This window comes from Triturus cristatus, chromosome 6 (genome assembly GCF_964204655.1).
Source record: "Triturus cristatus chromosome 6, aTriCri1.1, whole genome shotgun sequence".
Taxonomy (NCBI): Eukaryota; Metazoa; Chordata; class Amphibia; order Caudata; family Salamandridae; genus Triturus; species Triturus cristatus.
In genome coordinates, this window is record NC_140589.1 from 1,924,260,118 (window position 1) to 1,924,398,338 (window position 138,221).

The 138,221-nt window shown below is 46.6% G+C and overlaps 1 protein-coding gene across 2 annotated transcripts; it reads left to right on the top strand.

Moving 5' to 3' along the window:
- The first annotated feature begins 55,094 nt into the window (after nucleotides 1–55,094).
- LOC146822492 (uncharacterized) lies at nucleotides 55,095–120,203 on the top strand. 2 transcript variants are annotated; one of them, XM_085613603.1, is made up of 3 exons: nucleotides 55,095–55,174; nucleotides 88,862–90,941; nucleotides 119,982–120,203. In XM_085613603.1, the coding sequence occupies exon 2, from the start codon at nucleotides 89,295–89,297 to the stop codon at nucleotides 90,921–90,923; it is 1,629 nt and encodes a 542-aa protein (XP_085469729.1). In that variant the 5' UTR covers nucleotides 55,095–55,174; nucleotides 88,862–89,294; the 3' UTR covers nucleotides 90,924–90,941; nucleotides 119,982–120,203. The 2 variants fall into 2 exon arrangements, with proteins under 2 accessions (XP_085469729.1, XP_085469728.1); XM_085613602.1 differs by lacking the exon at nucleotides 119,982–120,203 and having other exon boundaries at nucleotides 88,862–97,239.
- The last annotated feature ends 18,018 nt before the right edge of the window (nucleotides 120,204–138,221 follow it).

A 138,221-nucleotide genomic window follows, 5' to 3' on the forward strand; every position in this document is an offset into this window, starting at 1 on the left:
CTTGTAAATTCTGCCCGTGCCTGGTGGCACATTGTAGAGTGTGTGTTTTTATCTAATGTGTTGTGTATAATACAAAGGCTATTTTTATAGAATACCTTGTGTGGAGTTTCCTTTGTGGTGGGCCTTGGGTGTTGTTGCTGGGTGCGCGCGCAAACGCTTTACACATCGCCTCAGGGATAAGCCTGACTGCTCGTGCCAAGCTACCAAGGGGGTGAGCAGGGGTTATCTTTGGCGTGTAACTTCCTTGCCCTGACTAGAGTGGTGGTTTCTGCCTGACTTTGGCGCAAGCCTTAGCCAACCAGAAATCCCATTTCTAACAGCATCTGTCAAAGATGTTTGATTTGTCAGCAATTCAATACTGGAAAGAAAACAGTAGTGAGCCTAGGAACAATAGGCAGAGAAGGAGGTCCATTTACCAGAATGCAGATAGATTTCATTGAAATGCCCCAAGTCAATAGATTGAGGTATGTTCTAGTGGTAGTCTGTTTGTTCTCAAGGTGGGTGGAAGCCTATCCGACTAGGAGAAATGATGAAATAACAGTGGCCAAGTTACTGTTAAGAGAGTTGATTCCTAGGTACAGGTTCCCAGTGACAATTGAGTCAGACAGAGGTGGACACTTCTACAATGAGCTCATGGGTTTAATTTGTGAAGCATTGGGCATACAGCAGAAGCTACATTGTGCTTACAGACCAGAGGCTTCTGGAGTTGTTGAACAGATAAATGGCCCAATCAAGAACAGGATTGGTAAGATGTGTTTAGCCACTGGAATGAAATGGCCTGATGTCTTGCCTCTAGTGCTGATGACTATTAGATCTACTCCAGATAGAACTACTGGTTTGAGTCCACATGAAATATTGATGGGACGAGCAATGAGACATGCATTCGTGCCTGTCAATAAGCTGATGACTATAACTGATGACATGATTTTGGATTACTGTAAAGGCCTGGCTGACGCAGTTCATTCTGTGTTTCACCAGGTTGGAGGAGACGCCACCACACTTGAAAAGTAGCAAGCCCATGATCTGAGTCCAGGGGACTGGGTGAGAATAAAAGTGCACAGAAGAAGAAATTGCTTGGTTCCAAGGTGGGGAAGGCCAAGACAAGTCATTCTGACTACAACGACTGCTGTGAAGTGTGCTGGAGTAAAGAACTGGGTTCATGCAAGTCATACTCTGAGAGTTCCAAATCCAAAGGATGGGACTGGTAAGGAGTACTTTGAAGAGTCTGATTCCAGTGATGATGCAGACACTGAGACAGTGAGAAGAAAAAAGAATCCTGAAAGGGGGGAAGGAGTGTCAGAAAGAGAGTCAGGTGATTCTTTTTTCTTACCAAGAGAGGCTTCAAGAGGAACATTGAGAGCCTCAGAGGAGAGTTCAGATTCTGGGAAGGTGCCTGAAGTTTCAACGAGCAGTGGAAAAGGAAAAGAGATAGAAAGAAGAGAAAAGAGCAATTCCGCAGAAACTACACCTGAGTCAGAAGAAGAGATTGAAAATCCACTTGAGATTACTTCTGAAGAAGTAGGGTCAGAAGAAGATAGAGAGGGACAGATTGCGGAAGACCCCCAAGGAGGTGTAGGGAATATTCCTGATAAGCTAGGTGAAGGGACAAGTAGACAGCAAGAAGATTGCGTGTCGGAGACCCGAGGAGGGACAGTAGTAGGGAAATCTCAATCGGTGGGGAAGAAGACTGTGGAAAAAGAGAAAATCGTTGATGAACCAGAGGCAAATGAGACAGAATCGGATGAGAGTGAGAATGAGAAACCAGAGGGTCGAGTTCTGAGAAAGAGAGCTTGGATTGGAGAAAGAAACAATAGAGAAGTGAAACAGAAAAGGAGTGTAAAGGGAGATCTTTGGCCTAACAAGATAAAGAGGCTGAGGTATCGACTGACACAAGGGAATTCATCGAAAGCTGAACAGGTGAACGAGGTATCAAGTCAAAATCAAGCAAGAGAGGAAGAACAAAAGAAATCAAAAGAACCAGAGGAGATCAAGAGAATCAGAAAGCCCAACCAGAAGTATAGGTCACCGGAATGGACGTATGTGGCACTGTCTGAAGGAGAAGAAGAGGCAGAAAGTCAAGGAAATCCAGAGGGGACCTTACGGAAAGTGGTTGAAGAGGAGAAAACTGTTGGAATCCTGAAAGTTATCTTGACTGACATTGGAGAAGAGTCAGATGCTCAGGATATTGAAGATCTGATACAATTTGATGTTGCTGAAGAAGAAGTGAAAAGTGATGAAAATCCAAATTGAGTGAACTGAAGGAGTCACTTGGAGAAAAGTAAAGAAGAAGAAATCTAAAAATTAGCAGATAGAAATAATCTAGTGTTCTAGAGATCCAGTAGTGGAGTAGTAGAGGCTAAGTCAAAAGACACAGCCAAAGTAGTAAAATGGCTAACACAGAAAATAATCAAAATAGATGTATTTTCCTGAAAAGATGGTGTAGAATGTGCTGCTGCTGTACAGGATTATTAATGCTACTATGGAGTGTACTTGCTTTATTAGTTACTTTTAGAGTTACAATAGACACTTTTGGAATACATACTGAGAATATGACTAACATAGAGAAGAGTTCACAGAAAGTAGTGCCAACTAGAATTAGTAACATATACATACATAAGGATAGGTCAATTAATGATTTTTCTGGCAATGTTTTTTCAAAGTTGTTGTATGAATACGTAAAGACAATGGAAGTAAGGGATTGCTACATCTGTATGCAATTGCCTGCATCCGTTTCAGAGGGAGTTACTTATCATCATCTTCCGGCTACGTATGGAATTTCATGTAGTGTGTTAAGTAGTATTTTTTATTTGTTAGGGAAAATAGATTATGAGATGTCTAATAAGGATAACATTTTTGGGCAATTGCCTATGAATAAAAAACTGAATCCTGCTAAAGAAGCTAACATTTTTGGTGAGATTTTTATTGAAACAGAAGAATTAACATTAGATTACATTTTTAGAAACAATTTAACTTGCAGTTTGAAAGAAGAAGAAAAAGCTTTCCTAGACATGGTAGAGAAAAGGAGAGTGAGCATGCATGAAAAGGCAGGAGGATATAAAATGAGTGAGACAGTGTGGGACATTGAGATGGGAAAAGAGTTGAAGAATGGGGCCAGTCCAACTTTGGCTTTAGATGCATCACAGAAGGGTAAACTATGCATTACCAGAAGGAAATCCCAATATGATAATCATTTTGTTGGGATTAGTGAGTGTCATGATACATACTTTATTGCAACGGGATGGGGATTCAAAGGAGGAGAAGATCCAGTTTTCCAGGGAGTGTATTATATTTGTGGGAATAAGGCTTATTACAGGTTGCCTGACCATTGGTATGGCACATGTTATGTTGGCCTGGTCTTTCCAAAGATTTTTCATATGGATAGAATAGAAGATGCAGAACAAATTAATCTACTAACGCTCTTTAAGAGAGAAACTTGGTCAGAAATTGTAGGAGATATTTTTGGAGCTTTAATTCCAGCAGTGGGAATTTCATTAAATGCATATGGAATTCGGAAGCTGTCAACAGTGGTAGATCGCTTATCGACAAGCACCGCTGGAGGGTTTCTATTGGTGAATACAGAGATGGTTGCCTTACGCGCCATGTCTATGCAAAATCGACTTGCCCTTGATATTCTATTGGCTAAAGAGGGTGGAGTCTGTGGAATGCTGAAGGTTCAACATTGTTGTACTTACATTCCTGACGAAAGCAAAGATCTGAAGGTCTATATCAAAAATATTACTGATTTGCATGAAGAATTAGTACCACTGGAAGCTGAAAGTATCTGGACTAAAATGGCTAATAAGATGATTGCTGTTAAGAATTTTATTGCTTAGATAGGTAGTACCATTTTTGGTAAAATATTTTTTCCATTGACATGTGTGATTGTTGCTTTATTGATTCTTAGATTAGGGTGTTTATGTTGTAGATACAGGAGGAATAAAAAGAAAATAATGAGAGAAAATACTGAAAAGAGACAAAAGAGGTCAAAAAGAGACCCACAAGAAATAGAATTAGAAGAATTTAGAGAGAGCATGTACTTAGAAACTAGAAGAGATGATGAAAGAGAAACTGGTGTGTAGCATGAATGCAAAAATACATTTGAATTTCTCCTAAAGAAAGGAGACTAAATTTTTGGGTTGGATTTTTGTGGTGATAATATATCACCAAAGGGGGGATTGCTGGAGCAGGGTTTTCTATTTAAACTCAAACTTCAGTTTATATTTCTATATGTCATAATTAAAAATTACTAATGAGTAATTATTGAATATTAATTTTGTCGGGTGTTCTGACTAATCAACCTTACTAATGAAGAAATTACACGTGGGAATGCATTTGTGTGGCTTTATTAATACGTGAACTAAGTTGGTGAGCAGATTAATTAAATACGTGTGGCTAAAGTGCTATTTGTTATGTGTTTGCGCTTTAAAATAATATGCTTTAATGCTTCTTTATGTCGCAAATGGCTAGATAATTACATACACATAAGGGTATTAGTGGGAATTAACACTGTATAATCGTTACGATGTAGTAATGTTGTTTGTGTTTCTTTTAATTAAGATTGTCCATTTTGGCCTATTGGAAAATGGCCGACATTTACAGCCTGCATTTGAGTAGGTGGAATACGAAGAGAGGCCTCGCTGAATATGGTTGAAAACCTGACCTCGGCCTCTATCTGAGCTAAACGTTTCCGAAAGGACAGCAGCTCTGGGCTCATCGCCAGATATCCTTGGAAGAGAACAATTGCCACAATGAACATTTTGATAAACTTGCGGTGGCTTCACTATAATTCCGGAAAAGAGCATCCATGAATGTTGCAGATTTAGTTTGTGCTTCCTTCTTCCGTGTTTTTATTTTTGTGATATTCGAGAGCGGAGGTTTTTTCTAAATGTTGCGAGCCAACATCCTTTCCTGCTTGCTCTGCTCAACGGACGTTTAGAGCTTGTTTGTAACTTTTAATGTGTAAGTTTTAGTATAAATATTGTTAGACTAGAGAGGGTCTAAGGCCACTTCTTCCCGAACTTATGCTCGAGAGGATCGATGCTGATTGAGAGGACGGCGACTCGGGAGACTCTACTGAGAGACCTGTCCTGACCTTAATGCGACATTTAGCTAGAATAGGTAACTATGAGAATAATGATTTTGCTATTGAATGACTTTTCATTTGAACTAATTTAGATAAAGTAAATTCTTGTTTGAATTTCAGTGTCGGGTGGTTATTTGACAATTTATTGAGATCTCAAATGTGTTCTTATTGTTTAAATCATGACTCGAGACAAATCAATTAGGTTGCATTGACCTCAGATTAGATGCAGATTGATTTAGGAGTTCTCTCGTATATTCAGTGTGGATAGAGTAATAGAATGAATGTTGGTGTGATGGGCCCTAGCGTATGGTGAGTGTATGTGTGTATGACTGTGGAATTACTCTGTCCGTGGAGGTAGGGAGAATTTATATGCTCTGATCTGCAGCACTGTTTATCAAATTTTGAGATAAGCAAACAGTGTTTAATAGTTGAATATATATTAAAAATGGGTAATGTCTGCCACTAGTGTCATTCCTATACCTTTGGGTGGCCCGGGGTAGTCAGAATTGTCACGCTTGTAGAGGTGAGAGGGTTATTAGTTGGGTTGGTACTGTCACTGGCAGCGCTGGTGGGGTACTCATAGTGCTGGAGGTGCTCAAAGTGAAATGTCCTCAGCCCGCACTGAGATCGAGTTGCAAAGCTGCTCAGGTAGCAGTTCACTATTGCTGTGATTGTCGCACTGCTCATGGTGAATTTCACTCGCTCTATTGCCGCTTGTCTCCTTAGAATTTTGTTGACTTGGAACACGTGCGCGTGTGAAATGAAAATGACTAATATTTTCTGTGCATGGTTGGACCTCTGTTGAAGGGGGTGGTGGGTTTTTGACCAGGCTCGCTCACTTCTGGGGGATATATGTGCAGATGCAGACATATAATAGATTGGAGTGCAGGAAATTTGCGGAACTTGCTTTTGAGGCACGAGGATGCATTTTGTGGGAAACAAAATTTCTAAAAAACACAAGTAACATACCGTCTACTTCTTGAGCGGGTGGGCGTCGGGGCCGCTACAAAGCAATCTTCAACTCAGGCCTCGGAAGAGACGTGTAATTTACGGCCCCGTCTGTAGTTTTCAATAAAGGGGTCTTGCAGATATGAAGGTGCTTTCACTCAACAGCATACGTGCCTCTTTAGCCCCTCTTCCGAAACAGCTGCTGCTGCTGGCTCATAAACAGACCTCAGCCTGGCGCGATGAGGGTGCGTTACTGCTCAGGAGGGGTCGAGGGACGCGGGACAGCGGTCAGTGTGAGCCTCAGACCTCAATACCGCAGGAGGCCAGTGAGGGCACTCAGGCTGGGAGGGAGAGCTTGAAAGCCACAGACTGCAAACCCAATCGTGTGTGTGTGTGTGTGTGTGTACGTAATCACCTGTGTCACTGTGTATGTGTTTGAATGTGTCTCCGTGTATCATATGTATGTGTGTGTATAAAAGAATCACGTGTGTATGTAAAACAGTCACAGGTGTGTGTGTGTGATCTCATTTTCTGTAACATCACTCAGTGTGAGCCTCAGACCTTAATCCCACAGAAGGTCAATGAGGACAAAGGCTGGGGTGGGGGGGGCTTGTAAGGCACAGGCTCGAAACTGAGTCATCTCTCTGTGTGTGTATGTGTGTGTCTGTGTGTATGTATGTGTATGTACAAAAGAATCACAAATATGTGTGTAAAAGAATCACACCTGTGTCTGTGTGTGTGCGTGTGTATGTATGGCCTCGTCTTCTATTTCTGACATCACTCGGTGTTTGCCTCAGACCTACGGTGACGCAGCTTCCTGGATTTGGCAGGACAGCCCTGTAAAGCACTTCAACACCTGTTCAAGGGTAGTAAGCGCTATATAAATGCAATTACAAATTTATGAGTCTGAACTCAACTTACAGTGCCTGCAAATGTGTCTCAATGGACTATGGTGGGAAAGAAGGGCAAAGGAAAGAAAAAGGTAAAGAGAAATAGATGGAGGAAGGGGGTGTAAATGAGAAAGTTGTGAAAGAAAAGGAACAGAAAGAGAAGGGAAGAGGGAAACAAAGACAAAGAAGGGGAAATCGAAGTAAGGGAAAGAGAGGATAGTAAAGATGGGATGAAGAAAGGGAAGTGAAAGGGTAATGAGAAAGAGATGGGACAGGTGTGATGGCAAGAAAGGAGGGAAGAAAGAAAAAGAGCAAGAAAGAACGCAAGACAGAAAAAGAAATAATCTGAATGAGAGCAACAGAGAAAGTAAACGAAGCACATATGTAAATAAAGAGAAAGTCGGAAACAAATAAAGAAAAGTAGCATAGAAAGAGGATGCCAGGAGAGAAAAAGTAAAGGAACTGAGCTCTAGGTGATGAAATAGACAAATGGAAGTGAGGGAAAAAGCACAGATAGAGACAGTATAGAGGACAAAGGGAGAGGGGAAGAAAGAGTCAACAATAGGCTTAGGAAAAACCAACCATTCTGAGAGCACCTACAGTCAAGATCCTTCACCTTGTATATCAGTTAGAAGGCCTTAAGTCTAGCTACAACTGTTGACATATCACTACATCTTTGGGAACACATAGTCTCAGGTGAAGGATCTTGACTGGAGGTGCTCTCAGAATGGTTGGTTTTTCCTAAGCCTATTGTTGACTGGACATTACGTGCTCTTGGCCATAGTACTTAGTGTGTACATCTTATCTTAAGCAACATTTCAGCACTCCTTGTTTTGGAATACCTTCTACTCTATTTAAAGGTATTTTCTGGATTCCTGGTATGAATGGCTCCAAACTAAATGGCCAAGAATGAGTTCTGGTGTGGGAATGTGCAGAAGGGTTCAGGTTTGTGCAGTAGACTGTGATGAGTTTTCAACTTCCAGAGAAAATATAGAGAGAACATGAGATGAGAGAACTCTCTTAAAGGCAGACTTTTTGAGGAGGCCCTCTGCTTCTGATTGCAGTGGCTCAGTTTATTTGGTGATTCATAATTCCAATCATGGGTAAAACATGGCTTGTTGAACATAGATGAGATGTACTTGCAAATTGTTGGACTGCGTATTGCATTTCAGGATTTCAATTTGACCAATCTTTTTACTTCTTACCACCAAAATATGAGTGTCTTCCTGGTCGAGGACCACACTGCTTTTTCTCTTATCTGTCTTGTATCAAGACCCTGCTGGACTATGGGGTGAAAGAAAGCTTGAATAAGCAGCTACCTATGTTATATGACATCTCATTATTAATGTAATAACTGCACTTTCACAATTGCTTTATTAACCTTCCTCCTTCCTCAAATTTGCTCGACAATGCACCATTTGTCCACTCTTTTTTCAAAATTTTCTTGGGGGGACAACCCCCCCCCCCAAGCCCCCGTTAGGTTGTTCAGGCTTAGCTGGCTACGCTCGCTCATTGCGGTGCAGTATGCCAATCATTTTACGCCCCACCTCTTTCAAATGTCACCAACTGACCCTGTTATGCACTATGCATCATTTCAATCAACAGTTGCAAGTGACTGGCTAAGAATCTTCGTAAGATCTTTGGGGTGTTGAATTTACTTATGAGAATTGACTTCTGGGTATTTTCTTAATGAAATGATAAGGTTCTGCTCATTTTATGTAAAATTGATGTGCTCAGTGTTATTCTGAGCAACATAAAAATATTAAAAAGGTGCGGTATTAGTATGTGCCAAAAGTTTTTAAAAGCTCCTGCCCATGCTTTCCTTCAATTTCATGAATCTGGTGCATGCGTTGTTTGTAAGGGGGAAGCTGGCACGGAGTAGGGTGTGTGTGTAATGCATCAGTGAGTGACTGTGAGTATGAAGCGTCCTGTTGCATGGAGGAGAATGTAAAAAATGACACAGATGCTAGAAGGTGCATATTCTCGTCCCTTTCTCACCCAGTCAAACCACCTGGCGTACCCATGAAGTGGACACAGGTGAGAGTCTACATGTCAAAAATAAAATCTACAGGCAGCCTGACCATATCAGAGATTGCATCAGGACAGAGGGCCAAAGGTTGCTGGAGTTGGGAGTGATTGAGCCCTCAGATAGCTTATGGGCTAGCCCAGTAGTCCTAGTACCCCAAAGCTCACACCAAGGGTGGAAAAAGAGAGATGAGGTTTTGTGTAGACTACATGGGACTCAACGCAGTCACTAGGACTGATGCTCACCCAAATCCTAGGGCAGATGAGCTTATTGACACTTTGGCCTCAGCCAAGTTCTTAAGTACATTTGACCTTACTGCTCTCTATTGGCAAGTCAGATTAGCTGAGGATGCCAAACCAACAACAGCATTTTCAACCCTTATTGGGCATTATCAATTTATTGTAATGCCCTTTGGTTTGAAGAATGCACCTGCCACATTCCAAAGGCTGGTGAATAAAGTTCTCACAGGTCTGGAAGCCTATAGTGCAGCATATTTAGATGATATAGCTGTCTTTAGCTCCACCTTGGAGGATCACCTGGTCCACCTGAAGAAAGTTTTGAAGGCTGTGCAGAAAGCATGTCTCACTATCAAGGCCACCAAGTGCCAGATAGGGTAGAATAAGATAGCGTACCTGGGCCACCTTCTAGGTGGAGGCCAGGTTCAACCATTGCAGAGCAAAATCCAGACCATCATGGACTGGGTTGCTCCCACTACCCAGACTAAGGTCAGAGCTTTCTTGGGCCTGACTGGGTATTACAGGAGATTTGTAAAATGATATGGGTCCATAGTGATTCCCTTGAATGATATTACATCAAAGAAAATGGCCAAGAAAGTTCAATGGACAGCTAGTGGTCAGAAGGCATTTGATGATCCCAAGCAGGCCATGTGCACTGCTCCCATTCTGAAGAGTCCTGACTACTCCAAACAATTTATTGTCCAAACAGATGCATCTGAATTGAGGGTAGGGGCTGTGTTGTTGCAACATAATGCAGAGGGCCAGGATTAGCAAGTAGCTTTTATCAGCAGAAGGTTGACCTCCAGATAGAAACGTTGGTCAGCTATAGAGAGGGAAGTCTTTGCTGTGGTCTGGGCCCTGAAGAAGTTGAGGCCATACTTGTTTGGCACTCACTTCATTGTTCAGACAGACCATAAGCCCCTCTTGTGGCTAAAACAGATGAAGGGTGAAAACCCTAAACTTTTGAGGAGGTCCATTTCCCTACAGGGGGTGGACTATACAGTGGAACATAGACCTGGGAGTAACCATGCCAATGCAGATGGACTCTCCAGATATTAGAAAATGAAGACTCAACTGGGCACCTTTAGTCTCATCTCCTTATGTTGGGGGTGGGGGTTTGTATGAAAGTAGGATCTGCTTCTATGGTTACCCCCACGTTTTGCCTGGGGCTAAGCGGTTATTGGCTAGACTGACTGGATCCTGCTAATCAGGACCCCAGTCTATCTGCATTCTCACTAAATTGTTATGTTTAGTACTTAGGTACATCCTAGATTGGATACTGGGTTACCCTTATAAGACCCTCGCATATGGTACTAAGGTCCCAGGGCATAGGTACCCCAGAGGTCACCCATGGGCTAAAGCATGCATTATGTCACCCATGGGAGACTATTCAAAATGGCACTACAGGCCTACCATTGCAGCCTGTGCAAGCTGGTGCTAGCACCACTTACAAAAGATAGTTTCCTATATCTAGGGTCACTGCACTTAAAACTTATAAGTCACCCCTATAGCAGGCCTTTGCAATCCTGAGGGCAGGGTGCTTGGTTCTAAGTGAGATGGTGCCCCTACATGAGCAGGACTCCCCTACAGCCTACGGAGTCCATTGTCCCGGGTTGTCAGTGAAGCACCCATATACTAGAGGGGCACCGCGTAATTAGGCAATGACCATCTCAAAAACAGCTGCAACGAATCCTATCATGTTTGCATCAAACATGTTGGAATCATAGCCCACACCATAGAGTTAAACTCTCAGTGTTCTAGTCTTCTTGACCAGGACAGCACAAAACGGTTGCTGCTGACCAGAGTCACAATTCTGCCCTCCTGCTGCTGAGCCAAGCTCAAGCAGGAGAAGGCAGAAAAATAGGCATCCGGTCACAGGGAGGTGTGACCACCTCCCAGACAGGTTTTAGTGTATTGGGGTAGGGTGAGTGCGCTTGCCAGCACCACTCAGTCTGCATGAGGGACACATTTGGTGTCCCCATGCATATTCCAGTTCAAACCAGCCCTGGGAGCTATGGCTACCGCTCTGGCACAAAACTGGACATAGGACATGGAAGTAACCTCCCCAAAGTCCAGACCCTCTCCTGGGAGGGTCACCTGAATCGTCCTAAACATTTCCCTAGGGTACTTAAGGGCTTGCCTGGGTGTAAGTCCCCAGATTCGTCGTGGGATAAGATTCAGATCAGTCACCACTTCTTCTTCTACTGTCTGGGCACTCTGGACTTCGCTGGACTATGTTTGGGCTCGACTTCGTCCCCCTTCCAGTCTACTGCATTGTCTGTGCCTGTGCTCCATACAGGAACCTTCCAAGGCCTGTGGGCATCAAAGACACCTGAAGGAATCTCCCTTGAAGTGAAGTAGTCACTTCCCTGCATCCGCAGGCACTGCAAATTAGTTGACCAGTCTGCTGATCCTGAACTCCTCCGGACTTCAAAGGGTCTGCAACACAGGTGGTGGTTTTCCACAGCTCCTGAGGCCTGCCCTCTCACCAAGTTTGAGGCCAGTATCCCTCGTGGGGGTTGCAATAACCGAACCCCTGTGCACTGTTGTTGGACTTGGCCCTTCTGGCAGGTTCACCCCTGAACTTTTTTGCTTTTTACTGGTGACTTGGTGTGGTGATTTTTTGGTTTCTACGCACTTTCCCTGTGTCCCAGGGTAAAGTGTGTGCGCGCTCTGAGTGCATGTGGTGAGATAGGCCTGCCCTCCCATAGGAATGCATGGGGAATGTATGTATCCCTAGTAGTTCCTGATGCGTGGGGTGTGCAGGCCCGAGTTTGGTATGTGCGGACTCGTGTGATTGAATGCTGCGCGGTGATGTGTGCGGCGTGCATGTACCTAGTGTGGAAGTGCCACTTCTAGAAGTGGGCACTTCGGTGTGCAGTGTAAAATGTGTGCCTTGTCGCGTGATTGGCTGGTTGAGGTCATGTGACGGGCTAGGGATTCCCCAGAATCAGGATGAGTCACCCAGTGGTGAATGGGGAGATCAGCAGCTAGATGGGTGGGAGGAGTACACCTGGGTCCTGAATAGGGCAGGGTTTTTCCCACACAATGCTGGCTCCGCCCCCTGTGGTGCGACTGACGACCCTAGCCCTGCCAGTGAATAGAGTGAGGGGCTGAGCACATCAAGGGTGCTCCCCAACCAGCTGCGACTGGTTTTACCCCTCACCCTGAACCCAGAACAAAGGGTTTTACTGTATAAAAATGGGGCTGTGTCCCCACAGAAACTGTTCTCTGCCAGGATCTTACCTGAGGGGGGCTGCTGCTGCTGCCGCTGGACCAGAGGACCGCCACTTGGACTACCTCCCTGCCTGGAGGCCCAGTGAGCTGGCTCTGGGTCCAGCCTTGCCCCCGACCCCTGCCCTGCTGCATGCAGGGAAGAACTTTGCTGGACTTAGGTGTTGACTGGCACCCCTAAGCGCCTGGAAGCGCTTTTCTTTCCCCCAAAGCGCTTGGATTTGCCTGTAGCGCTCAGGAGCACTTTATTTTTGGAAGCCGGTGCCCACCCGGCATTTGCCCCGTCTTCGCCGAGTCTGAAGTCCCCTGGCAGGTGCCCACACTGCCAGGGACATTGCTGCCCCTATCGAGTGCCCACCTCGATTTATTGCCTTTTAAAAAGAGCGCCGGTGCCCACCCAGGCCGAACCGCCCCTCCGGCACCCGACCAGGAAGTCAGGCGGGCCGGGGGCGGGCCTCCGGGACATCCAGGAACAGGAAATAGGAAGGCGGGAGCCTACCCCGCGCTTCCCTGAAGGGAGAGCATTGAAAACCCGGGCGGGAGCCTACCCCACGCCGGGACGTACAGAGGAGGACGGGAGCCTACCCCGCCTCCCCGCGCTCCAGGGAGAAGGTCTCGGGTCCCAGGAGGGGGCCCGGGTGAGGAGCACGTCTGCTCTGCAAAAGACGACCGGGAGAGTGAGGACGGCGGCTCCCTGCGCAGGGCCCCCGTGTGTGGAGGGAGCCCTGCAGGTCTTCAAGGAGAGAGAAGACCCAACCGGAGGAGCCGCGCGCCAGTCCGGTAAGTGGGGGGTGTCCCCGCCGGTTTCTCCTCCGTGCTGTGCTGGGATTTGGAGCCCCGAGAGGCTCCTCCTGCTGGGGGTTATTTCTGTTGTGCCACGAGGCACCCGGGCATCTCAGGATCAGGCGGCCCCGGAAGGCAGCGGGCCGCCCCAACGTGTTCTCGAGCCCACGAGGCTCCAACGAGGCCCACATTGTTTTGGAAGAGCCCAGGGAGGCTCTAAACCTACCGGGGGCATTTCTTTGGTGCGTGGAGCCCCCGAGGCTCCCACGCGCCGCAGTGGTGAGGTGAGTTCCCGAGCAGGACTCCCTCGGTAACGGGGGCATTTTGTTCATCATCAGAGCGGCCCCGGAAGGCAGCGGGCCGCTCCAACGTTACTTGGGGCCAGATTCATGATTCAGAGCCCCGACAGGCTCCAACGACGGGGAAGATATTTGCGTAGAGCCACGAAGGCTCTAGGGGGCATTTTGTGTGGGTAGAGCCCAGAGAGGCCCCACGTGACTACGATACTGGTGTTCAAGGCCCAGTGGTGCCCCAGTTCAGTTCCACAGCTGCCCAGCACTTAGTGGGCAGCTGCAACGTTTAGGTTGGGGGGCCCGTGGCGCTTTGCCCTGACTGCGTGCGCAGTCTTGCCCTGACTCTGCGTTTTGGACTGCGCCTCCTGCACAGTCTTCCCCTGACTTTGCTGGGACACAGGGCGTCCTAGCCCCGACAAGGCCAGTTGGCCCAGAGACTGCCACAGGTGGTGGCTTATGTGAGTTCTTGCGCAATTGTTTCCTTCCTTACACCTCTGAATGTTTTTATGCATCATGTGTTTTCCTTCCCTACACCTCTGAATGTGATGCATCATGTGTAACATTCTATTCCCCCTACAGGTATTGTGATACTTAGGTGGTTGTTTTTTCCCTAGTACAGGTGGTGCTAGTGAGGTCCTGATTCCCTGCGCAATATTGTCCTAAGGTGGTTAGGGTTGCGTAGGTGGTGCTTACCTGACACCAGTAGTTACTGGTTGTGTGCTACATTTGCTATTTTGTACTACAGTATTTTATATCCTATGTGCTAATTTCTACAAAGTGCTAATTCCTGACAGTGGTCCATGTGGCCCTGTCTCCTGTACATATAATCCCTTGTAAATTCTGCCCATGCCTGTTGGCACATTGTAAAGTGTGTGTTTTTATCTAATGTGTTTTGGTAATACAAAGGCTATTTTTATAGAATACCTTGTGTGGAGTTTCCTTTGCGGTGGGCCTTGGGTGTTGTTGCTGGGTGCGCGCGCAAACGCTTTACACATCGCCTCAGAGATAAGCCTGACTGCTCGTACCAAGCTACCAAGGGGATGAGCAGGGGTTATCTTTGGCGTGTAACTCCCCAGCCCTGACTAGAGTGGTGGTTTCTGTCTGGCTTTGGCGTAAGCCTTAGCCAACCAGAAATCGCCATTTCTAACAACTGTATTACCTTACCGTTTCAAAGGCTTGATGACTTCCTTCCAAGAAGATCTTCAGGCTCCACGTAGCCCTTACCTCAAGCACCCCTAGAGACCAGAATCTTCAGCCACATCGCATCGTGTGCTCCACAGCTTTCATCTTTTGGTGAGCTACTCAAGGTCCTCTCGCGACTCCAGTGCCTCCGGCCTGTGGGTCCATCTGAGGGTCACACTTGTTTCTTTTGGGCTTCCCTGATTGTTCGGGCCTGCCCTGACTCCCCTGCTTGTGGTGAGTCTCCTGGACCCTGGTGGTCCCAACGCTGCTCTTTCTTCAATTCCTGCATTCTGTGCATTTGTCAACGCTTGTTGGTGCTTCTGCCAGACACCAACCCCTCAGCACTTGACATCCTTCGTAGGACAGCTCGTGAATGGCTCCAGGTCTTCCTCAGCATCGCCTGGTCCTCACAGCTGCAGAGTCAAGTTCCTTGTCACCTATCCTGCAACACCCGACATCGGAAGGCATTCGTCTTCCAAGTCACCCCTGAGTGACATAGACTCTGTCCCCTCTCCTTGTTGGTACCTCTCATCTAGAATCCACCTTCGTATTCCACCGGACACTTTTTCCTTCTTCATCAGCAGCACTTTCCTGAAGTCCTCCATGGGTTTGCAGCGGTTTTCGACACCACTTCACACATATGCACCCGGCTTCCCTGGTGTAGGTAACGTGGGTACTAGGGTATCCCAGGGTGGGGTGGCTCTCAAACCTTCTGTCTTCATTGGGGTTTCTTCAGGGTCCACTGGGAAGGGTCCTTAATCTTTAAAAATCCAACCGCAACATACACGTGGAGTTGTACGGAGCATGCAGTCGTGTTCCCACACTGCAAACGCTCTCCGTGGGGTCCATGTCTACTCACCTTGGGTGGTTCCTTGGGTCCCCAGCACTTCTACATCCTCTCAACCTCCTCTTGACCCAAGTCGTGGTTCTTATACCACTTTTAGTATATGGTTTGGTCCCCCTATGGGTTCCACTGTGTATTCTGTGGTATTTACTGCATTTCTTCGCAAAGTATTGTATGCATTGTGCATATCTCCAGATAGATGTTTGTATGTGTTAGAGAGTACATATAAAATACATATTTTTATAAATACCTTGTGTGGTTCTTTTTCACTTAATCTATACTATCAGATTGCATTCTGGTAAAACAAGCTGCTTTGCACTCCTTCTGGTCTAAGCCTGTAGGCTGCTCTCCACAGCTACCACTTAGAGAGCTTTCTAAGGTTGTCTAAGACCTCTTAATTCACCATAATGGTTATCTGGACTGGTGCAAGGTGTCGACTTACATAAGTGTTCATCATATACCAGGCCAGCTTCTCACAGTGATTGACTGAGGAAATGAAGCGTCCTGTTGCATGGAGGAGAATGTAAAAAATGACGGATGCTAGAAGGTGCATGTCCTCGTCCCTTTCTTCACTTCAGGGGGTACAGACTTTGGGGCAGATTTATGTTAGACTTGCGCCACCGTTGCGTCACTTTTGTGACGCAGCGGCGGCGTAAACCATGCGCCATGTTGTGCCTTATTTACAACGTGACGCATCTAGGGAGATGCGTCACGTTGTAAAGCCCTGCGCTACATTAAACCTGCGTCAGGTTTAATGTATGCAGGGTGGGCGTTCCATCGGAAGAAGCCTCGGAAAAGTGACGCAGTGAAATCTATAAGATTTCACTCAGTCACTTTTCCGACGCTGCTGCGTCAAAACCTTGCGCCTGTTTGAAGCAGGCGTAAGGCATGACGCAGCATGTTAGGTATGGGCAGCCCCTAAACATTGCTGGAGTTGCGTCGTGCTTGCGACACGACTCCAGCAATGCGCCGCCCTTACGCCATCAGATGCGTCACGCATCTGTTTAACCTTGCGCCACGATGCGCTGCATTGTAAATGCGGCGCTTCTGTGGTGGCGCAAGGGTAAACTTGCGTGACGCATCTTTCCTGGCGCATCCCTGCTGATTTGCAGGGATGCGCCAGGAAACATAAATCTGCTCCTTTATGTCCCTCCCTGGTCTGTGTTGTACTGTAGTTGTATTGTTAGTGCTTTCTGTAACCCTTGCAAGGCCTACAGAGTTTTCTCCATTGATAAGAAGCTACTCCCTTTGCATAACTTTAAGAGGGCAAAGTACACATCAGCCCTCTTATCCATAGGTCATGGACAGGGAAACAATAGGTTAATGCCATCTGAAGCACAGAATACGACAGGGCATGCCCTTGCTAACAAAATAACAGAGGGAGACGCCTCCTTGGCATCTCTGTTAGAATGTAGTTTTTTCAGGTATAGAGATACCATAAATGGATAGTTGGACAGAACATATTTTTACACTTCTGGCAGCCTTTGAAGCCTTGGGTTTCGCATTCGCCCGGATCACAGAAACCAAGCTTGTCCCGGAAGAGCCAATTGGCTTGTTTCAGTTTCACTACTTCAGCGCTCGTGGGGCCCTCCCCCCCGAATCTTGCCTTTACAATGGTACCCTTCCCTAGTAGATCCCTCCTTGGGGATCACCGCAAGAGGGTGATTCCCAAGAAGGGATCCACCACTACACATCAGGGAGGCGGAGGGGCCCCTTGGGCAAGGCCCTTTGCTCCCCTCATATCAATTTGGGCATTTTCAGTCTTTCTGCCCCCCCCCCACCCCGGAGGACCAAAACGCACACTTGACACCAGGGATTTTTTTTAGTATTTACGGTTGTGGGCTGCACTAAATGGGCACTATAATGCCCCACCCCTCCCAATATTTGTCAGTCTTTCTGCCCCCCCTGGAATGCAGATGGGGGCAATTGCCCCTGATCTGCCCCTCCAGGGGGGGCAGAAAGCCCACTATCCACCAGGGATATATATATATTGTTTTATTTAAAAAGGGGTGGGGGCTTCCCACAATGGGCATGTCAATGCCCCCATCCCCAAAACAAGAGGGACATTCTTTTTGCCGCCCCTGGAAGGCAGGTGGGGGTTATAACCCCCGATCTGTCCACCGGGGGGGGGGGGGCAGAAAGCCCAGTAGACACCAGAGATTATTTTTTTATTGCTTGTGGGTGGGGGCTGCCCTAAATGGGCACTATAATGCCCCCACTCCTCCAAAAAATTGCCACAGTCTTTCTGTCTCTCCGGGGTGCAGATGGAGGCAATAGCCCCCGATCTGCCCCCCCCCCCCCGGGCCAGAGCAGAAAGCCCACTAGGGACCAGGGATGATTGGGTTTTTTTTTATAAAAGAGTGTTGGGGGCTGCCCAAAATGGGCTTGCCAATGCCTCCTTCTCCAACAACAAATAGCCACAGTCTTTCTTCCCCCATGGGGCAGGGGGCAGAAAGGGGACAATATCCCCAAACTGGCCCACGCGGGGGAAATATTACCACTAGGCACTAGAGATATGTTTAGGGGCTTGTCAGGGAGTGACCCCTTAGGCAACTGTTGCTCCCCTTTTTTTGTGAACATATTTTGACTGCTTCAGGTCCCATTGGGGGTAGATCAGCGATATTTTTAGTCACATCTGCTCCCAAGGGGGCAGAAAACCACTAGACACTAGTGTGTGTGTGTGTGTGTGTGCGTGCGTGTGTGTGCGTGTGTGTGTGTGTGTGAACTGTAGTTCAGATGATGGTCTATGTTTACTGCCAATAGGCTGGCTGTGTGTGAACCTGCATTTTGTTGGCAGTGTGAGTGGACTTGTACATAGCTAGCAGTGTGTATGGACTAGTGCTTGGCTGGCAGTAAGCACAGACTGTCACTTGGCTAGCAGTTTGCATGGATGGCACATGTCTGGCAGTGTGTGTAGACTATTAGTTGGCTGGCGATGTGTGTGGATTGTGGCTTGGCTGGCAAGGTGCTTGGATTGTGGCTTGGCTGGCGATGGTGCTTGGCTGGCGGTGTGCATGGATGGCACTTGGTTGGTGGTGTGTGTGGATGGTGCTTGGCTGCAGTGTGGCTTGCATGGATCCCCCAGAATCCCCTGCCACTTTTTGACACTTTATACTCATGTCCAATCTCATTTATTTTTAAAACCTATAAACAGTGAACAAATTAATCAGACTGCACGTTATCCATAACACAATCTGAGATACTGCACCAGATTTGCTAGAAGTAATCATTCGTCATCTGACAAATTGAGCACACTTAAAAATAAGGCAGTTCTGTGTTTAGAGTATCACCTGTAGATTACATGCCAGTGAAAAGTAAATGACCATTCATTGTGGGCAGAGAGAAATGTATGTGTCGATAGAGGAGATGGTCCTTGAACTGGATCGTGCCTGATGCCTCTTTGTTTCTTCTTTGATGTCTTCACAGCAGCCATCCCACGCGGACGCACTGGAAATTAGACTGATTCAGGTCTAGTACCTTATATTTGTGGAAGTCAAACGGTAAGAAAGTAGACACGGGTTAAAATAGGTCTCTGTTGTGGGTGGATTTGGGTTTGTGGAGGTGGGTAGGAGCTTTCACTATTTTTCTTTGGTATCTAGTCAACTAATGTTTGGTTTGATTTTGAGCAGCCTATTACAACACCCTAATGTACATACAGAAGAGATTTGAGCAATTCATATGTTTACATTCCTTTGACAGGCGTTTTGGTCCCAATATATGTGTATGTCGATATTCCGATACAATAATGTGACAACATGGGAACTACAGGCTGATGGACATAGAGGATTCTGCTCTGAGTGTGGTCTTGTGTTCTTGTCTGATACTTTTTATTCAAATCTTTACATTTGCCAGGCTTGCATACCTCAGGTGGCACACAAAAGAGAAGCATCGCATCGGTGGTGCAACTCACAGCAAAGAGTAAGTGACAGGGTGTCAGTGGGCATACCCATGTGCCTGTTTGTTTTGTTCCCACTGTGTGCTTGGTTATAATGTTCTATCAAAGGAATCCTCTTCAAATCGACTGTATCTTTTATACCCTCCTTCCCCTAAATGATCTACCATATCATTAAAGTAATTTTCCAATGCACCACTGAAGACACCATTTAGTTTTAAGGGGCAAACTTACTATTCACGGAGTGCAGTGCAGTGCAGCAAGCATGGTTGCTGTGCTGCGTTGTGTGAAAGGAAGAGTGTGGACAGTACCATATCTATAAAGATTCGGCACTGCTGCTCTCTACCCAAGCGCTGGTTCTTAAGTATGTCTAGCTCTAAGCACAGACCTGTGCACCATAGTGTGAAGATGTTGTGTAACTCTAGAATATGTTTTGCACTAGAAAGAAACCCTTTCAGTTAAAGTGCTTTGCTGAGACATGTTTTTAAACTTTCCACCTTTCTATGTCTTCTGTACGCACTAGCAAAGTCTGAAAATGTTGTACCCAAAAACTTATTTTCACCAACGTTGCCTCCAGAGGGAGGCTATCATTTTTTGGTGCATCGGCCTGTGTACCCTTTATAGTATATTGGACTTTGTCTCAAACTCCATTTGTGGTTTCATAGGAATGCGCATGTGTCATCCTTGGAATGTCCCTTTGCACAAATAAAGCTACTCTGCTTTACGTTTATTCAACTTTACAGCAGAAATAAATCTTTGCGCTCAAAAGTACCTTATCAGGAGTATTTCTTTTTGTGACTTGCACTGGTGCAAAGGCTTGATACATCTGCCTCTACATTCTTATTTCATTTAACATACACTGATGTCACTTCCATCCACCTTGCTTTATGTAACTACTTCACGCGTACACCAGGCTTATTGACAAACATTAATGTTTATTTGTTTAGTCAAGCTCTCGACATGATGGATTCATACAGAATGAGAGTTACTGCATGACTTTCACATTGTTTTTAATTGTATTGGTAAGTGACTGTACAAGTGTGGAGGGAGGATATTGCAAAGCGAGGGTCTTCACCTCAGTTTCTACCGTTGGCTCCCGCTGTTTAGGCAAGAGTACTAAACATGAAGAAGGCACGCGCTGCACAGAGCCATATTCAGAAACGGTATCCCACTTCTGTTGATCTGGCACAGTTTGTGCACTCTGTACTGTCCTAGCTGGGACTGGGAACTATGCCCAGCCATTTGTCCCTCATCCCACTGCTAGAAGGTTGACTGCTTTGAATCCTAGATGGCAATCTGGTGGAGCTTAAATTTGTACTGTAGGTATCAGAGTGCTGAACATTCAGGGCAGTTTGAAGCTTAGGAAAAGTGTGACTTTTTGTTGAGGCGTGATTGGTCGAGGCTTTTGCATGAAGAAAAGCAAGGTGAATGGATGTGTTTGAGGTTTTCATAGTCTTTTAGTCTGATGGGAGGAGATTTGAGTGATATACAGGGCATTGCTGTAGTCACATTTGCTAGTGTCCCTACCACCGGGGAGAGGGGATTTGTTGTGGTATGGGACAGAAATTTTTAGGAACTTTTTTTGGGAGAAGGTGGTATTGACCATTGCTTCTGTCAGTTAAGAGGGTCTGTGACTAAATAATGAAAAGGTTCCTGCCTTTGGTTGTGATGGAACAGTGTCACCAAGATGTGGCAGTGACATTATTTTTTAAGGGATGTGTGGTGCCGCAGCACCAGGATTTCTGTTGTTAATCCAGTGAGCTTCAGGCTGCTCTGACTCATCCACATCTCTGTTGCTTTGGGGTCTTCGGTCACATTGGTGGATCGTTTTCTGTGACCCACAGGTAAATCTACCTGCTATCATCTTTGGAGTGGGAAGGAAGGTTGTGGTTTATTAGGAGGCCCATGTGGGGCTTCAGGTAATTATTAAAGTGATGTATAGGAGAGATGCTCTGGTACTCCTCATGTGACCTCTCAGTGTAGAAAAATTCAGACCATTGCACTGGAGAGGTCACTGAAGTGTGAAACAGACTGAAGTCAGAATCGGAAGATGAGAGGGGCGTGGCCAAGCCGCGAGCTATGATGGCCGCGCGGTGTTGAAGCTCCGCCGGCAGCCCAGCATACACAACGATGTCCCCTACCTCCTGAAGCAAGGAACAGACGGCGAGAGATGCTGCTCCGTCCCTGGATCCCGGTAGCCTGATTTCGGGGCTCTGTACCTGCGGAGGCGTCCGTTTGCAGCCCCGATACGGCGCTCCCAGCGACATGGGGAATCACAAGATGGCGGCCTGAGTGGACGAGGCGAAGCAGACGTGGTGGCGGCGGCTGCCGGTTCGGACGGAGGATTCCTGCGGGGGCCGCTGGGGTGGTGAGTACCTGGGCGCGGGTTTTGGCGGGCTCCGCTTCACCCCCGCGCCTATGCATGAGCGGCACCGGCCGTGTTGCTGGACGGGATCGGTCCGGCGCTGCTGAGCTGTCCCACCCGCGCCACTCCCCGTTCTCTCCCGGTGTCTAATTGCAGCGGGTTGGACGCGGTGGAGCGGGCGGCGGCTTGGCCACTAGGGTGGGGGGTGATAGTGTGGGCCTGCCGGTTGCCCCCTGCGCCTGGGTTGTTCCTGCCCCCTGCATTGCCCCCCTCAGCAGTTGCACGTGCGCTGGCCGGATGTGACTGGTTGACCTGCCGGCTTTGCCTTGCCCTCGAGACCCACCACATAGGGAGCAGTTCCTAAGAGGAGTGATTTTTCCACGCGGTGCATGCTCCTGCCAGTGCTGGCCATCTGTTCTCCTGCTACCCCAACCAGGGGTGTTGGCTTCGCAGTGCCTGGGGGCTGTGCGGGTTCTGATCGGTCCTGGTCCCGGTGCGGGGCTGCGGAGTTAACCTGCCTCTACATCGCTGGAGCATGGGGCTGTGGCTCGGAGATATGGTCGTTGTGAATGACACTGCGTGATATGTGGAGGCGTTTTCGAGAACCACGCGTTGTTTTGGGCCGGGAGTACCTCACAGCTCCTACTCTATTCCTGTCTGTCGACACCCTAGAGGAACCCCAGTGGGCTGGACGGACTCCGGTCGCTTTGCGGAGGCATGGGTCGCAGGGACCCGAAACAAAGAACACTTCCCTTTGAGAAGCTTGCGGATCAACCATCAGAGGTTGCCCCTGCCATGGCGGAACGTGCTGAAAGCCCGGCTGGTGGTGCGACGGCCCCGGCCCCGCCCGTGGACTGGCTGCAGGAGATGAGGGCTGGATTCAGATCCATAGATAGTCGCTTTGACTCCCTGGACAAGACGCTGGAATCAATGGGCGCCAAGATACAAGCGCATGATCGACGTCTGGATGTGGCAGAGACCAGGATCTCCGACATTGAGGATGGTGCTGCGCAGGCAACCAAGCGACTCGACAGAATGGAGGGCATACTAATGGATGTGGCCATTAAAAACGAGGACCTTGAAGCGTGCAGTCGACGCAATAACGTGCGTATTCTTGGGGTTCCGGAATCCACAGCAACGGGTCGTCTGGATGTATTTGTGGAAAATTTGCTTGCGGACATATTTGGTAGAGACACTTTCACGCCAGGCTTTGTGGTGGAGAGGGCGCACCACTCCCTTGGGCCGCGACCTAATCTGGGACTCCCTCCTCGCCCTCTGATAGCCCGCATCATGAACTTTCGAGACCGAGACACTGCCTTACGTCTGGCCAGAGAGCGGGTGGACGTAACCTGGCAAGGCTCAAAAATTGCACTTTACCCTGACTTCACAGTGATGGTACAGGAAGCCCGGCGTAAATTCATAGGGGTAAAGGCTGCGCTCCGCAATCTCGGCCTCAAGTACGGCATGCTATACCCCACACGGCTGCGAGTGGAGATTGAGGGCCGGGTACGGTTCTTTGACAATCCTACAGATGTTCTGGACTTTTGTCGTACATACAAACCTAATAAGAGTCCACCGCGAGGTGGGAGGGGGTGGACCATCTCCTCCGCACAGTGGCTCTGTGGCTAGCTTGGACCTGTTTTCTGGCTCCGGGGTGGGATGAAGTTGTGCACTGTTTGATCCTTCTTTCTGCATTGTCTATATGTTGGGGACACATGACACCTTTGTTGAGTAAGCTATGCAATGCTGGGTTGCTGTCGTGACGTTGCCACCCTCTATGGTGGAAACCTCGGGGATCTTATGCTGGTTCTAATGTTCTTACTGTTAATTGCGTTTGCCTATGGCACAAAATGTATGGCGCGCTTTTTTTTGTTCACAGGTTGGGATTGGCCTCACGCTTTTTGTAGTAAGGCTGGGTGGGGGGAGGGGGGATGAGGAAGGTTGTTTTGATCTCAGTAGCATCTATTTGGTGTGTTGTATTTGGTGGTATATGGGTGATATGATGACATCTGTTCTCGTCTGTTTCTTCACGCTCCTGGATGGCTCGGATAGGCTTAAATGAATGCACCTCGGACTTGTCACTGATGTCTTGGAATGTCAGGGGTCTTAATAATCAGCGTAAATGCAGGCAAGTGGTGCACTACTTGAATAGGCATAATGTGGACGTCGCCTTCATCCAAGAGACACTACAGATGCAGCACGTTTTGCGGCGAGCTGGGGTGCGCACAGGTACTTCGCCAATTTTAGCAATTATGCTAGAGGCACAGCAGTATTAATTCATAAAAGGGTCCCGTTTCATTGCCAACAGGTCATCGGAGATAGAGAGGGGCGCTATATCATCGTAAGGGGGGTGGTGATGGGACACGGGGTCAATTTGGTCTGCGTCTATGCCCCCAACAATGACTCCCCGGAGTATTTCCATGAGCTACACGCTCAACTTTCTAAACTTGAACCTGCTTTGCTTTTGATCGGCGGAGATTTTAATCTTTTGCTGGATGCAAGCCTGGATAGTACCTCGGGTGCGGCTGACACTAAGCCCAGAGCACGGCGCGCAGTCCGTGAACTCTGTGACCAATTCTCCCTTATTGACATTTGGCGCAGGCGTAACCCTTCCACCACTAACTACACACACTTTTCTGGCCAACACAATACTTGGACTAGGATTGATTTCTGTCTGCTTTCCCCTGGTGTGTCCCCCTGGTACCGGACATTGAAGACCCTCCCTAGGTCGTACTCTGACCACTCTCCTGTGCTGCTTTGCCTTCACGTACCGCACCCCGAGGGGTTTGAGAAACAATGGCGCTTCCCTGGCCACGCGCTGTTAGACGACCTTTTCCGTCATGAGGTCAATGAGGCGATTGAGGAATATTTTGCAATTAACACTGGCTCTGTGGATTCCTGGGCCATGCTGTGGGAGGGGCTTAAGGCCTATATTCGGGGTGTTTGTATATCCAAACATGCAGGGGTCCTTAAAGCGTTGCGTACATCACTTACACAGTTGGAGGCAAAACTAGAGTCACTGGATGCAGATGCGCTTCGCGCTCCTCCAGGCTCTGTACTGGCCAGGCGGCTGAGCCTCCTATTCGATTACAGGGAGACTGCGGATAAGGAGATCCTTTATCTGGGTAAATATCAAACTGCCCGTAGATATGGGGAGGGCGACCGTCCGGGCCGTACCTTGGCTCGGGTTCTGAGACCACCGTACAGCAATGCGTTCGTCACCGAAATCCGTGGCCAGGACGGGTCGCTACGCACGACACCCGCGGAGATCAGGGACGAATTTGTTGCATACTACTCCGCATTATACACGACTAGACACAGCAGTGACACTGATGCGCGAGAGGACTACTTATCTGAAATTGCACTAGTGTTATTAGAGAAAGGCATGCAGGAATTCATGGTGGAGCCCATAACGGTGACCGAGGTACGAAGGGCGATTAAAGTGCTTAGGGGCTCCTCTGCTCCGGGCCTTGGTGGCCTGACTGGCGAGTTCTACAAGGCCTTTTCGGAACTGTTAGCACCGAAACTCATTGAGGTGTATGCTGAGGCCTTGGAGCGGGAAACCCTGCCTCCCACCTTGTGCGAAGCGGTCATTATTTTACTTCCAAAGCCTAATATGGACCCAACACTTTGCGGGTCATACACGCCCCTATCGCTATTGAACATCGACTATAAGATCCTCGCCAAAATTGTAGCTAACAGACTCTCACAATTGATGGAGTTTATTATTTCGCCGGCTCTATCGGGCTTTGTTCCCCACCGCTCAACCTCATTGAACTTGAAGACTTTGTTCTCAGTACTGCATAGAATAAACCCCGCTACTCCAGCGGCTGCCATACTGCTTGACACAGAAAAAGAATTCGATACTCTTGAATGGCCCTTCTTCCTATCCATAATGCGGTGGATGGGCATGCCGGCTGGTTTCATTGCCACCACGAGACTCTTGTACAGTCGGCCCACAGCAAGACTCCGCATTAATGGCACGTTGTCACGCCCGTTTGCTCTTACCAGTGGCACCCGCCAGGGTTGTCCGCTGTCCCCTCTTTTGTTCATTCTAGCTATGGACCCTTTAATTCGACATTTTCAAGAGCGTCATCTTCATAGAGGGCTGCAATTCAGGACAGGCCCCCTATTGGTTTCATTATATGCCGATGACACTATCCTTTATGTTAGAGAGCCACATCTGAACCTAGCACCGCTTATACGGGAAATACTTCGCTTTGGTCGGCACTCTGGGCTGGGTATCAATTGGCATAAGTCCATAATTTTTCCGTTGACCAGCAGCACCTCCCCTTGGCAATGCGAGTTTCCGCTGGAATGGTGCGCGGACACGGTAAAGTATTTGGGTATCCACATAAACCTGAATCAAGATCAGATTCTATGACTTAATTATGGCTGCGCGATTACGAGACTCGAGTCGCAGGTTGACAAATGGCTACGGCTTTGTTTATCTATGGCAGGTAGAATCGCTATCATAAAGATGATAGTGCTGCCCAAATTTCTATACTTTTTAAATATTATCCCCATGCCCCTCACTCAGAGTTTTTTTGCCACATTGCGATCCCACCTGGTAAGATTGGTCTGGGGCGGTAAACAGCCCCGGGTCCGGTGGAAGATACTCACTCTCCCGTATGATAGAGGCGGATTAGGAGTACCTGATTTTTATCTATGTTACCTGATCGCACAATGCGCCCATGCCTACGCCTGGTACCACCCTAATGCGCGGATTCCATTTCTGCTCCCGGAAGCTGACTTTGTTCTTCCTGACCGCTTGGCAGCGGTACTGCCTAGAGACGAACCCAGGAGTCCGGTCGACATACAAACGGTTTCGACCACTAGCTGGGCATGGAACTGGCTCCTGCGCTACACAGGCCAGTCCATTTTATATTTCTCGTCTCTTCCGTTGCCAAATGCCCTTTGGCAGCCCATAACTGGCGAGATACTCGTACAACGCACATTGACTTAAGTTTGCAATCACCAAGATGGGTGATTTGTACCCGGGCGGTCAAATATCCTCGGTCTCAGAAGATGCACGCTTCAGGGACGCCACATTCATGGACAAATTTGTTCTCAATCGTCTTTATTTAACAGCAAGTTCTGAGATAAGGGGATTCCCATTGGAGCCTGCCTCTTTCGAGCCATTGACTCTCCTCATTGAGAAGGAAACAGGGGCGCATATAATTTCCAAACTGTACAAACTGTGTATAGCACAGGTTCCCTGCATAGACGATAAGCTGCGTTTGGAGTGGGAGTCCGACCTGGGACGTCGGATTTTGCATGATCAATGGTCCGCCTGCTGCAAGGTCACCAAAAAAAGTATCATTAAATAGTCGCCATAAGCTTTTACATTATAAGTTTCTTCGTAGAAGCTACATGACACCTGCAAAACTACATAAAATTGACCCGGAGAGGCCACATATGTGCTGGAAATGCGGCGCCCCACACGCTGATTTTGCCCATATGACTTGGATCTGTCCACGTATACAATCGTACTGGGCACAGATACACGAAATACTGGGGGAGATGCTTGGGCTTACTTTTGTTCCTACCCTGGAGGTTGCATTGTTGGGGTATACGGTCAATTTTCCCAAGACAGTCCGGAGGTTGGCATCCCTGAGTTTTCTGCTGGCAAAACGAGAGATTGTACTGCGCTGGGGGGGGGCGGTTCCCACGACACAGAACTGGCTTACTGGGTTGGCCTTTTGCAGCACAAACAGCGAGATTTATTCTTGTCTACTTCCCAGCATAGCGCGCCCTAAGGATTATTGGGGTCCCTACAGAGCATATATCGCGACACTATCCACTGCCTCTTCATCCCACTCTAGCTCAGGGATTGTGCCCACGGGGGTTGGTTAGCTCATGAGGTCGGAACACTGTCACGTCGACCGGGGCATTGTGGTCATGGAGGCGTCATCCCGTTCCCCCCTCCGGACAGGCTCAGAATCGGAAGATGAGACAAAGTGGTTGAGAAGGATCAACATGCTTAGGGAGCCTTGGTTAGCTGAACCACACAAGACGGTCCCGATATTCACTTGTGTGACTTCTGTTCCACAGAAATGATAACATTTAGATTTGTTCTCATAAGAAAATACATTATTAGTTTTAAGTCTTTGGAGAGGTTGTTGGCTTTTGCTGTTAGATTTTGTGTAAGTGTGTGGCGCATTAATGGGTGCCGTAACACTGAGTTAATTTTCCTTGTTTGGGTAATTGCGTGTGAATTTTGAACAAAATAATGCAGATGCACCAGAATGATCATTTCTGAAGGTTAAAAATAAGATAGAGGTTTAAATATCCTGTGCAGCTGCCTCCGAGTGATGCTTTCTTTACCCTCAAGGATGAATCCCATTCTACGATTCATAAGTGCGCAAACTTCTGAGCTTGTACATGGGTGGTGAAGCTTGTCCAGAAATGGGACTTTTAGTCACTTTAATTTTCATCTGCTGACCTCCCCAGTGAGGCATTCATAGAAATGCTTATGTTGTACAAACTCTGCTTGCGTTGTGAAAGTTTATCTCAAGCCTCACAATCTAATGTGGATTCTGGAATGTACCGTACTTCATGCAGTGTAGAGTGGACACTGGAAGCAGCATGACAATGGGGTCTATAATGCTTCTACCGTTTATGCAGAGCAAGGTAGGGGGTCTGCGGAGTGATGAACAGAGATGGATATTTTGTGGTGTGCAGAGAGGAAATATTTGTGTGGAGAGTGACACAATACTTTGAGTCTTTAAGTAATGCTATTTCTTGTGTCTTTGCAGCACTCACTGTGGCATAGAACATCTGGAATATTTTAGAAGTGCAGCCCTACAATTATCAACCACATCTATCATCGTTCTGGGAGAGAAAGGGTAAGTGACAGAGAACATCAGTGGATAGATGTGAACCGTATGGTTCAGTATTTCTTTGGCTCCACCTGCATACTCTGTTGTTGTCTTTCAGGAATTGGTGTCTAAGATCCAACCTAATTTCCCACCACCAGCTGCTCCTCATCTGTAACTGTGATGTCCAATCTGTAAATTACAGCGACTCCATGACTATCGCGAAATTCACCTGCTCTCACCACACTGACATCTCGTCGATCTTTCCTGGCCCTGACTGGCTGGCTTTTCTTTACACCACGGTTCTTACCTGCCAGAACCTGTTGCTCCTGTTCTTTACCCATCTTAACACTTTATATCCAGACTTATTGGTTTGCCAGTGAGTGTTGATGCAGTATCCATATTACAGATGCATTGTGGAACCTTATTTAATATATGTATTGTTATACATCATTTTAAAGTGTAATAGAAAGCTTAGCTGATCGTAATCCATAAATGGCCTTTTTTGAAAAAAAAACTATTCCTGCACCTTTTTTGATAATCTTGCAATAAATTCCAGAAGAAAATAACACTCCCATAATTTACATTTAAAAATTTGTCAGAATGTATGCAATCATTTATGCAAACATAAAAATGGTGTGGATCAGTGCCACTGGATTCAAGCAAGCCTGGCTGAAGACGGCTGAAATGCCAGAAACCGGTCCTAGGAAGCTTGTTTCCGGTCCAGGGAAGACATGGCTTGGCAGTTCGGGCTGGACTGTTCCCATGAGGCACAGGGTCAGACTGATTTGCATATGGCCATGTCTGAACTGGGGTGGCAGAGTGGGCTAAAGAACAGTGATGGATTAAACCCAGATCAGTTGACTGGGGGTGAGTGTTTGCAATGTTCAACACTCCGTCCATCATTTCCTTTGGTTTTTGCTTTGTTCGCCATAAGTTGGCAGGGTATGCTCAGACGTGAGTCCCTTGCTCACTTTGACACTGGATTCAAGCAAGCCTGGCTGAAGACGGCTGAAGTGCCAGAAACCGGTCCTAGGAAGCTTGTTTCCGGTCCAGGGAAGACATGGCTTGGCAGTTCGGGCTGGACTGTTCCCATGAGGCACAGGGTCAGACTGATTTGCATATGGCCATGTCTGAACTGGGGTGGCAGAGTGGGCTAAAGAACGGTGATGGATTAAACCCAGATCAGTTGACTGGGGGTGAGTGTTTGCAATGTTCAACACTCCGTCCATCATTTCCTTTGGTTTTTGCGTGGATCAGTTTGCCCCATGTATGCAGAAAAGAAGCACAAATTTGCCCTGTATTGCTTTATTTGCATCAGTGCAAGCGTCCATGGTTTTATTTGCTTCAGTGCAGACCTCTGTCGTCTTTAGAACTTTTTGTAATTAGAAAGACAAGCTGAAATCTGTTATATCTTCGCCCCCTCCAAAACTTCTCAGGCCCTTCTCACTCTGCCATAGCTGCTCATAGCTACGAAGATTCCCCTGGTTCAGAATTGAGCAGCTAATCTAGTCCATGCTCTTTGTTTCTTTAGATTCTAGGACTTATTTTCCTGATTTTATACAGCTAAACAAGGACTACGAGTCCTGGAATGAAAAGTAAAAATCCGGACTAAAGCAGATAGTCAGGCCTGGACCTGGTGAACTTGTAAGGCAGGGAAGTTCCTGCCAGCTCTGTTTTGCCGTGTCTACACTCCAGTAATATAAAGCTTGGTCCTAACGTGATCATTGTGTGACTGAGCACTCCATAGTGATAATAATAATACAGGAAAGATCTTAACACTTATTCTGTTTCTTATTGTGAAAAAGGTGCAGGAGGTGCACCAAAAGCCAAATTAGTCACTATGTATTGAAATACAAGTAATGTAATTGTTCAGTGCACCATTGCTGTTTGGAGCATGATTAGCTAATATTTTTGTTCAAGTTATCTAAAAATGTAAAACAGTTTTTTCTGTTTCATTAGCCCTAACTGAAATGTATATTTATATATTTTTCTTTTCTAGGTGACAGAGCTTTTCTTTGACAATGTCTGCTTCCAGCGCAAGCACGCAGCACAAATAAATAACGTTGCTATATTGATGCAAATTGGAGAATAAAATAAATGTTGTCAAGAAAAAATGCTGCTGTCTAGATGTTGCATCACTTTATTCTGTTTCATGCTGCCCAATCTATCTGTATACTGTTCATACTCTTACTGACAGTTTGAATAAAAGTGAAAGCTGTAGAAATTGAGGTTGAGATTTTGAGGAACATTTATGATTAAAAAAAGTGTTGTGCTTCCATTGTGCCTGATCTTAGATTGGAATAAGGTCCAAATGGCCGGGCATAGGTCCCCGTCCCAACTAAGATGGTGTACATAGTGCACAAACTGTGCTTTCATACTAGAAGTGGGCTACTGTTTCTGTGCATGGCTATGTGCAGTGAGCGGCTGCCATGAGCAACTTCTTCATGTGTAGTACTCTTGCCTAAACACTGCTAACATGCATCTGCACCAGATGATTTATTGATCCCAGACATGTCAGAGGTTTTTGTGATGGCCGGATAAGCAACATGAAGAGAAGCCCTAAGGACGGACACAGGGCCTGTTTTAGAGTTTGGTGCATTGGGGTTACTCCATGCCGGACGTGGTGGATATCCCATCCGCATATTACAATATCATTATATCCAGCTGAACTTATAATACGGCGGACGGGATATCCCTCATGTTTGTGACATACTGACCTGTCCGCCAAGCTCTAAATCTACCCTTTAGTTTCACTTCTTTAAAATATGTGCTTCGAAGAATAAGCAAACTCGGCACACCCAGCAGGCGCTGAGCTAGTGGTATTAGCCGGGTTTGCTGCCTCATTATTAGTAAGAATTGGCAAAGCTAATAGGCTTCACCTTTATAAAGTGAGTACTGAGCGACTGGCTTTGTGAAAGCGTAGTTAGAAAAGTTAAAGAGATAAATTGATATATTGAAGGAAAAGCAAATTATTTTCTTAAAATATCTCGAAATTGAACATTGAGTTCAATATTCTCAATCATCAATAGCATCTCAGATCTCATCATTTGTGAGAACACGCATGGTAGAGTGCCGAGTTGAAGCTAATATAGTGTGGCTACCAAGTAGTGTAGAATAGCAATGAGTGTCGTTAAATGATATTTTTACGCAGCATATAGCCATAAAAAGAAAGATATCACACTGCAGCAAACAGTTAAAATACGAATTGTACAAACAATGCTCCAGTAGAAGCTTATAAAACGCATCAAAATCCTGATAAAATATGCAAAGGAAGCCATGTCACTCTATAAAACTCTTAATTAATTGCCGTATGGCGAAAAGGGTCACCTGAACGTTAAATATACATTCCTACACACATACGGGCTCCCAATGATCAGAAACTTTCCCAGGTCATCGGTAAAATCATATTACTACCCGAGTCCAATTACCAATTCATTCAGCGATATCTGTATTGCAATTAAAAATCTTCCCATTGCACATGTCACATTTAAAAATCTCATTTGTCAATAAGCTGAGTGCTTGATCCCTACTATCAGATTTATAGGCAATAAAAAGAGGTTTTAAAAGTTCTTTCAGGAACCACAGACAATCCAGCAAAATATGTGGCCACTCCATTTTACTTGTAATCCACATGTGCACAGACCCTGGCCATTTGTCATTGCCGATTTTATCTTCCAATCAGCATTACAAGGATTCAGGCCAGCTCTAAACTTCAATACTGCATTTCTAAGGTTCGGGTTTGGCATGGCCTTGATATAGGGGAACATCTGATCGTTAGTATAACCGTTTACAAAGAATTGGGTGGACGATTTGCTCCCTAAGTAACGTACATCTTTTTCACAGGCCTTAATGTTGATGATATCACGTTGTTCCTGCTTAGGGGTCTGCCGCCCTGCTTCCCATTGATCTGGTTCTAAGGAAAGTTTAACGCATAGCTTATCTAACTTATGTCTCACTTGGGACGCCCAGTTAAGTTCACTTTCCTCTATTTCCTTTTTACAAAGATTTGATACTTTGGGGAGCCTTCTCTATTCAATCACTGCCATAAATTCAATGATGCTTGCATTCCCCAAAAGTTCCAGGCTGTGAGATGACATTCCACTCTCACAGCCTGTATCATGGTTGATGGAGGAAGAGCAAGGAGCTGATTCACGCATTTACCCTCCTCTAAATTCCAATCCAATTTGCCTCCTAAGGATAGAACCTCTCCACCACATTGGAATTGTGGGTGAACAATTGCATTCAAAGCTGATAAAATTGGCCGCAGGGAGGGGCCACCATACTTCTGCTTGAAGTGTTTGAGGCCCCATACTGAAGAGAGAGTCTTTGATTTTAATGACTGTATGTGGTCCTTCCAATTTAACTTGCTATTGAACCACATACCCAAATATTTATATTTGTCCTCTTCTTCGACTTTAACCTCACCCAGCATACTGTAAAATGAGCTCTTACTTTTACCCAGCACCATTTTTTTAGTCTTTTCTAAATTAATCAGGAGGCGTTTTTTTAAACAATAATTTTTAAAAATTTCAATTTCTTTTTTAAACCCTGCTGTGTCATGTCCGTTATCACCAGATCGTCAGCGTATAGCAGAGATGATACATGGGTCCCCCCCATTTTAGAGCTTAACTTACCAGCCTTACTCAGTATTTTTGGTAAATCAGAAAGGAGCAAAGAAAATAACTGGAGCCAAAACGCAGCCCTGATGCAATCCATTCTTTATCTGAATTTTCTTTGATAATGTTCCAAGGCTATCCAAGATTACTCTGGCCCAGTTCAGAGAATGCATTTCCTGAATTAATGAAAGTACTGTCTTGTTGATTCTGAGGTTTGCCAGCATAATCCACAGTAGACTATGGTCTACCTAGTCGAAGGCGGCTCCCAAATCAACAAAACAGCAGAACAGATTTCCTCGCACTTTCATTGCCTTTTTTTGCCATTGCCCATAAATAAGGCAATGGTCTATAGTTGAGTGGCCGTCTTTGAACCCAGCCTGCTCTATTGGTATCAGATTGTGCTGTTCGGCCCCGGTGTTCAATACGCCTAACAATATCTTAGAGAATACTTTCTCCCCTCTGTTAGACCTGGCACCTTGGCGTGAGTCTCCCTTCCACTTTTTTGTCGCTGTGCCTCATGTGTTTTGATGGTGTTGGCCGCTCAGCGCACTGTGCCACTGCCAACCAGTGCCACAGTGCAAGTGCTCCCTATGTAAAATGTAAATGTTGGTTGGATTCCATGATTGGCTTATTTGGTTTACTATCAGCTCCTAGTAAAGTGCACCAGAAGTGCCAGGGCTTGTAAATACAAATGCCGCTGGTGGGCTTGCAGCACTGGTTGTGCCACCCACAGAAGCGGCCTGGTAAAATATGTCTAAGGTCTGCCATTGCAGAACCTGCGTGCAGTCTGGTACTGACATGCTGACTGGGCATGTGCACAAATTGCTGAAGCAGAGTTTTCTGTTGAAAATCTATTGGGTTTTTTAAGCTCTGGTTTGTCTATTTGTCAAAAATAAAAATATTAATTCATAATTATTAATTATTTGTTTTGTGTAAATGTTCTGATTAACCAATACGAATTAACAAGAGAAAACTATACGTGGGGATGCGTTTGTGTTGCTTACTAATAATGTGCATGCTTTATTAATAAATGTTGCTGAGTGCTGTTTGTTTTAAAGCACAAAAACGCTTTTGAAATGTCGTGTACTAATGCTTAAATGTGTCGCAAAGGCTTGATAATTACATACACATAAGGGTATTAGTGGGGTTAACACTGTTTAATCACTATGCTGTGGTAACGTTGTTTTTGTCTCTTTTAATTAAGATGGTACGTTTTGGCCTATTGAAAAATGGTTACCGTTTAAAGCCTACATTCGAGTGCTGAGATTTGTGATGAGAAGGCCTTGCTGAACATGGTCGAGAGTCATCTGACCACAGTCTTCGCCTGGTTAAAAGTTTTCCGTGAGGACAGCAGCTTTGGGCGGACATCCAAGTGTCCTTGGAAGACAAAGGAGCCACAATGAACATTGTGATCACCATGCTGGTTCCGAGGAAATATGAACATGAAAAAGAAACATTTTCAAGTTTTAGTTCCGTCTTCCGTCTTTTTATTTTTGTGGTTTTTTCTGAGCGGAGATTTTTCCAAATGTAGCGATGCTACATCCTTTCCTGCTCACTCTGCTCAGCGGTTCAGCGGATATCTAAAACATTTTATGTTGCCTTCTTTTGTTAAATTTATTATAAATATACTAGACTAGAGAGGGTCGGTGGTCATTGCATTTTGGATTTTGAGGCCACTTCTTTCCGAACTTGCGTTGGTGAGGATCGATGCTGTGAGGACGGCGACTTGAGAGACTTTTATCGAGAGACCTGTCCTGACTCGTTTATGACATTTAGCTAGAATAGGTAATTATGAGAATAATGATTTTGCTTTTGAATTAATTTTCTTTGAACTAATTTTAGATAAATTACCATTATTTGAAATACTGTGTTGGTGGTTATTTCTTGTCAATTATTGAGTACTCTATTTTGATTATTGTTGATTATTATTGGTTAAATCATGACTCAAGACAGTGTCAATTAGGTCTTATCGACCGTAGTGTAGATGCAGGGTGTTTAAAAGGTTTTCTTTCCACAGGTTCAGTGCTGATAGAGTAATCTGAGTGTATGTTAGTGAAATGCGCCCAAGCGTATGATGAGTGTATGTGCGTGTATCTATGAATTTACTCTATCCGTGGAAGTAGGGAGAATTTTTTACACCCCAATCTGCACCAATTTCCTGGTAGCAGAATTTCATGGTTTTGATGATTGTCTTGATCTGATTAGATTGCTTGTACATTGGTTTTTGATTTATTGATTATTGATTGATGTTGGTATATGTACTAATACTATATGTTGGAGTCGTCATGTTGAGTTTTATGTAGTGCTTCTGGAATTTGGGAGCTGGTAGCAGTTCCGTAGTAGGGCAGAGGGAAGTATATGCTGCTCTCGGGAAAGACGGGATTGTTGGTCCTGTACGTATGCAGGAAAAACGTGTGACAATTGAAGTTGCGCGTCACATTGTCTGTGTTCGGAATTAGTGACATCATTGTGTGTTACTATTAGAAATATTTCTGGTATAAAAAGGAGTGTGTATGGTAGCGAAGGTTATCTGTGAAACTCTGGTCTTAAGTCCCAGGGATCCGTAAGGTTCACCGTTAAAGCTTATCGCGGGAGGAGTAATAGGTATTCTCTGAGCTTGTTTGAAGGACTGGGCAGAGGTAAACACTGCTTGGTTAACGTATGTTATAATTCTGTAGTGGGACAGATTGTTCGCTGTTCTCGGGAAAAGCAGGATTCTGTGTGCATGTACTACATTTTCTTGTATGAATGTGCGTGAATGTACGAGCATTTAGTTGATTGTAAGACTCTTTGGAGCAGTCCTAGAGGAAACAGTTAATGAATGCATGTTAGAAGGGCAGAGTAGAGGGATGTGCTACTGTGTCAACGGGATTCTTGTGAAATAGATTTTCTTTACTATTCTTTGGTTAGCGAAGCAGACAATGGAGATGTTTATATGTTGTAACTAATAGATTTTGTAGAATCTGACACAAAGTCTACTGAGAAGTTTTGTAAAGGAGGGGTAGACGACTGACAGGAGACAGGAGCAGGAGAGACTGCAGCTACTGCTGACGTCAAACAGACCGCGCTCTGATTGGATATTAGATCAGAACAGTGCTCGCGCTGAGATTGGTGCGTTGGTGTGAGCCGCGCAAGGATTGGAAAGAGTCACCTTATACTCTTGTGACGTAGACGCTCCAGGATTGGTGCGTTAGTGTGAGTCGCGCTGTTATTGGATAAAACATCGTACTATTCAGTTGTATTACGGAAGGGATTAGAAAGTTTGGTAAAAGCTAAAATGTATTACCAAGAAGAGAAAAAGAAAAAATCTTTGTTCAGAAAGATTAAAAATTGGTTCGACAAGGATAAAGATGTTAAAACGAGAAAAGGTGAATTGTTACCTCCATCGAAAACGCCTGCATCCTTTATGGCTGCGAGATATGGGTATCATACCTGCATATGGTTGGAGAATTGGGTTAGGTATACCAAAGAAGATGGTGTCCTAGCATTTCCAGAACATGGTTCATTTAATCTGGCCGTGTTGAAAAATTTATGGGAAAAGATGTTGTGTCTTGACCCAAGACCAATTCCGACACAGTTTGAGGCTTTAGTGGAATGGGAAGAGGAAGTACATGAGCGAGAAAAACAGAGGTCTGGAGGAAATTACAGATACATGTTTGGGAGGAGACATGATCGTGAAACTCATCATGATCGAATGAAGAGATGGCGAGATGCTAGTATGACAGAGGGATTATACCCTATGAGAACAGTTGAAGAGAAGGGTACAGAAAGGGTTCCTGAGGCAGAAGTGAGAAGATATGGAGTTAATGAGTATGAGGATGAAGTCTTGAATGACATGATTTACAAAAGACCACCTCCATATAGACCAGAACCAGAAGAGAGCACACCAGTTGTTTCTCCGATAAGAGATACATTGCGCATTATTGAAACAGAAAATGTGACACCTGAGTTAAGAAGTGGTAATCCTTTCAGGGAGAGAGAGAATCGATGTGGTGACGAGAATACGAGAGAATTAGCCAGAACTACATCAGAGCTGACTGAAAAGATTAGAGAGTTGACAAAGAATCTAGAAGCTGTTACGGTGCCTGTAACCCTAGGTCCGGTTATGCCTGTTTTTGATAAGCAGAGGACAGGTGAGAATGGTTTGGTGATTCCATATGTTGGGAATAGATTGACAAGTTTGGCTGGTCCCTCAGGAGATTCGGGAAAAAGGACAGAAAATGATGATTTGAGACAATCCAGACATGAGACATGTAGTGAAGGATTAGAGACACAGTCTAATTCGAGATTGGATGCTAGTGAAGCTAGTTGTTCAGGGATGCCGATTTTAGAACCGCAGAAAAAAGTGGTTCCAATGAGAAAATCTACTGAAATAACAGCTGAAGATTTGAATGAATGGATGAAAGTTCTTCAAAAGAGGGATAAAGATTCACAGGCAATTGATGTGGCTAGGTTACGTGTAGAATTAGAAGAGCTTGTTGCAGGGACAGTTCCTACGGAAATTCTGAAAAATCATCATGATGGTGAACTGTTATTTATGTGTAAAAATATCACCTGGAGAGCTAAAAATACACATGACAGGTTAAGAGTAGTAGCGAATGAGCAGGGAGTTGACATGGATAAAGTGAAGGCTTTGCAGAAGTCTTACAGGATGGATTTCACGGACAAAGATATTGAAAATCTGAATGGTGCTGGTAGAACAGGACAGATTAAAGAGATGATCGCTTTATTGCGAAAATGGGGTGATGTTGAGAAGTGGAAGGATAGGTGGTACAAGAAAAGAGATGAATCAGGGGATAGGACTTATTCAGCATTTCCTGTGAGAGAAAAAGAGAAAACAGTGGATGCTTATCCTATGAGAGAAATACCTGGAGGAGGATATGTACATGTTCCATGGACCAGACAGGATATTTTATCATTTACGAATGATTTCCCTCGACTGAGAGAAAAGCCCGTCGAGTGGTATAGGCAGGTAGATAGGTTTGTGAAATTGTCAAAAGTGCTGTGGATTGACCTGAATAGTCTGTTTGATATAATTGTTCCAGCAGACTTGTGGGCTGGGTGTAAAATAGTTGTAAGTTGGCCTACTGAGGAATATCCAAGAGATCAGAGAACAGGAGCACCAGATCCAGAGGTAATGAGAAAGTATGAGCAGGTGATCGTATACCTGAAAAATAAAGTACCTCCAAAAGAGACAGACTGGGTTAAAATAGATCGAACACACCAGGAAGCAAAAGAATCGGTTCATGCTTTTTATGAGAGGCTGATACTGGCTTTTAAACAATTCAGTGGGGATGAACACCTGGGTGACAAGGATTTGAGTCATTTTGTATACAGATTTGTATATGGCCTGAGACCTGAGATTAGTGAGAGAATTCGTGAGCATACAGTGGATTGGCAGAGTAAGAAAATAGATGAGATTTTGAGACATGCAAAATACTTCAGTGATGAAATTGAAGCAAAACAGAGAAAGCTGAAAGAAAAAGCAATGTGGGCACAAGTGAAAGTTGCGGAAAGACAGGAAGCACAGTTGGTGGAACAGGCGAATAATGCAGGAAATAATCCAGGGAATAGGCCCAGATATGCAGGGAAAGGAAAGGGGAATCTTGAGGAAGCCAAAAAGAAGTTCCCGTGTCACAACTGTGGCCAACTGGGACATTGGAGATCTGAATGTACCAATCCACCATTAGCGAATAATGAGAATAAAACCTTAAATCAACAGGTGCAGAACGAAGGGATTAATCGACAGCAGCAACAACCTTCTGTTGTGAAACAGCAGAGTCAAGAGCCAAAACAGCCCTTGCCGCAGAATAGAGGATCACAAAAGTACAATCAGGATTCGGGATTCTACAATGAGGAGCAGGTAAACAAACCAAGGCGTTCTAACCAGGTACAGCAGTACTTGTTAAAGAATGAAGGGAGTGAGTCTGAAGGTGATTATTGACGGTGCCGAAGAGAGGAGGAAGAGTGCATACTTGGTGCAACTCTAGAAATAGACCAGGCAGGACCATTTGTGGATGGGAAAATAAATGAAGAAGGTGTTACTTTTTTAGTAGACACAGGTGCAACAAGATCAACTGTCAGGTCAACAGATATTAGAAATCTTCCTCTCTCGGATGAAGCAATCCAAGTAGTTGGTGTAGCCAATACACAAATCAAGACACGTCTTACTGAACCAGTAAGAGTACAAATAGGGAAATTTTCAGACATGCACAGATTTATTGTCTGTGACACTAGTCCAGTGAACTTGTTAGGCAGGGATCTGCTTTGTAAGATGAACTGTACAATTTTTTGTACACCGGATGGAATAGCTTTTGAAACACCAGATGAGGATGTTTTGTACCGAATGACTCTAGAAAATAGAGAGAGTGAGTTGATTGGTGCATATGCTGTGTTTGATCCGGAGGATTTGCCTCGAGAGCTGAGAGACACAGTGAAAAGGACAGTTTGGGATTTTACTGGAGAGGATGTGGGATTGATGAATAATGTAGATCCTGTGAAAATTGCAGTGAAAGAAGGAATTACTTATCCTAACATTCCTCAGTACAAAATGACACCAGAAATAATTGAGGGAATAACTCCTATAATTGAGAAAATGATTCAGCAAGGAGTTTTGAGAGAACTGTTGAGTAGTCCGTGTAATTCACCGATAATGGGGCTAAAGAAACCTAATGGGAAGTTCAGGATTGTACAGGATTTGAGAAAAGTTAATCAAATTGTGGTGGCATGTTGTCCCATTGTGCCAAATCCGTCAGTGATTTTGTATCAGATTCCACATGATGCTGAGTGGTACACAGTGATTGATTTGTGTCATGCTTTCTTTTCAATTCCATTGCATCATGACAGCCAACCGATTTTTGCATTTAGGTTTGGCCAGCGTATTTTAGCATGGTGTCGTATCCCACAGGGGTATACGGAAAGTCCTTCGATATTCAATCAGTTATTGAAAAAATCATTGGAGAGCTTGATTATGCCTGAAAATTCAGTACTAGTGCAGTATATTGATGACTTGCTTGTGGCATCAAAGACACGTGAAGCTTGTGAAGTAGATACCATAGCTTTACTGAATCATCTGGCAGATGGAGGGTTAAAGGTATCTCCAGCCAAATTGCAATTTTGCAAGAAAGAGGTGCATTATCTTGGACACAATATTGAAAAAGGTCTAAGAAAAGTGACTGATGACAGGATCAGAATTATCAGAGAAATGAAAGCCCCAAAGACCCAGAGAGAAGTGAGGATGTTTCTGGGAATGGTGGGTTATTGTCGTCAGTGGATAATTAATTTCTCCCTAATAGCAAAGCCACTAATTAAGCTGACAAAAAGTGAGATGACAGATCCATTGGAACTAGATGGAGAACAAATGGCAGCATTTGAGGAGCTGAAGAGCAGAATGTGTGAAGCCCCTGCTTTGGGTATGCCAGACTATGAGAAAGAGTTTGAATTGTACTGTAGTGAGAGAAATGGATGTGCACTTTCAGTGTTAATCCAGAAGCATGGATTACTGAGAAGGCCTATTGCGTACTTCTCATCGACACTTGACCCTGTAGCTGTGGGTTTACCAGGTTGTCTGAAATCTGTGGCTGCAACATGCAGAAGTCTGGAACAGAGTGAGGGAATTATAATGGGATATCCTGTAAGGGTATTTGTACCTCATAATGTGGCAATTCTTTTGACAAGAAGCAGAACTCAGTACATGTCACATAGTCGGCTGACTAAATATGAGAAAGTCATTCTGGGAGCATCAAATGTGACTCTGGAGAGATGTGTGAATGTGAATCCAGCGACATTATTGCCGGATATTGAAAATGTGGGTGTGAAGACAGAAGATGATCACAATTGTTTGGATGTGCTGGATTACTGTACAAAACCGAGACCAGACATAAGGGATCTTCCCTTGCCTGAGAGTGATCATGTGTTGTTTGTAGATGGATCATGTCTGAGGAATGATGAGGGTGTGCTGAGTGCAGCATATGCAGTGTGCAAGGTTTCAGAAGTGATGGAAGCATCACCATTGAAAGGAGTGAAATCTGCACAAGTTGCAGAATTGGTGGCATTGACGAAAGCTTGTGAGATTGGGAAGAATCTGAGAGTGACTGTGATGACTGATAGTCAGTATGGATTTGGAGTTGTGCATGATTTTGGCCAACTTTGGCTACAGAGAGGTTTCTTGACGTCGAGTGGGACTCCAATAAAGAATGCTGAAGTGATTGGAAAATTGCTTGAGGCGATACAGCTGCCTAAAGAATTAGCAATTGTGAAATGTGCTGCTCATGGACAAGGAGATGATTTTGTGACAGTTGGAAACAGATTTGCCAACGACATTGCACAGTATTGTGCTAAGAACAATCACTCAATTAATAGGGAACGAGAAGGAGAAATGTCTTTTTGTTCTGTGATGTTTACTAATGTCCTAGAAACGTGGGATGAAGTGAAACAGTTGCAGGATGAGGCAGGAAAGGAAGAAAAGAAAGACTGGATCAAGGCAGGTTGTGCCCCAAGAGAAACAGACCATGTTTGGGTCTATAGAGATGGCAGACCAGTCATGCCTAATTCTATGCTGTCGACAATGGCAAGGATGTATCATGGCCAGGGACATTTGGGAAGGGATGCGATGATCAGGTCTTTTAAACAGACTTGGTACAATGCAAAATTCAGGACAATTGCAGAGAGCATCTGTCAAAGATGTTTGATTTGCCAGCAATTTAACACTGGGAAAAAGACAGTGGTGAGTCTGGGAACGATAGGCAGAGAAGGTGGTCCTTTCACGAGAATGCAGGTAGATTTCATTGAAATGCCACAAGTGAACAGACTGAGGTATGTTCTAGTGGTAGTCTGTTTGTTCTCAAGATGGGTGGAGGCCTATCCGACTAGGAGAAATGATGGAATAACAGTGGCAAAGTTACTGTTAAGAGAGTTGATTCCTAGGTACGGGTTTACAGTAACGATTGAGTCTGATAGAGGTGGACACTTCTATAATGAGCTCATGAGTTTGATTTGTGAAGCATTGGGCATACAGCAGAAGCTACATTGTGCATACAGGCCAGAGGCTTCTGGTGTGGTTGAACAGATAAATGGCACAATCAAGAGCAGGATTGGTAAGATGTGTTTAGCCACTGGAATGAAATGGCCTGATGTCTTGCCTCTAGTGCTAATGACTATTAGATCTACTCCAGATAGAACTACTGGGTTGAGTCCGCACGAGATTTTGATGGGACGTGCAATGCGTCATGCATTTGTACCTGTCAATAAGTTGATGACAATAACTGATGACATGATTTTGGATTACTGTAAAGGCCTGGCTGACGCAGTTCATTCTGTGTTTCACCAGGTTGGAGAAGAAGCTACCACACTTGAGAAGAAGCAAGCTCATGATCTGAGTCCAGGGGACTGGGTGAGGATTAAAGTACACAGAAGAAGAAATTGCTTGGTTCCAAGGTGGGGAAGGCCAAGACAAGTTATTTTGACTACGACAACTGCAGTGAAGTGTGCTGGTGTGAAAAACTGGGTACATGCGAGTCATACTCTGAGAGTTCCAAACCCAAAGGATGGGACTGGTAAGGAGTATTTTGAAGAGTCAGATTCCAGTGATGATGAAGACCCAGAACCAGTGAGAAAAAATCAAAGTTCAGAAAAAGAAGCAGAAAAGACTTCAAGAGAACCATTGAGAGTCTCAGAAAGGAGATCAGATTCTGTAAGAGAGCCTGAAGTTCCAAAAAGCAGTGGAGGAAAAAGAAGAGAAAATAGTAATTCCACAGAGACTACTCCTGAATCAGATGAGGAGGTTGAAGAACCACTTGAGATTATACCTGAAGAAGTAGGGTCAGAAGAAGATAGAGAGGGACAGATTGCGGAAGACCCCCGAGGAGGTGTAGGGAACATTCCTGATAAGCTAGGTGAAGGGACAAGTAGACAGCAAGAGATTGCGTGTCGGAGACTCGAGGAGGGAAAGAAGCAGGGAAGTCTCAAACAGTGGTGAAAAAGACTGTGGAGCGAAAGAAAACTGCTGAAGAACAAGAGGCATTTGAGACAGAATCGGATGAAAGTGAGAATGAAAAATCAGAAGGTCGAGTTCTGAGAAAGAGAACTTGGATTGGAGAAAGAAATAATACAGAAACAAGACCGAAAAAGGTTGTAAGAGGAGATTTTTGGCCTAACAACAGAGTAAGGAGGCTGAGATACAGACTGATAAGAGCAAATACATCGAAAGCTGAACAAGTGAATGAGGTGTCGAGTCAAAATGAAATAAAAAGAAAGGAGCAAAAGGAGTCAAGAGAACCTGAGGAGATAAAGAGAATTAGAAGACCCAACCAAAAGTACAGATCACCGGAATGGTCTTATGTGGCACTGTCTGAAGGAGGAGAAGAAGAAGAAACAGTGAATCGAGACAATCCGGAGGGGATCTTGAGAAAAGTGGTTGAGGAAAAGGAAAAATCTGTTGGAATCTTAAAAGTTATCCTGACTGACATTGGAGAAGAGTCGGATGCACAGGATGTTGTTGATGATCTGATACAATTTGATGTTGCTGAAGAAGAAAAAGTGAAAAGTGATGAATATCCAAATTGAGTGTACTGAAGAAATCATTTGGAGAAAAGTGAAAAGGAGAAAGTCTGAAATTCAGTTGTCTGAAGTGATAAAAAATAAAGAATTGCAGTAGTGGAGTAGTAGAGGCTAAGTCAAAAGACACGGTCAAAGTAGTAAAATGGCTAACATAGAGAATAATCAAAGTAGATGTGCCTTTTTGAAAAGATGGTGTAGAATGTGCTGTTGCTGTACTGCATTATTAATGCTACTATGGGGTGTTTTAGCTTTATTAGTTACATTTAGAGTTACAATAGGTACATTTGAAATACATACTGAGAATGAGACTAATGTAGAGAAAAGTTCACAAAAAGTAGTTCCAACTAGAATTAGTAATATTTACATGCATAAAGATAGGTCAATTAATGATTTTTCTAGCAATGTTTTTTCGAAATTGTTGTATGAATATGTGAAGACAATGGAAGTGAGGGATTGCTACGTTTGTATGCAATTACCTGCATCCGTTTCAGAGGGTGTTACTTATCACCATTTACCAGCTACGTATGGAATTTCTTGTAGTGTGTTAAGTAGTGTTTTTTATTTGCTAGGGAAAATAGATTTTGAGATGTCTAACAAAGATAGTATTTTTGGGCAATTGCCTATGAATAAAAAGCTGAATCCAGCTAAAGAAGCTAACATTTTTGGTGAGATTTTCATTGAAAAAGAAGAATTAACATTAGATTACATTTTTAAGAATAATTTAACTTGCAGTTTGAAAGAAGAGGAGAAAGCTTTCCTAAACATGGTGGAGGAAAGGAGAATGAGCATGCATGAAAAGGTAGGGAAATACAAAGTGAGTGAGACAATTTGGGACATTGAGATGGGAAAAGAATTGAGAAATGGAGCTAGTCCAACTTTAGCTTTAGATGCACCACAGAAGGGTAAACTGTGCATTACAAGAAGGAAATCCCAATATGATACATACTTTGTTGGGACTAGTGAGTGTCATGATACATACTTCATTGCAACAGGATGGGGTTTTAGAGGAGGAGAGGATCCAGTTTTCCCAGGAGTGTATTATGTTTGTGGGAACAAGGCTTATTACAAGTTGCCTGACCATTGGTATGGCACGTGTTATGTGGGCCTGGTCTTTCCAAAGATCTTTCATATAGATATAATAGAAGATGTAGAACATATTAATTTATTAACACGTTTTAAGAGAGAAACTTGGTCAGAAATAGTGGGTGACATTTTTGGAGCTTTAATTCCAGCAGTGGGAATTTCTTTGAATGCATATGGAATTCGGAAACTGTCAACAGTGGTGGATCGCTTATCGACAAATACCGCTGGAGGGTTTGTTTTGGTGAATACGGAATTGATTGCCGTATGTGCCATGTCTATGCAAAATCGACTTGCCCTTGATATTCTATTAGCCAAGGAGGGTGGGGTCTGTGGAATACTGAAAGTTCAACATTGTTGCACTTACATTCCAGACGAAAGCAAAGACTTGAAGGTCTATATCAAAAATATTACTGATTTGCATGAAGAATTAGTACCACTGGAAGCTGAGAGTATTTGGACTAAAATAGCTAATAAAATAGTTGCTGTTAAGAGTTTTATTGCAAAAATAGGTAGTACTATTATAGGTAAGATATTGTTTCCTTTGACTTGTATAATTGTTGCTTTATTGATACTAAGATTGGTGTGTTTGTGTTGTAAAAACAGGGGAGGGAAAAAGAAATTAATCAAAAGAAATATTGAAAAGAGAAATAAAAGGTTGAAAAGAGATCCACAAGAAATAGAATTAGAAGAATTGAGGGAGAGTGTTTATTTGGAAACAAAGAGGGATGATGAAAGGGAGTCTGGTGTCTAGTGTTGTGAAGAAGAAAAAGACATTTCCAGTTTCTCCTAAAATTGGGATTAAAATTTTACTAATTTTTTTTTTTGGGTTGTTTATTTGGTGATAATATCACCAAAGGGGGGATTGCTGGAGCAGAGTTTTCTGTTGAAAATCTATTGGGTTTTTTAAGCTCTGGTTTGTCTATTTGTCCAAAATAAAAATATTAATTCATAATTATTAATTATTTGTTTTGTGTAAATGTTCTGATTAACCAATACGAATTAACAAGAGAAAACTATACGTGGGGATGCGTTTGTGTTGCTTACTAATAATGTGCATGTTTTATTAATAAATATTGCTGAGTGCTGTTTGTTTTAAAGCACAAAAACGCTTTTGAAATGTCGTGTACTAATGCTTAAATGTGTTGCAAAGGCTAGATAATTACATACACATAAGGGTATTAGTGGGGTTAACACTGTTTAATCACTATGCTGTGGTAACGTTGTTTTTGTCTCTTTTAATTAAGATGGTACGTTTTGGCCTATTGAAAAATGGTTACCGTTTAAAGCCTACATTCGAGTGCTGAGATTTGTGATGAGAAGGCCTTGCTGAACATGGTCGAGAGTCATCTGACCACAGTCTTCGCCTGGTTAAAAGTTTTCCGTGAGGACAGCAGCTTTGGGCGGACATCCAAGTGTCCTTGGAAGACAAAGGAGCCACAATGAACATTGTGATCACCATGCTGGTTCCGAGGAAATATGAACATGAAAAAGAAACATTTTCAAGTTTTAGTTCCGTCTTCCGTCTTTTTATTTTTGTGGTTTTTTCGGAGCGGAGATTTTTCCAAATGTAGCGATGCTACATCCTTTCCTGCTCGCTCTGCTCAGCGGTTCAGCGGATATCTAAAACATTTTATGTTGCCTTCTTTTGTTAAATTTATTATAAATATACTAGACTAGAGAGGGTCGGTGGTCATTGCATTTTGGATTTTGAGGCCACTTCTTTCCGAATTTGCGTTGGTGAGGATCGATGCTGTGAGGACGGCGACTTGAGAGACTTTCATCGAGAGACCTGTCCTGACTCGTTTATGACATTTAGCTAGAATAGGTAATTATGAAAATAATGATTTTGCTTTTGAATTAATTTTCTTTGAACTAATTTTAGATAAATTACCATTATTTGAAATACTGTGTTGGTGGTTATTTCTTGTCAATTATTGAGTACTCTATTTTGATTATTGTTGATTATTATTGGTTAAATCATGACTCAAGACAGTGTCAATTAGGTCTTATTGACCGTAGTGTAGATGCAGGGTGTTTAAAAGGTTTTCTTTCCACAGGTTCAGTGCTGATAGAGTAATCTGAGTGTATGTTAGTGAAATGGGCCCAAGCGTATGATGAGTGTATGTGCGTGTATCTATGAATTTACTCTATCCGTGGAAGTAGGGAGAATTTGTACACCCCAATCTGTACCATGTGCACACACTTGCCAGTCCCTAAACCTTCCCTTAACTTCCTGTTAGTCACCCCATGGTAGGCCCAAGGGCAGGGTGCATTGTAGCATAAGGTAGGACAAGCCCTGCTGTGTGTGGCATGTCCTAATAGTGAATTACACCCATTTTCGTTTTTCACTATTGTAAGGCTACCCTGTTCTCATAGGCCAGACTGGGCTGTTAAGATTGTTACATCCTATGATCCTAACATGCCCAGGGAACATGGTAGAAACTCGAGTTTAGTATGCCTGAACTCAGAATAATAAGGTACACCTTTTAGTAAGGGTTATTTTAATATTCTGCGTTTGCAAATGCCACTTTTAGAAAGTTGGCATTTGCTTGCCTAACCATTTCAGCCCGCCTCTGCGTGATGTGTATCTGCTGTCTGGCTTGTGTGAGTGACAGGGCTGGGGAAACCCAGATGGGCAGGGCTAGGTAGCCTGGTGGTGAATAGAAAGATTGACATATAGATGGGTGGGAGGAGTACACCTGGACTCTGAATAGGGCTGTGCTCTGCCACCACAATGCTGGCTCCGCCCCCTGTGGAGCGTCTGATGGCTCTGCCCTGCAACCTGAAAGAAGAAGCCTGCATCGCATCAACAAAGTGCTCCAGAACTGGACTGAACTAGGAAAGGGCCCCCCTGGCCTGGGAGAACAAAGGATTTGTGGTATAAATGTAGGAGCCCTGCTCCTAATAAACTAGATCCTGTCCTGCCAAGAAGAAACCTCTGTCCGACGAGGAGGAACCGGGAAAGCTGCATGGAGGAGTACTGTCCCTGACCTGGGGGATTGGCCTGCAGTGGTTGCCTTGCTGCTGAAGAAAAGGAAGAAAAGACTAAAGGAACTTTTATTTAACTTGTGCTGAAGATCTCCAAGGGCTTGTGAGTGAGCTTGCCCCCTGAACGAAGTCCAAGGACCAATGGACTTCACCGCCGTGAAGAGAACACCGGAGAACTGCCGTTTTCCCCGTAACGAAGAAACGAACTGCCGGATACGTCTCCACGATCGAAGCGTACCATCGGAAGCCTAGACCCTGCTGTCCGACCCGAGCAACGTGCCTAGAAGCCCCCAACGAGCCGTAGCTCGCAACGCAAAGGAAGGACCTGTCCGGCCCAAGCAACGCGACTGAAAGGCTCCTGCGAGCCATAGCGTACAACGTAAAGGACGGACTGTGCATCGTTTTTGCTTATAGTTCCTACGGACCGTACTACTCAGCGTACGCTCCTTTCCCCTGCTCGGAAAGGCTGCGGTGCGTAGAGTAGCTGTGTACGTCTCCCCTGAGCGGAGCGTACTGTTCGCTTCCACATTGCGCTTCCAAGAAGGGTGCCGATCCCAAGTTATGGCGCGTACGCCGCCACAGAACTCATGCGCACCGGTCCTCCGCACCGTCCCCTCAAGCAGCCGTGACCCAAGGCCCAACGTGCCGTAGTACGCCCCCGCTACAGGAGGACACCGCGATGGACCCCGCGCTGATTTTCAAGGCAGCATCCGTGGCGACCTCATCCAAGATAAAGGTACTGTGTGTGAGACCCGGTCTCAAGCATTGTTTTCACCGCGTACGAAGCGTACGAAGAGGCCCAACGCGCACAGAACCTGAACATACGCTAAACCTCAAGAATTCTTTCGTTTCCTTGTGCAAAGTATTGTGGGCCCGTCTAAAACGTTATTGGGTCTTGTGATAAGTCTGATTTTATAAAAACGTATATTTTTGATAAACCCAGGGTGGAATCCATTTGTGGGGGTGTCATTAAGTTATTGTATGTGGTCACCAATGCTTAACCATTACGCCTAAGATAACGCCTTGTCTGCTCGCGCCAAGCTACCTAGAAGGTGAGCAGGGGTTATTGTTAGAGTGTAACCCCTTACCCTGACTAGAGGAAAGGTTCCCTGCCTGACACAAGTGTCTTCCTGTGTCAACCAGAGAACCCAGATTCTAACACTCTCACATCCAGCAGGCTTATAAGGCGATAGTTCTGGGGCAATGTGGCGTCCTCCTTTTTATATATTGGTCAATGGCCCCCTTCCAACTTTCTGGGAAAATCCCAGAGGTTAAAATATTTTGGAAGGTCACATTTAGAAAGCTTGCCCACCAGTCAGTATTATTTTTTAATATAATTTCTGGTAGGTTATCTGGCACTGCGGCTTTAGTTCATTTTTTTTTTAAACATACTTTATTTGTCAAGTTGCACCTGTATTGCAGAGCTCTGCATCCCAGAGACATCTGCCCAATCAACCCATATAGATATGATGACTTTGACTTTTTCCAATGTTGTCCGAACATATATATGCAACAAATAAATTGAAAACCTCAATTCCCCCCACCCCCCACCCTTCCCCCCGATTGCAAAAGGGCTGCTCAGTCCTGCCCCCCATACATGCATATTTTTAAGTTCTGAGTATTTACTCCTCTTTACGTATTTGCCAATATTTCTTTAATTCAATATTTCCTGAGGAAGACAATTGTCCAATATTGATTTTGAACAAAGTCTTTATTAATGTAATAAAATATGGTTCTTATGATGATACAGTAACCAAACAGCCGACACGTGTTTCGCCCCCTGGTCAGTACGACCTGGGCTTTCTCAAGGCTTTTTTAGTCTCAATTGAAAATCTTGTGCATTACATCATAGAGTTCTTCAAGGCATTTAAAAGCAAGTATATGTCATTTTCTGTCAAAAGTTTAGGTCAGCTCGAGTGCGGGAAGCAAAGTCCACCTCTGTCCTTGTTATCCTTACCGGCATTCAAGCGCCATTGCTCGTGTAAAGGGAGCACTTCTTACAAGTGGAACGGCAGACAGCCCAACCTGTGCCGTCTTGCATGCAAAGCCTGGCGAATGGATCTCCCTGAGCCCCCCCACCATTGCACCCCCACCTCCCATAGCGTATCTATGACCTATCACAGGAAACGAGTCTCCTTCGCCGGTGGCGATTCCGGCTTTAGTTAGTTTTAAAGATCGGATGGTTTCTTTTATATTTTGAAAAGAGAAGTACGGCAATAAATAATTGTTCTAACTCCTTAGATCTTATCACCGGGGTCTTTTTCATCCTTTTCCCACTATATAAGTTATTCAGGTGATTAACCCAATCGTCTTCTCCCACTAAGCATCGCATTTCCCCTTGTACATTTCCCTCTTTTATAATTCACCAGAATAATCTCATATTTGTGTGTATCACTTCTAACATTGTTTGCCAATTTTTGGACATATATTCTATTTTCCTTTCTCTCAGCTTATTTTTATACACAAGTTTTGTCACTCGAAGGCTCTCCATTGTAACCTTATCCTGCACAGTGTGCAAGACAGCGTTCCTCAAAGAAAGCAACCGCCAGTAGGTTATATACATATATACATGCTTACATGTATATATTCAGTGAAAAAACAAAGGTTACATCCTTTGTTATATTTATTTATTCCTTCTATACAAACCAAATTTAAACTACATATACATTACTAAGTTAAATTACTATAACATTATTTTTTAGATACAAAACAAACTTAAACTACTCTAATATAACGTATACCATATAAATGAATAGTTTTTACAATAACCCTTATTGCATCTCAGATCACATTTGTGAGAACACACTGCATGGTAGAGTGCTGAGTTGTAGTTAATATAGTGTGGCTACCAAGTAGCATAGAACAGCATTGAGTGGAGTGGCGTAGAGTGGAGCTGCATACATTTTAGTGACATACAGCGGAGTGATCCTCTTGTGTGCTTATCATAAAATGCATGAAAAATGTGTTCAGCTGCAGCACGAACATGAAAAAATGGAAAAACAGTTTGTTGAAGCCAAAAATACCTTTACGATGTTAACTTGTCAGAATAAGTTATTACAAGATAAGTTGGAAACTTACCAGATTGTGGCAGAAAAGGCTGCAGTTTGTATCGCGCAATACAAGTACAAGAAAAGGAGCGGAAGGGTTAACCAGAGAAAAGTTTGCTTAGCTATTGCAATGGTAGGAATTGACTGGGACCCTGAAACGTGGGCTGGGAATATTTGGGATTCTTCTTGGCAGTGGTATTGGTATTAGGGGTGGTGCTATTGGATTGGTGGTGGTGGTATTGGTAGTATCAGTGGTTGTGGTGTTGGTGGCATTGGTGGTATTGATGGTGGTTGTGGTACTGGTAGTGCTGGTATTGGTGATGGTGGTAGTTGTATTGGTGGTGGTGGTATTGGTGGTTTTGATGGTGGTTGTTGTAGTAATGGTAGTGGTATTAGTGGTGGTGGTGGTACTGGTGGTGGTATTGGTGGTAGTGGAATTGGTGGTATTGGCATTAGCAGTGGTATTGATGGTGGTGGTGGTATTGGTGGAGGTGGTATTGGTGGTGGTGTTATTGGTATTTTGTGGTGGTGGTATTGGTGGTGGTGGTATTGGTGATGGTTTGGGTGGTGGTGTTGGTGGTATTGGTAGTGGTGGAGGTTGTGGTGTGTGTGGTGTTAGTGGTAGTGGTGGTACTGGTGGTATTGGTGATGGTATTGGTGGTGGTGGTATTAGTGGTGGTTGTGCTATTGATGGTGGTATTGGCATTGGCACTGGTATTGGTGATGGTGGTGGTATTGGTGGTGGTGGTATTGGTGGTATTGGTGGTGGAGGTGGTATTGGTATTGGGGTGGTGGTATTGGTGGTGAACGTGGTGATATTGATGGTGGTGTTGGTGATATTGGTGGTGGTATTGGTGGTGGTGGTGGTGGCAGTATTGGTGGTGGCGGTCTTGGTGGTGGTAGTAGTTGTATTGGTGGTATTGGTAGTGGTGGTATTGGTGGTAGGATTGGTGGTGGTGTGGGTGGTGGTATTTGTGCTGGTGGTATTGGTTGTATTGGCAGTGGTGGTAGTATTTTTGGTGGTAGTATTGGTGGAGGTGGTGGTATTGGTGGTGGTATTGGTGGTGGTGGTATTGGTGGTGGTGGTATTAGTGGTGGTGGTATTGGTGGAGGTGGTATTAGTGGTGGCATTGATGGTGGTATTGGCATTAGCAGTGGTATTGGTGGTGGTGGTATTGGTGGTGTTGGTATTGGGGGCATTCGTGGTGGTATTGGTGGTGGTTTTGGTGATATTGGTGGTGGTATTGATGGTGGTGGCATTGGTGGTGGTGGTGGTATTGGTGGTGGTGGAGGTAGTGGCATTGGTGGTATTGGTGGTGATATTGGTGGTGGTGGTGGTGGTATTGGTTGTGGTGGTATTGGTGGCATTGGTGGTGGTGGCAGTATTTGTGGTGGTGGTGTTGTTGGTGGTATTGTCGGTGGTGGTGTTGTTAATAAAAATGTTTTTTGAAAACAACCAGTCAGGTGGCTTTAGTACAGATGACATGTAACACAGATGTACTGTTGTCAGCTCAGCCCATTGGCACCGGATTATGTGCTACCTGGAATTCACATGACTTAATTTGCTCATCATTTCTAAATCCATTTTACTTGGGGGGAGGGGGGTGGGGTTGAAACAGACACAAGATATTGCCTGGTTACAGTGATTAAAAGCAGGCACCTGTGTTACGGGGGCGGCCGTGCTGCTTAAAAGAACACAAGAGGTTTCAGCTGAAGCAGCGCATGTCCGCCCTGCAATAAGAGAATCTCAATAAAGAAAATAGTGCTTACAGACCAAATAACAAGTCCTGTGTAACAACCGAAGTAAACGGGCCAGTAGCCATTTTAGGTTACAAATGAAGAGAAGGCCGTACTAAGGAGGGACTAACAAGCCTATCGACGAATCCCGAAGGCAGCATTTACGAAAGACAATGACACAAGCCAATGAAAAATATGGGAGGTGAGTAAAAAAAAATTCTTGCTATCGCATGAAGAATTTTCAATTCTATTAAGGACAAGGAGGCGAGGATTATGCTTCTCTTTCCTTTACTGCTCAAAACACAGCAGTCAATCACATTACAGTATAACAAAAAACTACACTTCCCATAACCCCAGTAGTCCTGTAACCACCAATCACAGGGGCACAATACATATAAAACTCCATGTAACGATCTCACTTCCTCTTTCTTTGCAGACGCAGTGGCCGCAATTAAGTCATTTTGCTTATTGGTTTATTCATGTTTGTATGTGAGTGAGAAAGCGAGCGCTAACGCTGCCAATTGAGCGCGATACACGGGACCTCTGTTGCCTGTAAAATTGTTGCCGTGGAGTGGGAGAGGTTCGCTCTGTATACGCACTACCCGGTCCGTGTCGTCTTGTTGCCGGGCACTAACGCATGCGCAGTGAGGCTGAAATCAGGTTTTTTTCCCATCAGCTCACTGCGCGCCAACCTCGAGAGCTGCACACACCGCTTCTAGTCCCAGAGAATGCCAGACAGTGCGAACTTACGTTGATAAGGGCCACGCCCTAGGAAAGCAGCTGCCTCCCTCCACACTCAATACAGGCAACCACTTTGGGGACTGTTTGACCCCGTTTGTGCTACCAATACTAGCTTGCACCTGACTGCGACTTTTCTCTCCCCCCCTGGAACCTCCTCTGAGCCTGTTTTCAACAGGGAATTAACTAAAAGGAAAAGAGTTAAAGTAACAATCATGGCTTACCAATACGACGTGGGTGAGGACTATCTAGAATATTCAGAAGTCCCATTTGAGCCAGACATGGAGGAGCGTCTTGTGGAGGCACTTGATTCCCAAGTACAATGCTCGGTGAACCGGGCGTTAATTAAAGCCCTACACCCGTTTACCCAACCACTGTAAAGGTATGGCTGGCGAGAATTACTGGGCGCAGTAAGGGGCACGTCTAGGGGTGATATGGCCTGGCAGGATGCAGGTTTTGCCCGCAGAACTTCTAAAGGGTCGTCGGCTGAGGTCCTCTCCCAGCTAGCGCTATCGGTTCTGCTGCATCACGAATACGGAAGTGCAGAGGATTGGGGATTCTTTGGTTACTCTAGAAGTTCCACCGCCACGGCGGACCCACCCACCTCCTATTGTGATTGGCTGCTGTGTTTTGAGCAGTAAAGGAAAGAGAAGCATAATCCGAAGCCTCAATCTCCTGCCATAGAATGGGCGCCGCTTCTCTCCCATACTCTACTACAGCAGTTTCGCAGAACGAGCAATGTACGCGCGCTGCCGCTAGGCTCAACCTAAAAAAGTCACGCTGGGAGCCCTAATAAAGGACCCATTGACACCAATAAATAACTGATCGGGCAGCAGTGACAACCCAGCGTTTATTATAAAGACACTGCATCACCCCTTAACTGCAGGGCCTTGTCACTCAATACACAGGGGGCTAGTGTGCTTGAGATACATTTCAATGCGTGAGATACATTTCAATGCGTTATGCTAACTCGTGATGCGCGGCACTCAGCCGGACTCGGTTGCAATGCAAACGTGAGCTGCCATGAGACTGAGCTTCAGATGCAAACTGAGCCTTTTCATGAACTACACTCACTCACTACAAACTACGCATCCCCATATGATACGAGACGCCTGTGAACTGCGCATGCTCAAATACAAAAATATTTAACAAAAAGACAACAGTGGCAAACTACGCATGCTCAAATACAAAAAAGACAACTGTGGCAAACTGCGCATGCCCAAACACAAAGACACAGGTTGAAACTGCGCACGCTTGGCTACGAGGCTCGTGTTGCAAACTACGCATGCTCAGTTACCAAAGACACTGGTTGCAAACTGCGCAGGCTTGGATACGAGGCCCGTAGTGCAAACTGCGCACGCTCAGTTATAAAGGAAGCAGGAGTTTGCGAACAGCGCACGCTCAAAACCAAAAAAGTTTTGCGGAGAGACATCGGTTGCAAACAGCGCATACTCACATTCCAGCCAAAGATGTTAGACTGCGCACGTTCAGTTACAAAGATACCTTTAAACTGCGCATGCTCAGAAATAAAGGTTCTAGCCGAGCCGCGCTTGCTCAGTAAGTGAGTGACCACCACATCCGCGCATGTACAGAGGCAAGTGAAGGCCTACAGAGTCCGCGGCAGTGAGTGGCGCATGCGCAGATTTACCATCAGGACCTCCGATGGTGACGTCCTCTGAGTCCGCGCCCAGTCCTTTCGCAAATTAGTATCCCGAGCTCCACGCATGCGCAGATTTCCACTCCGTAAATGACGTCCTCCGTGGCTGATGTCCCAGGGGCGCTCCGAAGTAGAGGCTTTATCTCCAAGCGCTGTGAGTCTGTCAGCATATTACAGGACTGTATTTTATTAGGATAGCTCAGTGGGTTAATGCGCCTCCTGCAGAGAGTCTGCCAGCATATTACAGGACTGTATTTTATATGGATAGCTCGGTGGGTTAATGCGCCTCCTGCAGAGAGTCTGCCAGCATATTACAGGACTGTATTTTATATGGATAGCTCAGTGGGTTAATGCGCCTCCTGCAGAGAGTGTGTCGGCTTATTACAGGACTGTATTTTATATGGATAGCTTGTGGGTTAATGCGCCTCCTGCAGAGAGTCTGTCACCATATTACAGGACTGTATTTTATATGGATAGCTCAGTAGGTTAATGCGCCTCCTGCAGAGAGTCTGCTGCATATCACAGGACTGTATTTTAAATGGATAGCTCGGTGGGTTAATGCACCTTCTGCAGAGAGTCTTCCAGCATATTACAGGACTGTATTTTATACGGATAGCTCAGTGGGTTAATGTGCCTCCTGCAGAGAGTCTGTCACCATATTACAGGACTGTATTTTATATGGATAGCTCGGTGGGTCAATGCGCCTCCTGCAGAGAGTCTGGCAGCATATCACAGGACTGTATCTTATATGCATGGCTTGGGTCAATGCGCCTCCTGCAGAGAGTCTGCCAGCATATTACAGGACTGTATTTTATACAGAGAGCTCAGTGGGTTAATGCGCCTCCCGCAGAGAGTCTGCCAGCATATTACAGGACTGTATTTTATATGGAAAGCTCGGTGGGTTAATGCATCTCAACCTCGCTCCCCTCACCTCGCTCCTATCTCGCCAGATCATGTCACATGATCCCTGGCTCTACTCTGTCTTTGATCCTTTCGTCCCCCTGTTCTTACATCACCATCCCTAAACACGGCCAACTCTTCTTCACCTTCGTTTTTATTAATACCGCACATCACGGCTGGCATCTCATTCGAGATAACCTCATGAGCACGTGTGTATGGACTATCAGTTGCCCTTTTTAATTTTTTTACTTCTTGTTTTTCCTGCTTCCTCCCTATTTTTCCATGGTTTATGCAATTACAGTCTATTGCATACAGGCATGTCACTCTAATGTCCTGAAGATGATCCCACTATTTATTTATGGGATCGAAACGCCGTCGACAAAATGTACACCATATACATTCACTAAACTGCTATGTTTGAATATGTAATGGTGTCTCTACAATATTCTGTCTATTTCATTTGTATCACGTTTGTATACAGACACGCTTTCTTTGCCTGAACCCTTTACTTAATGGTGTTTGTCTATTCATGTTAGTAGGACAAAGGCTGTGTCCCACTTGGATTGTTTCCCATTCTTTATGTTATACTTTTATTGCATATTAAATACCTGTCTGGCTGGACAGAAATATAGTACTGATCAGGTCTGTATTAATTTGTATTGGACTAGAATACTGTCCTGCAAAGAGTATGTCAGTGTATTACGGAATCATATTTTTTCTCGATAGCTCAGTGGGTTGCTGCTTTTGTCACAGAGATCCCTTTGTTACTCGTGGTTCAGCCGCACCTGGCGCTGAGGTCGGGGTGGAGGGTGCTGATCATTTATTAATAATAGGTATAAAAGCTCCTGCTGAAGTGTTTACGTTTCTCGTTGCTCAAATGGCTGCCATTTCTGATATTTGTCTGTTTCCGTGGACGTTTTGCATGATTTTGGTCTTGAGAAAATGTCACTCCTATAAGTGCCTCGCGTTTAGTCGTTGAATGTCACTCCTGGCAACAGCGGTCGCACCCTGGGAGCGGAAGAGCACCCCCAACCCCCCTCCCCATTGCGCAGAAAGCTGTAAAAATAAAATGGTAATAAAAGGAACTTATTACCATTTTTCTATTCTGACCAAACAGAGAGGGTAGGGCCAATGCGTCATTGCTGATGAGTGGCCCCTTCAGTATGAAGTGCGCATGTCGGTTAGGCCAACGCATGTCAGAATAGAACATTTTCCAGCATTTGCAACAGTAATGTTAGATTCTATTAAGGATACAGAGACAAGGATTATGCTTCTCAATCTTTACTCCTCATTAACAAAGTAGCCAATCAAAAAACAGTAAAACATTTCCATACAAGTCCCATGAGGCTTTGAACCACGCCTCCATCAAACACCAATCGGAACAGTCCAATGTCTACAAAATAGCGAGGCACCATCTTACTGCCTCTTTCTTTGCAACAAGCGGTCTCTTTGTGGTGCAGTCCAAGAGAGGATACAGTCCCAGCTCTCGATGGAGAGAAAACTCCTTGTAACAGGGTCTCGGCAGAGACAACTTTTACATAATGAGACAGCGATCGCCAAACAGCTAGGAATCTCCAGAATTCAGTTTTGTTTTGAATCTGCACCAGAAATCAGAAGCAAGTTTGAATACTATGGAATGTATGAACCTAAACATATCAAGCAAGGGAGAGAACAATCATGTCATATTCAATCATATAACATCATGACAGTTGAAATACAACTCTTACCTGTCCCAACGGGTGGGATAATCCTCGCCTCTGTGTCCTTAATAGAATCTAACATTTTTGTCACATATGCTGGAAAATGTTCTGTTCTGTGTCAGGACCGGAGGCTCAGATTATGCTGGTTCAAAGCTCACCAACAACACGCGATGAAGCATGTACAATAGCTTTGTAATAGAACATTTTAAGCATGAAGTTATATGACCAATCATCCGCTTTAAGGAAATCCTCTAACCGGGATCCCATAACAAAGGCTTTAGATGCCATCGCACCTCCAGTGAAACGAGCACCATACACAGATATGTCTACACCAGCTTCAGACATGACCCAATGAACCCAGAAAGCTTATATAGCTGCCGATACAGGTCTGAAAGGCTTCTGAATTGACAGAAGTAACAGACCCTAGGGTTCGGTTCTGTGAGACAAGGTACGTTCTTCATAAATCTTCAGACATTTAACCACACACAGTTTATCATTGTGAGGAAATGCAGGGTAATCAATGGAGCAGGACATAGTCTTAGTTCTCCTGGATAAAATAAAGGATACACCACGTGGAGAAAATAACCTAACTGCTAGGTCCAATGCGCGCACATCTGATACTCGTCGGCAGGAAATAAGACACAAAAGCATGGTAAGCTTAGCTGAAAGTTGTTTGAACGATAGATCTTTATTCCCTGGCCATGACTCCAACAATGATAATACATTGGTAACATCCCATAAGGTATTCTATCTGGGTCTCGGAGGTCGAGCTACTCTTATTCCTTTTAGAAGTTTGCATACCACCGGATAAACACCAATAGGTTTCCCATCTATATGATTATGTCTGGCTGATAGTGCAGATCTAAAGTTGTTCACTGATCTGTAACATTATCCATATTCTGCACATTCTGATAGAGAATTCAGGACATCTTTCAAATCGGATCTCACGGGATCCACATCCCATTGAAGGCACCAAACCACCCAACTTTTCCATGCAGCAGAATATCGTTTACAGGTGGAAGGAGGCCAAACCTGTTGTATAAACTCGGCAGCCGCCGATGAAAGTCCTTCAATTTGTTTGTGTTTCCTGAAATTTTCCAAACCATGAATTGTTAGTTGACCTTGCAGAAGCAACGGATGAGGAGACTTGACTGGGTCCAGAAGCATTTGAGGAAAAATCAGGCGATGAAAAGGCAGGTCTATCGACGATTCCAAGAGAGTGGGGAACCACGATTGTGTCTTCCATAGTGGTGTGACTAACTCAAGTGATGCTGACTGTCGGCGGCCGTGTGCCGCTACTCTCGGGATCATTGCAAACAGGGGAAAGGCGTAATTTGTCAGTGATCCCCAAGGGTGAAGGAATGCCTCCGTCTCCAACTCTGTCCGATCCAGTCTCCAGCTGTAGAACCGGGGAAGTTGGGCATTCATTCGAGAGGCAAACAGGTCCACCTGGCATGGGCCTTGAACAGTCATCTCTTGAAATAGAGAAGGATGGAGTTTCCAGTCGCTGCAGTCTTTCAGGAATTTGGAATTCCAGTCTGCCACTAAGTTGTCTTTGCCGGGGACATACTCTGCCAGAACCATAATCTTCCGCGAGAGGCAGAAGTGACAAAACTCTCGAGCTATGTTGGCTAAAAGACGTGATCTGGTAACTCCTAGACGATACATATATCTAACCTCTGACACATTTTCCTTCCGAAGCAGGATGTAACAATTGCTCTTTATTGGAGATATCAACTTGATGGCAAACGACCCTGCCATTAGTTCCAGGCAGTTGATGTGTAGCTTTAAGTCTTCTGCTGCCCAACTACAGCCGGTAGCAAAATCTCCGTATCTGGCTTGCCAGCCCCATCGGCTGGCATCGGGTTCGATGACTACATCTGGAGACACACCGAAAATGGCCTTGCCATTGCATGCGTCCATGTGTGTCAGCCACCACTGAAGCTCCTCTTGTGCTTCAGTTGTCAACGGAATCGTGTGATCGTAGCTGAAACCCTGTTGAAGGTAATGAATCTTTAGGCATTGTATCACTCTGTAATGGAGCGGTCCAGGGAAAATCGCCTGGATTGAGGACGCTGGCAGGCCAACAATCCTTGCTAGGGACCTCAAAGAAATCATCTGTTTCAACAACGTCGATCAGAGTTCTCTCTTGATGGATTTTATTTTGGCTGGAGGGAAGAGTAATTTAGTCCATTCTGGATTTGATCAGAAATCCCAAGAAGTCCACCTGTTGCGAAGGGGTCGTCATGGACTTCTTGAGATTTATGACAAAACCCAGGCCCTGGAGGAGAGACCCTGTCCACTGCAGATGTAGTATCAGCAAAGCACGGTCCTGGGCTAGAAGAAGCATGTCGTCTAGGTAGACAATCATGCGAACTCCCATTTCTCTTAGGCGACATGCCACAGGTTTCAATAGTTTGGTGAATACCCAGGGAGCTGACGAAAGGCCGAATGGCAGGGATTGATACCAAAACCATTGATCCTTCCCAAGAAATTGGAGGTAACGTTGATGAGGAGGATAGATTGGGACTGTCGGATATGCATCTTTTCAATATAGCCAGACCATCCTGTCCTTTTCTAACAGAAGGTCTCTCAAAAGATGGATCCCTTCATCTTGAAATGGCGATACGTCCCAAAGGGATTGAAAGATCTGAGGTTTAGTACTAATCTATGACCACCTCCTTTCTTTTGAACCAAGAAGATGTTGCTGCAAAAACCCTCAGGCATAAGAATTCCAGTAGCAATGGCCTGCATTGCCAAAAGATCTAGCAGCCCGAAGTCTATAAAAGACTCTTCTTGTTGGGGAAAAATGGAGCTGGGTAGGAAGAGAGTCTTGGGTCGGAGGTAATGACAGCTCTATCTGATACCCCTGAACGGTGTTCAACACCCACTTGTGTGAAGTAATTTTTGCCCAATTGTTTACAAAATACATCAGCCTGTCCCCCAAGGGGATAGAAGGAAGAAGCAGTTGAATCATTACCTGAAGACTGGGTGTCATTGTTTCGAAAGCCTCTATTGACACCTCTGTTGAAGTGGCCTCTGAAGCCCCCTGACCTAGTGGGGTAGAAGCCAGCTAGGGCTGGGTCTTGGGCGTATCCTCTGTGTCTTGGATTGTACCCACGGTGAGGACCTTGTTGGCTGAAGCAATGTCCTTGACAAAGCGGTCTCCAAATAGTTGCCCCTCCGCTAAGAGGCCAAGTTCTGCTGAAGCTAATTCAGCCAGTTGTGGATCAATCCTCAAAAGAGCAGACTTGCGTCTCTCGGAGGAGAGCACGCAGTTTGCTTTGCCAAGAGGACAAATCGCTCTTTGAGTCCAACCAGCAAGGACTTCACCCGTTTCTTGAGCCTGAAGGGCCAGTTCCAGGATTTTTGCCAACAGGCCGGAAACATCTAGGAGCTTGTCCCGGCATGCTCTCAGAGCTCTATCGATGCCTTTCTTGGGGTCTTTACTGTATTTCTTTAGAAAGGTTGTATTGAAGTATCTATGTCGGGAGTGAGGGCAGTTTTGTTAGGAAGGTCTGGCTGATGACACTCTGACCTGATGTGGGACCTGACCTCTCTGTCAAAGCATTTACGCAGGTTAAGCTGCATATATTCCGCCAACTCCGGGCCGGGGTACAATCAGAGGATCTGGGGTGAACTTTGGAAGAAGGATCAAAAGTGAACGGGGATGGGGTCATAGGAGAGGAGGTGCATTTGCAGTTCTTGGAACGCTTGCGAGGATGGGACTCTTGTGAGGATGAAGTGTCCATGTCAGTGTGGGGGGGGTTAGACTTGGGAGGCGGTGGCGAAGGGGCCATTGGGTCGGCACTGTAGTCCTAATCCTTGCCCTTCTGGGTAACTTTGGTTTAAATCTTTTCATGAGGCCACAAAAGGACGGAGGGCTCTGAGGGAGGTGGGTATTGGATGGAGGTTCAGAAAAAGGGATAGACGGGCCGCTACCTAACAGCTGGTCAAGGCGTATGTAGGAGGGCTGACGACAAAGCTTTATCTAATTTCTTATCTAAGGTTTTATCTCTGATGGTTTCCATATTCTCGTCATATCAGTAATCTTCACCTTCTGCTGGGTCATATGCGGAGAAGTCCTGTTCATAGACTTCATAGTCAGACATCTTATGGGATATAGTATCTGTAGGAAAAACAAGGAAAGAGCAAGGGATAGAACAGGGGATACGTCCTGGTCCCCTGGAAGGCAAGCTTAGACTTAAACAATATGGACGAACCCACTAAGTGTATGTATTGTAATCACTATAACAAGTGTAATCAATATGTAGGAAGCCCAATTGAGATCGCAAATGCTGAAATTCGCCGAATTTCGGCGTTTGCGATCGCAATTTGGGCAGTGTGCTATGTAGCACACAAAAACCCACACGCAAAATAAGGAATCGCAAAATTTGCGATTCCTTATTTTGCTAATGCATTTAAGGAATCCCAAATTGCGATTCCTTAAATGCAATGTAGGAAGCACCCAAGTTGTGCAATTTTGGCTTAAGGAATCGCATATTACCACCAACCTCAGGTTGGTGGTAATTTGCGATTTCCTTGAAAAATGCACTTTTTTGCATTTTTCAAAGTGCCATGTGGCGCACATACATGCCCTTAGCGCATGTATGTGCGCCACATGTGCACACATGTTTATTTCAGGGGTGCAAAAGGGTGTCCTATTGACACCCTTGCAACCTTGAAATTGCATTCTCAATTTGCGATTCTCTAATTGAGAATCGCAAATTGAGAATGTCTTCCTATTCATTCCTATGGGCCTTCTAGCACATAGGAATGAATGGCGAGGTATTCCTTATTTGCGATTCTCAATTTGGGATTCGCAAATAAGGAATAGGTGGGAATCGCAAAATATTTTGCTAATCCTACCTACATTCCGTTTTGCAATTCTCTAATTGCGATTCCCTAAAAATTGCAATTACAGAATCGCAAAACACGTTTTACCTACATATGGCCCAATGTGTGGTAGGAACATGGACCCATTAGGTGTTCTTAAAAGATACCTCACACACCAACCTAGTTGGTGTCATGCTTCATCATTGGGATCCCAACCGGGCGGCCGAGTGCCCCCCGGTTGTGCTACGACGCCTGACTACAGCGGAGCGGGTGTTGTGCAGATGTGTGATGTGAATTATAAATACCTCTGAGAATCCTTGCCTTTAGACTTTAATATTGGCGGCTCAGGATATGATTGAAAAGAAAACTATGTGGTGCAACTATCAGGAGATTATGTCCGGTTAGTTGACTATGTGTCGCAGTCTACATGTTTCACCCCGTTAAAAAGTGAGAGGGCTTTCTTCAGGACCAAGTGAGTGAAAAAGGTGGAGGTGAAGAACCAGAACCTTTTGGGCCTGGCGGCGCAGGGTATGCCCAATGTCTCCGGAGTTCACCTGCTTCGCTACACAGAGACACGGGACACTCTGTCGGCGTTAGAAGATCAGATTTATTTAGCTGCAGCTAATACAGTTACCCTAGAAGTACACAAAGTAGGTTCTCAGGAGACTGCCACTTCACTCTGTGGCACATCAGGTTAAATACTATACAATGATACAATTATTGACGAAATACACTCCCAAAGCATACAAGAAAGAGCCAATAAGGAAAGTTGGAAAACAAGGCGGAACCAATAGGAAAGGTTTGAAAACAGAAATATCAGATGACTCGAAGAGACCTCTCCTCCAACTGTGTTTGTCACCCCACCCTCAAACTAATTTATTAACGGATTCATAACTAACTTGCAGGTGGCGAGATACGTTTGTGTGTGTTTGGAGGACAGTCGTGACACGAGAGAATGCTAGCAGGAGACAGTGAAGGCCAGTCAATAAGATAAGGTCAGGAAAGAATAGTGTGAGCCAACAGATAGTTGAGACGAGGATTAGAAAAGCCAGACAGGGATTAGTGTACTCGGCTAGTTCTAACACCAGCTTTGCAAATAGAGGCCGAGGGCGTATTTCGACACCAGGCTACAGAAAAAGCAGAATAGACTTTGTTCACCGTGCTGCCTGAGTGATGGCAACACAAAATGGCGGCGGGCCACAAAAAGGCGGGTCGATTCGATCGTGATCGAAAATCGAAGTTCCTCAGACCCTCCTTTTGCCAGAACTCAGACAAGATTGACTAATGTTAATCTGAGTCCACGTCAATTGCCATGAGGTCATCAAGCTGTTGCTGTAACATCATTCTTATGTTTTCTGTTACTTGTGGCTTGGGTTTTGGGATGCACATAGTAGCACAAAGATCACAGATAGCGGGACCACAGTGCATACAAAGGCAACAGGAAAATATAATGGTCAAAATTATACCAAGAAACGTCAATGCTTTCCAACCTCATTTGGACAGTCGTCCCCAAAACCATTCCGTTAAAGAGCAATCTCCTTCGTCCTGATGAATAGACTCGGAGATTATGTGCAACTTGGAGATAGCTTGGTATACTGTCGGAGCGTCATTAGGAATGAAAATACAGCAACTTGACCCGATCAATTTACACACTCCACCACGATCGGCAAGAACAAAGTCTAAGGCAACTCGATTTTGTATTGTCATAAGACGATCCGCCTGTAGTTCTGCCGTGATGTTACTTAAGGCTCCTACAGTGATGTCTATTGTAGTCTCTACGACACGGACCAATTGCCTTATATTTCGGCTGTTAGCCATTGGACCACAGAAGGGAAGAAAACCTTTAAGGAAATCTCCTCCTTCTTGTCCTGCTGTGTCCTTTAAATCAATAATCCCTCTGCCGTATCGGGTTTGGTGATGATTTGCGGAAGCAGTGTAAGTAGGGGGAAGAAGAAAGGCTATATAACAAGTACCAGAGAAACCCGTTGGTAACCAAGTATAGGCTCTATCATAGCAGATGAAATAGGTGCCTTGAGACGGCATTAGAGGAGGCGAGTTTTGAGAGGAATAAACGTACGTGTAGGAGCAGTTATTCCTTTGTGTAGTGTCAGAAGAGCAATCATTTATCTGTAAGCAGAAGTTACCCTGATGTGGTATAGTCCAAATTGGCGAGGACTTTCCTTTTCCCACCTTACTATTAAGACTAGACATGTATTGGGTGACGTTCCAATTAGTGTATGCTTTTATTTCGTCAACGGAGATTTTGCTGTTTTCCATGATTTTAGCCATAACTACCATACCCTTAATCAAAGAACTATGACTAAAATCCGGATAATTAATATGTGAACTAACAGATCGTCTGAACTTACTTTGATAAGCATTGGAGAAGATGACGAAGTAAGCCCAAGCAGAACCTTCATAAGAAAAAGGAAGAACTAGATATGGCATTCCTTTCTCTGTGGTATGTGGCATAACACCACACACCCAACAATCCGTTGTATTAATCACTAATTGGTGCTGATGTAATAGCTGGATAAAGGTATTGTTATAATACTCGGTTCTTCTGACAAGTTCATGTGAAGGAAGAGTATAAAAGAGGTGTGGAGAGACAGTAGATGTCAGGTTCTTCGTTCCGATGTCCCCGGGGCTGTGTTGATGCTCTATGGGGGCCCACCTCTGGATGACCCCAAGTCCGGCTATTGAAACCGCGGACTTTTGGGGTGATCGAGCGGGGGAAGGAAAGGGTGGGGACTGCAGGGAGGGAGATCTGTGAAGGCAAAAGAGACAACAGAACACAGCATAAGACGTTTTGTTTCCAGTTTCTCTCAATGGAAAACACCCGCGTTATTTTAGCACGAGGGTAAACGCGAGCTTGCCCTCACCTGAAAAGGAAAATAAGGTATTGCCGGACATATGGGGGAGAGCTACAGGTCGTGGTCTTTTCGTTTGCAGGCACTAATATAAACGACAAGGAAAGGCACACGTGGGGAGAATGACAAGGATCAACATACAGACACAAACACCATATATAACTTTGTGGAGTAATACCCACTTGTGACTGCCCAGCTCACTCCTTGCCTTCGGCTTTGTAACCACCCCTCTCTCCTGTCTCGCACATATGTCTATAATATAAGCAGAAGAAATCAAAAGTGTAAACCAGGCCACCGCGGGGTGCGAACGCTCACTGCTAGTGTCTGCCTGGGAACTGAGGTCTGTGAGGCTGGCGTACGATACGCCTATGCTTCCTATGCCTCCGATTTGTCGGACGATTGCACTAGGTCTCTTTGTCTCAGAGTAATGTTCGGGCTCGCTCTCTGCCTGTCTTGAACAGCGAGGCTTGCCCCCTTAAGTCTATTCACTCTCTTTATACTTGGTCGCTCCCCTGCATGAGACCAGCCGGTCTCGCCAACAGAGGGGCGGGTCTGTGATTTCTCTATGACTCGGAGAGCTTGTCTCCGACTAGGATGGGTCGAGCCCCGATGGAAATACTGCCACAGTACTCCTACCTCGGTCACGACGAACCTCCGGGTTTCACGGGCCGCTACCTGGGTGATGAGCTCGTCCGAACCTTCGTCTCGCGGCGTCTCCTCGTCTCGTCTCCCTGGTCGAAGAATTATCGGCTCCGTGTGCAATGACCTTTCGCCTTTTGACGTCTTGTGGTGGGGCGTGGTGCGCATTACGCATCGCACCTCCCGCGCTGCCCATCGGGAAGTGTAGTTCTTCGCGCAGTCCTAGTGTGTCGCTAGTATCGGCCGGCGTGCGCTGATAAGTCTGACAGCACATCCCTCTTCCGAGGATCACCGCCGGCCGCTAGGCTTGTCTGGGTGCATCCTATGGAACCGAGCTACCAGTCTGGGTGCATGGACCGCCGTGGCTGGTTCCCATGAGTCATCTTCTGGACCGTACCCTTTCCAAGCGATCAAGTACCACAACCTGCCTCGCACTGTCTTTGCGTCCCGGATGGCCCTGACTTCGTACTCCTGTTCCTGCATTACCTGAATCGAGGATGGACGGCTAGACGGGGGTTGTGGAGCGCGTTTCAGAAGGGAAACATGGAACACGGGGTGTATCCGAAAGTGCGATGGTAAGCGAACCTTCACAGCCACCGGGTTTACGTGTCCCAGCACTCTATACGGGCCTATGTATTTGGGGTTGAACACGCTATACCGTTTAAAACGGATGTTACGTGTTGAAACCCACACCCAATCTCCCCGACTATACACTGGCCCTGGTCTCCGACGTTTATCCGCCTGTTTTTTGTACTGTTCCTTTGCCTTCAACAGATTTCCTCTGGCTACCGCAAGCACCCTACGCATAAGCTTCAGCCTGTTGTGCAGTTCAGGGCGTCGAGTGTCAGTGTTGGGCAGAAGTAGGGGAGTAAACCTGGGATGGAACCCATAAGTGCTAAAGAACGGAGTGAACTTCGTGGATGCATGCATGGTACTATTATACGCTACCTCCGCTGCCCATAACCATTCCACCCATTCCTCTGTAGCTGAGCTCACATAACAACGGAGGTATTGCTTGAGTGTCTGATTGAGTCTCTCAGTTTGGCCGTCTGTCTGGGGGTGGAAGCTTGTTGACAAGGAAGAGGTGACCTGGAGTTTGGAACACCACGTTTTCCAAAATCCTGAGGTGAATTGGGCCCCTCTGTCCGATACTATGACCTGTGGAAGTCCATGAAGCCTAACGATGTGCGTTAGCAGGAGTATGGCCGTTTGCCCCGCTGTGGGAGCCTGTTTGCAGGCAACAAAGTGCCCCATCTTGGTGAAGTAGTCGACCACCACCATGATGGCGGTCATTCCATGATCGTTAGGAAGTCCCACTATGAAATCAACTGAAATTCGTTCCCACGGTCGTTCTGGTGTGGGCAGAGGATGTAACAAACCCTGTACGGGTTGGCGGTCTGCTTTCATTTGGGCGCAGATGGAACAGTTTTGCACCCATTGCTGAAGGTCGGGACGAACCGAAGGCCACCAGAACTGTCGAAGCACCTTTTCTAGGGTCTTGGTGCGCCCGGTATGTCCGGCACAGGGGGAGTTGTGACACCATTCGAAGACCATCCTCCTCAATGCTCCTGTGGGCATAAGCAGCTGCTTCCCTTTTACTGGGAGGCCTTGATGGAGTCTCCATTCAGGGTGGAACCTTAACCAGGTTCTCCAAGTGGTGTGGCGGATTCCTCTCCGCACGCTGTTCAGGAAGTCGTCTGTGGCCACGAGACCTACCACTCGACTAGGTTCTATGATCGATGCCTCCTTCACGGGTTCTTTCTGTGAAGTGTTTTCCTGTCGTGTGAGGGCGTCGGCCTTCCGATTGTTGACTCCCGGGCGGAATGTGACGATGAAGTTATACTCCGCGAAAAACAGCGTCCAGCGTAACTGACGCGGTGTAAGGTGTCGAGCCGCTCGCAAAAACTGCAGATTGCGGTGGTCGGTATACACGGTAATCTGATGTACTGCCCCCATCAGCCAATGCCTCCATTCCTGGAAGGCATCCTTGATTGCTAGGAGCTCTTTTTCTGCTATCGTGTAATTCAGCTCTGCGGGGTTTAGTTTTCTGGACATAAAGGCGATAGGATGTAGATATCCGGTGTACTCCTGTCTCTGTGACAAGACCGCTCCTACCGCGATGTCCGAAGAGTCTGCTTCAACAAAAAATGGCAACTCCGGTTTAGCATGTACTAGAATAGGAGCGGAACTAAATGCATGTTTCAGACGATCGAAGGCCCATTGGGTTTCCGTCGTCCAAACAAAGGGAACCTTCACTCGGGTCAATTTGGTCAGAGGGGCGACCGTGTTGGAGAAATGTTGTATAAATCGCCGGTAGAAGTTTGCGAACCCGAGTAGGCTTTGGATATCTTTCACGTTCTGGGGACGGGGCCAGTCCGTCACTGCCTTCACTTTCCTCTCGGCCATCACTTGTCCTGAAGGGGTCAGCATCACCCCGAGGAATTCCACGGTGGTCACATGAAACTCACACTTTGTGAGTTTGCAGTATAGGTGGTTTGTGAACAAGGCGTGTAGCACTTTTTGCACGTGTGTTATGTGTTCGTCTTCTGTGAGGGAATACACGAGGATGTCGTCAATGTATACGACCACGAAGATGTCCAGAAAATCACGCAACACCTCGTTGAGAAAGAATTGAAAGGCGGCCGGGGCGTTACAGAGCCCAAAGGGCATTACGAGGTACTCAAACAGCCCATACCGCGTTTTGAATGCCGTCTTCCATTCATCCCCGTCGCGCATACGCACGAGGTGATAAGCTCCTTTCAGGTCCAATTTGGTGTATATCGTTGCAGCTCTCACCTGCTCCAAAAGAACCGGAATCAACGGGAGGGGGTATCGGTTCTTCACCGTGATAGCGTTGATCGCTCGGAAGTCGATACAACATCTCAACTCCCCATTGGCCTTTGGTATAAAAAAGAGTGGTGATGCCGCAGGTGATCTGGACGGACGAATAAAGCCGAGTTCCAGATACTTATCCAGGTATGCTCGTAGGTGCAGGTTTTCTGGGATGGTTAGAGCATATATTCGCCCACAGGGTATCACCGCCCCGGGTACCAGATCTATCCGACAGTCAAATTCCCTATGTGGAGGGAGTTCTTCTGCCTTACTGTCGCTGAAGACTTCTTGGAAGGCAAGGTAGCAGTCTGGTAACTTGGTCTCCTTTTCTGCCGCCGTGGCTATCCCATGGACAACGGCGAGCACCGCCGCCGGCTGCACTGGTTCGCGATTACAATGGGCTTGACAAAATGCCGACCTCAGCTGGAGGGTCTTCGAGGCCCAGTGAATCCTGGGTTCATGTTGCTGTAGCCACGGGAGTCCGAGGATGATCCCGTACTGCGGGGCGTGGATGACGTTGAACGAAATCCATTCGCGATGCTCCCCCTCATACCATAGTTCGTACTCCGCTGTGTGATGTCGTATGGGTCCGGAATCCAGCTCTTTTCCGTCCACAGCATAGACCAGTTCAGGGGAGGCTTTTAGGCAGAGCTGTACGCCTAGTCGTTTGGCCTCCTGCACATCCATAAAACAGCCTGTGGCTCCGGAATCAACCATGGCTCGGACCGGGAGGAGCACGTTATTGATGTCCATCTGCATGTTTATAAAGAAGTGTTCTTTTTCCCGAAAGGAAAAAAAATCCACTGAAGGGATGGTATGTTTCCCTGAAACCTTCCCTCCTTCCGATTTCAGGTACGACAGTTTTCCTCCCCTTTTTCCGTGGTTGCGACTGCCGCCTGGCCCATTCGTGGCCGTCCAAATGCCGGTTTCACGGGGCATTCTCTGATGAAGTGGCCTTTCTTGCCACAATAGAGGCACAATCCCTGTTTGCGCCTATGATCTCTTTCGCTCACGGTTAATGAGGCCCTCACTGCTCCGATCTCCATAGGTTCGGGTTTAGAAGGAGGTTTCTCCGGTGGTCCGGTCCGATCACTCCATGGGGTACCCCTGTCTTTGCGGGTATGCGCGCCTTTCCGCTCTCTCAAGCGGTGGTCCAACCGCAGCGTCAACTCGATAAGGGCCGCACAAGTACTAGGTTGTGGCTCGATTTGGGCCAGGACGTCCTTCAACTCATCTGTGAGGCCATGGTAAAAGACGACCAACTGTTTGGCTTCCGGCCAATCGGTCTCGGCCACCAGTCTTCGAAAGTTGTTCAGGTAGCTCACCAAATCAAGAGAGCCTTGCTTCAGCTCCATTATATCCTTATCCGCCGAGAACGTCTCGGCTCGTCGATCAAATGTTTTCTCGAAGGCCATGCGAAAGGCGTCCCAATCGTACAGCAGATGGTCGTCGTTCCTTACTATAGGGACCGCCCATTGGGCAGCTTCGCCCCCCAAATACGATATGAGAAACGCGACCCTGGCTTGATTGGTGACAAACACCTTCGGTTTGCAAGTGAAGTGGAGCAATATCTGTGTTATAAACACCTGAACCTTTTTCTGGTCACCATGGAACCTCTCTGGGGGGGCCAGGGGAATAGCCGCCGGCACTTCTACCACTAAGGACGTAGGGGAAGACGGGCTACCCATGCTAAACGGGTTCCTTTGCATGTAATCAACACGTGAGTGCAATGACGCATTTTCCTGTCGTGAGGCGGCTAAGTCCACCTGCATCGACGCTGTTTCCTGGCGTGAGGCGGCTAAGTCTACCTGCATCTGTGCTAACGTGGCCATCACGTCCTCTAAAGTAGTCATGACCAGCTTTCAACACAACCAGGGGGATAAGAGAATTCTTGGGCCGATAATTCTGTCAGGTTCTTCGTTCCGATGTCCCCGGGGCTGTGTTGATGCTCTATGGGGGCCCACCTCTGGATGACCCCAAGTCCGGCTATTGAAACCGCGGACTTTTGGGGTGATCGAGCGGGGGAAGGAAAGGGTGGGGACTGCAGGGAGGGAGATCTGTGAAGGCAAAAGAGACAACAGAACACAGCATAAGACGTTTTGTTTCCAGTTTCTCTCAATGGAAAACACCCGCGTTATTTTAGCACGAGGGTAAACGCGAGCTTGCCCTCACCTGAAAAGGAAAATAAGGTATTGCCGGACATATGGGGGAGAGCTACAGGTCGTGGTCTTTTCGTTTGCAGGCACTAATATAAACGACAAGGAAAGGCACACGTGGGGAGAATGACAAGGATCAACATACAGACACAAACACCATATATAACTTTGTGGAGTAATACCCACTTGTGACTGCCCAGCTCACTCCTTGCCTTCGGCTTTGTAACCACCCCTCTCTCCTGTCTCGCACATATGTCTATAATATAAGCAGAAGAAATCAAAAGTGTAAACCAGGCCACCGCGGGGTGCGAACGCTCACTGCTAGTGTCTGCCTGGGAACTGAGGTCTGTGAGGCTGGCGTACGATACGCCTATGCTTCCTATGCCTCCGATTTGTCGGACGATTGCACTAGGTCTCTTTGTCTCAGAGTAATGTTCGGGCTCGCTCTCTGCCTGTCTTGAACAGCGAGGCTTGCCCCCTTAAGTCTATTCACTCTCTTTATACTTGGTCGCTCCCCTGCATGAGACCAGCCGGTCTCGCCAACAGAGGGGCGGGTCTGTGATTTCTCTATGACTCGGAGAGCTTGTCTCCGACTAGGATGGGTCGAGCCCCGATGGAAATACTGCCACAGTACTCCTACCTCGGTCACGACGAACCTCCGGGTTTCACGGGCCGCTACCTGGGTGATGAGCTCGTCCGAACCTTCGTCTCGCGGCGTCTCCTCGTCTCGTCTCCCTGGTCGAAGAATTATCGGCTCCGTGTGCAATGACCTTTCGCCTTTTGACGTCTTGTGGTGGGGCGTGGTGCGCATTACGCATCGCACCTCCCGCGCTGCCCATCGGGAAGTGTAGTTCTTCGCGCAGTCCTAGTGTGTCGCTAGTATCGGCCGGCGTGCGCTGATAAGTCTGACAGTAGAAGAAGGCAAAGAGGAAGAAGGGGAGGCATTTCTTGGCTGCAAAGCATAAATTATCCAACTAATAATCGCCAAAACAATACATAATGATATAAAAACACATAAAGTTATACTAAAACGATTGTACATTATTTTACAGGATTTTTTCTTCATTTCATCTCTTCTTTCTTTATTACTTAGTGTAGTTTCCATCTTACTAATGGATGCTCACGGCAATCTTCTTCAATCACTGAAGTCACGATGCTCTACCGTCCTATGACACTGAAGTTCCTGCAGACCTATTGCCACTACTCAGGTCGTGACCTAGACTCCTACTGTGACCCTGCAACCGGGACAGAATTCTACACAAGGGAGAAGAGAGTCTTAAATGTTCTTTGGCCTGGGTCTCAAATTGTAGTGTTCCTTCCCCGGAACATTCTGATTTTGGAACAATGTTCGTGGTTAAGTCGTATCCAAGCGACGATGCGATGGAATTGCTTCCTGTATAATGTTGTCGTCCTCTTTCTCAGACAGTGTCCCATTCAGGTGTGCATCACTGAAGGGTACGAATCGTGGAGTCTTTTCACTTTCACAGTCACCAACACCTCTACGAACCCACTGATCAAAAGGCAAAGGCAAAGGCACTTTCTTGCAATGCACACCGTGAATCAAATTTTTCTTTCCTTCCACTTTAACTGCTGTCCTTGTAGTCAACAAGACCATTCGCGGCTCCCGCCATCTGGGTTGCAGATTGCTGGACCTCTGAAAATTCTTCACACATACCCAGTCACCTGGTCGGATGGAGTGACCTGGGTCTGTGGAAGCCTCCGGCAGAGCACTCTGAACCTGTTGATGAAGAACACGCAATATAGTCGTAAGGTCATGCAGATAATCAATCAACATTGGATATGGCAAGTCTGAGAATTTCTTAGGGCGAGGTATTCCCCCATACGTTGGCCGGACGGCCAAATACCACTTCGTAAGGGCTAAGTCCCAAACGAGAGTGTACGGCAGTTCTGGTGGATAGCAGAGCTAACGGCAAAGCATCAGGCCAATTGAGTCCTGTACTTGCTTGAACCTTTGCTAACTTCAACTTCAAGGTTCCGTTGTAACATTCTACTAAACCCACTGAGTGTGGATGATTTGCCGCGTGGAACTTTTGCTTGATACCAAGACCTGCACAAACTTTCTGCATGACTTGGCCAACAAATTCGCTCCCATTGTCGCTCCAGACAATCCGCGGAAAACCAAACCTAGGGAAGAATTCTTTCAGAAGGATTTTAGCTGTGGATAGGGCTGTGTTATCCTTTAGAGGGTATGCTTCTATCCACCTCGAAAAGGCGCATACTACCACCAGAACATATTTGAGGTTGTTGCATCGCTCCATGTGAATGGAGTCCTGTACTTGCTTGAACCTTTGCTAACTTCAACTTCAAGGTTCCGTTGTAACATTCTACTAAACCCACTGACTGTGGATGATTTGCCACGTGGAACTTTTGCTTGATACCAAGACCTGCACAAACTTTCTGCATGACTTGGCCAACAAATTTGCTCCCATTGTCGCTCCAGACAATGCGCGGCAAACCAAACCTAGGGAAGAATTCTTTCAGAAGGATTTTAGCTGTGGATAGGGCTGTGTTATCCTTTAGAGGGTATGCTTCTATCCACCTCGAAAAGGCGCATACTACCACCAGAACATATTTGAGGTTGTTGCATCGCTCCATGTGAATGTAATCGATTTGCAACACCTCAAATGGATATGTCGGAGGAGCAAAGTGACCTGCTGGAGTTGGCGTTCCCTTTCCCGGGTTGTACATTAAAAAAACAATACAGTGCTTCACTACATTGTCTGCACATTTCGGGATATTCTCATTTTGCCAGACTGGAGCCAGAAGTTTACAAATGCCTTTTGCACTTAAGTGGGCTGGACCATGTGCCACAGTAACCACTGGGAGAACATAGGCATCTGGTAACAGCCAATTCCACCCAACAACCCATTTCATCTAACATTCCCGTACTTTCATTCCACTTGCTCATCTCTCTTTCTGAAGCCTCTTTCTGAATCGCTTTTACACTTTCCACTGTATTCTCATACATTCCTCTCTCTCTGACCCAATTCGCAGGACCTGCCACATACATTCGTCTTTTTGAATCTCTTGCTGTCTTCTTCGCTATTTCATCTGCATATGCATTTCCTCGACCAACATCATCCGTAATCTTTTTGTGTGCACTACACTTCACTATCGCTATTTGGATGGGTAAGGCAAGTGACTCAAGGAGATCAGTCACTAACTGACCATGTTGTATTTTGGTGCCATGTGAAGTAAGGAAACCCCTCTCTTTCCAGAGACGCCCAAAATTGAACGCTACACCAAAAGCGTATTGGCTGTCAGTGTATACATTCACTCTTTTCCCTTTCGATAATACACAAGCTCTCGTTAGTGCTATCAATTCTGCTGCTTGCGCTGAATTGTGTCTAATACGTGCAGTTTTCACAACCGTATGTAAGGTAGTTACAGCATAGGCTGAAACCGTATCTCCATTGGGCATCTTAAAACAAGAACCATCTACCCATAGAGTTCCATCCGGATTCTCTAGCGGTGTGTCTCTCAGGTCAATTCTTCCTTTTGTTTCTTCCTCAGTACGGAAGAAACAATCATGCTGATCCTCAACATTTTCCTCATTTGGAAAGGGCAACAGAGTAGCTGGATTTAGGGTATTACATCGCTTAATGTGTATGTGACTAGCCAAAAGCGTCAGCTCGTAACCAGTTAGACGTGCACTCGTAAGATGCTGTGTTTTTGTTCTGTTTAGCAAGGTATCCACTGCATGTGGCACCATGACAATGAGAGTGTTATCCAACACCATTCCAGCAGACTGTCGGATAGAAATTGCTGCTGCTGCTGTCGCTTTGAGACAACTGGGCAATGCTTTAGCTACAGGAATCTAACGTAGCCGAAAAATAGGCACATGGCCGCTGTTTGTCTCCAAACTGCTGCACTAAAACTGACAATGCACAGCCTTCTCTCTCATGCACATAGAGCGTAACAGGCTTAGTGTAATCTGGAGTGCCTAGTACAGGAGCAGAACACAGAGCAATACGTAAGTCAGTGAAACTCTTTTGGCACTCATCAGACCATGGAAGGGGCTGAGGTGTATCTTTTAAAGTGAGTGCCAACAAAGGTTTGGCAGTTAGAGAAAAGTTAGGGATCCACTGCCTACAATAAGAAGTGATACCCAGAAAGGCACGTACTTCCCTTTGTGTGGATGGTACAGACAATCGTGCAATCGCCTGAATTCGTTCTGGTGTCAATCGTCGCCCCTCCTTTGAGAGGAGATGACCCAAATAGGTAACCTCTCGACAAACATATTGTAGTTTGGAAGGAGAAACCTTATGATTCAGTTTAAACAAGTGGTAACAAAGCAACAGTGACATCTTTGCAGATATCTTCTGAATCAGCGGCGACTAATAAGTCATCCATATATTGAATAAGAGCAGCACCAGATGGCAAATGAAAAGTGTCGAGATGATATTTTAAAGCTTGACTGTAAATGGAGGGACTTTCACAATAGCCTTGGGGTGCACGGTTAAACCGGAAGCTTCGGCCTCCAAGAGAGAAACCAAAAATGTCCCTACTCTCTAATGCAATGGGAATACTAAAGAAGGCATTCTTTAGATCGATAACCGAAAACCAAGTCGCTGTGGAAGGTATCATTGTCAACAAAGCAGTGATATCTGGAACACAAGAAAATTGTGGAATCACAATTTTGTTTACTTCTCGCAGATCAATAACAAAACGGTACACAGGAGGCTGAGAAGGATCAGTGCGTTTAAGAACAGGAAGAATAGGACTATTGCATGTGTTACCTCTTGTTTCTTCAACCACACCCTTCCAAATCAAGTCATGGGTGATTTCCAAAAGCGCTTTCTCACCTTCAGCAGAAATTCTATATTGTGGGATGCGTGGTAATTCAACATTGCGCTTGAGAGTGACAACATAAGGCGGAATCTCAAGACAACCCACATCGTTCGGACCCGTGGCCCAAAGTGCTGTTGGAAGAGAAAGCAATTCAGGAGGAAACTGATCTTTGGACAAATACATTGGGGAGACCAAATTTCTGACCTAGAGTAAGATGTACGCCTGAAGGAGAACAATATATTGTAGCATGCATTCTTTTCAATAGGTCTAGACCCAACAGATTCTCACCGCAACCATTCGTCAACAGAAGTGGAGCTTCCAAATCATAAGGACCAACTGAAATAGGCAAAGGGCAAGAAACTGGATTGCGAACAGGGGCGCCAGAAAATCCTACGGAGTCATTCGTTAAGCCAGACAAAGGTGCCCCAGGGAGTTTAGAATGAATGATAGAACTTCTCATTGCTCCAGTATCTAGAAGAAATGGCTCTGAAACACCCATTGTAGTGACGTTAACATAAGGTCCATTCTGATCTACTGGGATTGGCACAACTCCCTTACTTTGTCCATGGCTGCCCTAGTTAGCATGAAGACTCTCATTCTTGCTGCAAGAGAACCTTCGTCTTTAAATCTTTTGCCTTTTTCTCTTGCTTTTCTCTTTCTTCTTTGTCCCTATTCTCATAATATTGCGCAGTAGCCAATATCTGAGCAGAAGAAACAGCCCATGAACTTTCTGAATCTTTTAATTTGTGTGACAGCTCGGGAAGCAAATTAAATACAAATTTGTCCACGAATAATCGCTGTCCACCCTCTGTAGCCATGTCTTGACCACTGTGGTCGATAAATGTCTCCTCGAAACGAGTAAAGAAGTCAGAGACACTTTCATCTTTCTTTTGTTTGCATGCTGCTAGTTTATCCCAATTAACTCTCAGTGCAGGCATCATAGTTTTCATTAACGTAATGATTCTACCAGGAAGTTCCGAGATCAGAGCGTCAGGCTTTGCGCCACCCACTTGGTCTCTATCTGTATTAGTTATGACATCCCAAGTAGCACCTAGTTCCTGTGCGTGATCCTCTCTACGAATCTTAGCCCATATTGTCTGTGGGACTACATTACCCATTAGCATGTCAATATCTGCTAGATTCATAATACAAGCATCAATTGTCTGCGATAATTCTTTGTAATAACCTGCAGGGTTCTTACGAGGATCTGGTAGAGTCTGCTTGAGGGCCAAAACTTCAGATCTCTTCCAAGGGACATGTACCCATATACGTTGGAAATGAGCAGGAATAGGTGCATTAGCACCTACAGCCGCAACTGCCTCCTTCCATACTGGAGGAACCTCTCTCATAGGGTAATTTTTCGACGTCAGTCTAACCGACGGATCGGAATCAAGAAAAATCTGAGAAAATAATAAGGATCTATAAGAGATAAGCGTCCTTACAGCTTCCTCAACTTTAGAACCTACAATAAGTCCTTTTTCAAAATCAGCCTGAATATTTAACAGATCTTGTGAGATCGGACTTGAACTCACATCTTCCCATTCTTTAATGAGAGTGTCACACATTACATTGAAAACGTATCTTTGCGTAGGCGCATTCCATTGCAAAAAGGTAGGCATAATATCAAGCACACTGTATTGTGGACCCTTCTTGATCCATCCTCGTGCAAGAGAGTCCAACCTCTCTCATTCCTCAAAATCTTGTAACTGACTACGAGATTGTCTTCGAGCAAAAGCCGGAGACACATTTAAAGCTCCAAAGAAAGGAGATAGAATACTGGTGACAGAGTCTGTGAGACGCTTACGCACAGACGGTGAACTAGACAGAAGAATTGGAGACAGAGTATTAGGGGAACCAACAGGAGAAGAACTGGTAATTGCAGGAGGAGCAGAAGGCAAAGGAGAGCTAAGATCAGGGGATGAGGGCAAAGAAGTTGAGACTAACGGTAAAACCGGCAAGGGCGGTAATACTGGAGGAGGCAAATGCTGAAGAGCCGGAACCGGCGGAGGTACCACTGGCAGCTGGCAGCTGGACAGGCTGTAACAGCTGAGGTACATTGGCATTTTGCACATAGGGCGGAGGCAACCTTAATAAATGGGACATTAGGGGATCTTCTTCTATATCTTTCTTATTATCAGAAGGAGAAACAGGCAACACTGGATAGCATTTATCTATCGCCATACGATGTTGTCTTTCTGAAATTTCAGTCGCATTATCAATTTCATCATTTTTGAACTGTTGGGCAGCCTGTATAATTGTCACACCCTGTGCTTTCCTATCTCGTTTTGCTTGTTTAATTTCTTTCTGTTTGGCTTCCTTACGCCAAAGGCGGAAAGAGTCAAACATTGCCGGCCGGGCTTTTCTTTTGAACAAAACTGCTTCCAAATTATCTAGCACATCAGGATCAAAGCTACCGTTTTCTGGCCATTTGAGAACACCATCTTTCTTCGTGTATCGAGTCCATGTCTCATTAAAGGCAATGGGGCCGATACCATGTTTTGAATAGAGCTCATATGTGGGAGTTCCAACCGAAGGAATCGGACAAGAGTCCTCAAGTCGGGAGTCCCTATTACAACCAAGACAACAAATTCTTTCAAACTTAGTCAGACCAGGCATCTCGAGATGTCTCCGGACTGTTCACAAACTTCAAGAGAGTAAAACTCAGTTTACGCAGCACAAATGCACTTACCCTCGGCTTTATCTTTTGCAAAAGTTAAATCTAAGAAACCTAAGGAAATCAAACAAAGAACAAAATTGTGGGCGCGACCCACGAAAATACTTAACTAAGAACGTCTTCTTCCACCAACAGAGGCCCGTCTATCGTCTCGCCTTACCATACATCATCAAAGGAAGGGCCAAAGCAGGGCGGCAGTCAGGGCAGCGGTCGTCAGTAGCCGTCAGGAAGGAGTAACCGCGCTGCAAAAGACCTTCGGACTACTTTCGACATACAGGGGTCGCTTAGTGTGACTCGCGAACCCTCTGGAATTTTCTTGCGGGGTCCTCATGACCTTCGAGCAGAACCAGTACCACTGAAGCCGCCCGACGTTGGGCGCCAGTTGAAGAACCAGAACCTTTTGGGCCTGGCGGCGCAGGGTACGCCCAATGTCTCCGGTGTTCACCTGTTTCGCTACACAGAGACGCGGGACACTCTGTCGGCGTTAGAAGATCAGATTTATTTAGCTGCAGCTAGTACAGTTATCCTAGAAGTACACAAAGTAGGTTCTCAGGAGACTGCCACTTCACTCTGTGGCGCATCAGGTTAAATACTATACAATGATACAATTATTGACGAAATACACTCCCAAAGCATACAAGAAAGAGCCAATAAGGAAAGTTGGAAAACAAGGCGGAACCAATAGGAAAGGTTTGAAAACAGAAATATCAGATGACTCGAAGAGACCTCTCCTCCAACTGTGTTTGTCACCCCACCCTCAAACTAATTTATTAACGGATTCATAACTAACTTGCAGGTGGCGAGATACGTTTGTGTGTGTTTGGAGGACAGTCGTGACACGAGAGAATGCTAGCAGGAGACAGTGAAGGCCAGTCAATAAGAGAAGGTCAGGAAAGAATAGTGTGAGCCAACAGATAGTTGAGATGAGGATTAGAAAAGCCAGACAGGGATTAGTGTACTCGGCTAGTTCTAACACCAGCTTTGCAAATAGAGGCCGAGGGCGTATTTCGACACCAGGCTACAGAAAAAGCAGAATAGACTTTGCTCACCGTGCTGCCTGAGTGATGGCAACACAAAATGGCGGCGGGCCACTAAATGGCGGGTCGATTCGATCGTGAACGAAAATCGAAGTTCCTCAGAGGTAGCCACGTGAAACCTGTGAAAGTACCTACACATGCACTAAGGTGTGTGGTAAAGGAGTCAGCATACTCACTGACACCTGCGAAATAACCTGTAATGGGAGAAAAAGGACAAGACAAGACATATAGTGGCAGCAACATAAAATGTAATCTTTTAGGAAGGCAATATTAGGAGATGGTGTAGTCATTGTCTCTGTGACTACCATAGTGATTGTCGCGTTGAAGTGTGGCTCATGCTGGATTTGACATGCCCTAAAACGATAATCAGTTTACTTAAAGTAGGTGAATGTGAAATCAGGCGTCTCGACCAGCAATTGTAGCTTAATTACGATCAGGCGGTTACAAATCAATAGTTGCCTAGGCCTGGTGGCCTATTGACGGTAAAGGTAGTGCCCTTTGAAGCCCGTAGGCTATGAATAATGTGGCACCGTGCTGTTAGTGAGGGCCACTAAGGAAATGTGCTTAGTGGTCTGCGGCGCACTATGCTTGCATGTACTAGCAATAGCATGCAGTATAGTGCACTAATAAAATAATTACAAAAATTAAAAAGGTAGATAGAAACATGCATGGTGTTAAGCAGTCATAGTTACACTATTATGAGATATTATGCAGAATATTGAGGCTCGGGGGGAGGTCTCTTCCAATGTCCCAAACTAAAAGTTGAGAAAAAAGAGCTAGAGCATCCGTGTGGGCTCGAGCGGCTCAAAACCCAAATGGTACACACACCCACAAGCTGGAGCGCGCACTGTCCTACCTGGTCTCGTGTGAGTGCCCCGTATCAAACCTAGAGAGGTCCCCCGGCGTCCCGTCTTGTAACGCACATTGTGCAGGACTGGGCTTAAGTAGCTATGTTGTAATGACAGGTACGTGCCGGGCAGCATGATTTCCTAACCATGATTCAGCTGTAATCCTGCGCGCATGCGCACGCATGAGCCGAAGGTGGCTGTCCCGAGGTTCTGTGACTGTCAGAACGCGGCGGACATCTTGGGACAGGGTAAATGTTATTGATCACCAAGTCTGTGCAGGAGTGAGTCCAGCGTTCGGCTGCGCTTAGTGAAGAGGGGGTCCCCAATACTACTAGGAACCAAGGACACTAATGTTTATAAAACCGGCAGGCATACATGGGGCAAAAGTGCGAATGTGATAGTCCTATTCAGGAATTATGAGGCAAGCACAGGCCACAGTGGGTGAGAGTGTAATGGAATCTAACGCAGTTAGGATGTCAAAGCAATGGCCCTGGTAGGCTGCTGAGCCCATGTGTTTTTATTATATAGGACCATCCAAGAGATACAGCGATGGCGAAGTAATGTGAACATCACATATTCAAGTCCTGAGATGTGATCGACAAGCCAATGGCCTTCTAGCTGGACGTTCTGGTGTAGATCTTGGCCTGTTGAGGCTGTACCAAGGGATGTTATCGTTTAGGCCTGTCTTGTGGCTAGATACGCGGTAGATCTTTGTTCCTTCTCCACTGGTTGATGTTGTATGTTGGGTAAGCTTGGGTCAAGTGCCTCAATAACGCATGTCATTTGTAGTGTGGCCGGCTTCAATGAAGTGGTTGGTAAGTTTGGTAGTGTTCTTTTTGCACCTTATTGTACTGCGGTGTTCGCAGATTGTGGTCTTCACTTTTCTGTTTGTCATCCCAATGTAGGTGAGATTGCAGGGGCACTTGATGCGATATATTACATGTGCAGTGTTGCAGTTAGTATGTTGTCGTAGTTGCCAGGTCTTGCCTGGTTTTAGATTGAGATGTTTAGTTGTTTCAGACACGTGGCACACACTGCAATTGCCACACGAGAAGTGGCCAATGACTTTCGAGAGTCCCCATGCATTGAGAATTGTGTTTCCAGGTTTTTGCTGTATTACTGGTCGTGTCGATTCCAGGGCGTCTTTTATGGATTTGGCTTTTTTGTGGAATAGTAGAGGAGGGTCCCAATTTAGGTTCCCTGTTTGCGGGATACGCCAATGCTTCTTTAAGATCTGAGAGACTTTGTTGGAAACAGTGTTGAAAGTCGTGACACATGTCAGTGGGGTTGGAGTAGCTTCACGTGGCTGTGTTTTGAGGAGCCCTTCACGGTTTTGATTTCCAGCTCTTTTCTTGGCTTTTTCTGTAATGTGCTTTGGGTACCCACGCCTCAGTAGTTTTTCGCTCAAGTCCTTGGCTTGGTCTTTAAAATCTGATATGTTACTGCAATTTCTCCCTAGCCGGAGGTACTGGCCATACGGGAGATTTTCTCGCAGAGGCCTGGGGTGGAAACTGGAGTAGTGTAGAAGTGAGTTGCGAGCCGTTGGTTTGAAGTGTGTTTTGCTCTTCAGGTAACCATCGTTGGCTTCGATGTCCAGATCTAGAAAAGTCGTCTTGAGGTGATCGAAGCTGTGAGTAAATTTGAGATGTGGGTCGCATGTATTTAGCTATTGGCAGAATGTTGTCAGTGACTCTGCATTGCCTTCCCATATGAGCAGAATGTCATCTATGTATCGCTTATAGAATTTTATTTCAGGGATCCATGACACATTGTTGTTGGAAATGTACTTGGTCTCAAAATTGTGTACGTAGAGGCCAGCCACGCTGGGAGCGAAAACGCTCCCCATCGAAGTGCCATACTTCTGAAGATAAAGCTGGCCCTCAAATTCAAAGAAATTTTATTTTAATGCCAACCTGGCACACTCCATGATGAATGATTTAGAAGTCTGGTATTGCCAGTCGCTGATTTTCAGGGCCAATGTCAATACTGTTAGGGTGTCGTCTTGTGGGAGACTCGTGTAGACGCTCTCTACGTCAAGACTCAACAAAAAAGAAGTTTCTGGATTATAGGTCAGATTGTTGAGTAGTCTTAGCAGGTCCTTGGTATCTTGTAGATAGGTGTTGGTGGACTTCACCATGGGTTGGAGGAAGAAATCACAGTACCAGGAAAGAGGTTCCAGCAAGGACCCTATCCCTGATGCAATCGGGCGCCCCGGAGGGGGTGACTTACTTTTTTGTACTTTGGGCAGTATGTAGAAGTATTGTATCTTTCCAAGGGTTGTCATTAGGAATTTGGCTTCACTAGGCGTAATTTGTCCAGTGGCCTCTGCTTCTTCCACTAGCGTGTCAATACGTGATCTCAAAGTTTCACTTGGATCTTGAGTACGTTTTTGATAGTTTTTGGTGTCGTTGAGTAGTCTCATGCATCTCAGTTGGTAGTCCTCTTTGTTTAAGATAACTGTGCCTCCGCCCTTGTCAGCAGGCTTTATGACAAGTGAGTGGTTTGATCTCAGCGATTGTGTGGCTTGACGCTCAATGTTGCTAGTGTTCTGAAAGGTGTGACCCTCGTTTAGTGCTTCAATTTCCTTGAAGACTGCTTGCCCATAAACAGCCACTTCCGGAGGGATGGCGCTCGGTGTTGGCATGAAGGTAGATTTGACTCTGAGGTGTGTGTCTCCCTGTTGTTCGGGGGCTGGTTGGTAGGGCGAATGTTCAATAAAAGCCTTCAATCTGAGTTTTCGGAAGAACTCTGCTAGCTCACAATGTAGCTGGAATTTGTCAAGTCTCGCCGTTGGTACAAACCTGAGTCCTTTTTCAAGGACTGCTAGTTCTGTGGGTGTCAAGGTGTAGGACGAGAGGTTAACAAACAATAAAGACCTTCGTGGATATGCTATAGTGATCTGCACCTCATTAGATGTACATAGAATGTATTGTCAAACAGTAGAAGATCAAACAGTATTCTTTGGTTGTTGGAAGGGGCGATCTCAGGGGGGTTACGGAACACGTTCCTGACCACCCCGTGACCCACCTCTCCCAGAATCAGGGCGAGCACCGGCGGGGAGGCTCTTCCAGGAAAGGGACTCGTACTTTAGGATCGCACTCGCTGAGCTGGCACTACTTGACAAATGGACACCACACAGTAGGGTCCAGTAAACGGAGATCTTTATCTAAGATTCTTTGGATCTTTAGGATCCGCAAGGTAGTCTTTGGTCAATACAACAAGCTTGGTAAGTCATTGACAAAGGGGATTGGGGTAGCGGGACAGTTCTAGGTTCAGAGTCAATGCCGAGTATCCTTCGCACAGCTCTCAATCCTCGAGCCGGGGGACACGGTACAGGCTTGGGTCCAGCCGGACCAGGGTATTCTCGAGCCGCGACCACGTCCGCAGGGCTCCGGTAGGAAGGAACTGTCAATCGGGAGATCTTCGGGGAGCCGCGACTCACTCGGCAGGCCCAGCTGGTCTTAGAGTTGGGGGGAGCCGCGAGTCTCTTAGCGGGCTCCGATGGTCTTAGAGTCAGGAGGAGCCGCGAGTCTCTCAGCAGGCCCCGATGGTCTTAGGGTCAGGGGGAGCCGCGAATCTCTCAGCAGGCTCCGATGGAGGAGCCGCGAGTCTCTCAGCAGGCCCCGATGGTCTTAGGGTCAGGGGGAGCCGCGAATCTCTCAGCAGGCTCCGATGGTCTTAGAGTCAGGAGGAGCCGCGAGTCTCTCAGCAGGCCCCGGGGCTCGTAGTGTTCTCGGGAGCCGCGACGACGTCAGCAGGGCTCAGATGGTTTCCAAGGATCAGGTAGTGTCCTTCTTTGCAGGTTCGTCGAGCCGCGACCAGGTCCGCAGGGCTCTCTTAGTTCCAGGTCTTCTCTACCCCCGTCCCCTCAGCACCCCCTGTTATACGCCTTATTCTCTTTGAAGTCCGGCGTCCACACAGAGAGGTGTCTTTGCTTCCGGGGGCGGTGTTGGGATTTCCTGCCGCTCGGCTCTTTGATCCTTTCAGGTTGGCCTGGGAGGGACTCCAGACACCCAGCACGCGGGGAGCCAGCTCCCTGGGGGTCCGGAGGGCGATCGAAACCCTCTGTTGAGAGGAGGCCAGAGGTGTGACAGAGACTACTCCTCCCTGTCTTGCTTCGCGGGGGTTCCCTCTCCCTTGGCCGGTCATGGCGCGTTCAGGGTCTAGGTTTCGCTGGGGCCCGGGCCGGCCATCGGGACATCGGGACATGGTGGCCAGGGGTCTTCGGTCGGGCGACTATAACCCGGGACCAGGGGTGGTGTATGGGTTGGGGCTGGGTGCTAGTGGTCAAGGAGGCCCACGCAGGAGGCCGGGCCCCACATGGGTTCTAACATGAAGCCAAATACTCATCCACTAAGAGTATTAAATAATCTTTGCGACTATAGAAATCCAAAGATTTGAATCTACTAGAGAGGCAACGTAGCACACCAGTAGGACGAGAGGTTAGTGACTAGACTCATCTCGTGCTGGGCCCTGGTTGCTGATCCTTGGTTTTGCTCCTCGTCAGCGCTCCTTCGTATTGGTCCTCGCCCCAATGGACTTGGTTCCCTTGTCGTCTTCTTCCACGGCCTCTTTGGCCTCCTCCTAAAAAAGGGAATCGTTGGTTCTGATTCATGTAGGGAGGTGGTGGAGGTGGTCCAAAGGGTGTGTTCCAGCCGTACCCGTACTGTGGAATCATCTGGGGGTACGGGGCTTGGTAATGCATATTGGGTCCTGGTGGACCTTGGGCCCATGGTTGTTGCCAACCGGTGTTCCTTCCTCTGCCCTGTTGTCGTTTTTTGTAGCTACTTGTGCTGGAATTTCTACTTCCTGATGAGTCTTCATCGGAAGACCCACCCGATGTCTCTGGTCTTTTTGGAGCTTTACATTCTGTGTCCGCATAAGGGTATGTTTTCAAATAAGAGAATTTTTTAGGGTCTTTTTGGAATTTGTTTATTTTGCTCTGTCTCAGGCTTTCTTTACACCACATCACACATCTGCACAACACCTGCTCCGCTGTAGTCAGGCGTCCTAGCACAACCGGGAGGCACTCGGCCACCCGGTTGGGACCCCAATGATGAAGCATGACACCAACTAGGTTGGTGTGTAAGGGGTCTTTTAAGCACACCTAATGGGTCCATGTTCCTACCACACATAGGGATTACAATACATACACTTAGTGGGTCCGTCCATATTGTTGAAGTCTATATAGTATCTGTATCCTTATCAAAAATACCCAGGGGGAAGCCATTTTATACAACCCTGAGCAGCTTATGAAACAGGGCGTCAAAAGGGAGCAAAAAGGCTGGAGCAGAGAGGCCAAAAAAGGTACCTCAAGCTGTCTCTATAGGACTTACTGGGAGCTCAGAGCCCAGATCGCCTAAGAGCACAGCTAAGAGTTCCAAAAATTATATTATATGTCTTCGATATATTGGCATCGAAGTAAATTCTTTAAATGGTATGAAAAAATGTCCAGTATGCAAGCATTACGAGGCCCGGTACCGGAACAACACTGCAAGGCTTGAAAATCCCTGTTTTCTTAGCCCGGGGAGAGGCGTTTTCCAACCTTGTATCGGGAGGCTGCCTCACGTGCACTGACGCTTGTAGGCTACCGAGAGGTTATGCGTGTGCAGCCTATGCATCCTCGCTCCCTGGGAGGAGCCACTCCCAAGTGGTAGCGCAAGGAGCTCGCACTGCAGCGGCACAGCCGCACCGGGCAAAAGTAATAAAACAGGAGATGAAGGGGGAGGCGGTGCAACACGCGCCAAAAGCTCAGAGAAGGGAGGGTCACCTCGAAAGAGACACGGTTAGAGGCAAGCGAGTGACCCGCAAGTAATCAGTTATCAATAAGTATGATTAAACAGCAATAAGTGAATAACCATGAAGCAAGTATGACATGCAATCGAATAGTGTACAAAATAATGAGGCACTTCTCTTTACTGCGTAGCAGCAAGGAAAGAGGCAGTAAGATGATGCCTCGCTATTTTGTAGGCATTGGACTGTTCCGATTGGTGTTTGATGGAGGCGTGGTTCAAAGCCACATGGGACTTGTAGTATGGAAATGTTTACTGTTTTTTGATTGGCTGCTGTGTTAATGAGTAGTAATGAATGAGATGCTGAGAAGGCTCTGCGTTTCTATAAATCAATGTCTTGATTAATCTAATTTCTGACAACATTTAAAGTCGCTCAGTTCATGATAACACCCAGTCGATATATTATTGATAGCGCCTAGACACCGCCACAGCTCTTCTTCTAATAACAGCCACGCTATTACAGCCGTGCAATCCACACACTGCGTCATTCATATCCTTGATGCTCTCTCTGTTCTGAGTTCTTCCCAGACTCTGCTGTAGGTAGCGCCTAAACCCACTGTGCTCTTCATAGCCCATGCTCTGGCTCCGCTGTAGACAGCGCCTAGACCCACTGTGTTCTTCATAGCCCATGCTCTGGCTCCGCTGTGGGTAGGGCCTCGACCCACTGTGTTCTTCATAGCCCATGCTCTGGCTCCGCTGTAGGCAGCGCCTAGACCCACTGTGTCCTTCATAGCCCCTGCTCTGGCTCCGCTGTGGGTAGCGTCTAGATCCACTGTGTTCTTCATAGCCCATGCTCTGGCTCCGCTGTGGGCAGCGCCTAGAACCACTGTGTTCTTCACAGCCCCTGCTCTGGCTCCGCTGTAGGCAGCGCCTAGACCCACTGTGTCCTTCATAGCCCCTGCTCTGGCTCCGCTATGGGTAGCGCCTAGACCCACTGTGTTCTTCACAGCCCCTTCTCTGGCTCCGCTGTGGGTAGCGCCTAGACCCACTGTGTTCTTCATAGCCCATGCTCTGGCTCCGCTGTAGGCAGCGCCTAGACCCACTGTGTCCTTCATAGCCCCTGCTCTGGCTCCGCTGTGGGTAGCGCCTAGACCCACTGTGTTCTTCACAGCCCCTTCTCTGGCTCCGCTGTGGGTAGCGCCTAGACCCACTGTGTTCTTCACAGCCCCTGGTCTGGCTCCGCTGTGGGTAGCGCCTAGACCCACTGTGTTCTTCATAGCCCCTGCTCTGGCTCTGCTGTGGGTAGCGCCTAGACCCACTGTGTTCTTCACAGCCCCTGCTCTGGCTCCGCTGTGGGTAGCGCCTAGACCCACTGTGTTCTTCATAGCCCCTGGTCTGGCTCCGCTGTGGGTAGCGCCTAGACCCACTGTGTTCTTCATAGCCCCTGCTCTGGCTCTGCTGTGGGTAGCGCCTAGACCCACTGTGTTCTTCACAGCCCCTGCTCTGGCTCCGCTGTGGGTAGCGCCTAGACCCACTGTGTTCTTCATAGCCCCTGCTCTGGCTCTACTATGGGTAGCGCCTAGACCCACTGTGTTCTTCATAGCCCCTTCTCTGGCTCCACTATGGGTAGCGCCTGGATCCGCTGCTTTAGATGGCATCTACATTTGTTCTTTTCAGTCATACCTTATCGTGCCCTTAATAATCCTGTTCTCTCTCTGCTATAGATAGCGCCTAGACCCACTGTGCCCTGCATATGACCTACACTTGCTGTGCCATGGAGGAGCACCTTGACCCGCTGCTCTAGATAGCATCTACACCTGCTCGGGGTCCTACCTTATTTTTCCCTTAATATTCCTGTTCCCTCACTGCTATAGATAGCGCCTAGATCCACTTTGCTCTGTATGGGACCCTCTCACGCTCTGCTCAGGGTTGTAACTTGCTGTGCTCTGTATATTCCTGTTGTCGCTCTATGACAGATGATGCCTAGACTCACTGGGCTTAAGATCGCACCTACACCCTCCCATCTGGGGCTATCGCTGGTGTCAATCTCCTCTCCATTGCACCTACAACCCCTGTGAAAATAGCCCATTCTCATAAACCATTCAAATACCGACCAAAAATTGGATGCCTATACAATGATGCGACAGTAGCCACATCATTGCACCTTTTTTCTGATGTATTGCAGCATTGGGAAAGACTATTCGTCTAAAAGGTGTGAATTATTGACTTTGCCAATATGTGTTTCAAATAGTTCTAAACCTCCTGTTCCTCGTGTAGCTATAGTCTGAGCCTGGGATCTCTGGAGTTACACTATGAGGAAGATGCTTAAATGATCTGTCCAGATCCTATCCCAGCCTCTCTGATAGGATAAAGGACTCACTTGCAGCAGTTGCTTATGTTTCCTGGTGTTATTGTGATGCTCGGTGTTGCATGGTCCATTCACTGGAAAAGGCTGCATCTTGTAATATTTGTTAGGCCTTGTGATAACAGGGAGCATTCCCTGGATAAGAAGGGAGGCATCTTGTCGCTATGGATTTAACATTGTAGTGTGTCGTGGGGAGAGGGTCTCACTAACTGAACTAGGAACCTTCTCTGGTGTCTTGTTTACTCCGTGAGTTCACACTCCTCGACAGAAGGAGGTCACAAAAGGATTGTATGCCCTTACTCTGCCTATTACATCTGTACATTAAAAGTGTAATCTAGAAATTATTCACCACAATTAAATGTCCAAATGAATTCCAATAGATTTTTGTGACAGACTCTGCATTTCAACTTATTCAGTGTTTCTTTTTCTTAATCTAACAGGTGAAATAAGTGCAGTGATAAATGAAAAAGGTAAAGGCATGAAACAACTTTTGTTTCGGAAGTGATGTAAAAACAGTATACCTCAAAATCTCTTCCCTTGAAGGCTAACGCCCCGGCAAAGTCTTTTTCTACAGCAGAAAACCCAAACTGACCCAATAAGGTCTGTACTTGGCTCTTAGGCATTAGCTGATATTTGTAGAAGACATAACACACTGACATACTGAAGCAAATCTGGGGAGGTGCTCATTACGAAGGAAAAGCTAACCTGGTGTGAGAAAGAACAAACAGGAGAGAAACCATATGAATATCTAGAATGTGACAACACATTTATTTGGCTGAGAAAGAGCAAGTGCGACATCAGAAACCTCATACTGAAGAAAACCCATTTTGATGGACTGCCTGTGGAAAGGTGTTATTTGCAAAGAAAGACCTAATGCAGCACCAGAGTGTCCACATAAATGAGAAAATATTTAAATGTACAGAATACGATAAGGCATTTATTACCAATCAACACCTAACGCAACATCAGAAAGTCCACACTGGGGAGAAACCAAATGAACATACAGAATGCGATAAGGCATTTTTTACCAATAGAAAGCAGATGAAACATCAGAAAATCCACCCTGGGAGGAAACCATTTCAATGTACAGAATGTGGCAAAGCATTTTTTTTAAATGGACACCTAACACGACATAAAAAAATCCACACTCAGGAGAAACCGTATCAATGTACAGAATGTGACAAAGCATTTATAACAAATGGAGCACTAAGGGAACATCAGAAAGTCCACACTGGAGAGAGACCATTCAACTGCACTGAATGTGACAAGACCTTTATTAGAAAGTCACGTCTAATGCAACATCAGAAAATCCACACTGGGGAGAAACCCTATGAATGCACAGAATGTGACAAAGCATTTATAACAAATGGAGCGCTAAAGCAACATCAAAAAGTCCACACTGGCGAGAGACCATTCAACTGCACTGAATGTGACAAGGCATTTATTAGAAAGTCACGCCTAATGCAACATCAGAAAGTCCACACCAGGGTGAAACCCCATAAATGTACAGAATGCTACAAGGCATTTATTACCAGGCAAAGGTTAATAGTGCATCAGAAAGTGCACACTGGGGAGAAACCGTATGAATGTTCTGAGTGTGACAAGTCCTTTATTACGAATGCAAACCTAACGCAACATCAGAAAGTCCACACTGGGGAGAAACCATATAAATGTATAGAATGTGACAAGGCATTTAATACAAAGCAAAAATTAATACAGCACCAGAAAGTTCACACTGGAGAGAAACCATATCAATGTATTGAATGTCAAAAAGCATTTATAACAAATGGTGATTTAAAACGACATCAGAAAATCCACACCGGGGAGAAACCGTATGAATGTAGTGAATGTGGCAAGGCATTTATTACCAACGGAGAACTATCGCGACATCAGCAAGTCCACACTGGGGAGAAACCGTATAGATGTACAGAATGTAATAAATTGTTCCAAAGGAAGCAGAACCTAAAGCAGCATCAACAACTCCATGCTGATGAGAAACCATATGAATGTACAGAATGTGACAGGGGATTTATTAGAAACGAACATTTAACACGACATCAGAAAGTTCACACAGGAGAGAAACCATATGAATGTACTGAATGTGACAAAGCATTTATCACAAATGAAGAGCTGAAACAACATCAAAAAGTCCACACTGGGGAGAGACCATTCAACTGCACCGAGTGTGACAAGGCATTTAGTAGAAAGTCACATTTAACACAACATCAGAAAGTCCACACAGGGGAGAAACCCTATAAATGTACAGAATGTGCCCAGGGATTTATTACAAAGCATCATTTAATACGACATCAGAAAGTTCACACAGGAGAGAAACCATATCAATGTATTCAATGTCACAAAGCATTCATAACAAATAGAGAACTGACACGACATCAAAAAATCCACCTGGAGAGAAATCCTATGTATGTACAAGAATTTAATAACCGGAAGAATAAGCTAATGAAGCATCAACAAATCCACACTAGGAAGAAACCATATTAATTTACAGAATGCAACAAGGTATTTATAAGAAAACAAAATAAAATGACATCTGAATGTTCTCAGAGTAATGAAACTATATAAATGTATTGAATGTGACAATGCATACATAAGAAATGGAGAGCTAACGCAACATCAAAAGTCCACTCTGAAGCCTGGTCTGAATGTGGCAAAGCATTTATTAGCAAGGGAGAGTTAAAACAACATCAGAAAGTCTGTAGGAATGTACAGAATGTGACAAAGTGTTCTTAGAATTATCCACATGAATGTACAGAAAGTGACAAGGCATTTGTAGGTCCAGCCTAGCGGCAGATAGTATTTGCTGCTCGCTCTGCGAGACTGCTGTAGTAGAGTATGGGATGGAAGCTGCGCCGACTCTCCTCCCATATTTCATTATTGGCTTGTGTCATTGTCTTTCGTAAATGCCGCTTTCGGATTCGTTAATAGGCTTGTTTGTCCCTCCTTAGTACCGCCTTGTCTTCATTTGTACCCTCCCATGGTGACTGGCCCTTTTACTTCGGTTGTTACACGGGACCTGTTATTTAGTCTGTAAGCTCTGTATACTTTATTGAGTTTCTCTTACTGCAGGCCGGACATGGCTGCTTCGGCTGAAACCGCTTGTGTTTTTTTTAAACAGCACGGCTACCCCCGTAACACGGACGCCTTCTTTTAATCACTTTAACCCGGCATTGTCTTGTGTCTGTATCAAGCCTCCCAAGTAAAATTGATTTAGAAATGATTAGCAAATTAAGTCATGTCAATTCCAGGTAGCACATAATCCTGTGCCAATGGGCTGAGGCTGACAACAGCACATCTGTGTTACATGTCATCATTTTATTAACAACACAATCCCCACTAATACCACCACCTCCAATACCAACACCACCACCATCAACCCCAACAATACCACCATCAACCCCAACAATACCACTACCTTCAATACCACCACCAATACCACACCTCCACCACCACCAATACCACCATCAACAATAACACTGCCACCACCACCACCAATACCATGACCACCAATACCACCACCACTATCAACATCACCAATACCACCACCAATACCACCACCACCTATACCACCAATACCACCACCAATACCAACACCACCAATACCAACACTACCACCACCACCAATACCACCACCAATACCTCCAATACCACCACCAATACCGCCACCACAAGTACCTATACCAGTACCCCACCACCAATATCACCAAAGCTACCACCAATACCACCACCACCAATACCAGTACCACCAATACCACCACCACCAATACCTCCATCACCACCAAACCCACCACCACCAATACCAGCAGCACCAATACCACCACCACCAATACCACCACCACCACCAAAACCACCACCACCACCACCAATACCACCACCTCAGCGCCTCGCACTCACTGGTAATATCAGGTGCACTGTACAAGGCCGGAGCTGCAGCTGAAACCATCCCTCCCTCCCTGCCTGCCATAAAGTACAGCCCACCCTGCACCAGGAGGTGAAGCCAGGGCCCTACTACAGCTGAAGTGTTTTTTTATTAGGCCAAAGATAGCAATGACATTTAATCAATGCCACACTGCACAATCAAATCACGGAGAGGGCAGGAAATAGCCCCCCTCCCGCTCTTCCTCCTGTAATCACAGAGCGAAAGGTGTTGGAGCGCTTTGTTAGTGTTTATAGCTCAGATCATATGTAACTCTCACTTCATACTGCTTTGCTACATTATTTATCACTACTTTGAAGATATCGCAGGCCGGTCTCTTCCTCTGATATTTACAATCTAACAAGCGGTCAAGAAGCCCTTTATTGCAATGCAATAGGGCTCCCACTTGCGAAAGTTTAAGCTATTAGCATTGTAAATATCAATGCCTTTAATTTATGTTTTAAAACCCAAAACATAAATAAAAGGCATCGTCATTTACAATGCCAATAGCTCGAAACTCTCGTGAATGTGAGACCTATTGCATTGCAAATGCTTGGTTAGAAGGGCACAGCACAGCCAATATACCATCAGAAAGTCCACATAGGGGAGAAAACATGTCAGTGCACTTACTATGACAAGGCATTTGCTAAAAAGCAAGCTAGCACAACATCAGAAAGTTCACACGGGAGACAGATTATATGAATGTACTGAATGCAACAAAGCATTTATTATAAAGGCACCGCTATTGCACGATCAAAGTCCACACAGGGCAGAAAATCATTACACGAAGAACGCATATCCCAACAAATGTGTCCTGGCATTTGGCAAAAGAAGAAAGACCTAACACAACATCAAAAAGTCCACCCTTGGGAGAAACATTAATTGTACTGAATTTGACAATTCATTTATTGGCAGCAGACAGGTAATACAATAACAGTAAGTCGACACAGAGGAAAAAAGCCTGACAGTGGAGAATGCATATCACTGCACTCAATGTGGGATGGCATCCTATTTACAAAGGCAAAATTGACGCAACATCAGAAAGTCACTACTAGTGGACACCTGTCCTCCACACAGGAGCGACACCATAGGAATATACTGAATGTGACAAAGCCGTCATTACACAAAGGGACTGTTAATATAACATCTGAAAATCCACACTGGGAAGTAACTGTAGCAATAAATGTGACAGGTGTTGATCAGATAATCCATATACCGTTTCTTGCAAAGCATTTTTTCACCGGAGGAACCTAATGTGTCAACATGCATTCCATGGAGAAACCGTATCTGTCTTCAGTATGACAAGGTATTCATTACAAAGGGTTAGCTAACGCTTCAGAAATTAGCGCTCAACAAAAGAAAGGTTTCAAGGCAACGTACCCCTTTCCAACAGAAGTGACGATGTGCAAACTCCAGAGAGCATCAAACTTTAACAGAATGCAAATGTTACAGAAAGCAACAGCTAGATTCCTTTCCCTGTTCCCAGTCTGCTCTGGTATAAGGACTATTTTGACTACCACGTGATAAGACCTGGCTCTGCCTATTTACTCCGTAATGGAAATTTGTTCTGCAGGGCCTTCTAGGGCTCGTAGCCACAGTTTTAGCGACATCTGTGGACATTTGTGATAATTCAGTTCAGGATGTGTTATGTAGGATGTTATGTTCATTCTATTTTGGTTGGCATTTTGTTTCTTTCATTAACACTACTGCCTGGGAGAGGAGAAGTGCAGTTTTGGGGTCGGTTGGAAGTCGGATGCCACTGGCCCTAGAGGTTTGCAGCCCCTAAAGTATCTGTGCATCAGGTTTATGGTTTCATGTGAGACAGGAGCTGCCACCATTTGTATAGACATTGCTGGACAGTTTGCTGGACAACCTGTGAGTAAGAGGGTTCTACTTACAGCAGTGATTACACTCTCCTATCTCACTTGTAGCCTACAATTGTGTTTTTTCTACTTCTGTTCGGTGTATTTTTTAACATGTTGATCTGTAATAAAAATTAACCTCTGCTGAAAGTACAGACTGCAAAGATGTTTGAACGCTATAAACTTTCTTATACCTTATACCTTACCTTACAGCACGATTTAAGAGCAACAAATGGGAGAACTAGGTCGGACCCAAATGGAGAACACACTTTCAACAGACCCAGTCAAACCAGTAGAATAGATTATAGATTATTGTTTAATCACCTCCAACAATCTTTGGCCCTTAGTGGACGATATGGAAGTGGTGAAAAGATCAGAGAGTGACCATAACGCCCTAGCCCTTGTCTTTACTAAACTTGACCCCCCCCCCCCCCCGCAGACCACCAACCTGGGGTGCCCTGATTTGGGGGTGCTCTCGTCACAAACAACCAAAGAGCCGTCCAGTGGGCCTGGGTCGAGGAGCATCCGGCAGCTTTAGGAGCTGTGAAGGAAAACGCAAAGCAGTTGATCAAGGAGCTGGTCAACATACCTGCCAAGGATGCAGTGGAAAGCCTGGGGCCCCGTCACAAGCAGTTCTTTAGTGAGATAAGGGACACACTTAATCGACCATCCACAGTGCGGGGGAAGGGGAGACATTGTAATGACCCGCTGAAAGCCACTAAGAGTCCTTGGTATTTCCAGGAGTGCAGGAAGGCTAAGGGCTTACTTATGGGTGCATTAAAACGTTGGGTATGTGCGGGGATAGCATCCTGTAGAGCTGAGTATAAAATGGCCATCGGCAGAGCCAAAATGGTTTGGGAGGGTTCTCTCTGGGCTTCCTTAAATACTGCATTGATGGATAAAGACCCCAAGGCCTTCTGGAGACAGGCAACATACTGGCTAAAGGGGGCAAGGCAAACACTGGAATATACTGTCCAGCCCGATGAGTGGGTTGCCTATTTTGGCCCTCTTTATGGTAACGGTACAAACAAAGGCAATGAGACTAGTGAGATTAGGGTCGAATCTCTGGGAGGAGAAGGTGAAACTTTGGTCTTCTCCATAGAGGAAACCCAAACTGCAATCTCATCTTGTGTGCCAGCAAGAGCCCCGGGTCCAGACAGAATACCAAATGCCCTGTACAGAGAAGACAAAATGCTCTGCGGTTCGTACTAAACCTGGTAACTAATCTGATCTTGTCTGGGGCCCCTATTCCATCATCATGGCAGGTTGCCGAAATAGTGCCCATTTACAAGAAAGGAGATAGATCGAAACCGGTGAGCTACAGGCCGATAGGCCTCATAGACTCCCTTCAAAAGATGTTTTGTAAAAAGGTCATAGGAAGGATAAAGGACTGGATGACGAAGGCTCAAATCCTGAGTGATTTCCAGGCAGGTTACCGTACGAAAGTTAGTACTCTGGACCAGTCCTTCCATCTTATCTGCATTTATTGGAAGGAAGTAGTCGTTAAGGGGGGTAAACTATATGTGGCTTTTCCGATTTGTGTACTGCATTCGACCTAGTACCCCGGGTAAGGCTTTGAAGGGTCCTAAAAGAGATGGGTCTCCCTGCTAATCTTTTAAACCTTTTAATTAAACTCCATTCATCTAACACCGCACAGGTTAGGTGGGGCGCAGACAGCCAAGTAACAGAAACCTTCCCTGTCCAACGTGGAGTGAAGCAGGGTTGTGTGTTGGCGGCCACCCTTTTTTACTCTTTTTATAAACCGAGTTGTTGATTATGTAGACAGGGGCGGCTGTGATGCCCCTAAATTTGGTGTTAGAAGAGAACCAGTACTGTTGTTAGCTGATGACACTCTTATAATATCCAAATCGCCACAGGGTCTCCAACAACTCCTGAACGATTTTATAAGGTTTTGTGTTGATAGGGGCTTAATCGTAAATGAGACAAAAACCAAGTTCATGATTTTTAATAGAGGGAAAAATAAATCAACAACTAGATCTGTGTGGGCTGGTAGCGCCAAGTTGGAGCAAGTTGAAGTATTAGACTACCTGGGTGTCCGCTTGACTCCATCGATCAACTGGGGGGCACATATGGAAAAAGCAAAGCTACAATTAATCTACCAATGTGCCTACATCAGCAAAATACATAGGAAGACGGTATCTCGCCAAATTGCCCCAGCCCTCGATATCTATAACACCAAGGTTTTGGGAGGAGTTCTCTATGGTGCCGAGCTATGGGGCACGGGCAATCAATCGCCCTTACAATTGTCGAACACCGCTTCCTAAGATCGCTGGTTGATCTTCGTGTTAGCTCCCCCTTAAAACCCTTGTACTTGGACTTTGCCCATAGGCAGCTGCAACACAAGTTGAACTGTAAACTGCTAATGTTTTGGTTTAGGCTATGGACTGTGGATGAGCTGGAAACCGATCAAGGGACTCTGAAAGATCTCCTGAAATTTTGAAAGGCATCCTCGATCAGGTGGTTTATCTCCCAACGAGAATGACTGGGGAAGTTGGGGCTGGAGTCCTTCTGGACCAATCCTGAAAGTATGGGACAATTCTCGAGGGTGAAGCTGAAAGAACTGTGTTGGGAAAAGACACTGGCAATGGCCCTGGTAGAACCAGCGAATAGTTTGACAAAAGACTTTTTGCTCTTTAAATCCGTTCCATTGTTTGAGTCATCTATAGATGAAATCATCCCAACGTTTGCACACAAAAAGATTTTTCCAGTGTGTAGACTTGTTGGCCCGGGACATTATCTTGAGGTAATTAGAGTATTATGCACTGATACCCGTAGACCAATGGTTTTTGGCCTTTCAAGATTCTGGTATGCTCTGTGGATCAGGCGCGGGAAGTTGCTTGCATGAAGCACTTTAGAATCGCTGTATCTTGCTTTTTGCACATTTACTTAATGCAATTGTTTTTGATGTATCTATTCTTAAATGTTTATATCTCTGTTTTTATACTCGTGCTGTGTACTTTGTAGGATCCTGGTGATCGTAATAAAGTTTTTTTGATGATGATGATGATGATGAAAGGCTAACTGTTGTTAATTCCACTGTGAACAAGGCTTTCTCTTGTGCTTTGAAGATTGTAACAGAGGGAGGCACTCGGTGTATGAGCTAGAAAAGTTCTCCCCAGTCCATAGTTCACCAGCCACTAATCCTCGAATAACCACCCACAGTCTCAAGGCAGGTTACATCTCTCATTGATATGGAAGAAGGACAGGCTTCTAACACTACTGTTGTATCTAACACAGCAGGGCATCACACGAGTCTGGGCGCCAATGTGATAGGTGCCAATCTGGCTCCTGAAGACTAGACTGTAATGCTTTGGTAAGGTTACTCATCACTGGTGGCTGCCTCCTTTAGACAGTGGTGGGGCACATAAATGACTTTCAAACTATTAAAATAAAAAATAAACTTAGCTCTCCGCAGCCTGCAGCACACGTTCAGACCCTGCCTCGCGCTGCTTGCTGGGTAAAAGCATCGAGCCCATCCAAACACTGCTCTGTTGCTGCTTACAATGCTAAACAGCATGGGAGCACTGCAGTGCTAGGACTGGCCGGACCAGGCAATCACAGCGCTTCTCCAAAGACCTTCAGGCTGTGCTTCTCCTCCTCAGCTGCCTTTCAGCTGTTGAAGTAGAAGCCCTAACTGCGCATGTCAGGCTGGCCAGAGTGAAAAGACCGGCCAAGCTGACATGCGCAGTTCAGTTAACGCAGCCTGCACTGCTGCTGCCATGCTGGGAGGGAGAGAACTCCGATATGGCCCGCCCTCTAAGAAGGTGAGAGTGGAAAGCGTGAGGGGGACATGAGTACTGTGTGTGTGCAGTGGGTCGCAGTGTGGAAGTTAGAGGTCAATGCCTCCACGCTCCTATGCACAAACCGCCACTGTTACTCATGCAATGTGGGTAGGGGTTTGTTGGGAGGGCTGTTTGGGCGACTAATACTAGAACACAGGGGTCTGATGTCAGAAACACTTCTGATCTGACAGATACGCTTAGAGGAAAGAGATGGCAGGAACTGCAGAACCAACTCATATGACTGGGGCACGCCCTGGATGTTTGTTTCGGCTTCCCACCTGGACTGTGAGAGGGATGAATGACCACCACAAGGCCTGACTGGTGAGCACGGACCTCAATAGACATAAAGTAGATGTTGCATCAATTGAGGAAATGTATGGTGCTTCTGCGGAAGTTAATAATTTTGACAAATGCTGGAGCTCATACCTCTATTACTCTTTCTATTCCTCCTTTGCTGGGGGAGGGGCCATATTGGTGTAACAAGGTTTGTGGTTTAGGCCTCTGGACACGTTCTGCAATGGAGAGGGCAGATGTGTGGTTGTGCAGGGGCTGCTGGGTTTTGCACACATTGCATTGATCAATACGTATGGCCCCAACTTCACCAGTCCCCTTTTTGTTTAAAACTAAAGTTAGAGGCAAGCTTGTGGCCACTTCCACTCACTCTGAATATAGGGAGGAAACTTTAATGTAATGCTGTAAGCTGATTTGGCTAGCACTGGCAGTGGGTGCAGCCGGCACACCCAAGCACAAGAAGATCTATGGGATATTATGCACCAGTAGAAGCGGCCAGACTTGTACCGTGTTGAATGCCCCAACTGCAGTGTGTATACATTACATTCCAAAGTACACGGAATACCTTCCAAGGAGTGCTTTATGTGAGCCGGTGGTGTCCGGTTCTCGGCACCAGCACTTTATTGTCAAAACAGGCACTTGTGACAGTCTGCCACATGGTGGCACTTTTTGGTTCATTTAGAAATGACCACAACAACTGGTATTTATTACTTCAATATACATTAAAAATGACTATTACCTGCCACCAAAGCTTTTCTTCTAACTTTGGGGGCCTGTAATAGTCTGAATTGTCACACATGCAGCAGTGTGTTGGTTAGTAATTGTGTTGTTGCTATCATTGGCAGCGTGGCATTTGTAATGTGCTGTGCATGCTGCAGTGGTCTCCTGACGAGAGCCCTGGCACTTCTTCCAGGATTGATTACAGGGTAGGATCTGGAGATGCAACGGGCTGGGCTGAAACTATAACATATTTACCTAGGACGTTTTCTGATAATTTTCCAGTTCTGATGGCTTGGACCGTCTCCAACTATGTGGGGATAAATAGAATGTAGCGACTGCACTCACCTGAGCTGTCAGACCCAGTCTTTACACAGAATACCTCCAAACAATTTTAGCCCACCCCCCAGTAAACTAGATCTCGGTTGCCTCTGTGGCAACACAGTACGAAGCCTTTAAACCCATTATTAGGGATGAATGCAGAACTAGAGTCACCGGATATTAAGATCTCTGAGAGATTGTATGTCCTGCCCAGAGCAAGCGATATCACTAGAGTGAGACTATGCGAGTACTTCAGCTCAACCAACATTAGCTATATTAAACCTAAAAAGGCAGGATTCCTGTGGCGCAGGGCAATGAAGTTAAATTCCTAGATCAGCATACTACTGCCCGATGGTGCGGCGAGGGCAGGGGGCACCCGTGCTGTACACTGCCCGGTATGTTCGACCACCTTTGGTGGCTTCAGACATAGTTGCGATAGAATCCGGCGATGCCGCATATAGACTACAAGACTTTAGAGACTTTTATACAGAATTTTACACTGTATCGGCGGATATTCCAGCCCAGGGTATACATACGTATCTGGATAGGGCAACCATGACATGGCTTGATCTGTCCAAAGAGAGCCACAGTGCACCCCATCACTGCCCAAGAGATTAGGTCTGCAATAAAATCATGAGAAATGGTTCCGCTCCAGGTGGTGACGGGCTCCCAGTGGAGTTTTATAAAGAATACGCATCACAACTTTCCTCAGTTCTACTAGAAATGTACAATGAGGCGTGAGCGAGTTACGCGACTCCCAAACATGTGGGAAGCCATTGTGATTACATTACTAAAACCTAATGAGCCACCACATAGGTGTGATCACCAGCCCTCCCATTACCACAAACACATTTTGACAATTAAATACTTGCTAGCATTTTTGCGGACAGGTTACTTCCCCTTTTGCTTGTCTTGTCCTACCAGAACAGTCTGGTTTCATTCCGGGGTGATCAACCGCAGATAACCAGAGCACACTTTCATGGTTACTTACCAAGTTGACCCAGATATTGAGGCAGTTGTGGAGTTTTTAGTCTCAGCCAAAGATTTTGATTCCGTAGAATGGCCCTTTTGATTCACACTAATAGAAAGGATGGGAGTGGGCAACGCTGGGCTCAAATGGATCCCTCTACTATACACCACCCTGAGGGCAAGAATGAATGTCCGCAATGTATTGTCTGCTCCAATATCGATACATAGGAGCACGAGGCGAGGCTGTCCTCTCTCTTCTATCCTTTTGGCCTTCGCTGTAGAGGAACTTGCCAGCCTTCTTCCACCATCACAGAGGCCTACAGTTATCGTTCTCTCGATGGATGCACACAATATTCTGCTATTGCTCAAGGATCCTGAAATAACTATATTAGGGGAATGGTGTGGATTAAACACTAATTGGTCTAAGTCAGCAATGATGTCCCTAACCAGGTGAACACCTAACCCTGAGATGCAGGTACCGCTGAGGCGGCGATTAGAAACCTCGATGATACCCGTGAGTTGGGTGTCATTGGGATTTGTCCATATTAAATAGTGAAAACTATTGAAAGTGCCTGACCAAAGTACTAAACAGATAGATGGATCAAAGTGCAGATATCGGGAGTGGGAGAAGTGCCTTCTGAAGATGGTGTTTTTGTACCTATTTCAGAATATCCAGATGCCGCTAAATGAAGCTGGATCTCAATATTCTCAGTTGATAAAAATCAGTGCGGGGAGGTAGACAGCCCTGAATTGTGTGGTATAATAGCCATACAAGCATGGGGAGTTCAAGCTCCCAACTTTGAAGTATATCACCTTACATCCAGGCACAGTTTGGCCATCACTGCGTCCACAATACTAGACAACCACCAAACCGTGGCATTGAAGTGGAATTAGCGGCCTCCGGTTCCACTGAGTACTGGTCTTGGCAGAAGGTCAGGCATCCATGTGGTGCCGTCCATACAGTAAGATGCACCTGTTGGGCATGGAGTAGGCTGGATAAACTGGTGGGGCAAGAAAGGCCATATTCACTAAACTTTCCTCTGCTTCATAACCGTAGATGAGAATTAACTAGCCTTCAGGTGATTAGACAGCTGGGTAGTAGAAAAACTGGTGACATTGGGGGACACCTACAATAATAACACATTTATCGTGCTCTCAGAATACTTGCAATGTGATACTATCACAGCTATGGTTATTCTGACATGCTGCCAACTTCGATGCTGTACAACAGAGTTACTCCCAGAAATGCCTGGTGATTCATTAGTTTGGTCATTGCGATCCCTGGCCCCGTAAACCTGATTACACAAATGTACAGTTGTAGTTTGGCTAAACTGCAAGAGGTGATTTACACATCAAGACAACATGGGAACTAGAAGCGGGCAATGAGATTGCATAAGTGAAGTGAATAGAATACTGCTAACAGATTAAAGATATTTCACCCAGAGGCACACCTAGACTAATACACCTAAAATATATACATAGAGCAATTTACCAGCGGCTAGCACGCTAGCCGTAGACACCACTTGTTAGAGATGTGCAACAAATGCAGATTTCTTGCAGATGGCCTGGCAGTGTCCACAGATATATGCATGTTGGCGGCAATCAAGACTATTCTCTCTGTCAAGCTTGTCACCTCCCCCATGGTGGCCCTGCTTGGATATGTAAAGGAAGTCCCCAAGTCATCCCAGAAGCTTACTGCCATTGCGAGCAATCCGGAGTCTTCGGATGCTTATTGCCTGAGGCTTCCAGCCCTAGAGATATTCAGGGGCCTTTACAAAGTTACCTGGCAGCCTCGGCTGAGCGGCACTAGATCTGTACATGTAACATTAGCCTGAGTTGTAGGTAGATGTACGCTTCTGTTGTTTGCCTGTATGTGTAATGTTACTCTGATTATCAGAGATATGATCCCTCTTACTGTTAAACTGACCAAATACTTGTAAATTGTGTGAGTTGAGATGATACACTTTGTTTTTTTTTTCTCTGCCATTGGAAACCTGTGTCATGTTCCAGATGTTGTCGCATAATTTTGAACTTTTCGCCTTATTAAATATGAAAAGAAAAAGCATGAAAAAACTATTCTCCTGAACAAGAGGTACACAACATCTGTCATTTCCAGATCTCATGAGAAGTTGCAACTATTGATAAACCGGAAAGGGTACTCTGCTTGTGAACAATATTGGGAGGATGCTTCTACTGTTCCAGACTTGGTCCGTCAGGTTTTCAGACAAACCCAGATGAACCAAGAGAGGGGTATAGAGTCATTCCTGCCCCTGTATTATGACGCTTGAGAATATGATGGTGAATGCCTCAGAGACTCGGGGTGGGGGCAGTTTTAGTTCTTACCCGCTGTGTCAGAACTTCCTAAAGTGTGCTTCCCCATTTGTTAAGGGCCACACTCGTTTCCAGCGTGTCTTTTGTCAGCATTCCTGTAAGATTTGGGGCCTGACTATTGCCGCTCTTCTGAGATTACTTGGTGTCCATGTCTTCTTCTTCCCAGTTGACCTTGCAGGAAGCGATGCAGAGTCTTTATCTGTGCAGCTATTCAAGATGGCTGTTGTTTATGTTTTTACCTTCGTATTAGCCCATTCAAAGATGGCAATGGAGAGTATGGTGGTAAAGCATCCTGTCTGGGGAGTATTTTAGCAGTCAAGGCTTGAAGGAAGCTAAAGACAGAAGCGGGCAATGGCGGACCAGGTAACCGCACTTCCCTGCTATGATTATATCCACAGGTAGTCCAAAACAGTGTGCACATACAACTCCGGCACCCGCCATAGTTTGGTGCCAATGGCCAAGCAGAGAAAAGACTAAGACAAAGGTGGAGTGGAGCACTCACCAGATGAAATTTCTCAATAAATCCCGTATTCTTGTTTAGTTGTGTCAGTAAATCCTTTATTCTCAATGTCATCCGACAATAAAAAGATCCAGCCTTTCGTTCATTTGGAAATGAACTTCTTCAGGGCTGTAAATTAGAATATATAAAACACATAAATATATATACAAACATATAATTTCACTCCACATAGGACATTTGTTAAGACAAGGCTTGAAGGAAGGTGTGCCGCAACTATTTCGGATTTCTTTCATTGGCTACTTCTCCCTTGCCGTGCCAGCCTTGTCTTCTCCTTCCAGTTCCTGGTTCATCGTCATCATTTCAACTTTATTTCAATTTTCAAGATCATAAAAGTTGAACATACATAAATCCATCATTATAAAATGCATACAAATGTGAAGACTATTGACATTTTTGGAGAGCTTTGAGAATAGTTGCTCCCACTCTGGGACTTCTAGTACACTGGGGCTACTCAAGACCCTACTTCAGGACAGCAAAACATACATTACACAAATTCATTCAAATAAACCATTTCAATGTTTAAAAACCGTATTAAAAAAGAAAATTATTTCGATCATAGAGGGGAGGAGCCTAGCGCGCAACCAAGATGGCCGCGTAGGTGCGAGGCTCCCGAGGACCTCCGCGACCTCCTATGACTATCCTGAACATATCCTGTCCCAGATGAGGGGACTGTGTTGGTGAGCCTGAGCTGAGTTGGCACCCGTTTTCCGCTTCCAAATCGGACCTCGGACACCGGCTTTAGCACCGATTGAGGTTTGCGGCCTCCTCCTAGCCGAACCCCGGATTTGCGCTGTGGGGCGATCCAGTGACAAAGTGAACAACAGCGGCGGGCAGGGCTTGGTGGCTCGCGTACCCCGCACTTTCGCTTTCGCTTTCGCACCCCCCTTGCTGTCTCTGCGAGGTTGGGTCGCGGGGCTTTGTGTGTTGGTGTGGCCTCGCCGGGGGACCCTGCCTGCCCGCCGGCTGTGGTCCGCCCGCAGATCTGGGGTGGCACCCCCCCGGAGCCCGTGGACCGGCTTGCCTGCCCTTCACGACGTGGCTGGTGCGACCGGGAGACTGGGACCATGGCCACGAAACAAGATGGTGACCGGGCAAAGATAAAATCGACCCGGCGTGGCGCAGTCCAACAGCATGGATCGATATACCCTCCAGAAGGGATCTCCCGAGGTGCCACGCAGGTCCCCTGAGGGCCCTACCGATGCCCCCGATCTGCCCACGGATCTGACTCTGCGGGATGTCATGGGCGCCATCGCCGAGATGAAGGCCTCGGTGGGCCAGCGTTTTGATACACTGGCGCAGAAGATCGACTCGGTCCTCGTGGATGTTGGCCTGGTAAGGGCCGATCTCTCCAAGACCAACGACCGAGTCGACTCTTTGGCCCACACCGCATCGGGCCTTACGACAGATGTGGCGGCCCTACAAACGGAGGTGCGCCGGCTTGCTCGGGCGAGTGCGCTGATGGATCGCCGCCTGGAGGACTCTGAGAGTCGGGCCCGGAGGAACAACATCCGTATCATCGGGGTGCCTGAGGGACGTGAGGAGGCGGCGGCGGACCTTTTCGTGGAAGACCTGATTGTTACCCATCTCCAGCCACGGGGGCTGAGTAAATTCTTTGCTGTGGAGAGGGCCCACAGGGTTCCCGGGGGAAGGCCTAAGGTCGAAGCCGCTCCGAGACCTCTCATTGCCCGGATTTTTAATTTTCGGGACAGAGACGCTATCCTGCAATCCTCCAGACTACAGGGACCGATTAGACTTGACAATATGGACATTAATTTTTATCCTGATTTCACCCCTGCGGTCCAGAAGCAGAGACTGAGCTTCCTCGGTGTCAAACGCCGTCTTCGGGACCTAAACCTCAAATACGCCATGCTTTTCCCAGCTAAGCTGCGAGTGGAGGTGGATGGTCGCACGCACTTTTTTGATCGTCCCGAAGCGGCCGGGGACTGGCTGGATACTCTTGTCTGGGGATCGGGGTGGCGGGGGGGGAGCGGCCGGGGGAGAGGGCTCGCCGGATCAAGACTGAGGGACTAATATTAGGCCTCGCTCGGGACAAAAATGATGCCACTTTTGACCATACGTCGGTTCGCTTAAGTTCCCCTCCTATGGAGGTTGAGTGGGGTCTCTTGGGGGTTCTCCCTCCTCCTCTGGGGGTCTAGTTAGTTTAACTATCTATGGGGCGACAGGCACACTGCACGTTGGGGGGGCTGTCTGGGCTCATGCAGGGGTGCAGGGAGGGGGGAGTTCTGTTGGGGTGGGTGGGCAGGGATGGGGTGTTGTTCGTTATTATCACAAGGCAACCCTTTTTTTGTGTTGGTTCTACTGTGCTCTCAGGGGGACGAATGATGGTTTCTGTGTATGATGGGGGGTAGGGAATTAACTTTGTTGTCTTGGAACGTTAATGGACTGGGGGACAGGATCAAACGAGGTGTGGTCCTGCAGTATCTGAAGCGACTCTCGCCCGATGTAGTCTTTCTGCAGGAGACACACCTTATTGGCAATTCCTTCTGTGCCATGAATCGGCGTGGCTACCGCCTCGTGGCCCACTCGGGCTTCACGTCAGGCTCAAGGGGTGTGGGTATCATGGTAAAGAACTCGCTCCCGTTAGAAATTGATGAGGTGCTCCACGATGATAGGGGACGTTACACTGTCTTGGTGGGGAGAATGGAGGGCAAAGTGGTAGTCTTTGTGTCAGTGTACGTCCCACCGGGGTTGCAGTCGACCACCTTTGCAGACCTGGGGCGCCTCCTCCTTGGCCTTCCGGGGGGGCTTCTGGTGGTGGGGGGGGATTTCAACGCGGTGGTTTCTGGGACTGTGGATCGTCACCCCCTAGGGACCTCCCCCGGGCACAGGCGTGGCTATCCGGCCTCTTGGATACACTGGGATTGGTGGACTGCTGGCGCTTAAAACATCCCACGCAGCTGCAGTACACTTTCCACTCGGGGGCCCATGGTAGTCTCTCACGGCTTGATTATGTCCTTGTCCCGGCGGCCTATGTCGGGAGGGTGGGGGAGGTGCGCCATTTGGCACGGGGTATCTCGGACCACTCCCCGCTTCTGTTACATTTCGATGTCTTTCCGAGGGGTGAGAGCAGGGTGGTCCCAATCAATTCCTGGTACCTGCGCGACCCCACCATTCGCGCTGACTTGATTAAATCCCTCCAGCGCTATTTTGATGAGAATGTGGGGTCAGTGCCTTCGGCTATCTCCCTGTGGGAGGCCTTCAAAACAGTACTCAGAGGGGAGGCCCTATCCCTTATTTCCCACGCCCGGAGGTGCGAGCGGGAGGAGGTGACCCGGGTGGAGGCTGAAATAGCTGAGTTGGAGGGTAATCTAGAAGATGGGGTGACGGATGCTGCACTACATGTCCTCCAGCTCAAACAAGCGGCTTATAGGGCCCTCGTTACGGAGGCGGCCAGGGGCCTTAGTAGAGAGCAGCAGGGGCGACTGTATGATGTGGGTGATAAGGCTGGTAAATTGATAGCGTGGTTGGATAAAAAGGAGAGAGCGAATCGTGTGGTCCAGCTGATTGAGAAAACGAATGGTGTGTGTGTAACTGAGCCAGAAGAAATTGTCTCCTGTTTCGCGGATTATTTCCGCGAGGTGTATTCCCCGGTCTCTTCTTGCTCTGAAGAGGATTCCCGTGCCCTGCTCAGGGATATCGCGCTGCCTTCCCTTTCCGGGGAGGACAGGGTGTCGCTGGACGCCGCTCCCACCTCCGACGAAATCGCCCTCGCCATACGCTCGGTCGCTTCTGGCAAGGCCGTGGCCCCGAATGGTATCCCTATCGAGTTGTATAAGCTGCGACCGGATACATTGGCGCCTCACCTCCGCGCAATGTTCCTGGCGGCCCACTCGCTGGGCTCCCTCCCGCTTGACCAGCGTCTGGCTACAATCGTGGTGATCCACAAGGAAGGGAGACCTCGGGACCGGGTTACTTCTTATCGGCCTATCTCACTACTGAATGCGGAGCCCAAAATTCTCGCCAAGGTACTGGCCAATCGGCTGGTCGGTGTGGTGGGAGATCTGGTTCATCAGGACCAGTCTGGCTTTATTCCCCATCGCAACACAGCCCTTAACCTGCGGCGTTTGCATGGGGTGCTCGCGCGCGTCCCATTTATACGGGAACCGGCCATTTTGGCGTCCTTGGACGCCACCATGGCGTTTGACACGCTTGAGTGGCCATATATCTGGGCGATGCTTGCGAAGTTTGGATTTGGCCCAGGATTCATCAGTTGGGTCAAATTGTTGTATTCGGGCCCATTGGCGCAGGTGGTCGTGAACGGGAGAGTATCGGCCCCGTTTGAGCTGGGCCGGGGCACGCGACAGGGCTGCCCCTTGTCGCCGCTTCTTTTTGCGCTTGCCTTGGAGCCCCTGGCGGAGTGGCTGCGGTGGGAGCCTTCCATCCGTGGTCTCTGTTGGACCCCCGAGTATGAGGACCGCGTATCCCTATACGCTGATGACATCCTTCTGTACCTAGCCTCCCCACGTAAATCACTTATAGTGCTGGTTGATGTTTTACATTCATTTGGTCGTAACTCCGGTCTCGTCATCAACTGGGCTAAATCGTGCGTGTATGTTCTCTCTGGGGAGGCTCCTATTCTCCCGCGGGGCTGTCCGATCCAGATCGCCCCGCAGGGATTTCGGTACCTGGGTGTCTTCATTACTCTGGACCCGGAGGCCCGGTATGAACGGAACCTGCTTCCCCCCCTCCAGCGCCTGCGGGTAGATGTCGCACGCTGGCGGCGCCTGCCGCTTTCGCCGCTCGGCCGGGCGGCATTGTTCAAGATGATGTCTCTGCCGCGTTTCCTGTACGCTTTGCAGAACACTATGGACTTAGTCCCGGCGCGCTACTTCCGTGAGGTGGAGAGTCTGCAACGCCGCCTGTTCTGGGACGGGAGGCCACGTATTGCCCTGGCGAAGCTGACGCTCCCATGGTATGACGGGGGGATTGCCCTCCCGGATATTAAACGGTACTATTGGGCCTCCCAGCTCGCTGCAATTAACCATGGCCTATACGGGCCCGCCTTAAACCCGGCATTCGAAATGGACAAGATGCTCCTGCCAGGTGGCGACTACAATCGAGCGCTCTATTCTAGCGCGCCCGACGCTCGTCTGACGGGCCCCACGCGTGTCATGGTGCAAGTCTGGCACGCGGCCAATGCAGCTATGGGGTGGAAGGACCGTTTGACCCGGGCGTCACCACTATACGCGTCTGAGCGGTTAGGTTCCCTGTGGACCTCTAAGGGCTTTGAGAAGTGGGACATAATAGCTATCAGTAAAGTGGGGGATCTCTGGACGAGGGGAGGATTTAAAACGTTCGATATGCTGCAGACGGAATTTCAGTTGCAGGGCAGTGAATACTTTCGGTATTTGCAGGTCCGTCATGCGCTGGGCTCCGTCTTCTCGGACGTTGCCTCCAACCCGGAATATTCCCCCCTGGAGGATAGAATGCTGGATGGGCACGTCCCGGACAGCACGATCTCACTGATATACAAAAAGCTGATAAACGACCGCTCGGGCCTGTTGACTGCCCTTCGTGCGGCTTGGGTTGCCGACGGGCTGGAGTTGGACGACGAGGACTGGACCTCCGCGGTGGCCTCCCCGAAGGAGGTGGCCATACCGGCTCGCCTTCGCTTCGTCCAGCTCAAGATACTCCACCGGGTCTACATGACGGGGCCAAAGCTTCTGCGTATGGGCTATGCCGGAGATGGGTTGTGTAAGCGTGGGTGTGGTGCTTTGGGGACCTTTCTGCATATTTTATGGGAGTGCCCGGAGGTGGAAGGGTTCTGGCGTGGTGTACATGAGGTGCTGCGACTGGTTACGCATGTGGCGCTGTTGCCTGAAGCGAGGAGATGCCTGTTGAATGTGTGGGAACCGACTGATTACTCGGCGCCGCAGACGTGGTGGGTGACTCTGGGATATATGATAGCCAAGCGTGATATTGCTCAACTGTGGGGATCCCAGAGGCCCCCGACGGTCTCGGCCTGGAAAGAAAACATGGACTGGTGCATGTTTCGAGAAAAGGTGGTGTATGTGGCGAGGGGAAAGCCTGCGACATGGGTGAAAGTATGGGGCCCCTGGAACGCCTACCGCGGGGGTATCTGTGCGCCGCCGCTGCTGCCTGATCCCTCGCCAGCCCCATCCCCTTAGCCGACTCATTCCCCCGCTGCCGGGCATTGGGTTCCCCCAGTCCTCGCTCTGTTCTCTTCCCCCTCTTTAGACTTCTGTGGATAGTTGGGATCCCCCCTCTAGGGGAGCACGTGCTGCTATTTTCGATTGTGGGTTGCCTTGTGGGTGTGGTTTTCTTGTTGTTCTTAATTTAAAATGAAACCGCATAATGGGGTCTGGATGATGTGGCTTTTGACGTTCTTACCTACTGAGAAATGCTCCTCCGTAACACCACGTGTTTCATAAATGTATGTCGTATGTTTCTATCATTGCTAGCGGCCGGCCGGAAGGTTGTAGGCCCATACTTGTATACTCTTAAGACTTGTAATAAACGGTTTCAAAAAAAAAAAAAAAAAAAAAAGAAAATTAAAAACTTTTCGAACCTATTCTCATTTAGGCCTTGCCAGAGTTCACTCTGCACTATCTCCCTTCTCCGAGGAGAGGACTGCAACAATAATATCCAGGTCTTGGGCCCTAGTTCCTTCTTTACAAACATTCGCTTTAAGTAAACACAGAAAGTGCAAGGATGCAATAGGCAGTGAAGTGCAATCACAGTTTAAAACCTATTCCAAGTAAGGTACTCTGACCTAACGAAACACAATCACTACCAAAGAGGCCCATATTAGTGTAGGATTGCAGGTTAACACAGCTCAACCCAGCAAGGGTCTCTGTACATTATGATCCCCCGGTTGCTCAGGTTCACAACCACCCGTAGGACTAACGGGGCGCCGTCGCTCCTCCAGGGTCCAACGCGAGGACCTCCCTGTGGATATTTGGCTTCAGCACCCTGACTGTGCTCGTGCAGAGGGTACCCTTCTGTACCTTACAGCCTCTGGATCGCCCTGTAACTCCGCCACAGCTCTGGGTGTGGCCACCGTCACAGCCAGGGCCCCCCACCAAGGTAGACCTCTTCACCTCCTTTTGGCAGATTCCAGGGCCCCTCCCAAGTCCAGCAAAATAAGCCTATGCCCACTCTGGGCGGTGCGCCCCATCCTCTTTCAAACTCCCAGTGGACTTGGCATGCAGCATGCCAATGCCTGATGGACCAAACCCCCCCTGTTCCTCGAATCTGCGCCTGGCACTGTGAACTCTGCTGCATGAGGAATCCCCGGCAACCTCTGACCGAGCCCCTCGCCACACTCCAAGTGGGGTTATCTCTGCTCATCGTAACACCCATGCCTACCATAGGTTGCCTAACTTACGCCCAAAGTATTTCATTACTGTCCGCAGTGCCCTACTACCCGGGTAAGTAGAATCATGCCTCCCCGGTGTCCGACCTAACTGTTGGGAGGGGAGACACCCCCCCAGTCCGTGCCGCAGCTTCTACAGCCAGCTGAACCAGCGCATGCTTGGGACCCCCAACCAACTTATCTCAGTGGAGTGCCGCAGCTTCTCCAGCAAGCAGTTCTAGCGCATGCCTGGGCCCCTCAACCAAATAAGTCAGTGGTGGAAACCCATGCCTCCATTTCTAGAATTTCGCCCGTCACGTCAATCCCAGCCCGCACGGACAGACCTTTGATCCTGGCAAAATAAAGAAATGCTTGGTTGCTAACACCCTTTATTGAAAACTGCACACCAGTATAAACAACTACTCCAGCGGGAGAGGTATATGTACCTCTTTCCCCCACCCCCTCCTGCCCGGATGTGACGTGGACGTGGGGGACCCACAAGGGTCCCAAACACTGGGAGGCTAACTCGTCGTGTGCCATCCTGTGGCACTAAGGTGGGGCTGCCCTCTTGGGAGGGCCCCCTGTGAGGGCCCAGGGCAGCCCTGCATTAAGTTCAACTGTGGATAAGATCTCGTAGAGTTCTGTAGAGACCACGTCTGCTGAGGGATTGGCCACTGCCAAGAATCCCGAGGTCCTGGAGTCCAGGTTTCTAAGGGCCGGTAGGTGTTTTTCTTTGACCCTGGAACCCAAAATCACTTGTCGTCTCCACCCATACGTCTTGAAGTGTCGAGCTCGCACTCGGGCTTCAGGGAGCTGTATCTGATGTGAGTTTGGCTGAAAATGTATCCCACTCTTTTGCCCATAAGTGACAACTAGAACTTCTGTTTTGTTTGTGTGATTTAGTTTGTGGTCTCCATGGGTCACATTCATCACTTGGTTCCTCAGCGCCCGACCTCCGGCCTCTTCTGTGGCATGTTAACTCTCTATGAACATGTCTAAGGCCCTAACACCTCTACAGCAGTGGCGTCACACAGGCCCCCACAGCCCCCTCAGCACTGTATTCTAGCCTGAGAGTTGCGGATTAAATTTGGAGCGGGGCCCCTCCATGTACCTTGCAGGGGGGTCCCCACAATTGTTCGCCCGGCCTCTTAATAAATTACATAGTGCGCACGGCACGCAGGCCACAAATAGAAGACGAGGTCATACATACACACGCACACACACAGACACAGGTGTAAAAGAATCACACCTGTGTCTGTCTGTGTGTGTGCGTGTGTATGTATGACCTCGTCTTCTATTTGTGACATCACTCGGTGTTTGCCTCAGACCTACGGTGACGCAGCTTCCTGGATTTGGCAGGACAGCCCTGTAAAGCACTTCAACACCTGTTCAAGGGTAGTAAGCGCTATATAAATGCAATTACAAATTTATGAGTCTGAACTCAACTTACAGTGCCTGCAAATGTGTCTCAATGGACTATGGTGGGAAAGAAGGGCGAAGGAAAGAAAAAGGGAAAGAGAAATAGAGCGAGGAAGGGGGTGTAAATGAGAAAGTGGTGAAAGAAAAGGAACAGAAAGAGAAGGGAAGAGGGAAACAAAAACAAAGAAGGGGAAATCGAAGTAAGGGAAAGAGAGGATAGTAAAGATGGGATGAAGAAAGTGAAGTGAAAGGGTAATGAGAAAGAGATGGGACAGGTGTGATGGCAAGAAAGGAGGGAAGACAGAAAAAGAGCAAGAAAGAACGCAAGACAGAAAAAGAAATAATCTGAATGAGAGCAACAGAGAAAGTAAACGAAGCACATATGTAAATAAAGAGAAAGTCGGAAACAAATAAAGAAAAGTAGCATAGAAAGAGGATGCCAGGAGAGAAAAAGTAAAGGAACTGAGCTCTAGGTGATGAAATAGACAAATGGAAGTGAGGGGAAAAGCACAGATAGAGACAGTGTAGAGGACAAAGGGAGAGGGGAGGAAAGAGTCAACAATAGGCTTAGGAAAAACCAACCATTCTGAGAGCACCTACAGTCCAGATCCTTCACCTTGTATATCAGTTAGAAGGCCTTAAGTCTAGCTACAACTGTTAACATATCACTACATCTTTGGGAACACATAGTCTCAGGTGAAGGATCTTGACTGGAGGTGCTCTCAGAATGGTTGGTTTTTCCTAAGCCTATTGTTGACTGGACATTACGTGCTCTTGGCCATAGTACTTAGTGTGTACATCTTATCTTAAGCAACATTTCAGCACTCCTTGTTTTGGAATATCTTCTACTCTATTTAAAGGTATTTTCTGGATTCCTGGTATGAATGGCTCCAAACTAAATGGCCAAGAATGAGTTCTGGTGTTGGAATGTGCAGAAGGGTTCAGGTTTGTGCATAGACTGTGATGAGTTTTCAACTTCCAGAGAAAATATAGAGAGAACATGAGCTGAGAGAAATCTCTTAAAGGCAGACTTTTTGAGGAGGCCCTCTGCTTTTGATTGCAGTGGCTCAGTTTATTTGGTGATTCATAATTCCAGTCATGGGTAAAACATGGCTTGTTGAACATAGATGAGATGTACTTGCAAGTTGTTGGATTCCGTATTGCATTTCAGGTTCTCAATTTGACCAATCTTTTTACTTCTTACCACCGAAATATGAGTGTCTTCCTGGTCGAGGACCACACTGCTTTTTCTCTTATCTGTCTTGTATCAAGACCCTGCTGGACTATTGGGTGAAAGAAAGCTTGAAAAAGCAGCTACCTATGTTATATGAAATCTCTTTATTAATGTAATAACTGCACTTTCACAATTGCTTTATTAACCTTCCTGCTTCCTCAAATTTGCTCGACAATGCACCATTTGTCCTCCCTCTTTTCAAAATTTTCTTGGGGGGAGAACCCCCCGAGCCCCCGTTAGGTTGTTCAGGCTTAGCTGGCTACGCTCGCTCATTGCGGTGCAGTATGCCAATCATTTAACGCCCCACCTCTTTCAAATGTCACCAGCTGACCCTGTTATGCACTATGCATCATTTCAATCAACAGTTGCAAGAGACTGGCTAAGAAATTTCGTAAAAACTTTGAGGGGGTTGAATTTACTTATGAGAAATGACTTCTGGGTATTTTCTTTATGAAATGATAAGGTTCTTCTCATTTTATGTAAAGTTGATGTGCTCAGTGTTCTTCTGAGCAACATCAAAATCTTAAAAAGGTGCGGTATTAGTATGTGCCAAAAGTTTTTAAAAGCTCCTGCCCACGCTCTCCTTCAACGTCATGAATCTGGTGCATGCGTTGTTTGTAAGGGGGAAGCTGGCACGGAGTAGGGTGTGTGTGTAATGCATCAGTGAGTGACTGCGAGTATGAAGCGTCCTGTTGCATGGAGGAGAATGTAAAAAATGACACAGATGCTAGAACGTGCATATTCTCGTCCCTTTCTCACCCAGTCAAACCACCTGGCGTACCCATGAAGTGGACACAGGTGAGAGTCTACATGTCAAAAATAAAATCTACAGGCAGGCTGACCATATCAGAGATTGCATCAGGACAGAGGGCCAAAGGTTGCTGGAGTTGGGAGTGATTGAGCCCTCAGATAGCTCATGAGCTAGCCCAGTAGTCCTAGTACCCCATAGCTCACACCAAGGGTGGAAAAAGAGAGATGAGGTTTTGTGTAGACTACATGGGACTCAACGCAGTCACTAGGACTGATGCTCACCCATTTCCTAGGGCAGATGAGCTTATTGACACTTTGGCCTCAGCCAAGTTCTTAAGTACATTTGACCTTACTGCTGGCTATTGGCAAGTCAGATTAGCTGAGGATGCCAAACCAAAAACAGCATTTTCAACCCTTATTGGGCATTATCAATTTATTGTAATGCCCTTTGGTTTGAATAATGCACCTGCCACATTCCAAAGGCTGGTGAATAAAGTTCTCACAGGTCTGGAAGCCTATAGTGCAGCATATCTAGATGATATAGCTGTCTTTAGCTCCACCTTGGAGGATCACCTGGTCCACCTGAAGAAAGTTTTGAAGGCTGTGCAGAAAGCATGTCTCGCTATCAAGGCCACCAAGTGCCAGATAGGGTAGAATAAGGTAGTGTACCTGGGCCACCTTCTAGGTGGAGGCCATGTTCAACCATTGCAGAGCAAAATCCAGACCATCATGGACTGGGTTGCTCCCACTACCCAGACTAAGGTCAGAGCTTTCTTGGGCCTGACTGGGTATTACAGGAGATTTGTAAAATGATATGGGTCCATAGTGATTCCCTTGAATGATATTACATCAAAGAAAATGGCCAAGAAAGTTCAATGGACAGCTAGTGGTCAGAAGGCATTTGATGATCCCAAGCAGGCCATGTGCACTGCTCCCATTCTGAAGAGTCCTGAGTACTCCAAACAATGTATTGTCCAAACAGATGCGTCTGAATTGAGGGTAGGGGCTGTGTTGTTGCAACATAATGCAGAGGGCCAGGATTAGCAAGTAGCTTTTATCAGCAGAAGGTTGACCTCCAGATAGAAACGTTGGTCAGCTATTGAGAGGGAAGTCTTTGCTGTGGTCTGGGCCCTGAAGAAGTTGAGGCCATACTTGTTTGGCACTCACTTCATTGTTCAAACAGACCATAAGCCCCTCTTGTGGCTAAAACAGATGAAGGGTGAAAACCCTAAACTTTTGAGGAGGTCCATTTCACCCATGGGCTAAAGCATGCATTATGTCACCCATGGGAGACTATTCAAAATGGCACTACAGGCCTGCTATTGCAGCCTGTGTAAGCTGGTGCTAGCACCACTTACAAAAGAAAGTTTCCTTTATCTAGGGTCACTGCACTTAAAACTTATAAGTCACCCCTATGGCAGGCCTTTGCAATCCTGAGGGCAGGGTGCTTGGTTCTAAGTGAGATGGTGCCCCTACATGAGCAGGACACCCCTACAGCCTACGGAGTCCATTGTCCCGGGTTGTCAGTGAAGCACCCATATACTAGAGGGGCACCGCGTAATTACGCAATGACCATCTCAAAAACATGTTTGTATCAAACATGTTGGAATCATAGCCCACACCATAAACGGTGTGGGAGGTATGATTCCAAGTACTGGAAGAGCCCTCCGTTAAACTCTCAGTATTCCAGGTACTAGTCTGCTTGACCAGGACAGCACAAAACGGTTGCTACTGACCAGAGTCACAATTCTGCCCTCCTGCTGCTGAGCCAAGCTTGAGCAGGGGAAGGCATAAAAATAGGCATCCGGTCACAGGGAGGTGTGACCACCTCCCAGATAGGATTTAGTGTATTGGGGTAGGGTGGATGCGCTTGCCAGCGCCACTCAGTCTGCATGAGGGACACATTTGGTGTCCCCATGCATATTCCAGTTCAAACCAGTCCTGGGAGCTATGGCTCCCGCTCTGGCGCAAAACTGGACAAAGGACATGGGAGTAACCTCCCCAAAGTCCAGACCCTCTCCTGGGAGGGTCACCTGAATCGTCCTAACCATTTCCCTAGGTTACTTAAGGGCTTGCCTGGGTGTAAGTCCCCAGATTCGTCGTGGGATAAGATTCAGATCAGACACCACTTCTTCTTCTACTGTCTGGGCACTCTGGACTTCGCTGGACTATGTTTGGGCTCGACTTCGTACCCCTTCCAGTCTACTGCATTGTCTGTGCCTGTGCACCATACAGGAACCTTCCAAGGCCTGTGGGCATCAAAGACACCTGAAGGAATCTCCCTTGAAGTGAAGGAGTCACTTCCCTGCAACCGCAGGCACTGCAAATTAGTTGACCAGTCTGATGATCCTGAACTCCTCCGGACTTCAAAGGGTCTGCAACACAGGTGGTGGTTTTCCACAGCTCCTGAGGCTTGCCCTCTCACCAAGTTTGAGGCCAGTATCCCTCGTGGGGGTTGCAATAACCGAACCCCTGTGCACTGTATTACCTTACAGTTGCAAAGGCTTGATGACTTCCTTCCAAAAAGATCTTCAGGCCCCATGTAGCCCCAACCTCAAGCACCCCTAGTGACCAGAATCTTCAGCCACATCGCATCGTGTGCTCCACAGCATTCATCTTTTGGTGAGCTACTCAAGGTCCTCTCGCGACTCCAGTGCCTCCGGCCTGTGGGTCCATCTGAGGGTCACACTTGTTTCTTTTGGGCTTCCCTGATTGTTCGGGGCCTGCCCTGACTCCCCTGCTTGTGGTGAGTCTCCTGGACCCTGGTGGTCCCAACGTTGCTCTTTCTTCAATTCCTGCATTCTGTGCATTTGCCAAGGCTTGTTGGTGTTTCTGCCAGACACCAACCCCTCAGCACTTGACATCCTTCGTGGGACAGCTCGTGAATGGCTCCAGGTCTTCCTCAGCATCGCCTGGTCCTCACAGCTGCAGAGTCAAGTTCCTTGTCACCTATCCTGCAACACCCGACATCGGAAGGCATTCGTCTTCCAAGTCACCCCTGAGTGACATAGACTCTGTCCCCTCTCCTTGTTGGTACCTCTCATCTAGAATCCACCTTCGGATTCCACCAGACACTTTTTCCTTCTTCATCAGCAGCACTTTCCTGAAGTCCTCCATGGGTTTGCAGCGGTTTTCGACACCACTTCACACATATGCACCCGGCTTCCCTGGTGTAGGTAACGTGGGTACTATGGTATCCAAGGGTGGGGTGGCTCTCAAACCTTCTGTCTTCATTGGGGTTTCTTCAGGGTCCACTTGGAAGGGTCCTTAATCTTTAAAAATCCAACCGCAACTTACACGTGGAGTTTTACGGAGTATGCAGTCATGTTCCCACACTGCACACGCTCTCCGTGGGGTCCATATCTACTCACCTTGAGTGGTTCCTTGGGTCCCCAGCACTTCTACGTCCCCTCAGCCTCGTCTTGACCCAAGTCATGGTTCTTCTACCACTTTCTTAGTTCATGGTTTGGTCCCCTATGGGTTCCACTGCGTATTCTGTGCTATTTACTGTATTTCTTCGCAAAGTATTGTGTGCATAGTGCATATCTCCAGATAGATGTTTGTATGTGTTAGAGAGTACATATAAAATACATATTTTTATAAATACCTTGTGTGGTTCTTTTTCACTTAATCTATACTATCTATACTAACAGATTGCATTCTGGTAAAACAAGCTGCTTTGCACTCCTTCTGGAGTGAGCCTGAAGGCTGCTCTCCACAGCTACCACTTAGAGAGCTTTCTAAGGTTGTCTAAGACCTCTTAATTCACCATAATGGTTATCGGGACTGGTGCAAGGTGTTGACTTACATAATTGTACATCATATACCAGGCCAGCTTCTCACAGTAATTGACTGAGGAAATGAAGCGTCCTGTTGCATGGAGAAGAATGTAAAAAATGACGGATGCTAGAAAGTGCATGTCCTCGTCCCTTTCTTCACTTCAGGTGGTACAGACTTTATGTCCCTACCTGGTCTGTGTTGTACTGTAGTGGTATTGTTAGTGCTTTCTGTAACCCTTGCAAGGTCTACAGAGTTTTCTCAATTGATAAGAAGCTACTCCCTTTGCATAACTTTATGAGGGCAAAGTACACATCAGCCCTCTTATCCATAGGTCATGGACAGGGAAATAATAGGTTTATGCCATCTGAAGCATAGAATACGACAGGGGCATGCCCTTGCTAACAAAATAACAGAGGGAGGTGCCTCCTTGGCATCTCTGTTAGAATGTAGTTTTTTCAGGTATAGAGATACCATAAATGGATAGTTGGACAGAACATATTTTTACACTTCTGGCAGCCTTTGAAGCCTTGGGTTTCGCATTCGCCCGGATCATAGAAACCAAGCTTGTCCCGGAAGAGCCAATTGGCTTGTTTCAGGTTCACTACTTCAGCGCTCGTGGGGCTCTCACCCCCTACCACCAAAAGACAAAGATGTATTGTGGGAAAGGGGAGAATCTTGCCTTTCCAATCGTACCCTTCTCTAGTAGATCCCTTCTTGGGGATCACCGCAGGAGGGTGATTCCCAAGCAGGGATCCACCACTAGACATCAGGGAGGGGGGAGGGGCCCCTTGGGCAAGGCCCTTTGCTCCCCTCATATCAATTTGGGCATTTTCAGTCTTTCTGCCCCCCCTCCCCCCACCCCGGAGGACCAAAACGCACACTTGACACCAGGGATTTTTTTTAGTATTTACGGTTGTGGGCTGCACTAAATGGGCACTAAAATGCCCCACCCCTCCCAATATTTGTCAGTCTTTCTGCCCCCCCTGGAATGCAGATGGGGGCAATTGCCCCTGATCTGCCCCTCCAGGGGGGGCAGAAAGTCCACTATCCACCAGGGATATATATATTTTGTTTTATTTAAAAAGGGGTGGGGGCTTCACACAATGGGCATGTCAGTGCCCCCATCCTCAACACAAGAGGGACATTCTTTTTGGCGCCTGTGGAAGGCAGGTGGGGGTTATAACCCCCGATCTGTCCACCGGGGGGGGGGCAGAAAGCCCAGTAGACACCAGGAATTATTTTTTTATTGCTTGTGGGTGGGGGCTGCCCTACATGGGCACTATAATGCCCCCACTCCTCCAAAAAATTGCCACAGTCTTTCTGTCTCTCCGGGGTGCAGATGGAGGCAATAGCCCCTGATGGTCTATGTTTAAAGCCGATAGGTTGGCTGTGTGTGAACCTGCATTTTGTTGGCAGTGTGAGTGGACTTGTACATAGCTAGCTGTGTGTATGGGCTAGCGCTTGGCTGGCAGTAAGCACAGACTGTCACTTGGCTAGCAGTCTGCATGGATGGCCCATGTCTGGCTGTGTGTGTGGACTATTACGTGGCTGACAATGTGTGTGGATTGTGGCTTGGCTGGCGAGGTACTTGGATTGTGGCTTGGCTGGCGATGTGCTTGGATGGTGCTTGGCTGGCGGTGTGCATGTATGTCACTTGGTTGGCAGTGTGAGTGGACTTGTATATAGCTAGCAGTGTTATGGACTAGCGCTTGGCTGGCAGTAAGCACAGACTGTCACTTGGCTAGCAGTTTGCATGGATGGCACATGTCTGGCAGTGTGTGTAGACTATTAGTTGGCTGGCGATGTGTGTGGATTGTGGCTTGGCTGGCAAGGTGCTTGGATTGTGGCTTGGCTGGCGATGGTGCTTGGCTGGTGGTGTGCATGGATGGCACTTGGTTGGTGGTGTGTGTGGATGGTGCTTGGCTGCAGTGTGGCTTGCATGGATCCCCCAGAATCCCCTGCCACTTTTTGACACTTTATACTCATGTCCAATCTCATTTCTTTTTTAAACCTATAAACAGTGAACAAATTAATCAGACTGCACGTTATCCATAACACAATCTGAGATACTGCACCAGATTTGCTAGAAGTAATCATTCGTCATCTGACAAAGTGGGCACACTTAAAAATAAGGCATTTCTGTGTTTAGAGTATCACCTGTAGATTACATGCCAGTGAAAAGTAAATGACCATTCATTGTGGGCAGAGAGAAATGTATGTGTCGATAGAGGAGATGGTCCTTGAACTGAATCGTGCCTGATGCCTCTTTGTTTCTTCTTTGATGCCTTCACAGCAGCCATCCCACGCAGACGCACTGGAAATGAGACTGATTCAGGTCTAGTACCTTATATTTGTGGAAGTCAAACTGTAAGAAAGTAGACACGGGTTAAAATAGGTCTCTGTTGTGGGTGGATTTGGGTTTGTGGAGGTGGGTAGGAGCTTTCACTATTTTTCTTTGGTATCTAGTCAACTAATGTTTGGTTTAATTTTGAGCAGCCTATTACAACACCCCAATCTGCATACAGAAGAGATTCGAGCAATCCAGATGTGGTTCTGGAGATGTCAAGATCATTCAAAGGACCATGATGCTTTCTGTGTCTTTGGGGTTGTGCTAGGTTGCTGGAGAGACACCCACAATTGGAGAATAAAAATGCTTTTTAATTAAAATACACACACACACACACAAGAGGTTTCTTTTTTCTAGTTGTTTTCCTTCTAGTGTATTTCAGTGTGTGTGCAAGCGTGTGAGTATGTAGACGTGTGTGAATGTGGCTTTATTTTTTGTACATTAAACCTACATTTTTACATTTGCTTGTTTTTCCAGTAGTGTTCTTTTTATGTTGATGAAATAAACATTCTGCCTGCAAAGCAAATGGTTAAGAAAAGTGTTTATACAGCTAGCTTGAATACAAAGCGAAAAATCCATCTGTTGGAGAAGCACAATTTGCCAGAGCTTTTCCCCTGCCACATGAGTCTCTCCTACTGGGCCTCATGTTGGGCCCACAGCAACTGACATTTTCTCCTTTACTCCCCGTAGGAACACCCACTTATTCCCTTCTCCCTTCTCATGTCCATCAACAGGCAGCCCCAGGCAGTCCAACAGTTGTCTCTATGCATTTTGTCCTTTCAGCTTTCTAACCACAGGAGCCAGCTATCACAGGGAGGTGTAAGCCTAGAGCAGAACCAAGAGTCATGATAGCATCCAGTGGAAGTAATTTTTTAATAAGAAATTGATTTTGTATTTTTGTGTGTGAGTGCATGTCTGTCTCTGTGCAACTACATGTGTGTTGGAACGTGCATGCATGTGTATCTCAAACTCTGCATGCATGTATGAGGAGTGTGTGAGTGTTGTGTCCACTGCCCGCCCTGGTAGATTGCTAGCCCATGCACAGTGGTCCTAATTGTTATCAGCTTGTGGGCATCTATAGGATGACACTTATTGATAATGTGTGATAAAATGCAGGTCTCCACTTAATGGCGTAATATCTGGCAACTCCTGGGCCATCCATGGCATGCTGCAACTCACCCCAATAAAATGGCGTCCGGAGTAGAATGATGATAATTCTTGGCAACTTGATAATTTCATGAGAGAATTCACATTGCCTACCCATGGTAAAATGACGCGCCCTCACATAATGGTAATACTTCTTGGTATCTTGTAGCCATTTATGGAACAAAGTCCACCCGGTAATAAATCCTGTCATGCCATGTTGGTGCATATATGTGGCATGGTGATGGCCCTTGGAGAATGCTGGGCATTCTTGGCATATTTAGAAATGCCAGAGTCTGATCCGTCTGCCATAGAGAATGGAACCAGAGTGTGACTCAGATGGATTGGCAAAGAATGTATGATGGGATACTCCAAACATTTCTATTTTAACCTTGTTAGTATGTCTATTCTATAGAGCCTGTGGGTAAGAATAGGACTATTACTTGCCAAGGAGAATCACCCGTAGGATGCATGACACTGAAAAGTGAACAATCGTGGGCAGAGAGAAAATGTATGTGTTGATGGAGGTGATGTTCCTTTCCCTGGATTGCGCCTGATGCCCTTTTTTTGCTTTTTTGGTTTATTCGCAGAACCCATCCAACGTGGATGCACTGGATTCGAGATTTGTGACTGATTCCAGGTCTCATACCGGATATCTGTGGAAGTCACAGATGCCAGTGTTGCATCCCTCAGTTGACGTTCCACAGATTAGGCCGTGCATTCGTGCTGGGCCCCCATGATCGCAGAGGGTAAGTGATGGGATACACACCCATATGTCTGAGTGTTTCCTCTGTCCTCAGTGCGTGCTCTGGTACAAGTCTCTAGCTGTGGATCCTGTTATCTACCTGAGGCTTTTTTATATTCTGCTTCCCTCAGTTATAAACTTATTTCCTCTACAATACTGAGGAAGCCATGGTTGCTCTACACTCATTCATCCACTAACCCACCTGCTCTCACCAGATTTATGTCATTTCCTTCCACTCCATCCATACACAACGCTTCTTGCCAATCAATGTTTATGTTTATGTAGTTAAGTACTCAATTCATGACGTCATTACTTTTAGGCTTCTGAGATATCCTATGTGGTATTGGCTGGGGGTTAGTGGACTGCCCATGTTTTCTTAGTCACTACTTTCATACCTTCCAAGTTAACTCAGCGTAAAACACTTATGGGCCTGGATAGATTCTGGTCTTTCCTGACATTGGTGGGTATTTAAACCATAGGAAACTATAAAAGATGCCTTTTCTTGATAAATGACATTAAAGGTAAAATCAACTTCCTTTTCTAAGAGTTTGTGCTGATCTTCCTTCTTAGCCAAGAAAATGTTGAGAACTGTAGGCAGCTCAGACATGACAGACGTTGTGACAATGTTTAGTGCAGTCGACTCCTGCACTCAGTTTAGCTTGATGCCCTTTTTTTGTTTTCACAGCTACCAGATTGCCTGACATGGGAGCATCCTGGCCACTGAAATCATAGTTCGTGTGCTGGGATATGAATCCTGGTGGGATACAAATGGTAGGTAAGAGGGGATGTAAGTGGATTGAGTTGGAACCATGTCTGTGAATGCTTTCCCTTGGGGTCCCACGCTAGTGATGAAGAAATTGCCTCTATTATACTTATTCAGCATGACATGTCACATATATTGACCATTGTCCCTCACAACATCTAACACTCACCTCCTCGTCCAGTTCGTTTCAATAGTGTCTTCAACGAAAGGCGCTCACTATGATTCACACTCGACTCTTTCCCATCGCCAGCATAGGCTTATGCCGGTACACATCTTTCAAACAGCTGTTTTGCTTGATTGTTCAAGAGCATATTTATTTTCATATCACCTACATCAATATCCCATACAATGAACATTTGCGTTGGATCAATAGCGTAATCATCTAAAATGTCTCTGTTTTGTATTGAAATCCACGCTGAGAGTTTTTAAAAATTATCCCTTGTGACTGCACATTGGAGGGGAGAAATAGAATGCAATGTTGGTCCTGACAATGGCAAGTAATAGTCTTATTCTTACCCAATGGCTCTATACAATAGACATCCTAACAAGGTCAAACTATAAATATTTAAGAGTATCTCAATATAGATTCTTTGCCAATCCATCTCATTTCACACTCTGGTTCCGTTGTCTATGGCACACCCACCAGACCCTGGCATTTCCCAATGTGTCAACAATGTCCAGCATTCTCTAAGGGCCATCACCATGCCAGATATATGCACCACTGTGGATGCCCACAACATGGCAGGATTTAATACCCTTGTCTCCAAAATTTGCTAGTAGGTGGGTATTGTGCCATAAATTGCCACAAGTTGCCAACAAATATATAAGTATTATGTGGGGGCCGGTCATTTTAATATGGGTAGGCAATGTGAGTTCTCTGAAAGTAGCAAGTTGCCATGAATTATCATCTTAGTTCTAGTGCCACCATTTTGCTGAGTGTGAATGGGCAACGTGCCATTGATGTCCCACGTGTTGCCAAGTATTTCCACCATTAACTGGGGACCAGCATTTTATCACACATGATAAATCAGTGTCATTCGATAGATGCCCACAAGCTGCCAACAATTAGGACCATTGTGCCTGGGCTATCAAATTACCATGGTGGGCACAACAGTCAAATGCCCCTCATAAATTCATGCAATCACAGATCCACATACATGAACATATTGACCCACATGTATGTGCGCGCATACACACATGCATGCACTCTTGCACACAAAAATATATTTTATGTAGCCTGCTTGCTTTCTACAGTTCTCTCTCATTTGCTGTACTTCATAGAATCTAAAATGGCTTCTGTGGTTTCAGTGATCTAGTTGCTTGCCTAAGGCGACCTTGATGGGCTACTAAATTAAACTTGGATATCCTTTTCACATATGGTACATGGTCTTTGTATGACAATGGAGGATACTCAAAGCATGTGAATCTGTGAAAGATACCAATGCTGGGGAAATAGTGCAGGTAAGGTTTTTATCCTCGATCCCCTGTGACTTCCCAGAAACTGTGTTGATGGTACGGGAGTATCTGTGATCATCTCTCTGCTTCGGCAAAATACCAAGGGGTGCTAAAGTGGGTTACAAAGAGTGAGGGGATTTCTCATTGTGGCAAGGGATGTTGTCTGCTGTTAGTAGAAGTGGTTTTTGGGGCGGCTCCTCCACTAGGGCGGAGAAGCGTCGCCCCGTTGCTTTCTCGCAGCGCGAGAAGCAGAAGCATAAAATGGTAATAACTACCATTTTATGTTTTTGCTTCTCGCAGTGCGGGAAAGCAGAACAGAAGGGATTGGTTGGGGGCAGGTGAGTGGGCGGGGCTGCTCTTCAAGCAAGGGAGGAGTGGCGTGCCCACTCCTGAGTGCACAGTGATTGTTTGGTCGGCCCTCTGGGGCCGCCCAGACCTATCATGAGCACTTTGCCCTTTCTCCATGCAGGCTAAAATGCAGCCTACATGGAGAAAATATCCTCTCCGTAAGCCCCTTGCTAGGCAGCGTCTTCACCAATCACAACAGGGCCATTGCTTAGGGAAGGGGAGGGATGCTGCCTGCTTCCTGTTCCTGCCGGAGGCAGGAGAGCAAGAGCAGGCGCCGAGCAGGATTGGTGCCGAGAAAACGTGGGACCCGACCGGCGGACAAGTAAGTTTTTTCTTTATTATATTATTAACCCCTCCTCCTCCCCGCATTACCCCCCGCCCCACCACCTGTGAGTAATGCCACCCGTGACTGCTGATGACCTCTTTTGGGAACTTCACAGACCCCACCACTCCCCACTCACAAGAGAGCGCGATGCAGAGAAGCGATCTAAACCTTATGCTGCCAGGAGTGGAAGGGTAAGTGCTTTGATAGACAGGGCTTCCAAGGGGTGGAGTGAGAGGACGTGAATAATAATATATTCCAATTGAAGTGCAGTTGTAGCGTGGCCGTGCAAATTCTGCAGTAAATGAAAGTACCTGTACTGGATAATACCCAGTGATTACTAGCTTCCGACGCAAAGGCTGAACACTATGTCCTGTGCTCACTGTGCCGTAAGACGCCTGATGCACCTCACTGATGGCAAAGCATAACGGAGTCGCATGTGCGCTCATTCAGAGAGGATAAGCCCTAGCAGATCACGGTGGAACCGCCGCTACTGGAGTGAGCACCTAGAGTGATTTGCATTTAATTGTGGCATATGGTTGGTCTGTAGTAGCAAAGTGAGAAAAAATCAGTGAACTGGAATGTAGCAAAGAGTAATTACCAATCGCTGGGATTAATTCAAGCATTAGAACAATCACTTTGTTGATCGTATCGCTAAAGGTTGCCTGATGCACTTTTTTAGTGTCTTTCAGAGGAATCAATCTGGCCTGGTAAAGAGGAAAATAAGGAGTGCACGCCGTTAAACTATAGATACCGGCAGGATCCGGAGCCCGAGTGAGAGCAGGCATCCTTTGGAGGGGGATAGACCATACAAAGCCATCCTACCATGTACAGGTAAGACTGAGAGCTTGAGAGCAGGCATCCTTTGGATGAGGATAGACCATACAAAGCCCTCCTACCATATACAGGTAAGATTGAGAGCCCGAGTGAGAGCAGGCATCCTTTGGAGGGGGATAGACCATGCAAAGCCCTCCTACCGTATACAGGCATGATTGAGAGGGTGAGTGAGAGCAGGCATCCTTTGGAGGGGGAGAGACCATACAAAGCCCTCCTATGATACACAAGCAAGATTGAGAGCGTGAGTGAGAGCAGGCGTCCTTTGGAGGGAGATAGACCATGCAAAGCCCTCCTACCATGTACAGGTAAGACTGAGAGCATGAGTAAGAGCAGGCGTCCTTTGGATGAAATGAGCCATGTGTTTGAGTCTTTCCTTTGTTCTCCATGCATGCTCCGTAGTCCTCTATCATTGGCCTCCTCTAAATCTGCCCTAATGCCTCATTCCTTGCTGTCCCTCCTTAGCTGAAACTGACCAATCTCTAATCTAGCCCTCCTCCAGTACCACTCACCAGGTGGTAAAGCTGGCATAAATGGTTAGGACCATTGTTAAAGAAAGCTTATAACTTCTTCACTCTAAATCCTTGTTTGCGTAGGTAGGAAGATGGTACGACGTAAAGTAAAAAATACATGTACTTTACCTAAAAAATCAAATTATTTTTAATTTGTTTGTTTTCTTTGCTGTCACACCTTTTAAGTTTATGGAAAAACACTCTGCTCGTCCTGCTAGCCTTGCTCCTGTAGAAAATGTATCAGATCCAGAATCCTGAAGACCAGCTTACACCTTGTTGGTCCAACAGCTCAACCACCTACAATCACCACATAGATGTCTTCTTCATCCTTCCGAGCACAGCCTGGTTGCTGCACCCTTGAGGTATGATTTAAGTGGCCAGAAACCATCTGTCTTTCCCAATATCTTTCCCAAGGTTGCTTTTCACTCCTTGTCCCTCTCCAATACTTCTCTTTTCTTAACCACCACAACTTCCTTATTGGTGTCTGCACAAAAAGAAACAGTGTCTGAGTTTTCAGCACATATAGCAATGGATAATTGTGCTTGATCACTCCCCATACACACCAAAAATACAACTTTCAGGCTTTATTCAGTACATTGGCACTACCAGTAAGTGCCGACCTAAGGATTTCTTACCTCGCCAAAAAGCATCAGCCCTGTGCACAGAAAACAGATACACCAAACAAAACCAGATTTTTCATCATATGTTTACTTTCCTTTGACAGCGTCAAAACAGGCGTTTTGGTCCCAATATATGTGTATGTCAATATTCCGATAATGTGACAACATGGGAAGTACAGGCTGATGGACATAGAGGATTCTGTTCTGAGTGTGGTCTTGTGTTCTTGTCTGATACTTTTTATTCAAATCTTTACATTTGCCAGACTTGCATACCTCAGGTGGCACACAAAAGAGAAGCATCGCATGGGTGGTGCGACTCACAGCAAAGGGTAAGTGGCAGGGTGTCAGTGGGCATACCCATGTGCCTGTTTGTTTTGTTCCCACTGTGTGCTTGGTTATAATGTTCTAACAAAGGAATCCTCTTCAAATCGACTGTATCTTTTATACCCTCCTTCCCCTAAATGATCTACCATATCATTAAAGTAATTTTCCAATGCACCACTGAAGACACCATTTAGTTTTAAGGGGCAAACTTACTATTCACGCAGTGCAGCAAGCATGGTTGCTGTGCTGCATTGTGTGAAAGGAAGAGAGTGGACAGTACCATATCTATAAAGATTCAGCACTGCTGCTCTCTACCCAACGCTGGTTCTTAAGTATGTCTAGCTCTAGGCACAGACCTGTGCACCATAGTGCAAAGATGTTGTGTAACTCTAGAATATGTTTTGTACTAGAAAGAAACCCTTTCAGTTCAAGTGCTTTGCTGAGACATGTTTTTTAAACTCTCCCACTTTGTATGTCTTCTGTACGCACAAGCAAAGACTGAAAATGTTGTACCCAAAAACGTATTTTCACCGACGTTGCCTCCCGAGGGCGGCTATCATTTTTTGGCGCATCGGCCTGTCTCCCCTTTATAGTATATAGGACTTTGTCTCAAACTCCATTTGTGGTTTCATAGGAATGCGCATGTGTCATCCTTGGAATGCCCCTTGGCACAAATAAAGCTACACTGCTTTACGTTTATCAACTTTCCAGCACGAATAAATCTTTGCGCTCAAAGGTACCTTATCCGGACTATGCACTGATGCGCATTTCTTTTTGTGACTTGCACTGGTGCAAAGGCTTGATACATCTGCCTCTACATTCTTATTTCATTTAACATACACTGATGTAACTTCCATCCACCTTGCTTTATGTAACTACTTCCCTCGTACACCATGCTTATTGACAAACATTAATGTTTAATCGTTTAGTTAAGCTCTCAACATGATGGATTCATACAGAATGAGAGTTACTGCATGACTTTCACATTGTTTTTAATTGTATTGGTAAGTGACTGTACAAGTGTGGAGGGGGGATATTGCAAAGCGAGGGTCTTCACCTCAGTTTCTACCGTTGGCTCCCGCTGTTTAGTCAAGAGTACTAAACACGAAGAAGGCACGCGCTGCACAGAGCCATATTCAGAAACGGTATCCCACTTCTGTTGATCTGGCACAGTTTGTGCACTCTGTACTGTCCTAGCTGGGACTGGGAACTATGCCCCGCCATTTGTCCCTCATCCCACTGCTAGAAGGTTGACTGCTTTGAATCCTAGATGGCAAGCTGGTGGAGCTTAAATTTGTACTGTAGGTATCAGAGTGATGAACATTCAGGGCAGTTTGAAGCTGAGGAAAAGTGGGACTTTTTTGTTGAGGTGTGACTGGTCGGGGCTTTTGCATGAAGAATAGAAAGGTGAATGAAAGTGTTTGAGGTTTTCATAGTCTTTTAGTCTGATGGGAGGAGATTTGAGTGATATACAGGGCATTGCTGTAGTCACATTTGCTAGTGTCCCTACCACCGGGGAGAGGGGATTTGTTGTGGTATGGGACAGAAATTTTTAGGAACTTTTTTTGGGAAAAGGTGGTATTGACCATTGCTTCTGTCAGTTAAGAGGGTCTGTGACTAAATAATGAAAAGGTTCCTGCCTTTGGTTGTGATGGAACAGTGTCACCAAGATGTGGCAGTGACATTATTTTTTAAGGGATGTGTGGTGCCGCAGCACCAGGATTTCTGTTGTTAATCCAGTGAGCTTCAGGCTGCTCTGACTCATCCACATCTCTGTTGCTTTGGGGTCTTCGGTCACATTGGTGGATCGTTTTCTGTGACCCACAGGTAAATCTACATGCTATCATCTTCGGAGTGGGAAGGTAATTTTTGTTTTTGATGGTAATAGATGCTCTGGGCACTGTGCCACTGCCATTCAGTGCCACCCCGCGAATGCTCCCTTTGTAAAGATGACATGTGAATTGGTATATCCATGATTGGCTTATTTGGTTTACCTGTTAGTCCCTAGTAACGTGGCCTGTGTGTGCCCAGGGCTGGTACACCAAATGCTGCTGGTGGGCCTGCAGCGCTGGTTTGCGCCACCCACAGAAGCAGCTTGTAAAGTGTGTCTCAGACCTGCCACTGCAGTGTCTGTGTGAAGTCTAGAACTGCCATCTTGGCTGTGAAGTGCACCCACTTCCCAGCCCCTAAACCTTCCCTTGGCATCCTGTAAGTCCCCCTTATGATAGGGCGCATTGTATGTGTAAGGTAGGACATGCCCTGATGTATGTAGCATGTCCTAGTAGTGAATTACACCCCATTTCGTTTTTCACTACTGTAAGGCTACCTGTTCTCCATAGGCCAGAATGGGAGGTCTGGGCTATTACATTCTATAGTCCTAACTGACCCACAGAACATGGTAGAAAAACTAATCTAGTATGCCTGAGCTCAGAATATTAAAATACATCTTTTAGTAAAGGTTATTTTTATATTCTGTGTTTGAAACTAGCACTTTTAGAGTATAGGTACTTTCTTGCCTAAGCCTTCCAGTTTGCTCTGCCATGATGTGTATTGGCTGTCTGGTTTTGGAGGGACAGGGCAGGCTGAGTCAGACCTGGGTTGAATAGAGCGACCTGCATTGGTGTGAGGGGAGGGGTAGCTCCTGCACTTGAATAGGACTGTGCCTGGCAAGGTGAATGCTGGCTCCACCTCCCACTGTGCGTCTGAGGCAGACCCCCTCTTTCTGAAAGGAAGGATGCAGCCTGATCAACAAAGTGCTCCAGGGCTGGGCAGAACTGGTTCTGGCTGGGTTCAGAGACTTGGGACCCCTAAGAACAAAGACTTTGGGGGTATAAATATTTGTGCACAAACCCCCTACAATTTGTATTGCTCCTGGATAACAAGAAGAACCTCTGTCCGTGGGACTACAAGAATCTGCAGGAGAAGGACTGTCCTTGTGCTTGTGTGCTGTTTCTGGGACTGGCCTGCAGCTGTTACTACTGGACTTCAAGAAGAGGAAAAGAACTTTGATTGGACTTTTATTTTTGTGCTACAGCAATCACCCAAGGGCTAGGAGAGAGCTAGCCTCCTGCTGGAGTCTCAGGCACAACAGACTCCACCATCAGCCTCCTGTTTCCTCCCAGCGAGGATTACTATCTGCAGGTGAGGCTCCTGTGTGTTCCAGGGCCTCTAGTTCTACTGCTGAGAAGAGAGCGCTGGAAATCATCGCTAACCTCCGTTAGCGAGCCGCTGCAGCTGGTGAGCGTGAGAAAATTCGCCGCTCCGCTGTCACTGAGTGCTCGCTAACCCCGAAGATCATCGCAGCACCTGTCTGCGGGCCTGAAAACGCCCGCTATCTGGAAATCATCACAACAGGATCATCGCAGCGCGGACGCCGAGCGTTTGCCATTTTCCCCGCATCGAATCCGGATAGTCGCTTCCTCGCGGAGCGCCATCTTTGTCAACGCAGCAAGATCGCACACGCAACAGGCTTGGTGCATCATCCTCCCTTCGCGGCAAGGATTTCATCGCATCACCGGCTTAGCGTGAGGAAGTTTGTCGCTTTGTCCTGCCTGCAACCCAGCGCATCATCCTCCCTTGCGGTAAGGATTCAACGCATCGCTGGTTAGCGTGAGGAAATTTATGGCTAAAACGCCTTAGCGACATTTTTGTTGCTTTGCTCCAGGAACCAGATACTTTGTGAGTAAAAGGGTCGCAGAGACCACTGCCTTGAACCAAACATCATTTTGTGCATCCTGAACTATTTTTCCTTGCAGCATTTCTAAAGTAATTATATTTTTATAGTATTGTGGATTTTTACTGTTATTGGTCTTGTGATTAAGTCTATATAAAAATACCTATTTTTCATAACTACTTGAGTGGTGTCCATTTGTAGTGTTCCTCATTATATTACTGTGTATGGTTCAAAATGCTTCACACACTGCCTCTGAGATAAGCCTAGCTGCTCGTGCTACGTTACCACAGGGTTGAGCAGGGGTTGTCAAAGGGTGTAGGCTGCTTACTCTGACTTAGGAAGAAGGGTCCCTACTTGGACAGTGGCCAGCCATTGCCAACTAGAGACCCCCATTTCCAACATTGGTGGTCAGCGGTGAGGATCTGGACTTGCATTTATGATTGCATACAGTAATTATAGTGTACACTACTAGTGAGTGCAGACCATAACATAACCACGTACGTTTTGGAGATTTTTTGATTCTATTTTTGATCGTTATTGCCAGTTATTGCTACAATGGGCAAGCCCAGATCCAATGCCTCTGAGGATCTCTCCTGGGAAGAAGAGAAATTAGACACCTACAATGCCAAGCAGCTCAAATATTTTTGCAAACGCTTCACAGTCCCCATCACAGGTCTCACTAGAAGGGAAGAGTATTACAAGGCATTGAAGGCCTGGCTAGAAGCCAGGGATGCCCCTAGGAATGAGGAAGGGCCTGTGGAGGGGGGAGAGAATGCAGGAGAGCAGCAGGGAGAAATTGTAGATTTGGTAGGGGATAAAGCAGTTTCCAGCCCGGGCACTAGTGTGTCCTCAAGGGGTCTGTCTCCAGAAGAGATGGAGGACAGGGAGAGAGATAGGCGGCATAATATGGAGATGGCTAAGCTCAAATTGGATGGTCAGAAGGACCTAGAGAATAAGAAGTTGGAAGTTGAGATAATGAAGATGAAATTTGAACATGAGAGAATTTTGAGGGAATTGGAGATTAAGGCCAAGAGTATTGAGATCTCCCCCTCTGGTGGCAGCATACCAGTAATGCATACTGAGAGTAGAGTATATATCCCTAAAGATGTTATTAAGGATTTTCATAAAAGTGAGGATATTGGGCAATGGTTTGCCGCTTATGAATTAGCTATGGTGTCCCACCGGGTCCCTGAGAAGGATTGGGGACGCTTTGTGAGTGAGGGGAGGGATACCATGTTGGACCTACCCCCAAAAAGTAGGATGATTTATGCCCACATGAAGGAAGCTTTGATTACCCGCTATGGTTTGACCCCTGAAATGTACAGGCAGAGATTTAGAACCTGCAAGAAGATAGAGGGTACCACGTGGGTAGAATGTGTCTTTTTTTGGCAGAGCAATGGAGCGCTGGGTAAAAGGCAGCAAAGTAGAAACTTTTGAGCAACTGTATGACTTGATTGCATGGGAGCATTTTTCTAGTAACTGTTTTCCTGAGCTACGCCAGCATCTGATAGATTGCAAGCTGACTAACCCTAGGAAGCTTGCTGAGGAGGTGGACCGCTGGGTGAGCACCCGGGTTCGCAAGGGTCCAGTGGGAGACTTCGCCAAAGGTGGGCAGGGTCCCCAGCAGAGAGGTGGGGGGGACAGGGGTAAACTAAGGGAGTTCCACCGAGGGCCCCAAGATAATTCCCAAGGGAACCAGGCAGTGGTATCCCAGCCTCCCCCAGATAAGAAGCCAGTGCCTCCAACAGGTAATCCTGTTCCAAGGAGACCCCCTACTTGTTTTAAGTGTGGCCAGGTGGGCCACAGATACTTTGACCCCCAGTGTCCCCAAAAGGATACTCCTGCACCACCCCGTGCACCGCCCCGCCAGCTTGCTAGTGTAGCCCTGGGGGAGGAGCAGATGGGTGCCCCGGGTGGGTGGGACCCCGTAGAGTTGACCCTTGTCTCACTAGGAGACTTTGAAATGGTTCCTAAGCCTGCACTGCCTGATAACACTAAAAAATACAGGCAGTGGGTAACCATCAATGGCCATAGAGTGGAGGCTCTGAGGGACACCGGAGCCAGTGTAACTGCTGTCAGCTCCCGGTTGGTGTCAAAAGAGCAGGTTGTGCCCAATGCATTCTACCCGGTAGTGTCTGCAGACAACACAGAGAGCCAATGTGAGGTGGCTCAGGTTCCCTTTGAGTGGGGGGGGTCTCAGGAACTCTACAGGTGGCTGTGAGGCCCGCCATGCCTGTGGACTGTCTGTTGGGCAATGATTTAGAGAACTCACCGTGGGCTACAGTGGAGAGGAGAGCTCACTTGCAAATGTTGGGGCTGCCTGAGTGGGCATGTGCTACCACTCGGTCCATGGCAGCCAAAGAGAGTGTTGAAAAAGACCTGGAGCCTGAGAATATGGCCCAGGTCCCTGCCTTAGAGGGAGGGGGCAGGGGGCACGGGAAACCGGCCCCCTTGGTTCCCACGGCCCAGGAGGGAGCAGACCCTGAGGGGGATGCCCTGGAGCCTACCGGGGAGCAGAGTACCGACCTGGGGGACCTGCCTGAGCTGACCCAGTGGCAGCAGGAAGGGGGGCCCACCAGGGAGGAGTTTTGTGAACAGCAGAGAACTTGCCCCTCTCTTGAGGGTATGCGGCAACAGGCTGCAGCCCAGGCAGCAGGTGATATGTCCGGTTCACATCTGATTTATTGGGAGAACAGTCTCCTGTATAGCGAGCCTAAGGTTGCTGAGCCGGGGTCAGCCCGTGTGCTGGTGGTACCCGAGTGCTTCAGAACCTTCCTACTGGGGTTGGCTCATGACATTCCATTGGCAGGACATCTGGGGCAGACCAAGACCTTTGAAAGGCTGGTCACCCACTTTTATTGGCCCCAGATGCGCAAGAGTTCAGATACGTATTGTAGGACCTGTGAGACTTGCCAGGCAAGTGGGAAGAGTGGGGGGAAGATCAAAGCCCCACTCCAACCCTTCCCAGTTGATAGCACCCCATTCGAGCGAGTGGGCATTGACATTGTGGGGCCTCTGGACCCCAAGACAGCCATGGGCAACAGGTACATCCTAGTCTTGGTGGACCATGCCACCCGGTACCCTGAAGCCATCCCGCACAGGACAGTGACGGCCCCCGTGGTGGGACGTGCACTGATGGGGATCTTCTCCCGTGTGGGGTTCCCCAGAGAGGTGGTGAGCGACAGGGGGACCAACTTCATCTCCCAGTATATGAAGTCTCTGTGGAAGGAGTGTGGGGTGACTTACAAGTTCACCACTCCTTACCACCCCCAGGGTAATGGTCTGGTTGAGAGATTCAACCGGACCTTGAAGGGCATGATCATGGGCCTAGAGGAGCCCCTGAGGCGTAAGTGGGATGTCCTCTTGCCATGCCTGTTGTTTGCCTACCGTGAAGTGCCACAGAAGTCCTTAGGGTTCAGCCCCTTTGAACTGCTCTATGGCCATCCGGTAAGAGGGCCTCTGAGTCTGGTCAAGGAAGGCTGGGAGCAATCTCCCAGGAAACCTCCCCAGGATGTGTTTAGCTACATCCTGGCCTTCAGGAACCAAACTCGGCGTTTCAGAAACATTGCTGAGGCAAATCTGGAAGCCAGCCAGGAGGAGATGAAACGTTGGCACGACCAGAATGCCACTCTGGTCGAGTTTCAACCTGGTCAAAAGGTTTGGGTACTGGCCCCAGTGGAGCCCTGTGCGCTCCAAGATAAGTGGACCGGTCCATTTGAGGTGGTGGAGCGCAAAAGTCAAGTTACCTATTTGGTGGACTTTAAATCTCCCAGGAACCCCCTGCGGGTCCTGCATGTGAATCACCTAAAGCCCCACTTTGAGAGGTCTGAAGTGGGCATGCTTCTTGCCACAGATGCTGGGATGGAGGAGGAGAGTGAGCCTCTTCCTGACCTCCTGTGTGCATGGGAGAAGGATGGGTCAGTGGAGGGTGTGGTCCTCTCCACCACACTGACCCCAGAACAGCAGAGGGATTGCCACCAGCTGTTGGGGCAATTCCCAGATTTATTTTCCCTGATACCTGGTGTCACTGACTGGTGCGTCCATGATGTAGACACCGGGGACAGTCCTCCTGTCAAGCACAAGGCTTACAGGGTGACCGACAGGGTAAGGGCCTGCATTAAGGAGGAGGTCTCCAAAATGTTTGCCCTGGGGGTGATTGAGTCCTCTAGCAGCCCTTGGTCCAGCCCCGTGGTCTTGGTACCAAAGGCTGCAGCGCCTGGTGACACTCCAGAACTTAGGTTCTGTGTGGACTACCGAGGTCTCAATTCGGTCACGAGGACCGACGCGCACCCCATCCCCAGAGCTGATGAGCTCATAGATCGGTTGGGGGCTGCACGGTACCTCAGTAAGCCCCCCGTATGATAGGGCGCATTGTATGTGTAAGGTAGGACATGCCCTGATGTATGTAGCATGTCCTAGTAGTGAATTACACCCCATTTCGTTTTTCACTACTGTAAGGCTACCTGTTCTCCATAGGCCAGAATGGGAGGTCTGGGCTATTACATTCTATAGTCCTAACTGACCCACAGAACATGGTAGAAAAACGAATCTAGTATGCCTGAGCTCAGTATATTAAAATACATCTTTTAGTAAAGGTTATTTTTATATTCTGTGTTTGAAACTACCACTTTTAGAGTATAGGTACTTTCTTGCCTAAGCCTTCCAGTTTGCTCTGCCATGATGTGTATTGGCTGTCTGGTTTTGGAGGGACAGGGCAGGCTGAGTCAGACCTGGGTTGAATAGAGCGACCTGCCTTGGTGTGAGGGGAGGTGTAGCTCCTGCACTTGAATAGGACTGTGCCTGGCAAGGTGAATGCTGGCTCCACCTCCCACTGTGCGTCTGAGGCAGACCCCCTCTTTCTGAAAGGAAGGATGCACCCCATTTCTAACAATATGGGACAGAAATTTTGAGGAACTTTTTTTCGGAGAAGGTGGTATTGACCATTGCTTCTGTCATTTAAGAGGGTCTGTGACTAAATAATGAAAAGGTTCCTGCCTTTGGTTGTGATGGAGCAGTGTCACCAAGATGTGGCAGTGACATTATTTTTTAAGGGATGTGTGGTGCCGCAGCACCAGGATTTCTGTTGTTAATCCAGTGAGCTTCAGGCTGCTCTGACTCATCCACATCTCTGTTGCTTTGAGGTCTTCGGTCACATTGGTGGATCGTTTTCTGTGACCCACAGGTAAATCTACCTGCTATCACCTTAGGAGTGGGAGGGAAGGTTGTGGTTTATTAGGAGGCCCATGTGGGGCTTCAGGTAAATATTAAAGGGATGTATAGGAGAGATGCTCTGGTACTCCTCATGTGACCTCTCAGTGTAGAACAATTCAGACCATTGCACTGGAGAGGTCACTGAAGTGTGAAACAGACTGAAGTCAGAATCGGAAGATGAGAGGGGCGTGGCCAAGCCGCGAGCTATGATGGCCGCGCGGTGTTGAAGCTCCGCCGGCAGCCCAGCATACACAACGATGTCCCCTACCTCCTGAAGCAAGGAACAGACTGCGAGAGATGCTGCTCCGTCCCTGGATCCCGGTAGCCTGATTTCGGGGCTCTGTACCTGCGGAGGCGTCCGTTTGCGGCCCCGATACGGCGCTCCCAGCGACATGGGGAATCGCAAGATGGCGGCCTGAGTGTCAGAACCACTGGTCCTTCGACACGAATAGTTAATGCGATTAACACATATCCGAAATCAAGCGGGAACAGGAGAAGTGGAAAATGCACAAAAGATCGCGCTTGGAGTGCCTTGCTGCAAAGAAGACATTCCAAGATGGCCGCCGCGGTACAATCGCGGTAGCGGTCTAGTCTTGTCTTCACACCTGTGTGGAGCCTTGGTGGAACGCGCTCTCCCTAACGAGTGCGCACTTCACTGAAGCGTCGCCCGAGGTCGGAGCTGAACTTGCGCGTCTCAGGAAAATCTTAGAATTTCGAAGATAGTGATTAATTCAGTTTACAGTAAGGGTTTGGAGAGCCAAGGCCCTGTTATCTAGTTCTTTCCCGATGTGTTCCCCAAGTCAAGAGATTTCAAGACTCGAGTGAGGAACTTTTCCTGACGTAACCACTCCGCCTCAGCAACACTTGACAGGAGTTAACTCTAGCGGCTCGAAGGAAGAAGAACACGGAGCCGACTTCGAAAGCTAAGTTATATGTTGTTCATTGTGGAAAGAGTATTACGAAAAATGCATTGCTAGTAGAAAAAGAAATATAAAAGACATTGTCACTGTATAAGAAGAGAAAAACTTACCTAAGTATAGAGAGAGATACCTGCTAAAGTATCAAGCTAAAAGAAAGGATGAATACAAGATAAAATAACAGAATAAATGCAATAACAAGAAAACAACTACGCAGAACATAAATCCTAGTGAAGGAAAAGACGACGAAATCTATCACAACAATACAGAGAAGAATAGTGAACGCTAAATTAAAAAGATACTGGTAGGTGAGCAGATAAATAGAATAAATAATAATTAGAATTAGATTAAAGGACAGGTATTAACCATTAAATGTTTATATGTCTCAGGTAGAACTGTACAAAACCAATAAGAGAAGAGACATTCCAGGCAGTCAACTACCACCACACGAAGAGGGGCTAGTTCAAGAGGATTAAGGGGTACGTTCCTTCCAAGGGCACAACTAAAGATTTGTAGAGTTGGTAGACAAGAGCAGAGTAGACTATGGTGCTAAGTATTGTGCTCTATTAGTTCCCTCAGGCATCGTTCAAGAGAAGGTCCATAGAACGGACTGACAAGAAGAAGGGTGCTGCGGAGGAGCTCCGAAGAATCCTGAACCAGTCTCTTTTTTCTTTTATTATTTTATCCACTCCCCCTTCCCCCTTTGGGGTTGTTTAGAGACGTGATCTAATTCGGTCTCTGGAGGATCCTGGAGGGGGCATTGGGAACCAGCATCTCTGTTCCTGTGCAAGTACATGGTAAGAATTCCTCTGTTGTAGATCTTGACAGAGTGAAGTGCCCACGTTTTAAAACTTGCACCCGGACAGAATGGCTGAAGGAATAAACTTGCAAACCTTGGGATCCGTTTTAGAAGCTATACAAAAGGAGTTAGTCGCAGTTAGAGAGGACAATGAGCATATCTTAGGGTTGGCTGATATGCAATAACTGGTGATTTTATGGCTTGGCAAGGGGGTTATTTGGCCAAGTCGAATTGTCAGTTTAAAATTGCATTCAGGCTGCAGTTGCGGACCTGGGAGATGATTAAAAGGGCTGCTTAAGTGGGTGGCACAATAAATGCTGCAGGCCCACTAGTAGCATGTAATTTACCGGCCCTTGGTACATGGTATACCACTTTACTAGGAACTTATAGTAAATATGCCAATTATTTGTAGGCCAATTCTACCATGTTTTATGGAGTGAGCACAAGCACATTAGCACTGGCAGCAGTTGTAAAGTGCAGAGTCCTAGGGTCAACAAAAACAAATAGGAGGCTGAAGGCA

Excerpts from the sequence above, each read along its gene's own strand:
- LOC146822492 (XM_085613603.1), top strand. The coding sequence starts at position 89,295 with ATGCAGCACCAGAGTGTCCACATAAATGAGAAAATATTTAAATGTACA.